General features: G+C 37.4%; 7 protein-coding genes and 1 long non-coding RNA gene across 11 annotated transcripts in view; 3 read left to right on the forward strand and 5 right to left on the reverse strand.

The window, feature by feature from the left end:
- Positions 1–459: 459 nt before the first annotated feature.
- Positions 460–31,383, reverse strand: dtx1 (deltex 1, E3 ubiquitin ligase). Its single transcript, XM_055168308.2, has 10 exons — positions 31,162–31,383; positions 29,396–30,184; positions 15,348–16,068; positions 8,793–8,854; positions 7,820–7,981; positions 7,286–7,347; positions 7,050–7,208; positions 5,925–6,086; positions 3,209–3,298; positions 460–3,049 (listed from the first exon to the last, which is right to left on the reverse strand). The coding sequence occupies exons 2-10, from the start codon at positions 29,652–29,654 to the stop codon at positions 2,825–2,827; spliced, it is 1,902 nt and encodes a 633-aa protein (XP_055024283.1). The 5' UTR covers positions 29,655–30,184; positions 31,162–31,383; the 3' UTR covers positions 460–2,824.
- A 3,005-nt stretch (positions 31,384–34,388) lies between these two features.
- Positions 34,389–82,393, reverse strand: pi4kab (phosphatidylinositol 4-kinase, catalytic, alpha b). Of its 3 annotated transcripts, XM_055167390.2 has the most exons (57): positions 82,077–82,393; positions 80,922–81,038; positions 78,962–79,055; positions 76,350–76,438; positions 75,779–75,851; positions 75,440–75,702; positions 75,185–75,251; positions 74,606–74,754; positions 74,471–74,536; positions 71,463–71,559; positions 71,180–71,368; positions 70,895–70,995; positions 70,692–70,821; positions 70,482–70,611; positions 67,172–67,267; positions 66,894–67,077; positions 66,644–66,747; positions 66,353–66,521; positions 65,030–65,080; positions 58,259–58,367; positions 58,044–58,180; positions 57,826–57,959; positions 57,607–57,689; positions 56,090–56,160; positions 55,881–56,005; positions 55,553–55,634; positions 55,095–55,178; positions 54,920–55,009; positions 54,551–54,670; positions 54,432–54,473; positions 51,666–51,680; positions 51,453–51,545; positions 51,210–51,366; positions 51,009–51,136; positions 50,772–50,930; positions 50,402–50,553; positions 47,940–48,047; positions 47,727–47,854; positions 47,491–47,649; positions 46,481–46,560; positions 44,457–44,656; positions 44,286–44,376; positions 42,259–42,426; positions 42,106–42,159; positions 41,894–42,014; positions 41,690–41,819; positions 41,531–41,601; positions 41,366–41,438; positions 40,416–40,486; positions 40,196–40,302; positions 40,008–40,112; positions 37,921–38,046; positions 37,719–37,839; positions 36,070–36,229; positions 35,902–35,991; positions 35,607–35,690; positions 34,389–35,511 (listed from the first exon to the last, which is right to left on the reverse strand). In XM_055167390.2, the coding sequence occupies exons 1-57, from the start codon at positions 82,170–82,172 to the stop codon at positions 35,460–35,462; spliced, it is 6,345 nt and encodes a 2,114-aa protein (XP_055023365.2). In that variant the 5' UTR covers positions 82,173–82,393; the 3' UTR covers positions 34,389–35,459. The 3 variants fall into 3 exon arrangements, with proteins under 3 accessions (XP_055023365.2, XP_055023366.2, XP_055023367.2); XM_055167391.2 differs by lacking the exon at positions 54,432–54,473 and having other exon boundaries at positions 82,077–82,392; XM_055167392.2 differs by lacking the exons at positions 51,666–51,680; positions 54,432–54,473 and having other exon boundaries at positions 82,077–82,391.
- On the forward strand, positions 58,491–62,995 carry serpind1 (serpin peptidase inhibitor, clade D (heparin cofactor), member 1). Its single transcript, XM_055167393.2, has 5 exons — positions 58,491–58,618; positions 58,780–59,687; positions 59,956–60,229; positions 62,156–62,300; positions 62,706–62,995. The coding sequence occupies exons 2-5, from the start codon at positions 58,781–58,783 to the stop codon at positions 62,895–62,897; spliced, it is 1,518 nt and encodes a 505-aa protein (XP_055023368.2). The 5' UTR covers positions 58,491–58,618; position 58,780; the 3' UTR covers positions 62,898–62,995.
- LOC141363986 (uncharacterized) lies at positions 60,979–61,626 on the forward strand. Its single transcript, XR_012369725.1, has 2 exons — positions 60,979–61,115; positions 61,479–61,626. It is a non-coding gene; the product is annotated as an uncharacterized lncRNA (long non-coding RNA).
- A 220-nt stretch (positions 82,394–82,613) lies between the features above and the next one.
- Positions 82,614–89,248, forward strand: snap29 (synaptosome associated protein 29). Its single transcript, XM_073868093.1, has 6 exons — positions 82,614–82,761; positions 83,288–83,546; positions 83,669–83,865; positions 84,463–84,548; positions 88,151–88,250; positions 88,339–89,248. The coding sequence occupies exons 2-6, from the start codon at positions 83,295–83,297 to the stop codon at positions 88,502–88,504; spliced, it is 801 nt and encodes a 266-aa protein (XP_073724194.1). The 5' UTR covers positions 82,614–82,761; positions 83,288–83,294; the 3' UTR covers positions 88,505–89,248.
- A 5,497-nt stretch (positions 89,249–94,745) lies between these two features.
- LOC129414814 (somatomedin-B and thrombospondin type-1 domain-containing protein) lies at positions 94,746–115,371 on the reverse strand. Of its 2 annotated transcripts, none has more exons than XM_055168920.2 (5): positions 115,015–115,371; positions 103,525–103,710; positions 101,985–102,075; positions 95,908–96,066; positions 94,746–95,833 (listed from the first exon to the last, which is right to left on the reverse strand). In XM_055168920.2, the coding sequence occupies exons 1-5, from the start codon at positions 115,226–115,228 to the stop codon at positions 95,728–95,730; spliced, it is 756 nt and encodes a 251-aa protein (XP_055024895.1). In that variant the 5' UTR covers positions 115,229–115,371; the 3' UTR covers positions 94,746–95,727. The 2 variants fall into 2 exon arrangements, with proteins under 2 accessions (XP_055024895.1, XP_055024896.1); XM_055168921.2 differs by having other exon boundaries at positions 103,525–103,707; positions 115,015–115,369.
- A 5,619-nt stretch (positions 115,372–120,990) lies between these two features.
- LOC129413724 (tricarboxylate transport protein B, mitochondrial) lies at positions 120,991–137,088 on the reverse strand. The gene is made up of 9 exons (XM_055167492.2): positions 136,864–137,088; positions 128,146–128,253; positions 127,600–127,699; positions 125,034–125,172; positions 122,720–122,804; positions 122,354–122,458; positions 121,911–122,026; positions 121,753–121,826; positions 120,991–121,490 (listed from the first exon to the last, which is right to left on the reverse strand). Exons 1-9 carry the CDS (start codon positions 136,925–136,927, stop codon positions 121,376–121,378), a joined length of 906 nt encoding a protein of 301 aa, XP_055023467.1. The 5' UTR covers positions 136,928–137,088; the 3' UTR covers positions 120,991–121,375.
- A 779-nt stretch (positions 137,089–137,867) lies between these two features.
- cltcl1 (clathrin, heavy chain-like 1) overlaps positions 137,868–144,179 on the reverse strand; it is a 39,798-nt gene continuing 33,486 nt past the window's right edge. Inside the window, exons 27-33 of the mRNA XM_073868094.1 lie at positions 143,129–143,260; positions 142,928–143,038; positions 142,668–142,838; positions 140,779–141,000; positions 140,631–140,657; positions 139,641–139,716; positions 137,868–138,944 (exon numbers count right to left, since the gene is read on the reverse strand). Coding sequence (XP_073724195.1) covers positions 138,823–138,944; positions 139,641–139,716; positions 140,631–140,657; positions 140,779–141,000; positions 142,668–142,838; positions 142,928–143,038; positions 143,129–143,260 — 861 coding nt within the window. The 3' untranslated portion in view covers positions 137,868–138,822. The remainder of the gene's footprint in view (positions 138,945–139,640; positions 139,717–140,630; positions 140,658–140,778; positions 141,001–142,667; positions 142,839–142,927; positions 143,039–143,128; positions 143,261–144,179) is intronic.

The raw sequence follows: 144,179 nt of genomic DNA on the forward strand, positions 1-144,179 counted from the left end.
AAAAAATCTTGAACTTTTTCTTAAACGCTTAATTCAAGAACATTTAAAAAAAAATTAGCTTACCCCATTGGCAGATTTTTTTCTTGTTTTATACACAAATTTACTTAAATTTTATGGGTTTTTTGCCTAAAAACTAGACTTATTTTCTTAGGTCATTTTGCTCGTAAAAAGTGCATCTTGATTTAAGAATTTTTGATATTTGTACTAAAAACAAGACAAAAATACTAAGAAAAATAAGTCTAGTTTTTAGACAAAAAAAACAACAATTGAATGAATTTGTGCTTAAAACAACAACAAAAAATAATCTTCCATAGGGGTAAGAAAAAAATCTTGAACTTTTTCTTAAACACTTAATTCAAGAACATTTTAAGATAAATTAACTTACCCCATTGGCAGATTTTTTTCTTGTTTTATACACAAATTTACCAAAATTTTATGGGTTTTTTGCCTAAAAACTAGACTTATATTCTTATGTCATTTTGCTCTTAAAAAATGCATCTTGATTTAAGATTTTTTTGATATTTGTACTAAAAACAAGACAAAAATACTAAGAAAAATAAGTCTAGTTTTTAAACAAAAAACAACAACATTTGAGTGAATTTGTGTTTAAAACAACCAAAAAAAAATATCTGCCATAGGGGTAAGAAAAAAATCTTGAACTTTTTCTTAAACGCTTAATTCAAGAACATTTTAAGAAAAATTTGCTTACCCCATTGGCAGATTTTTTTCTTGTTTTATACACAAATTTACCTAAATTTTATGGGGTTTTTTTTGCCTAAAAACTAGACCCATTTTCTTAGGTCATTTTGCTCATGAAGAAAAAACATCTTCATTTAAGAATATTTCGATATTTGTACTGAAAACAAGACAAAAATACTTAAAAAAATAAGTCTAGTTTTTAGACAAAAAAATGACGGAAAACCAATCTTTGCTTTTTTCTTAAACACTTAATTTTAAAAAGTTAAGAAAAATTAGCTTACACCAATAGCAGATTTTTTTTTCACTTTATTTCACAAATTTAATTTTTTTCCCTAAATTCAAGACACAAATCCTAATCATTTTTTGCAGTGCTCTTTATTGGATAGCTCCAATGGTACTTTTCGCCTACTGTTTTCGAATACTTTAAATTCAGCTAAAATTACTTTCTTACTTAGTATTTCTGTTTTTGTTTTCAGTAGAAATATCTAAAAAATCAAGATGTATTTTCTTGATGAGCAAAATTACCCAAGAACCTTTAGACAAAAAATATTAAATTTAAGTCAATTTGTGCTCAAAACAAGCAAAAATATCTGCCAATGGGATGAGAATTTTTTACTTGAATTAGGTGTTTACGAAAAAAAGGTAACTTTTAAATTTCAAGATTTTGTTCTCACCCCATTGGCAGATATTCTTGCCTGTTTTAGGCAAAAATTCACTCAAATATATTTTTGTCTTTGACTTATTTTCTTAGGTCATTTTGCTCATCAAGAAAAAGGATATTAATTTAAGGATTTATATATATTTTTACTGAAAACAAGACAAAAATACTAATTCAAATTAATTAAAAAAATGACAGATGCAACATAGTGAGGTCACATGACAATGTATTCAATGTAAGAAGCATTTATTGTTCCTTATACCACAGAGCTGTTTAATGCTTTATTCTGATTGGTTGAGAAATGTTTAATGGATGTTGATTATTTTTCTGTAAACCGGACACCTAACCTGTCAAATGTCTTAAAAAAACTCACGTCGTGCAGCATTACCACCTTGGATGTGCATTAATTTCTTATAATTCAATGGCCCTTCGTCAATTACTCCTTACATATATCTTACAGTCTAACTGTAAATAACAATACGCAATACAGTAGTATATAGTGTGTACTACAGTATTCAGTTAGTATGCTAGAATTCTATTGTGAACACAGCGAGATATCTGCACCGCAGTCAACGCCTTCAAATCAATGACAAAACAAGAGAAATAATGACAGAACGTATGAATCATTGCATATTTCAAGAGGATCTCATTCGTCTTCATCATAAATACTTCAAACTGTTTTGAGAAAGCTGAGACTGGAGAAGGTTCAGATCTCAGCTTGCGCAGCGTTTCCTCACTAATTGGTCTGAAGTTCAAAAGATCTGAATGTTCTGATGTGCAGATATTTTATGCAGCAGTTGCAAAAGCATCTAAAACAGCCCCCCCTCCAAAAAAAAAATCTGTTTACTGATCCCATCTACAAGAAATCGTACTTCCTCTTTTATTTGATAGTTTGAGCACAAATCTGATCCAAACATTAAACATCTGTAAAACTTGATGATGTCAATTTACAGATCTGAATCAATTATAAACCAATAAATCAGGTATGCTGATACGTAAATCAATGTGTATTTGGTGATGTTGAGGTTATCAGTGTTTGTTTCTCACCACCATGCCTCACTTTTACCTCACCCCAAATTCCACAAAGAGGCTTTTAATTGATAAAACTTTTTCTACATTGCATTTCAAGATTTTGTGTGCATTATCACTAAAATTGCATTATGTATAAGAACATAATATTGACCAAACATGAATCAGACATCTGAGCCTCACTGGCTCCCTTCAAACACACAGCTGTCTCAGACCAGCGGCATTCTGGGTAGCTTTCATAGAGTAAAAGGAAAATAAGCTGACTGGGTGAATCAGAAAGAGATCCTTGCTACGGTTTCATTCATCTCTTCTGTTCTCTCACACTGACTCTAGATCAGTAAGGACGATCGTTCTCTTAGCTACTGCTGAGAGGTCAGAAACTCCTCATTATGAATGTGTGAGTTGTGTACGCAGACCCACATTGGCTCGAATCGGCCCTCAATCCTTCAGGTTGTCCTCACCTACGCCCTGTGCGGCCAGTTCTCTCATAACATTGTCCAGGTAGTTGGGGTCCGGGTATCCGTGGCCCGTGAGGTTCGAGCCGAACTCGGTTTTGTGATGAATCTCGTTCCACACGACCGTATCCGTTTCTCCTGTGGTGCTAGACGTGCCGATGGTGAAGATCAAGTGCCGGTCCCACGCCATGATGAGCAACTTCAACACCTTAAAGAAACGAGGGTTGCATTCATCATGAAGTATTTTGTTTAAATATTCTGATAACACCCTAAAATGCTGTCTTTATATAGGGTTAGAAACTAGGATTTGGAACATGACTAATAAAAATCACATATTTGTTGATCATGTAAAAAACTGAACTCTCACCCGTCTGCCCTGCTCATTGTCTGGCAGGTAGCAATGTCGTGGAAAGCCTCGTGCGCTGAATTTCTTCCCAGGGTTCGGATGTTCTGAGGTCTGGACACACAAACACGGTCACACTTCACACAATACTATTCAAATAGCATACGGCAGTGAGACCGATAGACAACACACTAAGGTTTAGTTATTCAACACCAAAGGGCACAGCATCAAAAACCCCTTTCACGCAGGACGTTGATCCCAGAAAATTCCCATATAATGGCAACTTTCTGTAACGGCCGACGTGCCTTCACGAGAGAGTGCGTTTCCAGTGTATGACGTAGGGCAGGTATCTTCAACTACTCTTCTTCGAGGGCAAAATATGATGCGGGCCAAACTTTTACCCCTATTTTTACCTTTTATATTTTTTTACTTTGACCTATTTTATATATATATAGGGCAAGACACAAAAGTTCATTGCAAAAGAGGCTGGCTGTTCACAGAGCACTGTGTCCAACCACAATAATAGAGAGGCGAAGGGAAGGAAAAGATGTGGTAGAAAAAAGGATACAAGCAATAGGGATAACCGCACCCTGGAGAGGATTGGAAACAAAACCCATTCAAAAAGTAATATGTTATAACTTATGTTGTTTTTGTTACTTTTTGTTGAAGGGCATAAATAAAAAAATATGCATTTAAAAAAAATGCACACTTATTGTATCCAATATTTTGCCTATTAATGACTGAAAACTCATATTTTCTTCTTTAATTTTTTTTTAAACAAATTGCAGTTTAACATTCCAAGAATCTAATTTTAATAGTTCAACTATAAACATTGCACAAAAAAGTGCAAGTGTAAATAATCAACACATGTAGAACTCTTAAACATCTTTTGTTTATAACTGTTTGACTTTCAAAATTGTTAAATGTAAGTATTCACAACAACATCAGTCTACTCCTAATGACTACAATTTCACTTCATGTTTTATTTTTTAATATTTTAAAGATATATAAGCTAAACTGCCTTTCAATTGTACACTACACCCAGACACGACAATCAGAGTTCGCCCTCTAGTGGCAGTCGTAATACAATTTCAGTTTAATCGTAAGTCAAGGCAAGAGCCTTTAATCTAAGTATTTATACTTATTAATTTATTTATCACTAATCAATTGTTTTTAAAGGATTCAAGTGTTACTGATGAAGTTAAACAAAAATGATTAATAACACAATGAAATACATCACTTCCGGTTAGCATGTCACTCGGCTTAGTGAACAAGTTTATTTTTTTATGCATCCAAAGCTCAAATTGGATGCGAAAATTACGCACCCGCATATGGTTGGCATCCCACGCAGCCCATTTCTGACTCTATTTCAGTTTTTTCACCCGTTATTTGTCATGTACAGTGGAATGGTAAAAGTAACCACGCTGATTTTAAATCAGACAAAGATGACCAGCGGGCCGGATAAAGACGATTGTAGGGCCGCATTTGGCCCGCGGGCTACCAGTTTACTAGCCCTGACGTAGGGCGTACCCTACAAGATGCAGTGGAGATAAGACAAGACAGACATACGCTGGAAATGCACTCTCTTGTGAACGGGCGTTGGTCATTTCCAGAAGGCAAGCTAGTTATTTAAGTTTGTAAAGTTTTAAATATTTACATTTTTCTTACAAAATCACATTGACTGCCATCAGAAGGCCTTCATTAACCCTATTGAGCAGTGTTGTTTTCGTCAACGATGACAATAACGAAATGATTTCGTTGACGCACATATTTTTTATGACGCTAACGCGACGATGACTAGCTAAAAATGTCTCTAAGTTGACGAAAACATGACGAGACGCTTTCGAGTTTTCGTTGACGAAACGAGACGGAACGAAAATGATTATAAGTCTGACGTTCATAATGCATGTCATTTCTGCCTATTTTGCGTGAAATCTGTCTGTTTTTAGCTCAAAAGTATCAGCAATGCTGCCGCTTTCTATCCTTGTTTTTGGTCAACACAGTCTCGCTCACGCCCACCACCCGGCTGCCGCCATGCCGCGCACGCGCACCAGATTTCTTTTTACTAAACACACATTTTTTACTAAAATTAAACTTGACTAAAACCTTTTTGCGTTTTCGTCGACTAAAACTTGACTAAAACCTTTTTGCGTTTTCGTTGACTAAAACTTGACTAAAACTATACATTTTACAAGTGACTAAAATGTGACTAAAACTAAAAGCATTTTCGTCCAAAAGACTAAGACTAAAACGAAAACTAAAAGGGCTGCCAAAAACAACACTGCTATTGAGCCATGTGGATTACTTGGATGGATAGACTTTTTTGGGCTTCAAATCAAAAGCACCATTTACTACCATTATAAAGCTTGGAACAGCCAGGACATTTTCTAATATAACACCGATTGTGTTTGACTAAAAAAGATAATCGTATACATCGAAGATGGCTTGAGGGTGAGTAAATCATGGGGTACTTTATTTATTTTTTGGCTGAACTATCCCTTTAAATGTTCGCTTCCTGCCCTGTCAATGGCGTCAGTGCTTAAACAGAAATAAAATACTGTGAAAATGTTTAGGAAGTGAGTGGGTGCTCATGCTTTAGTTTGCAACGCAAATACATGACCCAGTACGAGCAGGAAATCCCCGCTCAACCACTTCCTCACATATACGTACACGTACATCACCAGGTGACCTATTAAACATCACAAAACACATCAATACCCAAACTGTATCCCACATGTACCTGTATCCCAGCAGGAATGTCATACACTATTCGAATAGTCTTTGTTTCAGAGTAACCGGGTAGAGAGTGAGGAATAACATGATATTCCATTTTCCCAGGCGGCTGTGTGCCAGTCTTCTCTCCGTAAATGGCCTTACAGGTCGGACACTGAAGACTTCCATCCTGAAACGACAACAATGAACAGTTCACGACTTCGCATTAAAGAGACATTCCACTTTTTTTTGAAAATGTGCTTATTTTCCAGCTCCCCTAGAGTTAAACGTTTGATTTTTACCTTTTTGGAATCCATTCAGCTGATCTTTGGGTCTGGCGCTAGCACTTTTTATCATAGCTTAGCATAATGCATTAAATCTGATTAGACCATTAGCATCGCGTTAAAAAATAACCAAAAAGTTTCAATATTTTTCCTATTTAAAAATGGACTCTTCTGTAGTTACATCGTGTACTAAGAATGACAGAAAATTAAAAGTTACTTTCAATGTCAGGGGACTATTTTCGGCTGCTGCGTAATATCATTGTGCCTCCTGCAGCCATGTTACGGCAGCAAAGTCCTTGATTATTACGCCAGAATGAGAGTATAGTCCTAGCCATATCTGCCTAGAAAATCACAAATTTAAGTTTTCCATCGGTCTTAGTACACGATGTAACTACAGAAGAGTCAAGTTTCAAATAGGAAAGATAGCACATTATTTTAGGCGCGATGCCAATGGTCCAATCAGATGCAATGGACAATGCTAAGCTATGCTGAAAGTGATGGCGCCAGACCCGTAGATCGGCTGAATGGATTCCAAAACGGTATGAATCAAATGATTAACTCTAGGGTTTATTTAAAAAAAAAAAGTGGAGTGTCCCTTTAAATCTTTCAGAACAGATGTATTGCAAACTGTACGATTGTTATGATTATAATTTTAAATTTAACGCCACTGTCAGGTGTAGCACATTGTGTTATCAGCGCAAAGGTCATGGGTTCCAATCTCAGGGACCTGTTAAAAATACTGTATAGCTTGTACTGTAGTAAGCTGCATTGGATAAGTGTCTGCCCAATGCACAAATGTAATGTAAATGATAAAGTGGATACAAGGAGAAGTGCTGCCGTATGCAGAATTAAAACAGCTTTGTTCAAACCTTATTTCCATTGTTGTACATGGCCACCAGACACAGAAGATGATACATGTGGCCACACTTGCCCAGTTTGCCAACCATTTCGGGTTTGATGCCTTTAAAGCTCAGTACGCCCTCGTATCCAGATGCTGTTGTGAGTCTCTCCATACAGATGGTGCAGTCCTGACATCAACATTATAGCATTAAAGCATAGATTCACTCGTGAATTACTATTTGTGTATTTTAAATCTGACATTCACCTCATCTGGGAGCATTTTTGTTTTCTCTGTGTAGCGCCGGACCACATCTTCTGGGTTTTTACCTGAGAAAAAGGCACATGCTTACACAAAAAGACAAATCTGTAAAGATCTGTCTTCAAACTTTCAACCTTTCAAGGACTTTCCAGGCCCAATACCCTCAAATTCAAGGACTAAATGTGGGGACACATTTCAAGTGAGAGCAAGGTTACATTGTGCTACCTTTAATAGATACATTGTTACAGTTCCCTTTCGAGGGAACTCGCGCTGCGTCACTGCAGTGACACTTTGGGGACGCCTCCTGGGGTAAGTGCGTCTGAATGTGTATATCAAATTCAACCAATGGTGAGGCTTGATGACAAAGACAGGGTGACGCGGGAGCCAGGAAGTATATCGCTATCTGAAATATTGCCAAAGACGACATTACAGGGACACAGGAAGTATGGCAAGGGAGACGCAGCGTCTCGTTCCCTTCCCAGGGAACAACAGTTATCAATGCAATCACGGGAAGACACACACAGACTTCTGAAGTCTCACCTTTACGAATGTGTTTCTTCTTGGTCTTGCGTCTAATGCTGTTGATTCCTGGTACTGGTTTCAGGTCACTCTTGTTGACAGGCGGTGGGTGCAGAATGGGTTTAGGGGCTCGAGTCAAACACACAGGGAGTCCAGCGGCACACATCAGAATGCCTGTCATTCCTGAGACAGAGAGACATATATCAGAGCTGTCAATCAAATCAAATACATAACCGCATCATTTTGTAATAGGTAATGCATTCGGTCTACAGTATATGAAATGATCTGGTGCAGCAAAAAATATGTGTGAATGACATCAATATGAAAAATATAAACTGTAAAAATATAAAATTTTCAACCCAGCGTTGGGTCAAAAAAGGACGAGCCCAGCATGTTGGGTAGTAATTTTACATATGCTGGGTTATTTTAACCCATTGTTGAGTCAAATGTAAAATTTTCTGGGTTAAATTAAAAGGGGACATTTCACAAGACTTTTTTAAGATGTTAAATAAATCTTTGGTGTCTCCAGCGTACATATGTGAAGTTTTAGCTCAAAATACCTTATATATAATTTATTATAGCATGTTAAAATTGTCACTTTGTAGGCGTGAGTCGTTTTTGGGTGTGTCCTTTAAAATGCAAATGAGCTGATCTCTGCACAAAATGGCACTGCTGTGGTTAGACAGTGCAGATTAAGGGGCGGTATTATCCCCTTCTGACATCACAAGGGGAGACAAACATCAATGAGCTGTTTTTCACATGCTTGCAGAGAATGGTTTACCGAAAACTAAGTTACTGGGTTGAACTTTTTCACATTTTCTAGGTTGATAGAAGCACCGGGGCCCCTATTATAGAACTTAAACATGGCAAAAGTCAGATTTTCATTATATGTCCTCTTTAACCCAATCGCTGGGCTCGTCCCATTTTTTTAAGGTGTTAGTCCATACTTTCCTGCTTGACAATTAACATTATGATTGTGAGTATTGAGTATTACCTGCTAATGCAGGGTGGACAGGTCCTGATCCCGTGAGATTCTTTACAGGAAGTGCAGGAACCCTAAAATAAAAAAAGAAACACGAGTTAATCAAACCTGTTTAAAACTCAAAGCCGAAACCTACCGCTCTCTGATTTCATGTACCAACCAACATCCGGTCAATATCTGACAAAAACTGGCATGCCATCGTATCAGTGTGAACAAGAGAAACCACAAAGTAGATAGAGAAATACAGAGAGAGAGAGAAAGAGAGACAACTTATGCATATTTTTGGAAAATTTGATGGTGAGTAAATCATAGTAAAGCAATCAATGATGGTGAACACTGAAAAGACGCCATGAAAACATCCTGTGGCAGTAAAAAAGTTGAATGGTAAATGAGTAATATTACAGTACTGTGAGACGAAACCATGGTATTAAATGATTACCACGCACTATGGTATTTAAATAATACAGATAATGTAATTTAGGAAACAGGAAGAGTGAAATAAAGTGATAAATGCTAAAAAAACATCACAAATACAGACAAAGAGACCTGAAGGTCCAACATTCTCTCTCTCTCTCTCTCTCTCTCTCTCTCTCTCTCTCTCTCTCTCTCAACAACGCACACGACAGCATTCCTACCATCTTGTTTCATCCGAGTCTTCATCGGACTCCATATTTTCTTCTAGTTTTATAAAAAGCGCACACTAGAAACTTCCTCTTGTGATCAAACACACGCTCAGTCTCAATCACACACACACACACAAAATAAACACACACACAGCACGACAGGAAGTCTCACAGGAAGACACACAGATGACACACTGAAGCGTGTTAGTTTCACCTTAAACATTCAGCACTGCGCACTTATAAAAACACTTAATGAAACATGAATATTTATTTCTGGAATGCTTGTACTACGGGATTACCTCTTATTGTTGTATAAAAACAGTTTGAACTTTAAAAGTACAAGTGTAAAGAAACGAAGTGTTGCAAAAGTCACCTAAACTAAAGCATTAAGTTCATTAAAGCCTTTAAACCGTGTTAGAAGCTTGAGAATTGTACTTTATATTTCATTACGTGATGAAAGTTTGTTAGTGACGTGTGCATGCGTGTGCATGATTCTGCCCTCTAGTGGTGATCACACCACAGTCATATTAGACTGAAATACAACACATCTGTCGAGATACTGAAATGAAAGATCTCGAAAGCACAATACGTGATCACAGAGATGGCAGATTTTGATATTCGTGTGATCCACAGTTTTAAAATTGTCACAATTCACTGTATTTTGGTAAAGTTAATAAGAATGAATCAATAAAGTACATAAAACAACTGAGGGCTGCTTTAATCGTAAAGTAATCGGAATTACAATAATGGGTGAAACAATGACATAATCGCCAAAAACGGTTCTTGCAAAAACGGTTGATAAGGTATTCTCATTGGTTGCTAGGGAGTGAATTGGCAACCACCAATGATTATACTCCATGAAAGGAATAATTCATGATGACTCAAGGTTTTAGATGTACTGTTGAAGTTTTTTAGGCAAAAAGACCATATTTCCATCTCAAAACCACTAGGTGGCGTAATGAAAAAATTGTGCATGCAACTTTAGGTCATGACTGTGTTCCATCTAGCTAGTTTCATGACTATACACTTTAGTTTAGCGAAGAAACAGTTATATGACCATAGAGCTTCCTTTATATCAAAGGTTTTTTTCAATTATAAGGCCAACTACTGGTGAAAGCATACAATTTTGTGTGGCCTCAGAATCTGCTCATGCATCAGCTTATTAAATCTGGTGTAAAAATCACATTTCGTTGCAGAGTTATAATCATTTATGTGAAAAAACACAAAATGTAAAAGCTAATTTGTCTTTTTTTGCAATTTTCGGCAATTTTTTGATGGAAATTTTAATATAACGCCAATAGAGTTTTTTGTGCAGAAGGTAATGTAATGTTCTTCCTATGTTGTTTTCGAGTCGATCGGAATAACGCTCGCGGAGATATTCTAGCATGTTTTTTAAGTGCTGTTTTGCTGCGCAGGGCTAACTGTGAGGCGAATTCTGGCATGTTTGGAATCGTTGGACTCGGCGACTATTCGGGACTTCTAAAAATCAAGTCCCATCAAAATACGTTGATCACAGCCAAAGTTATAGGCATGTAAAACATTCGTCTGACCACTAGGTGGCGCTGCGTCGAACCTGAGCATGCCCCCTCAGTTCCTAACTGGCATCACAAGTACCAAGTGTCGTGTCAATAGGAATAAATTTGGCTAAGATACAGCCTAAAAACAGTTTTTTACGCTCTACGTAAAATTTGTTGACGCGGTGTATGACAACGTATTGACCAAAAATGTAAGAATTCCATACATTTTTGCCTTGAGTGTCTGTAGATGCTACATATTGATTCTCTTGGCAATCGGCAAAAGCTCTAGGACAAGTTCGCAAAAGTAGGTTTTACAAATAATTCAAAATGGCGGAAAAATTTTCATGACGGAAAATGACGTCATTGGACTTATGGGTCAGAAGTTATAAGCAAAAACATAAGTGCAACTTTGGACTGTTGGTGGCGCTAGCGGGTTAGAGATAGAGACTCCAAATTTGCTGTGGAGACTTTTTGGACAGTCCTTTTCCTTTTTAAGCATGCCAAACTTCATAACTTTCCTATGTATGCTGCTATGGGCTGCCATACACGGCAATAATAAGAAAACTAACAAATACAATAGGGGTCTTCGCCCATTACAATATCAAGGTGAATAATTGACAATTATGATTTTTTGGTCAATCGTGCAGCCCTAGGAAGAACCTAAGAAAAGATGTTACACTCGCCCCCATTGACGTGCACTGATCCTTTCATCCCGAGAACAAAACTGTTTCACAACCCCCCAAAAAAAACCTCGGCCCGATGAGATGAAAGACAAACGTTTCATGCCACAAAGTGGGAAAGATGTTTTGCTATATAAGTCTGATTGATGTTTATACAACGGCATGTGTGTGTGTGTTTCTGCACACGTGTATTTGTGTGTGTGTTTGTGTGTGTTAACCACACTCATCCTGTGTGTGGAACCGCTCGACTGGGAACAAAGTGAACTCATTTGTCTGTCTCTTTATAAACATGTTCACATCGAGCTGATGTGTGTGCTTCTGTGAATCCAACCTGTTTGCGGTTTCACTAAACATTTTCACATTTACTACGATTTACACCCCTTTATCAAGTGCTTTACTGTGTGTGTGCGCATGCTGAGACATCTGTTTGCCTTGATCTATTATTCATCTTCCCCTTGTGTATCGAGGCCAGATGATTCACACACACACACACACACACACACACACACACACACACACACACACACACACACACACACACACACACACACACACACACGAGCGCACACACACGGTTTAACACAAGCATAGATAACAGTCAAACAATGACTGTCATACATGTACAGAGGAAAGCATGTGATTTATAGATTACAGACCATTGTGTGCGTGCATGTGTGTGTGTGTGTGTGTGTGTGTGCGTGTATGTGACCATTATTGATTTTTTTATTGTTTTTAAAACAATTCATCTTTAAAAACAGAAAGATAAGCTGTAGCATTGACAGAACGAGTGTCGCAAAGAACAACAGCCAGATCAGAATGGAAAGTGACGTCAAAATAAATGAATAAAATTAAAAGATCACATGTAGCACAAAAAATGTAAAACAGCTATGACAGCAGAGGACAGCTGAACACAAATGTAAATCAAACACAAACTCATATACTGTAGATCTAGATATAGACCTGTTCTGTTCACAGAGATCAGAACATTTTTGTGAACCATCAGGTTTACGAATTTGCACAAGGGTCAGTGACAAAAATGGTTTGGCAAGATGAGAAATAAAAAATTTTTTATAGAAAAAAACTTGTTTTAAAAGCATGCATCAGGTTTATTTCAATACACATATTTATGTTAATTGTATGCAATAAAAATACAATTGTGCCATTTTTATGAAAGCTAAGACTGAATGGACCTGAAAATGTCAAATGGTGCAACCGGTAATTGCGCCAAAAAATGAGAAATATTAAATATTTTATCCACCTTGATGACATGTAAGCGTAATCACCAATAAAGAAAAAAAATCATTTTAAAATATCATTTTATTAGTTATTTATAAATGTAAATTTTAATGCGTTTCTGTAAAATTTGTCCTGACATACAGTATGCTGAAAACAGCTCTGTTTTCTAAATAAACTTTGACAAATTATGTAAAAATGTATGTAAAAAAATCATCTTACACTAAAATAGATGATTATATTTTATTCCAAATTTTTTAAATGAAGATATTTATATTAAAAAAAAAAAAAAAACTAGTTACACCAATTGACACAGACCGGTTACACCACACTGACATTTTTGCAATTATCCCCCAAATATTCTTTCAAAATGAAATAAAACCAAAAATTTAAGACTTGGTCCTCAAAAAAGAGAATGTATGGAAGTAATCTGCAAATTTACTTTGAAATTTTAACCCTTTTACATGTAAATTATCCATACAGATACAAAATAATTAACGTCACGTTACTGACCCACAAATCATTGCAATATTTTGTAAATGTTGATAAAAAACAATTGCGAAACTAATCCATTCATTTTTCTTTTTGCAATAAGTCATTCCAAAAGCCATGGTGATGGATGTGGGTAGGTTTACGTATATGGCGGTCATCGCACTAGCTTTTTTTAAAGAGATGCAGGTGTGTTATCCAATCATCAACTGCAAGAAAAGCCCCTTATGGTTAGAGTCGTCATGCATGAGGTGTTTCTGGGAGGTTATTGTATGCGATTTCACATCATTACAGAATAATCATGTGACTTTTATGTACGTCAGATGACCTTTAAACATGAAAAAACTGTTTCTATTGTAGTTTAGCAATATATCCGTTTTTTGAATTGCATTGAAAAACCACCTCATGTGAAAAAACGTTTTCACTTTTTTGCTCATTTTTCTTTTGTCGCTAAAAGCTTAATTTAAGATCTTTAAACGATTTATCTGTAAAATCCAGACAACATTTTGTGATCTAATGATGAGACTATATGCATAAAAGTTTGATTTCAACCTTTGACATGACCTTACTCAGTCAATATTAAAGATATCAAGGTTATATTTACACTGACTGTTCTTTACATTGTGTAGGTAGGATGCTTTTATGTAGAAAACCGAAATCACAATAAAATGATTTAAATGGTATTTCACACACCGAGACATGCATTTGTAAAATGTAAACCTGTGATACAGTCATAAATACTGACACTAATGGTCATGTTTTCCAATGTCACCACCATCGATACTGATACTAATGGACAGTGAACAAGACTTCAGCTGTTGCTATGGTAACGGTTTGGTGATGTGGTATCTATGTGGGCGTCAAAACCAACACACTTCAATAACTTTAATGGTTATTTGATCTATTTCATACATTTATGCAGGTGACATTTAAAATGGTATCCAAAGACTAGCATTGGATTAAACACTTTAACTCTTTACCTGCCATTGACGAGTTACCTCGTCAATTAAGAGAAAACATATGCATGAAAAAGATGAATTTTTATGTTAATCTTATTATGATTATCCACTAGATGACACACTTACCCAATTTATGAAAAACTGAAGCGAAAACATTATTTACTTTTCCTGGAAGGCATTTTGTGAAACTTTTGTGAAAATCACAAAAATGCTGACAGGAAAAAAATATGGCGGGTGGGGAATGAGTTAATCAATAAGATTTGGGTCAATTGGATTCAAATTTCGATCGTATTGAAAAAGGTGGTGTAGTCCGGTCTGTTATCCGATCATCAGGAGAAAACTATGCATGTAAATGCATGAATCGTAGTATTTTCTCAATCCGATGTAAAATTACCTTGTGCACATGCGCAGGAGAATTGTGCTTAAGTTCACGTCTTGTATTAACCTCTTATTTACGTATCACATGATTCTCGTCACAGAAACATACAATAGCAATGCAATGGCAACACGCATTATTAAGGAAATGGGGTCACACACTGTACATTGTGTAGCGTTCTTGTATACTTTCATAACATTACATGAAGCAATAAAATTTGATCATTGTGTTTTCAATGCCTATAACGGAAAACTTCTTAAGAACAACGTTCTCCAACTCAGCTTTGACTTTGTACATTGTTGTGGTAGTGTTGCCAAGTCCTCTGCTTTTTTCGAGTTCAGATTTGGGCTACTGTTTAAACTGTTTCTCTTTAACTCTGTGGGTTAGAAATTAAAGGCTTTCATTCATTAGTTATTGGTATTTGGGTTGTGAATAGTCATTGGGATGCTTTGGACTGGTTTTGAATGTCACTTGGCCTGGTTTTGTTATCTGAATCTGGCAACCCTGGCTGTGCGGTTATATAGAATGTAAATTTAAACAAACATTTTAATTAGATTGCAATGTTTAAGGTACATGCAAACTGTATTGTCGTAATCTGCAATCGGATTGACACAATTTTGTACATCTAAACATGGCCATTGTGTTATATTCACACTGGTTAGCAAGCATATGTGTGTGTCTGTTTCTTACCCAGGTGGGATTGCTCCTCGGGGGGCTGTCACTGTGATTCGCTGCGTGCCTGGCCGGTTTAGATTATTCTGTCCATTAATCGTAAGCATGTGATTGGCTGGTAAGGTCACCAGCGCAGGGGTGCATGGGAAATTTGCCCCACTCATCCCCACCTTCCCACCTCCTCCTCCCCCTGTCGAAATGTTGTTATGATGTCCTCCAGCAACGGTCGCCGTGGGAGACCAGAGGGAGGTACCGGCAAAGGTCTTGCTCTGCCTCACGACAGCAGCTGTCTGATTGGCCCCGCCCTCCGTTCCGTACAACTTCCTCTTCTGCTGCAGGGCCAGGATGGCGTTGGACGCCGCCCGCGTGCTGTGAACCAGGAGGCACTGCTGGCATGTGCACGGGGTGCCCGAGTTTGTGCCCACCGGCCAGGACTGCGATTTCGGGATGGATCCGGCGATGAGCGGGTAGGCGAGGTCCATCCGGCGCCGGATGCGCCGCTTTCTCTGGCTCTGTCGGTTCGTCTGGGACATCCCGTCAAAGTCCACCAGGTAACCGAAGCCGAGGGAGCTAAGGTCCAGCCAGGGGTGCTGCTTTTCATAGGCGTTCTGAATGCTGACGCACAACTCCATGTCATAAGCCGTCCAAGATCCACAATCGTTTTCCCACTCCCACACGATGCCCTTCCCTGGAGCCGAGGACGGGTCGTAGAAATTGCGCTGCACGGGACGCATTGTGCCTATGGGGAGAGAGACAGAGATAGATGTTAAAACAGTGTCTCCATGTGCAAAGTCAGCTGTAAAAATGACATTGCCAATGAGTGCTTAATCCTAAACGCTGTTTCATAAATAAATTAAAAGCCATAAATAATTAAAAGACATAATCTGCTCAAGGTTTTACTAGAAAGACATCAATTGAATTGATCGTTCCAGAGAAGAGTGAAATCATTTTGACAAATGGTTGCTTTCTTATATGAATGATGAAAAGCTGAAGAGAAGAATAGGTAGCGTGACCTCGGGCATGATGAGAGAAAGACTGAAGGTGAAGGAAAGCGACACCGATCGGTTCCACAACCCATTAAAGACCAATTACACTAACACACACGGGGGACACACAAACACATCCACCCTTTATTTTACAGCCGTGGCACTTTCCTGAAGGATGTTTCTGTATGTTTGTGTGCAGAGATGACTGTAAAACTATTGAACACTAAGAATTTATATTTTGGGGTTTTATATTTTTAAGTTGGATTTAAGAAGGGTCACTCATGGCAACTAAAGTTGTAACTAATCACACAGACGCTAAAGGAAAGCCACCACCAGAGCAACATCAGCAGAAATAACATGACTGACCTTGAATTTCACCAATCCAGCCCTGAATTCCCCACCCGACCGGACGCTTACTTTATTATTGACCCAGGTTCACGTCTCAGGGTGATACAAACTTCACGTGTTAAAGCTGTACATCTCTACATCTGCAATGTGTTGTTATTTCCTTTTCCTTTCTGGAAATAAAAGTCTATCATTCTCAGTAACATTGTGATCTTTAGTGTAGATAAACTCTGTTTCACACTGCAGAGAAAAATATCAAACTGTGCTTACAGCTAGATTGAAAAGTGTACAGAGAACAAACAAACATATAAATTAATTGCCAACTAAAACAAAACGGCCTAAACATTTTTTTTCAATTTACTTGACATTCCAATGATTCCATAGACAGGGTCCCAACCTCCAATCGCTTTATATGTGACTAAATTCTCAATAGCATTACGCATTTAAGCTTTACTTTTATAAACTCATTGTGTACATTGCATTCTCCAGGCACACGCCGTCCACGACACAAGTACTGTAACAATTCAAAAAAGATTCATTACTTTTTGGCCATCTAGGATTGTTAGCTTAAATGCTTCCCTGCCAATGACGAGTTTTATGCTATTATCCACTAGGTGTCACTCTTACCTAACTTCTAAACACTGAAGCATCCACTGATCCAAAAACAGTAAAAAGTTTGTGTATGTTTTGATCATCGTTCTGAATCTGATCTGTACAAAAATTCCTCAACAAAATTGCAATTATCTTAGAGAATTTTTTCTCAAAATTTTTTTTTTTGAAGAAGAAGAAACCTTCCTATATTTGAGAGGTAATATAAGAGAACAAATGAAGATAGGATGAAACATTTTTTCCAGCAGAGGGTCTGTTCTTTTATTTGATATATTGTATGTTTATATATTTAATAATACAATTTTCAGGAAGGCATTAAACTTTTGTAAAAATCATAAAAAATGCTGGCGCTGGCATCTTTTATTAAAAAAGCTGATGGGGAAATAACTAAGGCCTTCTGATAGAGGGCTTGGACCCGGAACTGGTGGTGTGTGACTGGGCGATAAAATCGGTAGATGTGATAAACCGGTAAAAATTTGTCAACCTATAGAGATTTTGGACTATTGTTTCTATCGAGGTATGGCGCCCACGTCACGTTGCTGTGCGCATGCATGGTCACGAAAACGTAACGTTTGTGCACGTATTTAAACACCGCAGTTTTAAAACAAGTGATTTTAAGCCTTTAAAACACAAACAACAGTGCTATATGCGCGCACTGTTTTGGTGTGAGAGGAGCGCATAAGTCGAGCATCAGCTGCTCATTAAGCTTGTAAGCATTTTTGCTGTTTTATTTGCCTTTAATACATATATGCATCAAAATTCCCATCTTTTCAAGTATCCTCATTAAGACGATCATTTAGGGCTTAAGTTAAAGTAAACAACTGAAAGAGAAAACGCACATGGATCCGGACTTTTGTCTTAAAGGGGAAGTTACCTAATTTTGCTCCTGTCTTTGTTTTTGTGAAAATATCTCACGGCTCTTGTCTAAATCACTTTTCTACCTTTAATAAGATATATACATTATTATTTATTATCATTCTTTCGTCACTGACTGTTTATCTTTAGAAAGCTTGAGTTTTTATCTTCTTTTTTGTGAGAATTATGAAAATTCTATGGCATGAAATATTTTAATAACATAAAAACAAATAAAAAATTAAAAAATCTACCGTGATACATATCGTTATCATGATATAAAAGGAATCCTTTCGTGATAGAAAATTTGGTCATACTGCCCAGCCCTATGTGTGACTTCAGACTTAAAGCGGATAGCAGTTATAAATACTATAACCTAACAGAAATCTTTCCAAGCTTTATAATGGCAGTAAATGGTGCTTCTGATTTGAAGGCCAAAAAAGTCCATCCTTCACAGAATGGACCGAATTCTCACGGCTCCAGTTGGTTAATAAAGTCCTTCTTAGGGGCCAGTCACACCAAAAGCGTTTATGGCAGTTGCAGGCGCCTTTTTTGAATGATATTCTATGGGCAGGGCGCGTTTGCGCGCTGTTTATGCGCGGCGAGCGCCTTGCGGTTTTTTTTGCGTTCTTTTGAAGCTCTGAGAGCGGAGAAGCGCCCGACGTCATTCGCGTCTTTCCATTGTCCAATCGAATGAGGGGAGAGGCGGGCCTTACGTTGTGGTGAGTGAAGTTTACAGTTGCTTTGAAGAACCAGACTCCACTCGCTCACTCTCTCCTGCATGTTTGTGCACCTCTCACCCTCAAACAAGGTCAGAGCAAGCGCCCTCTTTTTAAAGTTTCTGCTAATATGACAGTTAACAGCAAAAGAGCGCTCACGCTTCAATATTTGATTGGCAAGACAGCTGACTCGGTGGTTGCTTAGCAATATGAAAAGCCGCGTCGTACTGCTCTTTTTTTTTAAAAGCGCTTTTGGTGTGACTTTCCCCTTAGGGTGATTTTGTAAGAAAAATATTAACATTTAAAACCATTTAAAATCACATCAATTGCCCTCAGAAGGCCTTTATTAACCCTTTGAAGCAGCGTGGATTACTTCTGTGAAAGTTGGATGGACTTTTTTGGCCTTCAAATCAGAATCATAGACATCAAGGATGGCTTCAGGGTGAGTAACTTATGATGTCATTTCCATTTTTGGCTAAACCATGCCTTAAACCTGGAACAGACAGTAATTGAAACATTTTTCACTAAAAGCTTGAAAGACTTTGTGATGACATTATTCTCAATATGACAATTTTGGATACCTCACCCGAATCACACACCACAGTAACCTCATCTTCATTGTTTACTCTAAAAACTACAGTGGCGGTCTTTCTGTGTGAAAGTTGTATTTCAGGATGCATATCAGTTTTTCTCATCTGTGTATTAAAATCTTTAAAAAAATGTACTGAATGTAACAACCATATCAGGACATCTTAAATTAATGGGAAAATAATATTAGATTTTAATAAAATGTTTAAAATTCATTTACATGCATGCTGTATGTGATAATTGGGTTTGTGAAAAGTGAACATCTCACAATGCTGTAGAGCCACGAGCTACAGCCGAATAAACATGGATGAAAGCGTCAGCGAAACAGAGGAACTCGTGAAAAAGACTGATGCAACATCTATTTTTTGGATTTAAGCCATAAGTTACATAAGTTAACTGCTGCTCCACGCGCGAAATTGGCATTATGGTCTAGTAATTGTGAAACATGCAGTATATATATAAAGTGTTTAAAGTGTTTAGTGTTATAAAAATAATTAACTGTGTTTTTTAGCAGATAGTTCTTGTCGGCTTTATCATTTTAAAAGTAGATCACCACACAAAAAAGTCTGGACACCCCTGCTGTAGAGTGTGTCAGGCAAAAGTTCCAGCTAAGAGTGGTAACAGACTAATCTGGCCATAACGGTTTAATTTTACTTACTTTTTTAGCAGTTTGGCTTTTGTAAGGGTCTATATAACCTGTTCTGAAACGAGTCCATTGAAATTATTATATCGCAATACATATCGCTATCGCAAGAGGCTGCAATGTATAACGCAATATGGATTTTAGGCCATATCGCCCATCCCTAACAGCAACCCAAGATAAACACAGACATGACCCCATTAACAGACGATGCAATGGCAAGCATTTTAATAAAGCAATATCGCTTAAGTAGAAGTGTGATGTAACTCTATCAACACGGATGTGGTTAGCCAAGAGTCACAAGGCCAAAGGCCAAGATCAGTGGAAGTGAAACAGAGTTGATGTGTCAATACTTTTCTTAATGCAAACATGATGCGATCATGTCAAAAATATGCTAATTAGCATTTAGCGTCATCCAGTGGACAGCTACTACTTAACAGTGCTGCAGAATGTGTAGTTTAGTCACAACAGAGCAAGACTTTATCTAAAAGTTACTGTACAGGACAAAAGACTCATGCACTAACACACACAATCTCTCTCTCTTTTTCTCTCTCTCTTTCTCTCTCTCTCTCTCACACACACAGACAAACACAAAGATGCATCGTGACTGTACTGTGCCAAAGGAAGTTAGTGTAACAGTGTCCGCTGCCCCAGCGACAGCCCAGCGTGTGAACGTCATTGTGAATTATTCACACCTCATTAAACCAACACAAACACGCACATACAGACACACACATACAGAGAGAGAGCTGTGAATATTATGATCTTATTCACACACGCAGTACACCTAAGCATTCTTATTAACGTGCTTCAAATAAGATCTGTGTATTTCCTGCAATATAAAACCAACAAACACATTATCCCCCCACACACTGAAACACATGCACACAAACATATGCACAAACTCGCAGTCACGCATACTTTCTGCAAAAAACCCCCATGATAACACAACTGAGATTAACGCCTACACTTTTCTCATACAACATATGTGGGTGGAGCCTACAAAACAATCTGTGGGTGGAGCCTGTAATTTAGCTGGGTTGCATTAAATTGTTGAAAAATATCCCATAGATTTACATTGAATAAAAGACCTGAGTCAGAATATCATATAAGATGGTTTGTTTAAAGTCCCCATTAAATCAAATCTGGCTATTCTTATTTTTTATGGAATAGTGTTCATCAGAAACAATTTATCCATGTGGGTAATAATAATTTTTTTTATTCATGTGCCCTCATAAACTTAAAAAACAAACTCTGAAAATGAACTTCCACTCTCTTGCCACAATCCATCTCTGATGATGTCACCGAGATAGCTTGGGCGTGAGCATCCGTTAACTCCGCCCCCTCCAACTCTCAGTCTGCTGTGATTCCATTTCTAAATTAAACGCCTAGTTTTCTATATCCAAACAACACAAGCCACGCCCGCTATATTCCATGTGACATTCCGTTTCACTCAGAAATAAGTCACAATAGTAAAGCCGATCGCGACTTCCTGTTTTTTGTTTTTGTGCCCTTATTTAGACAGGTTAGTGGAAATTAGACAGGAAAGCATTGGGTGGAAATAGGGTAGCGGGATCGGCAAAGGACCTTACAGACAAAATCGAATTTGGGTGATCAGGACTTCCTGTTCACAGGGATAATAATTTGGGTTAGAGAGCGACCGACCAAAAAAGCATCCTGCAGAGTAATGCCCTGACGTTCTGCCATTGTTTTTTTTTACAGTTAAACTCTTCTCTTCAGAAAGTGTAAAAATCTATACTGTATTCCTTTTAATGCTGTGTTTACACCAACCGCGGTAAAGGCGTGAAGCGCGAGTGATTTCAATGTTAAGTCAATGTGAAGACGCGTTGACGCGCTTCATGCGTCTTTCACATAGGACGCGGTGCGCGCTGTGCTGCGCTATGAAACCCATTCATTTCAATGGCTTTCGCCGCACGAGGGCGGTTTGTTGTTGCGTCTAGCAATACCCGGGCGCAGCGAGCGCAGCTTGCGCTCACGCCGCGGTCAAAGTTCAAAATAGTTTAACTTTTGTGTTGGCTCTGTGATGATTACCCGCGCGGCCAATAGAAACCGATCGTCCAAACAAAATGGGGTCTGGCCAGCAGAGCACAAGCGGCGCAGCGCACACCGCTTCCTATGTGAAAGCCGCATTAGGAGGTCCCGCTGCGCGGATGAGGCGTTTTTGTGCATTTTGTGTTTGACGCGAATTGCCAGCTGACGCCCGAGTTGAAAAATTTTAACTTCGGCGGAAATTTCACACTGCGTTAACCAATCAGGAGCCTGCTTGCTGCTGTGGAGGCAGCCCGCCCGGAGTCACTGATTCAACCTGAAGGAACGCTTGATATTGTCCGTGAGCAGTCACCCGGAGCTATACGACACAAGTTCTTATTTATATAGAGACAGGAATAAAAAGGACCTCGCTTGGAAGAGTGTCAGTGAGGACATCAGGCAACCTGGTAAGTTGTAATACACATTTCACTTTTGAGTCACGTGACCTTTATCAACGCACGCTGTTTATTTTCCCTTATAGTAAAGTTACCAAATACAAACCGGTAACTCTCTCTATAAATGCACAATGAACATCAATCATCTTGCAAACAGACAACCGCATAGCAGTTGCCCCTCCCACAAGAAGCGGACTTTGCCTCTGACACGCGTCAAATGCTTGCTTTTTCCACCAGTCTACTTCGCTCTACATGCACGAATGCATTCAAAGTGTTCAAGCGGCAAACTAGGTGCGGTAGACGCGATTTTGACGCCTGAAACGCGGTTGGTGTAAACTCAGCATAACTCTGTTTATGCTACATGCTACTTATGCTTGATCAAAATTCACCTTCAGACCTCAGAGGAGACTTGATTCTCTCTAACAGCATATTTGGCTGTCATTCTTAATGAGAAAAGAGGTAACCGTGTCTGTATGATACAAAAAAGTGTGATTCAGCCGCATGGGCCGCTGCTGCCAAAAAGCATCTGGCTGATATTATTCACTCCGTCAGTCAAGATAAGAAAAGTGCTGAGCAAAGAAAGAAAGACAGAGGTGTCCTCCATCACCATTTACAGGTTAACTCTTTTAAAATACTTCAGTGTGCATAATAATGATACACTAGGGCTGAGCAGTATGGCGGTGTATACCGCTACCATGAATTCACGAGTTCGCATACAGTACAGTAGTAGTAGTAGTACTCCCCAAAAATACCACGTAATGACAGACAGCAGCCAGAAGAACATTCCCAAAAAAGTGTAAACGTAAAAACCAATGGAAAGTGGGAAAATTAGTGCTAATTTCAACGCTTTTATCAGTTCTTCTTCAATGATTCCTCTCAATGGGCTGGAGTGGAAACTGTCATAGCAGTCCCACGTTTTGTGTGAAGGCACTGGCTTTGTTTATTCAGGCCATGTGCTTTCGGTCTCATGTCCTGACCCCGCCCCCTCGTCTCTTCGTTAATCGCATTGTTGTTGTTTCATTCATGTCACCTGTTCCCCTCTTGATTTTCTCCCTTATTTAATGCCCTTGTGTTTGCTGTCCTGTGGTCGTTCGTTTTGTACTCATTGTTAAAACTAGGGGTGCACCGATCAATGCCGATATCCACAAAAAAAACGTGGCTGATCACTATTCTGAATCGGACAGCCAAACTTATTCACAGCTATTTCATGTACTACGGCTTTTGATCAGTAAGTCCTTATCGATCTGAAATCGCTGTTCGTTTGAGTCGTTTATAACATGCATTTGAAAAAGCAACACTCGTCAAACATAAACATTATAAATATTCTTTATTATCATGAAAATACCTGAAAAGGTTTGAAGAACAGCAATATAAATACATCCTTAAGCCATTTCCTGAAGCTGCGTGTCATAGCTGCGTGTCTATGGTTCTTCGTCTGGAGTTTCTGCACAAGAGCGCCCTCTGGCTTTTGGATGTAGTGGCATTTCACCATTATCGTTCGATCGATCGGAGCATCCCTAGTTAAAACCATGTCTCGTCAAGTGAGTCAAAGTTAAGTTTCAAGTCACGTTTATTGTGTAGTCTTTTGTCAAGTTAATCTAGTCGTTTTGGTGTCTTATTCATCTAGTTGACTGACCAGTTTGACAAGCCTAAAGTACAACTTGGATAAGATTGCTAAAAGTTTGGCACCTACAGCACACATTACAGTATACTAGTATACTAAGTATAAAGAATGAATAAACTTAATGTCTTTTAACTCATTGGTGTTCCTTAAACAACTAAAATATGATTTGCATGCACAATAAATCGTACTAAAATAAAAATAAAAATGTAGCTTTTAACTGAAACAAGCATATCAAGAAACGAATAAAACAAAAAAACGTTGCGCATCAGGCTCTTTGCGGTGATACAAATGCAGCGTTAGCAATTCCCATTCGTCAGTATCCTCATCAATCTTCAACAAACTCAGACAGTTGGTTAACCGGCTAATTCGGTTCTTTTTGAGTCTGACATGCTATTTCGGCTGTGCGTCCAGCGTCTTCAACTCAGAACCTATTCCCGTAACTAAAGTTTGATTCAGTTCGATTTGCGAACCGCCTCGACCAGTTACTTCCTGAGAAACGATTCGTTCAAGAACCGAAGATCACTAGTGTTCGTCTGGGTGATTCTCACGAAATCCAAATTTAGAAGGTGTCCAGCATCAGAATTTTGCCTTGAAGCCAATGTTTTTGCACATATAAGATTAAGGTCTGAACTTACTATAACCATTATTTTTAGAGGATTTAAAAAATATTTCCTATTGAATGATTTACATTTTTTAGATTACCATTATTAAAAATTATCATTACCACAACATGATATTACTTAAATATATGCATTTACAAACTCATGTTTCTCTGGAGAGAAAAAATAAGAACTGCTTACCTGGTAGCCATCTTGAGTGTCACAGTCAATTATGTCCCTTCAAACTATTTTTTTTTTTTTTGAAAATGTTCCTTGAGGGCTTAAAAATTGATTGAAAATTGTTGCGGAGGATGAGAAAATTGGTCTTGGAAACATTTATATTCCTTATTATTGTCTCTACATTTACCAGTGATCACCAAATACCACACGTTTCTTTACTGTTAATGTTTATAATATAACATAAACTGAAGCTTTTTATTTTTTAGATTTTTAATTATAAATATTTCCATGTCAAACAACCCAAATCCAGTCATGGACACGTTGCAATAATGAAAATTTTCCTCTTAAATGTGGAAAAAACTACAAAATTGGTTTGTATGATGTCATTTGAAATCATGTGCAAAATAGTACATGAAGAGATGTTTATAACTGTATGCTTCTTATTTTGATAGTATTTACTTTTATAATCAAAATGTTTCATGACACCTCACAAGTATAATTTTGTGAGAATTGCTCCTTGGGCAAGTAGTGGCGGGCTCGAGAGGCTTGTTGACGGACAGCACTCAAATCGGATGTGACAACACATGAGCAGGGCCAAATGCTGCAAAAACTGTCTTGGGACAGAGGTGAGGGACAGCTATTTATAGGCACCTCTTTGCACTGATTGGTTGTATCACATGACCATGCTCCTCCTGAACTTAGTTAAATAAACAACATATAAAATGTCAGACGTAAATATTTTTCTATTATGTGGAATGTAAATAAGTGGGCGTGGCTAACACAAGTCATTTCTGTAATCTCATAATAAGCACAGGTGAATCCACCACGGGTCTCTCCTTAGCTCTCTCATGTGCAGATGTCTCTCAATGCATCCGCAAGAATAAAGACTCTATGATCATTCCCTCATAGCACCTTTAATGTATTTTCACTTTAACTTATTATATTTTTTAAACTGCGGTGAGCATTTAGTTAAAAGCTTATTAGTGAGTGAGACATTTCTGCACATTTGTATATTCCAAAAACAATATAAACATAAAGCTATAAAACATAAATACCGTGAAATAAAATGACTCATTCCGTGAAATGGATTTTTGGTCATACCGCCCACCCCTACAAGACACCACAATAATAAATAAAGCATACTGAAACAACTGTATAAATATTCAACCCAATAAAATCCTCTTTAATTGTTGCTCCACCCTTTATTTCTAAGTCAAGCAGTAAAAGCAAATATAAATAATCAGTGATACATTTTTAGCAGCTTTTTCGCCCACTTATTACTTATAAAGAAACATCTCTGTTCTGATGTCAGTATGTTTCATGGGAAACTGCTGATGTTTCACTTATAATCCATCACAAACACAGATCAGTTTTATCTTCACTAAAGCATCTACAGCTATGAGACACCAAGCACGTAAACTTCCCACAATAAGAAAAAAAAAACTCCCACAAGCATACAGTAGACATAAGCATGTATTCAAAGCGCACGCACACACATCTGTAACCACACAACCACATGCAAAGAGCCTTGGAAATGCACATACATCAGCTCTGATAAGTTTCTCACGGTTAAACAGAGATGTGTAAAACCTTGCCGACCCTGAGGTAATCTGCACTGCCCAAAAAAGAAAGGTAAAGTGAATGCATGCATGCAGAGACAATCTGTTTATCTGATTGCACACGACAGTAACCATAACACCTGTCCAACACACATTTACAGATGACTGCATTAAACCCACCCACAAAGTGTTGATTGTGTCATAATAAATCTGCTGAGCCATAAAACCCCTCACATTAAACTCATAACCTTTACACAGCTACATCACAGGCTGCTCTGGCAAAAATCTTACACAATGAACAAATTGTTTCGATGCTCATCTTGATATGCAGTTTTGGTGTGAATAACATTATATTTGTGGTTTTCCACTGAAACTTTGTATGAATTGTAAGTGTGTCTGACATCTTAATTCTTATCAGACTCTTAAAGGGGACATATCATGAAAATCCCACTTTTTTCATGTTTAAGTGCTATAATTGGGTCCTCAGTGCTTATGTCATCCTAGAAAATGTGAAAAAGATCAACCCAGTAACTTAAAACCATTCTCTGCAAGCATGTGAAATAGGGCTGTAACGATTTATCGTGCAAATGCTTTTTTTTCTCAATGAATTAATTTGAATGAATTACGGTGAAATGCCGCCACATCCAAAAGCCAGGGGGCGCTCTCGTGCAGAAACTCCCTTTGTGCCACAGAAGAAGTAGCATTACGAACCCTATTCCAGGAAATGTCTACAGGAATATGCATATCGCCGTTCTTCAGATTGTTTCAGGTATTTTCATGATAATAAAGAATATTTTGAATGATTTTGTTTAACGACTGTTGCTTTTTTAAATGCACGTTATAAACGACTTATAATGATTTGAGATTAATAACGGACTTCTTACTGACCAAAACGCCATAGTACACGCACAAGCTGTGCATGAAACACAGAATCGCGATGCAGATTCGAGTTTAGACAGGTCTTTTTAATGGGACACACGATATATCGTTACAGCCCTAAATGTAAGTCGTTGATATTTAGCTCCCCTTGTGATGTCAGAAGGGGATAATACCTCCCCTTAATCTGCACTATCCAACCACAACACCGATATTTAGTGCAGAGATCAGCTCATTTGCATTTAAAACAGCAAATTTTTGGTAATTTGAACATGTTATAATAAATTATCTATGCGGTATTCTGAGCTAGAAATTCACATGGGGACACCAAAGATTTATTTGACATGATCAAAAAGTCTTGTGAAATGTCCCCTGTAATGGATTCTGCCAACAAGCCTGTATTCTAAGAGCATTCAGTTATTATTATACGCCTCATTTAGCCTGGTGCCATGTTGATTCCAAACTGAGGCTGTGCGGGATGGATTTCCAAAGTGTGCGCTTTAATCCTGATGTTTTGTATCGGGATGCTGGTCATTTCCTGGAGCCATTTCCTGGAGCTGCGTGTCATAGCTGTGTTTGTATGGTTTTTCGTCTACAGCGCATATTGAGTTTCTGCACGGGAGCGCCCTCTGGCTTTTGGATGTAGCGGCATTTCACCGTAATTCATTGAGAAGCATAGCAAGCATCATCGGCTGATATATCGGTGCTCCTTTAGTTTAAAGTGCACACTCTGGACGTTTATCCCTCAGACCTTCACAGCCTCTGTTTGGAATCAACATGGCGGCGAACTGAATAATGTGCATTATCTCATTTTTGACAAAGGTGGCATTTAACGGATTTTGCATCTGAGCTCCTCATATAGTTTTTATTCATTTTTATCCGTCTTAGTAAGGAGGGATAAATGTGATTCACTCACGTTCAATCTTTTAGTTTCTAAAAGGAAGCCAGCCATTTAAAACTCAACAGATCTATCATTTATATTTAAAAGCTAATGATTGGACTTTCACACTGTACCCACAACCCTTGAGTACAAGATCAGGTATCATGTAGCGTTTCAAAATCTTTCTGTGTGTGAGACGAGTAAGAGGAGAAGCTTTACCGCGGTATAATCAAACCACAGTCACTCTCCTGAGACAAACACAGATCAATTCGGTCTGACAAGAGATTAAACACAAGACACACAATCTCACTGTCTCTGGTTTACATTAAACACACACTCATCTTTCATTTTACAATCATTCAATAGTGTTAACTATTGTACATCATACATTGACATATTAACATCGCTCATATTAATTTGAACAACCCCTTTGTTTGTATACAGAAAAATGCTATGGCTGTTAAGAAGAGAAAGTCAATAAAACTTCAATCAAACCACACAAACAACCATCTAAACACCATAGCAACTGTATCACTCACTCAGAGTACCTTAGCAACCACATACAGTAGCAACACCACAGCAACCTCTCAGAGCATCCCAACATCATGCAGATATAGAGTTTGGTATGAAACGCTTCTACGAATGTATCCCACATAAATCAAGGGTATGGGAATGCAGATTTCTGGTCTTGTAATTTTCTCTTACTATTTTTAGTAATGACCGCAGGGTTGAACCATGTCAATACGACCTTAGCAACCAGCAGCTAAACCCGCAGATACATCACCATACTGTACTACACATCATAAACAAAATTATATATTCAAACAGTTAGGTAGGAACACGAACATACATCAAATTGCGAGAATCCATCTGGACACCTTAAAGAAGTATGAAGTTTTATACATACATAGATCTCTGTTGTTTAAAAAAAAGTTAAGTTCTGCTTACTACTGAGTACTATTAGGTAATAAGTTTACACTAGGGCAGAATTTACAGATACATTTTCATCAGAAATAAGGCAATGACAGTTTGACTTTCAGTGCACACAAGGACAACAACCATTGGAATGAGTTTTGAATGGGATTATCCATTCAGATGAGAGGAATGCTTTGTGATTCAAATGTGATTGAGTTCAAATGCATCTTGTGTGTGTGTGTTGTCTTACCTGTGTCCTGTCTGAACTGATGCATGGACTGCAGGTCTATGACATAAGGCGTGAGCTGAGCCTCCACCTGCCCCAGTATGACGGTTCCACGCGCATCTCCCTTCAGCACGTTCTCGATATGATGACAGACTGCGGCGGTGTAAGGCCTCCAGCGGCCATGTTCATTTAACCATTCCCAGACCACCACTCTGGCCATGCTGGGAGAGTACCCCAGTCCCCCTCCCATCGACACCAAAACACCAGAGCCAGGACGAGCCATCGATTGATCCAGCAGAAAACAGAACGGATTTTTATCCCAATATAAGCAAATATTCCAGGAGCAATAATGATGGTCTCTTATTTATTATTATTAATAACTCGAACAAATATTTTCAGTTCATTTAAGGTCCACCATCCACAGAAACAGTAGAAAGAATGAAAACACAATCTGAATGTCACCGCATGCTGAAGAGGTCACCACACATCCCGTAGAAAAACGAACAAGGGGCTGTTTCACTCGCTATAGAGAAATTCATCACTGTAATCGAGTTCGCTTAAAAAAATGAGATTAGTCTCTAATATTCCTGTTCTGGAAGTAATCATGGTATCCACAATACTCCTCCTTCAAGAATTATCTATGATCCAGAAAGAGCAGATGTGATATAAACAGACAGAAGTGTTGGTAGAGATGATCAGATAACAGGGCTCTGGAGGTTGGTCCTAAGGTCCAGTTTATCAGGTCCAGATCAGATCTCTGACAAAGCTCCCAGCTTCTGTAGTCACAATCTCATTATGGGTTCTGCTTAATTACTGTAAAGTAATGAACCGGAAAAAAGAGTCAGAAAATATAGCATGAAATAGACACAAAACCAAAATGAATGTAATAAGATAAAGACTTGAAGTAATGATAATAATGTGTCTTAATTATTCCTGTATGCAGTATTGTTTGTAGACAGATTTATTAAACACGGTCAAATACATTTCATTTTTTTAAGCTGCAATAAAGGTTTTGATCATAGAGTTAGCCACGTGCATTTATTGTAACCATATAGGCAGAAACACTTCATATCAGACAGGTACAGATATACATGATAGACTGACAGAAAGAGAGAATCCAGCAGGTCAAACATAGCTCACTGGTCCCCGTGACTGATCCTGTATCAGTGTGATCAATAACTGAAGAGATCTGCTGATGTTCAGCTTTGACCAAAGGATTCTTTGTCTCTGTCATTTTATGCGCATTTTTCCAACACACATCCTTCTGTATAATATCGAGGTCATTCCTTGTGTGTCTCCCCCTTTAATAATCCCATAATAAACCCATGTGCGCACAAACCGCACCGCGCAGAAGCTCGTGTGATATAAACGATCTCGTTTGCAATGAAATCCCTTATGTTTAATTCCAGTCAAAGACAGACATCCGTCTGAGGTCCGTTTACACGGCCACATCTCCTTTCATCCTCATTTACCATCAAATGATCTCGCTCTTCTCCATATGGACACCAGATTTCTCTTGTCCTGATTTTATGAGATCTGTTCATCAGAATCTCATCAGAGCATCACATCCAGAATCAGATGTGCCAGTTTTTCCTCGAGCTCTGGTGAGAGCGAGAATCGCAATGATATATCAAAAACGGAATATAAACAGTTCACATATATACTGTAGGCTACATGGAGCCATTTCCAACATTATTCCTAAAAAGACTGTATGTGTATGTGCAAATAAATGTCTACGGTTAGGTCCGTGTTTTACCTCATTATGGACGCAGACAGTCGGATTCACTCACCTGTGATTCGAGCCGATCCGCTGAGAGCTTTGATCCGGAATAAAAACATCTGCCCGGCATTAAATGAAAGACTTGGTTGATTCGATCTTTCTAGGACACATTAAACGAACAGAAGAGACTCGGAAATGACCGTCTACTGTTGTGTTTGAGCTGCATTTGCTGTTGCTCGAGCTGTGCGCATTCCCTGCCGCGCGACTGTTGCGCGACCATCGGAGAGTGTGCGCTTGCGTGAGTGTGCGCGCGATCAGCTCTACTAAACCCAGCGTGAAAGGACGCGCAGTTTTAAGAGGAGAAAAAACTGATTTTCTGCCAAAAACCAAAGATAACACAAAACCAAAGATAGATATGAAGGAGACAGGGTCTAGTTGTCACAGATAGACCTACAATGTAAAACATCCTTGCTGACTTACATTTTTATGTTTAAAAAATGACTGTGCAAGTCATTTCAACATACTATTTTAAAATTTGGGTTTGTGAAGAGTTAATATAAGTTAATTTAAGTTGTTTTTGAACTTTATTGTGTTATCCTTTCACTTGTTGTCTAATAAATCAAATCAAAATTTACAAAAAAATAAATAAATAAATAGTAGGTCAGATCTTCCATGATAGGCTAGATCTTCCATGACAAACATAAAATACATAATACTAATGGACCAAACGTACAGACAAAGGCAACCACAGTTAATGCACATTTGGTCAAAATTGAGTTTAAAATCTCTTAAATGGACTAATAAGCCAAATGTCGCTCAGATGTATTTGCATCACAAAACAAAAAAAAACATAGTGTTTGCCTTACTATGGCATTTCTACGTGCCCCTTTACCTGCTTCAACGTCTTACACTACTTTAATTCATTATGCTACAGCCATGTTTTAACAAGGGCTTTGTGTCAGTAATAGTCTGGTCGTCCTATCTGATGCTGACACTACAGACTTCACAAGATGATCTGAGACTGCAGAAATAAAAAAATATATAAAAGGCACAGCGCCTTCTAGCGTTTGATCTGATGATATTAATATAATAGAAAAGGCCACAGTAACTTCAAAACTCACCTGAGCTGGTTGAGAGGTCTGACCATTAAAGCATCTTACATAAGTGTTACCAAGGCAACCACAGCATCCTAGTTTTATAGCCTAAGGCACCTTTGTTTGTCCAGCATGAACTATATAGGCTAATGTTATTGTGTCTGTAGTCTGACAAATTATATAGACATATTTCTAAAGGTTTAGCTCACCTGAGTATAAAAACACATTTTTCAAGAGAGCAAAAGGATTTTCTCATCATCGACTGGATGTCTTTCTTATCACTTGCCTCATAAACTGATGTAAGTTCAAATAATTTGTACAGCTTTTTTGCCTAATGAAGCATGTGTTTTAAGTAAAATTGTTAAATAAATAGTCTACTAAGTGACTAATAAAACAAGCAACTTGCCCCACCTATAATAATGTAGGCTAACCTGCACCTGCACTTGTTAAATAATCAACAACACCACCAAAAGGCCAACCACATTGATTCACAGTGAAACTTTATATTTTAAAATGATTATAAATTATTTTCCAGCCTTGATGCAAAATATTTTGGGGTATTACAAAAATCATACAGTTGTATTTAAAGGGGACATTTCACAAGACTTTTTTAAGATGTCAAATAAATCTTTGGTGTCCCCTGAGTACATATGTAAAGTTTTAGTTCAAAATACTATATAGATAATTTATTATAACATGTTAAAATTGCCACTGTAGGCGTGAGCAAAAATGTGCCGTTTTGGGTGTGTCCTTTAAAATGCAAATGAGCTGATCTCTAGTCTGCACTAAATGGCAAAGCCGTGGTTGGATAGTGCAGATTAAGTGGCAGTATTATCCCCTTCTGACATCACAAGGGGAGCCAAATTTCAATGACCTATTTTTTCTCATGCTTGCAGAGAATAGTTTACCTAAACTAAGTTACTGTGTTGATCTTTTTCACATTTTCTAGCCTGATAGAAGCCCTGGAGACTCAATTATAGCACTTAAACATAGAAAAAATCAGATTTTCATTATATGTCCTCTTTAAAGGTAATAATGTGTTGCCATTTTGGGTTTGCTGTTTATGGTGGGGACCCCCTTGATTCAATTCGAGCACTGTTAACACTGAACAATACTTCAACAACAGATATTAATCTTAGTTAATGTTAATTTTAGCATTTACTAATAAAATATTATTAAAAGGAAAAGTTTTAACTGTTAACATTAGTTAATGCACCATGAGCATGATTGGCCATAACTCTATTAACAATATGTTGTTGAATAAATGATGAATAACTGATGAAAAACTATCGCATATTGTTGGTTCATGTTAGCTAATCATTTAAAAATGTTAACATATACAACCTTATGGTATAGTGTTAGCAAACAAATGTAACAAACAATGTATATTTGTTTAGCTAGTGTTAAAGGCAGGGTGCATGATCTCTGAAAGCCAATGCTGACATTTGAAATCACCTAAACAAACACGCCCCAACCCCTATAATATCGGAACCTTCTTTTGATAGACCCGCCCCACACATACGCAACCCAGACAACAATGTCGGTAGTAGACACGCCCCTTACTGCTGATTGGCTACAAGTGTGTTTGGTAGTCGCCCGACTCCCTTTTACAAAGTGTTTTTCAAAATGCATGCACCCGCCTTTAAGCGTTCAGTGCCTTCACCTAAACTCCGCCCAACAAAAAAAACTAACAATGTTTACCAACACTAAAAGGGTCAAATGTTAAACTTTAAAAAATGCAATATAATTTTTTGTCTTTGTGAAATGTGATTCAGTTAGATAAAATGCATACTTACTTTTAAACCTATAACTATAATAGTTTTGAATGAACAGAGAGTGCGTCATTCCATATGCTTAGGTTTATAAAACAATATTATATAATTACCTTGTTCTCTTCAAACATGAAACAAATGAATAAATGGCAAATTTCATAAGACTTGTAGGAATGTTACATATTATTAAAGCTGAGAGAGACATCTGGTGGTTAGATTGGAAACAACAGGGTTTGTATGTGATTGCATCACTCCAATGTCCTTCATATAAAAGTTTTGAACAAACAAAATAAAACCCTCTGGACATATTTTAGGACAAGAACATTTAGCATTATCCTTACATGCAAAGTTCAAATTTCTCACTGATTCAGTTTTAGGTTTAGTCATCTTTAGTATATACTAAAATAAATAACCATGTGTACACATGAAGAATTAATAGAGGCTAAATTTATTCAATTTAATACCACAGACAGAATAAATACACAAGTAACAGTGCAAACAAGTTTACAGACATTAGTTTTACTGCAGTTAACTAATCAATAAATGTGTACTACAAAAACAAGCAGTCATTAGCAGTGATTGATCGGAAGTCATGTGACCTAAAGATTAAAAAAATGTTAAAGTCTGATCAAAAATTATTCAAACAACAGAATTACTCTTTTTTGTGCTTTAAACTCAAAAATATTTTTCTTATGGTTTTAAAACCTCACATAACTTTCTTAAATATAATGAAAAAATATAGTTTTAATTTAGGAATAATTTATTCAATTATTTAGTTCTGGAGCTCATTTAAACTGTTCATGGTAGAAGAAGATTAATAGTCGCCTACATAATTATTTAATATGCTAAATGATACATCTATAGCACACGAGTACATTATGACACTTTAATGTTTTGTCATTTCTGGAGCTTGACACACATGGTCACTATAGTATTTATTAAAGGTGTCGAGAGGACTATGTAACACTTTTTTATTCTTTCATTTTATGTTTCATGGAAAAATAAAATAATAACAGAATTGTAATTTTGGGTGAATGGTTCATTTAATGTGAGTTTGTCACCTGTACCATTTCTAAAATGTCACCTGGAGCTATAAAATAATACATCTGTCTTGAGTCCAGTCACGTTATATAGTTACTAAATTAACAACTGTTGTCTGAAACACAGAAAAACAACACTTGCACAATCTGGTTTAGTAATATTTGCAGTGTTTAACTGAACTCCATTCATGCAGTAAAACGACTGAACGATAAAACAACATTAAAAAAAAATTTTTTAGAATATGATCAAATACTGCTGATAGTATTTATCCATGCGAAAATATTTGAAGCTCATAAAGTATCAGGCTGAAAGAGAGAAATAAGATTTGTATACACACACATGCAATCTCTCTCTCTCTCGCTCTCTTTCTCTCTCTCTCACACACACACACGCGCGCAAGCTCTCTCTCATGCACACACACGTATGTGCACACACAGACATAAACACATACACAATGGTCTTCAGTATGGAATCTGGTTTTGGTAGTACTGGATCATATCATAGGTTTTGCTCCTGAAACAAATATTTATTTTTGTTACCACACTTTTATTATATTAGCATGTTAAATGTGTGTATGTAAAAAAGTGAGAGAAAAGAGAGAAACTAACCTGCTACTCAGAAAGCAGTTTTGTATAACTTTAATGATAAAAGCTGCTGCTTCTTTCTCACTGACTCCAGGATTAAAACGCTGCCTACAACACAAACAACACTAAATTACTGTTATCTGCCACAGTCATTTCAAAACTATCAAGTGTTTGATTTACTGCTGTTTATCCAAATACCGGAATCTCTCATGCCATTTTTTTATTTTAATGTTTTTATTACTTTCATTAGATGAATTATAATACAACCACATCCTTCCTGCATCTGAATGTAAAACAGAGATTTGTTGCGCGAACTCACTTAAGTAGTTTGATGGTTTGACCACGGAAGCAGGGCAGGCCTGTATCCAACATCAGCGTTACCAAGGCAACCACAGCATCCATGTACGGCCTGGCAGCACATCAGAAGTCAATTTAGTCTCTCTGTTTCTAACACATTAACCCTGTTCAAAACACAAACACACTTCACCTGACGGCCAGGTACCCGCGCACACACATCTCCATGAACCATTTGAAGGGCGTGGCCTCCATCTTCCCCCCCATGATCATCACCATCTCATCCGTCAGTTTGATGTCCGGCTCCCAGCCCAGATTCCCACCTGGGGAACTTTCAAACATGAAGCCGAAATCTGTAGAGGACACACAAACAAACTCAGGCAGGCAGACAGACATGAGATATGTTTATGATGAGTTTATGTGCAAAAGATTTGAGATGAATTTTATTTGTGAGATATTTAAATAACATCCAAGCTCATGAAGCTTAAGGATGATGAGGATTTTAAGAACTTTATGGCGCTTTTCCGTAGTACCCCACGGTTTGGTTTGGGTCAGCTTACTTTTGAGGGCTTTCCACTGGGTGCAGTACGTAGTACCCAATACTTTTTTTAGTACCACCTCGGTTGGGGTTCCAAGCGACCCAAGCTGATATCAAACGTGACGCGAAAAGACTGTAGATCACTGATTGGTCTGAGAGAATCGTCACTACCAGCGTCATCGCTATAATGTAAAAGATTAGCTTTACCTGTATGCTAGCTTGCATTGTCTCGAGTAAACTTGTTGTCATATGTGCTTTGCTGTAAGTTCCTAAACTCCCTTTTAGCGATGAAAAACATCCACAGGTTGAGAATCAGGGACACCATAACAGTTTTTTTCCAGACTTGCAGTTTGTGGCGGCACATTTGTGACGTGCACGTCCGCATATATGCTTAAATGCAACTTAACCCTTTAACTGGCGCAGCCCTTTTTGAGTGGGGGGTTGGTGAAAAGGTGATATACACCTTTAAATTAATATAACTCTGGCGGGTTTTTTTTTTTAATTTTGGTTTTAATTTTGGTAATTTTTGGTTTTAAAGAAGACACTTCAACGTTTTTTAGAGAAGTGTCTGGAGGTGAAAGTATTAATTTTTTTTAAAGCAGTTTACATTTATTTGTAATAAATAAAAATGCAATATAGTATAATTTTTAATACATAAAATTGTCAAAAAACTGAGGTTTGTGCTGGTTTGCTTTGAGGTTTGCTGCATACTTGTGTCACAAATGAATAAATTACAGTTACTGCATTATTATTACTGCTAAAAGGTTTTGAAATATGAAAACTACATTCTTAGACCTTTCCAACAATATATAGTTTGTCGTGATAGATTAACATTTACATAGAAAATATTGAAATAAACGTAGGTGTCCCGCTCACAGGACAGCGCCAATTAATGGGTTAAGGTTCAGCGGAGCGCGTCGACCGACACCACAGATGTTTGTACAGAAACTGTCATGTAAGACAGAGGTAGTGATAAATGCGATGTGCAAACATCTATTTGTGGTGGTCAATTTTAATTTTGTGGCAGACTGATAAATAAATAAATGTATGGGAATGTAAAACAACGCTCTCACTTGTATGCTCTCACAGCAGTAGGCAGTGCAAATATAACGACACGCCTTCAATCCCTCCCACTCCGAAGTGATACTAACTCAAGGAAAAAGCTAACCAAGCCAAAGTGAGGTGAGCTGACCCGACCCAAACCAAACCGTGGGGTGCTATGCGATGGAAAAGCACCATTACAGATCTGTGTATGTTGTGTTTGTGTAGCTGAATGATCTTTTGTGATGTGGGTAAGATCTCACCGATGTGAATGAGATGTCCTTGTCTGTCCAACATGATGTTGCCATTGTGTCTGTCTTTAATCTGGAGCAGAAAGAGTAACAGACTGTACGCAGCCATACTCCTGATGAAGTTATACCTCGCCTAAGAGAGAAATAAATACATAAAGGATGAGCAGCACTAAATATGGTTTTGAAATACAAGACACCTTGTGGATTTTCCCACCTTCTGGAATGCAAGTGTGGATTCGTCTCCATATTGGTTGCGGAAATAATCGTACATTCCAAAATCTGTCTGTCGACCCAGCTGATCTCTGGACTTACAGTCTGGGATGCATTCAATGACTCCACACTGCAGAATAAACGCAAGATTTATATGATTTTATATCATTTAATATTTATTTTGTGTAGGTTGTGTGTAGTTGTGTTTTAGCGGCATCTAGCTGTGAATGTCAACCAAATGGCGACTCCATGTAAGAGAACTCCGAACGGCTCATTATAAGGTAATAAAAACAATACAGTTCATTATGTAAGGTCTTTATACACCACTAATAATATAGTTCTGTATATTATATTGCATTTCTGTCAACAGATCCTTCTAACAGTTACACATTGCATCTTTAAAGGAAAACAACACAGTTTTTCAATATTTTACTATGTTCTTACCTCAATTTAGACAAATTAATACATACCTATCTTTTTCAGTGCGTGCACTTAATCTTCGTACAGTGCGTTGGGAATGTGTTAGCATTTAGCCTATAGCCCCATTCATTCCTTAGGATCCAAACAGGGATGAATTTAGAAGCTACCAAACACTTGTTTTCTCTATTTAAAGACTGTTACATGAGTAGGTACACGAGTAAGTATGGTGGCACAACATAAAACGTGGCGATTTTTTAAGTGGATAAAAAATGAGAAATATATTGTATGGCGGAAGAGCACTTAGTTTGCAGCACTTCGACCTCGGGCGCAGAAATATTGACGGAAGTTTGATCCGCTTAAAAAAACGCCATGTTTTATTTTGTGCCACCATACTTACTCGTCCAACTACTCATGTAGCAGTCTTTAAATAGGGAAAACATGGAAGTGTTTGATCATGGCTTCTAAATTCATCCCTGTTTGGATCCTAAGGAATGAATTGGGCTAGGCTAAATGCTAACACATTCACGACACGCTGTACAAAGATTAAGTGCATGCATTGAATAAAGATAGGTATGTATTAAAGGATTACTCCATTTTCTTAAAAAAAATCCAGATAATTTACTCACCACCATGTCATCCAAAATGTTGATGTCTTTCTTTGTTCAGTCGATAAGAAATTATGTTTTTTGAGGAAAACATTCCAAGATTTTTCTCATTTTAATGGGCTTTAATGGACCCCAACACGTAACAGATTTAATGCAGTTTAAACTTGCAGTTTTAACGGAGTTTCAAAGAACTCTAAACAATCCCAAACGTAAGGGTCTTATCTAGCGAAACGATTGTCCTTTTTGACAAGAAAAATAAAAAATATGCACTTTTAAACCACAACTTCTCGTCTATCTCTATATCCTGTGACGCGCCAGCGCAACCCCACGCAATAAGTCATCACGTCAAGAGGTCAAGGATGACAATTGCAAAACTACGCACCAGTGTTTACAATTGTGGAGAAAGAGGACCGTTCAGACGTTGTTGTATGTCGAATGACACTAATTAATATCATTGTGTCAGTTTATTGTTTAAAATGGTCCGCAAATGTGCGTTTCATAATGTAACATATAACCTTTCCACGGCATTATGCAATTACGTGAGGTCGCGCTGGTGCGTCACAGGAGCGAAGATAGACGAGAAGTTGTGGTTCAAAACTGCATCTTACTACCTTTCTTGCCAAAAATGACAATCGTTTCGCTAGATAAGACCCTTATGCCTCGTTTGGGATCGTTTAGAGTCCCCCGAAATTGCAATTTTAAACTGCACTAAAACTGCCTAGTGCTGGGGCCCACTAAAGCCCATCAAAATGAGAAAAATCGTGGAATGCCCCCCTCAAAAAACACAATTTCTTCTCGACTGAACATTTTGGATGACATGGTGGTGAGTAACCCATCTGGACTCCTTCTAAGAAAATGGACTAATCATTTAATTTGTCTAAGTTGAGGCAAAAACATAGTAAAATATTGAAAAACGGTGGTGTTTTCCTTAAACCTGCTATTGTAATTGTAACATCATCTACTAAATAGAAAAAAGCTAAAAATCATTCCCACAGGCAAAAATACTTTCACATTTTCATACATTAAACATACAGACTTCATATTTCTGATGTAAATTCAAACTCACTCCTGGTGCCGTAGCCACAACCCTGTAAGGAAAAACGAACAAATCCAAGCCGACCAGCTGGAAGATGTTCTTAAAAAGACCAATGATCTGCAAAGCCAACATGTCCTACAGAGAGAACAGTACAGTACCGTAATTTTAAGAGCCGTTTCATTAATCTAGAAAGAGATAGACATGAAACGTCTACGCACCTGTCTACAGTCGTCTCCTACTTTAAAGATGGCCGCCTGCCAGCAGATCTTCTGTGCGTCTTCCTCACTGCGTGCTTCATCCAGTGAATCTGATCGACACAGTAAACCTACACAAACACAATACATGTGTTTATAAGTTACCTTTGTATGTTTTATCAAGTACATGTGTGCATAATATCATACAATTAACTATGTAATATGTTTGTGATTGTGTCTGTACCCTCTTTCTCCAGCTCACTCACTCCACAGCGTTTCACCTTGAATTTGGCCAAGTACGGTGCTTTGGCAGCACTGTGATGACAAACATAAAGAGACATGCGAAGCCCATCAGACAGATGGGTGATTCTCGCGAAATTAGACTTATGAGGTGTCAAGAAACATTTTGATAAAAAAAAAGTAAATTCTATGAAAATAAGAAGCATACAGTTACAAACATCTCTTCATGTACTATTTTGCACATGATTTCAAATGACATCATACAAACCAATTTAGTTTTTTTCCACATTTAAGGGGAACATTTTCATTACCGCAACGTGTCCACGACTGGATTTGGGTTCTTTGACATGGAAATATTTACAATTAAAAAATCTAAAAAATAAAAAGCTTCAGTGCATGTTATACTATAAACATTTACAGTGAAGAAGCATGTGGTATTTGGTGATCGTTGGTAAATGTAGAGACAATAATAAGGAATATAAATCTATCCAAGACCAATTTTCTCATCCTCCGCAACAATTTTCAAGGAACTAACATTTTAAAAAAATTGTTTGAAGGGATATAATTGACTGTGACACTCAAGATGGCTACCAGGTAAGCAGTTCTTATATTTTCTCTCCAGATAAAAGTTTAAATTTTGTTTGTCGTAGTACCTAGACAACTTTTTAGTTCTCGTTACCAAAACATGAGTTTGTAAATGCATATATTTAATGTAATATCATGTTGCGGTAATGATACTTTTTGATAAAGAATAAAGAATTCTATAGTAAATATTTTTTAAAAACCTTTAAAAATAATGATTATAGTAAGTTCAGACCTTAATCTTATATGTGCAGAACAAATTGGCTTCAAGGGCTTTTAAAAATTCTGATGCTGGACACCTTCTAAGTCTGGATTTCGTGAGAATCACCCAGATGTCAGGTGTAAAAAGTAGGCTGATAATGCTCACTGTACCTCTGCATTGGTGTACCGGATTTATAGTCAATGTCTAAGACTATCGCCTCTGGGTTACTGGGCAGGTAACAACCTAAACGCAGAGCAAACGCGAATTATTAGACGAATTATTATACAGGGAAAGACTGTCATATGTTTAGAATATAGAGAAATCTGACTTGCAACCTGGCTGGACTTTGATGTCAGACAGAGCTCTCAGACAGGCTCGCCGGCGCTCATCTCCTTTAGGAATAGGTCTGATAAATAAATGAAGAGATTAGAGAAACTTTTATTTTATCATCAAAGTGTAACCGAATACAGACATTTCAGTGATATCAGAAGTACTTTATAATAGCTGAGACGTTGGTGATCTTGTTGAAAAAGTCAAACTCGCGCTGGTAGAAATCTTTGGCTGGACCGGACAGAGATCCAGTGATCTCCTCCACCATCTGCTCAAGAAGTTCACCGATATCAGCTGGAAAAAATAAAACACACACGACATGAATACCACGCATCGACAAACAGGTGTGAAGGAGATGATTTATTTACGGTCTTTCTGGTGTCCCTCTTCATCCGTGTAGATGTTCGTCTTCATGTTCCAGATAAACTGATGAGCGAGAAGCTGAGACTTCTGGGCGGCCCATAGGATGTACTCTCTCACGTATCCCATCTACACAACAAAAATTCAGCATTTTCCACCCAAGGTGTATGTAAACGTATGACCTCAACTGTAAGTTGGATTTCGACACACAGAAAAATACCTTGTCATAGCGCAGAGCCTGAACAATCTGAGGGATGTAGAAGAGAATAGCATCCTGTTGAAAAAAGTGAAACCTACATTCAGTACGACAAGTTAAAAATGACATTAAATAGGGATGTTTAATAGCAGGTGTGATGGATTTAGATGAGCGTACAGGAGGAAAGGAGCGCAGGACTTTAACAGCGTATTGTGCCGTCAGTGGATGAGGTGGATACATGCTGGAGAAATAGGACAGTCCTGTAGGAGGATCGGCTGGAGCCCAACACAAGATGTGACTCAACTCCGGAGAATCAGCATCTATAGTGTGCCACGTCACTAAAAACTGAAGACAAATACACATTTAGAGGTCTTACCAGTGAAGGGCTGGTTTAAAATGTGACCACAAAACCAATCTTAAAGGGATAGTTCACCCAAAAATGAAAATAATGTCATTAATGACTCGTAAGACCTCCGTTCATCATCGGAAACACAGTTTAAGATGTTTTAGATTTAGTCCGAGAGCTTTCTGACCCTCCATTGAAAATCTACGTACGGTAAAAACATCATCAAAGTAGTCTATGTTACATCAGTGGGTCAGTTAGAATTTGTTGAAGCATTTTGGTCCAAAAATAACAAATTGTCTTTTCTACGCATTTGTTGTGAACCGCGTGAACGAGATTGCAGTGAAGCTGCTGACGTACGACGCGGCTGACGTGTTATATGGTGCGCCCCAGCTTTTTTTTGCTTCGTTTACAGCCTGAGGGAGACGCACGCTATACGTTTGAAAAACAAAAAAACTTCACAAACATGTCTGAGGATAACACGTCAGCAGCGTCGTATGTCGGCAGCGTCACTGTGCACGCGCATTCGCAACAGACACGGGAGAGAAGACAATGCTGAATAAAGTTGTAATTTTTTGACCAAAATGTATTTTCAATGCTTCAACAAATTCCAACTGACCCACTGATGTCACTTGGACTATTTTGATGATGTTTTAATTACCTTTCTGGACATGGACAGTATACCCTACATAGATTTTCAATGGAGGGTCAGAAAGCTCTCGGACTAAATATAAAACATCTTAAACTGTGTTTTCAAAGATGAACGGAGGACTTACAGGTTTAAACGACATGAGGGTGAGTCATTAACAACATTATTTACATTTTTGGGTGAAATATCCCTTTAAGTAGCATGGGTATATTTGTAGTAATAGCCAAAAATACATTATATAGGTCAAAATAAAAAAAAATATGCCAAAAATCATTAGAATGTTACGTAAAGATTATGTTAAATGAAGATATACTGTAATTTTCTTACCGGAAATATATAAAAACTGTATATTAGTGAGTGGATGTACACTGCAAAAAATGATTTTCAAGAAAAAAAATTCTTAGTATTTTTGTCTTGTTTTTAGTAAAAATATGTAAACATTCTTAAATTAAGATGTTTGAGCAAAACGACCCAAGAAAATAAGTCTAGTTTCTAGACCAAAAATATAAAATTTAAGTGATTTGGGCATAAAACAAGCAAAAAAAATCAGCCAAAAATCTTACATTTTTCTTGAATTTGGTGTTTAAGAAAATTTTTCAAGATTTTTTGCTTACCCCATTGGCAGATTTGTTTGCTAGTTTTATGCACAAAATCACTTAAATATTTAGATATTTTTGGTCTAAAAACTAGACTTATTTTCTTGGGTCGTTTTGCTCATCAAGAAAAAACATCTTAATTTAAGAATTTTTAGATATTTTACTGAAAACAAGACAAAAATAATATAAACATTTTTTCTTGAAAATCATTTTTTGCAGGGTAGTTGCTAAAGACTTCATCTGAACGACTTTAAAGGTGATTTTTTCAATATTTCGATTTTTTGCACCCTCGGATTCCAGATTTTCAAATGGTAGTATCTCAGCCAAATATCGCCCTATCCTAACAAACCATACATCAATGGAAAGCTGTATAAAAATTGACCCTCATGACTAGTTTTGACTAGTCCAGGGTCACAAATAAGGATGTAATAGATAATACTTTAAACTGTCTTGTACCCAGTCATTTATCCAAAAACATTTAAATATAAAAGTACATCTTTTAGCGAATTCCCAACAGATGATCATACATTACCGCACAACCTCATTTTACTCTCGCTCAATTAAAGGACTATGAGTTAAATGTAATTTTTTGATGTAATAATTTCTGGGTTTTTACCTTCACAGCCTCAGGAATGTCGCTGACCGCTCCAGGATCAAGACGAACCAAACGGGTCACTTCTGAAAAAATGGCTTCTGTGTTCTTGAATCTTTAAACCAGGACATCATGTGTTATTTGAACATCTAAAGACACAAACACACAGAGATAAACATAGACAGACAGAGACACCTGGCTGGTAATTGCAGGGCGAGATAGGGTGCGATGCTCCAGGCCAGATTCACATTGTCCTTCCACTGTTTCTCTGTCAGACTGATGTATTTCGATCTCCAGTTAGCGATGCTGGTTTCCACAGATTGTTCAGCAGATATCTGAAGCTCCTGACCGCCCAGTGGACTGTACCAGGTTGTCAAACGCTCCACCTCACTCGCCTACAGACCAAACAAAATTCAATAAAACAACACATCTGTATGAATAATACTTTGCTTAAATCATTTGTCCCGTACCAGACAAGATTAATAGGATCATATGGGCAATAACATGCAAATGTCAAATTTAAGATGAATGGTAAAGTTTTTACCCAATGTTTTTAACCATACTATTATCTTAGATCTTGATATGCTGGTTTAAATACTCATGCAAAGTCTCTGTTAAAGCATTTTTTGTATTGTTTTCTCTAGTTTAGTAAGTGCAAATTTCAGATTGTTCACATCAGTGACGGCTTGTGACTTCTCTTCTTTCTTCAAAATATGTGTTCGGAGTGTCATGTGTGTTGCTCGTGTTTTCAAAATATGTGTTTGTTGCGTGAACCATGTGCACCACGTGTTTTTTTATGATAAAAGAGGCGCTCACGTTCACAAAATACACACAAGACACTCCCTTAAAGGATTAGTCTATTTTCTTTAAAAAAATCCAGATAATTTACTCACCACCATTTCATCCAAAATCCCGATGTCCTTCCTTGTTCAGTCGAGAAGAAATTATGTTTTTTGTGGAAAACATTCCAGGACTTTTCTCACTTTAATGGACTTTAATGGACCCCAACACTTTTTAATGTTCTAATGCAGTTCAAAATTGCCATTTCAAAGGACTTTAAACGATCTCAAACGAGGCATAAGGGTCTTGACCTTCCCACGTCATTACTCAATAATGTGAGGTCGCGCTGGCGTGTCACAGGGCCAAAAAAATACAAAAAGTTGTGGTTTAAAAGTGCATATGAAGAGCTTCGTTGCAAAACGAGATAACCACCGTTTTTTTAATTGTTCAGAAATCTCGTTTTTTGGTTGTGCATTCCAATTCATTTCAATGCAACTGCAGTTGGTTTGTTTTGATTTAAACCTTCATAACTTAAAAAGTACAGCTAAGTAGCACCATAAAACAAAATAATAACATAATAATAAACATGTTTTGACAAAAATGTTAAAAAATGGATTTATCTCGTTTTACAACGAAACTCTTCATATTTTTATGCCTCGTTTGGAATTGTTTAGAGTCCTTTGAAACTGCAATTTTAAACTGCATTAAAACTAATAAGTGTTGGGGTCCATTAAAGTCCATTAAAATGAGAAAAATCCTGGAATGTTTTCCTTAAAAAACATAATTTCTTCTCGACTGTACAAAGAAAGACATCAACATTTTGGATTACATGGTGGTGAGTAAATTATCTGGATTTTTTTATAAGAAAATTTACTAGTCCTTTAACAGTAAACTCTGATTACGCATGAGATTATGTGAGTATCTGGCAAACGCGAGCGTCACTTTTATCATAAATCCTTTAGACGCATCTGCAGCAGGCACTTTTTTTGACAAGACACGTGATGCACATAGGTTCACTTGATAAGCCAAACACATATTTTGAAATTACGACCACACACGATGGGCTACATACATGTTGTGACGAACTTCGCATCGTGCGCCCTCGGAAAAAGAAGTCACCGGCCGCCACTGGTTCACAGATATAATGCTGTTTCTTCCTCATAAATACGCATATAAAAATTGTATTAATCTTAAATTTTATTTGCATAGACGTCCCTTCTCCATTTGTAGGGTATTATTGCTTCTGGTTTGTGACTTTTTTGACTGCAAATGTCACACCCATAACGTTGGCATTGCTCATATAATAATTAGTTCTTACTGCTAATGTCAGTCAACATTTATTGCCTAGTTTAGACATTGAGAGGAAGCGAAACATTATCATGTGACTCTAAAAGGTCAGTTACATGTACTGTAGACTTGTATATTTACTACATCCTCACCAGCAGGGCCAGAAGAAGTGTTCTGCGTTTCATAAAGTACTTATGTAGCTGTGTTCCTCTGTTAGTCTTCTTCGACAAACCTACAGTAAGAGAGATCATTTAATATCACAATCTGCGTTTCCATTACCCTTTAAAATTGTGCGAATTGATATTGCGAAATAAAAATATGGCCAATGCTAACATATAACGCAAAAAAGTTTTTACGCTCGCATAATGCAACTGCAATGGAAACGGTTTATTTCGCATTTTTAGGTCACCTGATGCAATTAAGTCACATTATTATTATTTGAAGATGATTACTGATCCCAAGTATTAGAGGTTATTTCCTTGCCAATAAGGTTTGGATAACACTCCTATATCTTTTTTTATTTAAAATCATGTACTATTACCTCCAAGAAACACTTATACATTGCCGCTCTTAAGTATAAGAGGTTTTCCTTGGCCTTTTTTTATTTATTTTTTGGATAATACTCTTACCTCTCCTTCGGTTAAAAATAATGCCTAGTGCGGTGGATGTAAAATTAGTAAACATACAAACATCAGTTGATGTGATGTTTGGAATAACTTACCGCAAGTTAATTTTCAGTCACAATTCATCGGTTAATGAAAATGGCGTCATTTCGAAATATTCTTTTGTCAACATTTAGAAAATAATGACAAAGTTATTATTTGCCAAATGGCAAGTCTGCAATGGAAACGCAGGTCCCTGCTGGAAAAACCAGCATATGTTGTGTTTTGGTGCTGGTTTGCTGGTGCCCACCAGCATAATGCCCATGCTGGTCCATGCTGGTTTGGTGCTGGTTTAGCTGGTGGTCATCAGCATACCAGCACCAGCATCCCATGCTGGTCATACCAGCAAGACCAGCATATGGACCAGCATGAAAATGATGCTGGTATATGCTGTTTTTTTTTCAGCAGGGGTATTGTCTGAAAGTCTTGCTCACTGTATACAGCCCAGAATGACACGTCTGTTATAAACAATGAAGAGAAATTCCAACATGTATAATAACCAGATTTTTTGGAGAGTGTTGAGACTCCGCTGGACAGTGGGTACGTGTTGATCCAGCCCTGTGTAGCCTGCTGTCTGGAGCCCACGGCAGCATCCAAACTGCTTCTGGAGTCGGTCACGGCCATCACAGACAAACTGTTCACAGACACATCCTGAGGATCTGACATAAAACGCATCATTACCATCACATACATAACTATTTAACACATACAATTGTTCAGTGAAGAGGTTTGTTACCTTGTGGCACGAGTTGTGCAGCAGTGAGATATTTCTTATCAGACAGCAGACATGCATAGAACTTAACAATAATGCTGATGTCCTCACGCAAACGTTTCTCTGGCTGAGTGGGGAACCGCGGAGCCACACTGACACACAAACACACACATTACATGAGAAACTATATATTAAATTTCATCTATTAATATTTGACAGTTGTTAGTGCTTGCATACCTGAAATAATCAAATGCTGTTGAGTAGATTTTCTCTCGGAGGACGTTACGAACGGTGGCGTTAGTCACGACATCAGCATGAAGGAGAGTCAGACCGAGAGTCAGGAGTCTGAACAACACACACAAACACACACACACACACGTTGTGTAGATTTTACAAACTTCACAAACTGTAGATTTTATCTCCTAACCCCAGTGGCGACTCATAACTTCTTTTCAGAGGAGGCACAAATGCGAAACACGTCAAAACATCATCATGTGTGTGGATCGTCATGTCAAAATGTGTGTTCCATGCGTCATGTCAACCTATGCACATTGCGCGTCATGTCATGAGTTTAGTGTCTTGCAAGACATGAGCGTCGCTTTTATCACAAACCCTTTCCACGCGTATGCAGCAGGCACATATTTTGACATGACGACAAGCCACACATGAGACCCCGAACACATATTTTGTTTTGTACCGGCTGCCACTGTCTAACCCAGGGTTTCCCAAACTGAGGGTAGTGAGCCCCTAGTGGTTTGTGGGGGAATTGCAGCAGTTGATGATAAACAATTACAATAAAATCATAAATTTTGACCCTGGACCACAAAACCACTCGTAAGGATAAATTTTTTGAAATTGAGATTTAGACATCATCTAAAAGTTAAATAAATGAAGAATTTGGTTGAAAACGCAATAAACGCCATTTAAAAAAAATAAATTACTGCCAAAATCAGTATTGTATCAGGTTAGTATTTAAAAGTAAATTCTTAATTTTATGCAAAATACAATATCCGCAGTGTTATTCTGTCATCTTTTCTCCCTTTTTTCCAACAACGCAATAAACGCCATTCCTCCTTTTCTGCAGAATGCAATAAATCCACTCAACAAATCACAGTGCTCCATTCCACACATTGTAAACAATGATGGCAGCGTGTTGACTTAACGGAATCCTAGATTCCATTTTGTGGAAAAAATAATTAGTTTTTATAATAAATCTTTGAAAATCAAATTATGGATTAGAATTTTTTATGTTTTTATAACCTTAAGATGCTATGTGAAAGTTTGTAACAGAAAATAGTGGTTTTGATCTTGTCACTTTCTAGGTATAGAAAACATGTTTTTACCGAAATTAGTCAAAATGGATTTATTGCGTTTTGGAACCAAACTCTTCAAATATTCTTTTCATTTATGTATGGTTAGGATAGGACAATATTTGGTTGAGAAACAACTATTTGAAAATCTGGAATCTGAAAAAAAATTAAATATTGAGAAAGCCGCCTTTAAAAATTGTTGTCCAAATAAAGTCTTTAGCAACTACATTCATTCACAAAAATGAAGTTTTGATATATTTAAGGTAGAAAAGTTACAAAATATCTTCACGAAACATGATCTTTATCCTAATGATTTTTGGCATAAAAGAAACCCATACAATGTATAGTATTTTTGGTTATTGCTACAAATATCAGGGTCACAAATGTAAATTAATAATTATAAAATAAAAAACTAAATAAATATTTCAACAAAATTATATACTGTTTCTTTTATTTGTTTAATCTGCATGTCATGTGACCATTTTACAACAAAACAATATATAAAAAAAACTGAAAACTCATGCAAAAGTGACAGATACATTTTATGTCCCCTCTGGGGACAGAAAAAACGTGGGGACATTTTTTAAAGTGTTTTAACTCCCATAAAATTGTAAAAAATAGTATCATATATGTAGTATAGTATCTACAGAATCAGCTATGTCTGGCTCTCTCTTAAGGACTTTTTCCTCTAAATGTTTTATTTTTTCCCCCTTGGAGTTTTTGTCAACTGACAAGAATAAATTATCTCTTGTTAAGTGATGTTGTGCATAAAACAAGCAGGGTTTTTTTGCTTACCCCATTGGCAGATATTTTTGCTTGTTTTATGCACAAAATCGCTTAAATTTGATATTTTTGGTCTAAAAACTAGACTTATTCTCTTGGGTCATTTTGCTCATCAAGAAAAAGCATCTTAATTTAAGAATTTTTAGATATTTTTACTGAAAACAAGACAAAAATACTAAGAATTTTTTTCTTGAAAATCATTTTTTGCAGTGTATATAAATAAAATTGAATTGAAAAAAATAAATTGGACCCCACAATGTATAAAAACCTGTACACACACACACACACACACACACACACACACACACACACACACACACACACACACACACACACACACACACACACACACACACACACACACACACACACACACACACATACACACACACACACACATACACACACTTGTCTCTATATATTTTACATTTATGCATTTATAAGATGCTTTTATCCAAAGCAACTTACAATGCATTACAAGGCATCCATTTTTATTAGTATGTGTGTTCCCTGGCTTATATGTAAACACAAGTAACAAAAAAGTGATTTCTCCTATAAAGCTGTAAAACATTCACAGCAGGATTTGTAATGTGTTTGATAAATCACCTGAATCGAGGTCCTATGGCAGCAACATGACGGTTCAAACAGCTCTTAGGTCCACCAACACTAACAGACAGCGCCCTCTGCAGGAGACTGATGAAAATCTCCACCTGATCTGCACTGCTGTACTTGGCGATTTCAAATCTTTGCACTAAAAACTACACACGAATACACACAAGCACTGATGTGAAGGATGCATTGACAAGACTTTAAATGATTTTAGGGTAAACCACAAGCCACAACCGATTTAAAATTAATGAACTGTACTAGGTAACAGTTTACAGAAATAGTACTAAAACAATATACAGAATAACAAACTACAGAAAGAGTAAAAATTGAGTATCGAGATCAAAATAAAGATTAAAGTGATTCAGACCTCAATCCAGAGTGAATGAGGAGTGACATCAGGAGGGCGGGGCAAAGGCTGACGCTCCTCTGATGCAGCTAAAGGATCCGCCTCCGGCTCCATCTCCGAGAATAAACCCATCTTCATCTCTACGCTCATCTGCCACGCCCCTGCCATCTCACGCATAAACTACACACACATATACACCAGCGTGAGCGATGTGTTTTACATCACGCGTGATTTTCAATCGTACGTCTGAAGAGTCACCTGCACTTCCATCCCACCGCACGCAGCGAGCAGCCATTCCCAGCAGGCGATGGCCGTCTCCATCCCCTGCTCCACAAACATCTTCAGAGGAGACCAACACAGATGATGGAGTAACTGAAGATCCCAGTCTGAGAAGAGCAATGAGATTATGGTCGTCATCCGATTTTTAACTGATGTTCTCTGCAGATTTGTGTGTGGTACCTTTAGTGCTGATCAGCAGCGCTGTCATTTTAAACATGTTCTGTGTGAAAACTTCCAGGTTTTTGGTTTCGAGAGCATCACTCATCTGAGAGATCAACAGCTTACTGAGGTTGGACTCGCTGTGGGTGGCCTGAGCAAACTGCACCATCCCTGCTACCTATTCACACACACATACATACATTTTGCATAACATATAAGCCAGATTTGAGATTTACAAAATAAAGCATCTGTATGAAGTGGTACTTCTCCTGTGTAGCGGTTCCTCAAGTTTAGAGATGCCATGAAGTTAGAATAATCTTTCTTCACACAGGTGGGGCGTTCAGTCAGCTGGGTCACCTGAGAACCACACAAACTTAATCAGTGTCTGAAACATCTCATTTGTTTATAAATGATGAGTGAGTTACAGACAGAATGAATGAATGCTGTGATACAGGACAAGAGCATCAGTATACCAACCTGAGGAAAAGCTGTCTGGGAGGAAGGGGGAGTAACACAGAGCAGGCCACGCCCAACAAACCATGACCAACCAATCAGGCACACACAGAGATGAGCTTACAGCAGGTTAGATGTGACACAGTACAAAACACACACACACACATCAAAATTACATTGAAAGCAAAATAAATGAATAAAATGAAAATGCTCTACAGACTTTAAGTAAATAAAAGACGTATAAATAAATATGGAGAAGAATAAGCATAACACCGTTAAAGAAGCGTTAAGAGTTAATGCATAAAAAAGTGTTTTAAGTTTTTAAAAGGAAGATATTTTAAATTATGTTTGTAACCAAACCGATCAGAAGTCCCATTGACCTCCATAGTAGGAAAAAGGAATACTATGGAAGTCAATGAGGCCTCTGCTTGGTGAGAGTAATGGTGCATTCACAACAGAAGCGAATGAAGTATTAAAGCATTAGTCCACTTTCTCAAAAGAAAAATCCAGACAATCCACTCACCACCATGTCACCCAAAATGTTGATGTCTTTCTTTGTTCAGTCGAGAAGAAATTATGTTTTTTGAGGAAAACATTGCAGGATTTTTCTTATTTTAATGGACTTTAATAGAGCCCAACATTTAATACTTAACTCAACATTTTTTTCAACGGAGTTTCAAAGGTCTATAAACGATCCCAAACGAGGCATAAGGGTCTTATCTAGCGAAACGATTGTCATTCTCGACAAGAAAAATAAAAAACATGCACCTTTAAACCACAACTTTTCGTCTAGGTCCGGTCCAGCGCGACCTAACGTAAATGCGTAGTGACGTAGGGAGGTCACGTGTTACATATTGACCATTTTAAACAATAAACTGCCACAAAGACATTAATTAGTATCATTTCACATACAACAATGTAGGAACGCTCCTCTTTCAAGACGCTTGTAAACACTGGGGCGGAGTTTCGCATTCGTCCTCTGTGACCTCTTGACGTCATGACGTATTGCGTGGGGTCAGCTGGCGCATCACGACCTGATCTACATGACGAGAAGTTGTGCTTTAAAAGTGCATATTTGGTATTTTTATTATCAAAAATGACAATCGTTCCGCCAGACAAGACCCCCACGCCTCGTCTGGGACCGTTTATAGTCCCTTGAAACTCCGTTGAAAAAAACTGTTACGTGTTGAGTTAAGCATCAAATGCTGGGCTCCACCAAAGTCCATCAAAACTAGAAAAATCCTGGAATGTTTTCCCCAAAAAACACAATCTCCCCTCGACCGAACAAAGAAAGACATCAACACCCCGGATGACATGGTGGTGAGCAAACCATCTGGACTTCTCTTCCAAGAAAATGGACTAATCCTTTAAGCGTGAGTGATTTACATGATAAGTCAATGCAAAGATGCGGCATGACTCACACGGATGAACGGCGAGAACAACATGATTCGCACAAATTGGGTGTTTCAAGGAGCTTGCTCTAGTAGTGACGTGATTACGACATAGCGAGCACAGGCAGAAATACAAAACAAAAATGGAGGACAAAATCATCGTTGTATGTGGACACTCTGAGCTGTATAACACATCTACTTTTATAGAAACAGGAATACAAAGGTTCTTGCTTGGAAGAAAGTGAGTGAGGAGGTCGGACAATCTGATAAGTTTACTCAATTACAAGCTAGCTTATGCCAAACATTTTTAATTTCATGTGCGAAAAGTAAATGTGCGAATGAAGCGAGTTACCCCAAAATGTTCAAGCATTCAACTACGTGCGAATAGCGAAATTTATTCGCGTCTTGTATGAACCCACAGTAACTGTGGATTCAAACCAAAAGTATTTGAGGCATCTAATTCGTGTCTACCGCGCGTAGCTGGACGCTTGAACATCTTGAGTGTACTTGCTTCATTTGTGCGTGAAAGCCACGCGTGAAATTGTAGTCATCGAGAAATTCAAGCGGAAATTCGCGTTTCTGCTCGCTTCCTATAATCACGTCACTACTAGGGCAAGCTCCTGAGTGGTTAACGTGGCGCATTTTTGCAGAAGTTCAGATTTTTCAACATTTCCTGAGGCAATTCTTAATTTGCGCCATTCGCGCAAACTAGGCACGTAAATGAGGCAGATTCGCGTCTAGTGCGCCGTGCTAAACGCCTCATTCGTGCTGCGAGACCTCCAGACGTGCGTAAACGCAACTTTAAATTGACTTAACATTGAAATCACTCGTGCTTGACGCCTCTACCGCGGCTTGTGTGTATGCAGCATAATGCTACGTACACACCAAACACGGGGCATCGCGTTAAACGCTCTAGATAACTCGCGGGATTTAACTTCGTGTCATGCAATTTTTTTGCTTAAGTTGAATATTTTTAACATGGGCGAAGACGCGTTTGAGGCGAATAGCGCTAGTTTTCGTGACAAAAGCGCCACCCATATCGTGTCATTCGCATCGCCCATGCGAGGACGCGCCTGATCGCGTCTTTGCATTGACTTTGTATGTAATCTACTCGCGCAAATCGTTGAACTCACGTCTAGTGTGAACCCACAGTAAAAGTGTACTCTTATGTGGCATTCACACCAGCCGCTGTAGTGTGAGAGTGAGTAAAAGAAGACAAGAATTTTCATTTTTAGGCGAACTATCCCTTTTATTAATTTGATCTGAACATCTATTATTTTAGTATTAATTACTATTATTTAATTGATTTACTTTTTTATGAATCAATCAATTATTTGAACCACCAACAACTTTTAATGATCGATTGATTGGTTTTGATCCATTATACACCCCATCTTACCTTAATCTGGCCAAAAACCTCACAAAGCATCTCAGTTATCATCTATCATTAAGAGTACATCAGTCTGTCATTATGAGTATTTGACAAGTGTTTATGGGCAGTAACAAGTGTTTTCTCACCCCTAGCGTCGTACTTTGACGGTTGTATCCCGCAAAACTCAAAATACTTTCTGTGGCCATCGCCAGACCGGTGTGCTGAGATAAACCCGACATCCAATTGTGATGTTTATTCAGATACTCCTATGAAAGAAAGAGAAACAGACATTTTCACTTGCAGTCCCTTAGATAGTTTACTATAGTACATTAATAATACTGAACTTTAATATATACCATGATTCTGAATGACCATGATGTTTTTTAATGGTCGGGTCTTTATTTAAAATAATATATTTATGCACCTCGGATTCGAGTAAAAAATGATTCAATGGGTCATTTTGGGTCGGGTACATTACTTTGGACCAGAGAGGACCTCTAGTGTGTAGTGCTCACCTGAAGATGGGACTTGGTGACTGAAGCGGCCCATTTCATAGCCTCCTTTAAGATCTCTCCACAGCGGGCAGCAAAATCTTTCACGATGCTCTACATAACAAACACAACACTCAGTCCTGTTTATCTCACATTAAGGAAATGTATAACTCATGTTTATTTCAGTTGTGTGTCTCACCTCTCTGGCCTCATGTGTGTCCGGGACTGTTATTCTGTAAGGAGTACCGGGAATGTCGTAATACGGCTGATCTTTGTGGATGTCCTGCAGCAGGGAAAAGGGTGGATTAGTTAGTTGGATTAGTTAACGTGAGAATGTGTGTGTAACATCGGTCATGTGTGTTCTCTTGTCCCGCATTTACATTGCACATTTTAAGTGACTCAATTCAGATTTTATTCCCTCATAAAGGATATGACCCACGAACGTGTAAGCAGGAAAAAAGCGCATAGATTTCGATATTCTCAAATTGGTTTCTGGCCTCATTCATATGTGGAAATAAATTGCATATTAATCAAATACATGCATTCGCTTCCGCAATGTAAGCGGAGAGATCGGATATTCCCACGTCAAGACTTTGTGCGTCACCTGACATCAACTCAGGTGGAGACCAACGCCATGGAGCCTTGTGTTGGACTTACAGCGCTAAGAGAGAGAGACAGAGTCTGTAGGATATCCAACATGGTCCTTAAAACTTTTCCACTCCAAAGGAGGTGAGGAAACCTAAAGGAGAAATGGATATAAGCTTGTTTAAAGTCTGATGTTAATAGGTCGCTACACTAAGAACTAATGCTCTCAAGTTTAAGTCAAGTATAAAACAGGTTTACTGGGCTCAGCAGGTTTCCCAACCTGGTCAAGCTGGTCTGTTGGTTGGATTTCAAATGGTTTATTTAAAAATAGCTTTCACATGAAAAACTTTACTATGCTGGTGTTTTAGAACGAGTCCGAGCGAATCATTGAGACACTTACGTTTCGGCGAGTCCCGAGAGATATTTGTCGGCAACTCTGCGGATCCTCTTGTGGGTGTGATTAAAGTTGACCAATAGGAACTGAGCATGTCGCTCTAGCTCCTCCTCATGCTCTTTGGTCTTGGGCTGAAACAGTGAGTGGTACGATTATCAATAATAGATTATCATTAATCACACAATGAAATATTGAAAATACTGAATTCTACTGACCTTATCAGCCATCATCTGCAGAAAAACATCAAAGACTTTGTCACCGACACATATCACACACTGCATCATACCTATGTGAGGAGAGAAACACACTACTGTTTTGAAATTTTCACAAAAGTTTCACAAAATGCCTTCCAATTTTTTTTTCTAAAAATATATAAACATATAAATATTTAAAATAAAAGAACAGAGCTTTCAAACAAATAATAAACAAACAGGGAAAAAAAACGTTTCCTCCTATCTATATTTTTTCAATAAAATTTTTAGCAAAAAGCTGAAATAATTGCATTTTTTGCAATTTTGTTAGAGATAATATTCAGAACGATTATCAAAACATACACAGAGTTTAAAATTAGTTAATAACTTTTTTGCTTCAGGTTTTTTTTTGTAAGATTGGCTAGACTGGGTAAGATTGGATAATCGCGGTATTACAGATTAACATTAAAATTCATAAGGAACACTTTTTTAATGCAAAATATTTCTCTAAGGTGGTCTTAGCAGGTCTATTAGTAGGGCTTGTTTGTATACACAAATCTTGGTCTTGTTTTAAAGAAGAAAATTAAAGGTGTCTAACAGAAGTGTCTGTGGGTGAAAATATTAAATAAAAAAATTATTAAAAACAACTGTTATAGCAGTTTAAATTTATTTTAAGAAATAAAAATAATGCAATAACATATTAATTTTATAAATAAAATTATAAAAATGTAAATGTTTTACAAAACTAATAATGTAAACATGAAGCCACAAGTCTCAAGTTGTTGTGATCCAAATTTCAAGTAAAAAAAATAAAATAATGAGGTGTCACACTTTTAGTGGTTTTACCAACAATGGCCACTAGGTGTCAACGGTTTGCTGCCTACTCTTGTCACAAATTAATAAATTACTGTCACTTCATATTTTGAAACCTTTTTGCATTAATAATTATGCAAACTACATTCTTCGAGCTTTCCAGCAATATATAGTTTGTCAACATTTTTGAAGATTTATAATAGGATATAGCGTAATGAATAAATAATAATTAATATGCATTCCTATGGGGAGGGGTCATGTAACAAAAACTGTCACTACATCACTTCTATCATCAGACGACCTTGAAACATGACAACTACATTCTGAAAGCTTTCCAGTAATATATAGGTTGTCATGGTTTTTTAGGGTGTTAGTGTTATAAATATGTAAAAACTAATTTGGCCTTACTGTGGGCAGTGACCTTTTAGAAACTGACTCTCACAATGTCATAATTCTTCCAAAATGGTGATGCAATATGAAAACTAAACTCTTAGAGCTTTTAAATGATATATAGTTTGTCAAGATTGTTTAGGTTTAGAACAGGGTACCTGTGGACCCGTGGCATTTTAGAAAATGGCATTCACTATGTCATTCCTTTACCAAAATCGTGATGATAAATTAAATCTACACTCTTAGAGCTTTCAAAAGATATATAGTTTATAAGTGTTGTGAGGCACCCTCTTTTCATCATTAATTTGAACCGTATTCAAATCTGCTTGTTTTCTAACCTGACTTGTCTTTCTGGATGGCTTTGTCCTCAAAATATCTGAACATCACTTGGAAACGGTCAGCATCATTTGAGTGCAACATCCTGAGAGAGAGAGAGAGAGAGAGCACAGAAACAACCCACAGATAGTATAAATTAAACACAGAATCATTTTAATGACTATAATTTACAGACAGAAAGGACAGAAGGGACAAAGCAGGGTGCTGCGAGCATCTCTAACCTCATGTATTCAAGTCTGTAAACAGACAGCAGATATGTAGACATGGCAAAGTCAAGTTTATTTATAAGGGCAGCGGCCTCAGGTGACGGATCCAACAAATTGATGATAGTACCGCGTAGTTCGCTCAACTCCGCCTTTATAACAGATATTTAAAGTAAGCAAACCATATATACAGTACAATATATACAGGTATACCGTGCATTTTCTGTTTTGGTTACCGGTGTAACAGTGTCGTTCTTCAGTGCAGAGTTATATTGGAGTTCTGAACGCAGCGGCTCACCGCTGGGAAATGTGAGCAGTGGAGATTTCGTTGCAATTTCACAAACTCCTTCATACCATTCTTCAGGCCAAAGACCTAAAACACACACACACAGACAATGAGTATTTGCTCAAATGTTCAGTTACTGTGATACTGTCGATTTGATTTGTTTACCAGAGCCTTCCACAGCAAAACCCATGACCACAGAGTACAGCCAAAAATCTCTGAAGAGCTTCTGTAGGCGAGGTTTCGCTTCTTTAATGGGGGGCAATCGACGAGTTAACTGCAAAGAATGACACATAACCACTTTACCTTTAAACACAACATTAAAAAACTCAAATATGTATTTTTCTTAGTACACAACAGATGTGTGCTGCTGTATTTCAAGGGTTAAATCAGTCAGATGAGGAGGACTGTTTGAACTCGGTTCTGTTTGATCAGTGAATACCCACTACAAAGTCCAGTTGAAGATTATATTCACAAACCAACAGTTCATACACACAAACAGAGATTTCAGAAAGAGAGAGAGAGCAGGTAAGCTCTTTGTTTTACCATTAAAACAACTTAGAGATTTCATATCGCTGTTGATTCATAAAAGATAGATTGTACAAGCAATGCGTGTTTAATTTAATACAAAAAAGTACTTCTTTATAACTAAAATAAAATTTCAGCTTGTCCTTTCCACAATTTCCTAGGATGTGGGTCATTCCAGTCATATTTGTAGCCTCTCTTCTGAGCACCCCTGCTTATGCTGGGATAAAAGATCTCAGTTCACACTTTAATGACAAAACGTCGGTGGACGCCCGTGGACATTCTCCAGGTGAGGGGACTACAGACATAGAGTCCATACCCTTGGACTTCCACCGTGAGAACACGGTCACCAATGACCTGCCGCTGGAAGGACTCGATGAAGAAGACTACATTGACTTTGATAAGATCCTGGGCGAAGATGACTACAGTGAAGGTGATGCAATAGATGAGATCTCCACCCCCGCCCCTCATCTTGACCCCTTCTCAGAACCCACCGACCCGAAAATACGACGGGAGCGTCTCCTACGGCTATTTCAGGGGCGGACACGGCTGCAGCGCATCAACGTGGTCAACGGCCGCTTTGGGTGTAGGCTTTATCGGAAACTTCGTAATCGACTCAACCAGACAGACAACATCCTGTTGGCTCCGGTCGGAATCTCGATAGCAATGGGAATGATGGCTCTAGGCGTTGGTCCTACTGGTCACGAACAGCTTTTCCAAACTCTTGGATTTGAAGAATTTGTCAACGCCAGCGCTCACTACGACAACACGACTGTGCATAAGCTTTTCCGCAAGCTGACGCACAGACTATTCAGACGAAATTTCGGTTACACCTTACGTTCGGTCAACGACCTGTACGTGAAAAGAAACGTGCAATTACAAGATGGGTTTCGCGGGGATGTAAAGACTTACTACTACGCTGAGCCGCAGTCCGTGGACTTTTCCGACCCTGCTTTTTTGGTGAAGGCGAACCAACGCATTCAGAAGATCACCAAAGGTTTGATAAAGGAGCCACTGAAGAGCGTAGACCCCAATATGGTGGTGATGCTACTGAACTACCTCTACTTCAAAGGTGAATTCATTCTGACCAGTTCTAGTGACTAGTAAGCTAAGACCAAATGAGTAACACCAGATTGTGTTTAATTAAACTAAATATCCTTGAGCAAATAGAAACTTTAACCTTAACCAGCATGGAAATGTGTTTCTCTTTATTGACAAGAACGTTTCCAGATTCACCTCATGCATAGATTTAGGTTCCAATACCAGAAATCATTATATACTACATGGAACTCAGAAGTATCTCACAGTGATTCTTTTTTTTCACTCAAAATCAAATGCAGGTACATGGGAGCAGAAGTTTCCGAAGGAACTGACGCACTACCGTAACTTCCGAGTCAACGAGAAAACGCAGGTGCGAGTTCCCATGATGCAGAACAAAGGCAGTTACCTGGCAGCGGCCGACCACGAGCTGAACTGTGATGTACTGCAGCTGCCTTACGCCGGAAACATCAGCATGCTCATCGCCGTTCCTCAAAAACTATCAGGGATGAGATCTTTGGAGCAGGAGATCTCTCCAACCCTGATCAACAAGTGGCTTAACAACATGACCAACAGGTAAAACACCAACTTTGTAAAGTTCGTCCCATGATTAAAACTGGGCATGTTTTTAGACAACCTGATCTCACGAATTTCCGTGTTATAGTCACGGAATATTTTGCTCATTTATCCGTGTCATTGTCACGGACCTCTGCCTTTTTCTGTGTATGTACCACGGCCTTTCTTTTCTGTTTCAGTTTCACATATTGGTTACTTAATTGTTTTTCCTATTTTCTTACCATTTTCATGTGGGTTTGGGGTTAGAATGACTTTCTGTAACATAAAATGGCATCCTAACCCAAACCCAACTCTAACCCTAACGTCAGGCGACAATTGTTTAAAAGTCCAGAAAAAAATACTATAAACCAAGAGTTAACCCCAAATCTAATCTTAAACCCACGCGAAAATGGTTTAAAAATAGGAAAATGAATTGAGTAACCAATACATGAACCTGACACAGAAAAGAAAGTCAGTGGTACAGACACGGAAAAATGCGGAGAACCGTGATAATGACACGGAAAATTTGCAAAATACTCCGTGACCATACCACGGAACTTTGTGAGATTATGTTGCTTTAGATCAGTGTCCTGGAACAATCTTCCTATGAAACTCAGGTTTAAGGATTAGGGGTGTTTTCAGAACTAAGCCTTTGTTTCGCAACCTGGTGCGTTTCTCCCTTGTTTTGGTTCATTTAGGCATATGAACACAGCAATTGCGCTCGGATCCGCACCAAAACAACTGCCCCGAGACCACCGGAATGAGGTGGTCTTGGCTCGATTGCAAACAAACTCTGGAGTTCGATAAAAGTGTGAAAGCAATCTGACCCAACAGATCAATCAACAGACAATCTTATTGCTTTAATATCCATGAGCATACCTGATAGCTCTTTGGTGACGAAATTCTGGTGAGCACATCAACGCCATTCAAAACCAAACCCTACTGTAAAATCCAGCTAAGACCAGCATAAGCTGGTGAGCTGGTTTTAGCTGGTCTCCCAGCTTGGTAGCTGGTATTGCTGGTGTAGCAAGCTGGTCTAGCTGTGTTTTGGTCACTTTTTAAGCTGGTCTAGCAGGACTTAGCTGGTCAGGCTAGAAGACCAGCTGAACTACCAGCTTGACCAGCTTTGCCAAGCTGTGAGGACCAGCCCAAAACAGCTACTGCCACCTTAAACGAGCTACCAGACTGTGCTGGTCTTAGCTGGATTTTTCATTAGGGAAGCGCACCTGTTCCTTAAAAAATGCCTTCTAATTGCTCTTCTCCACAATAGGTATATGGTAAGAATGTTGTCCCGCCTAAGTTTTCATTCTTGTTTAAAATAATGAGGTTATAAAACCACAGTCACCAAAAAAGCCACCCAATAATCCAGTAAAGCTACTGTCTGTCCATCCTGATGGACAATTTGAGAGGAATCCTGGTTCGTTTGGAAATATTGCCTTGTAAATGCGAACCGAACCAAGATGAAATTGCAACCATGCACTCAGACGTTTTTACACCATATATTCTTGTATTGAAACACTTTATATCCAAATGTCAAAAAAGTTACTAAAATTAATGAACAGCACTAACAAAGCCCCATTCTTAAGGGGATCGCACACCGGCCGCGCAGCTCAGCGTCACGCCACGTCGCGTCTAGGACAACTCGGAGGTATCGTAAACCGTAAGTGCACATTAAATAGCGCGAGCTTCGTCAGATAGCGTCTACTTCAAAATGCAAAATATACGTTAGCAGCCAATGCTAACCGTTAATGATTTGGGACAAATATGATGTTATTTAATGTGAGTGGCGCTGTGTGGCGTGACAGGGATTTGAGCAACTTCCTGAGTCACAGCTGGGCGGCGCAGACAGGCGCCACCTGGCGGCGCTGGTGTGCGTATACTCATAGAAAACAATGTGTTCGAGAAATCAAACCAATCTTATTGATCTGTTTTTTGTCTCTCCTGTAGGACCCGTGAGGTGGTGTTCCCTCGATTTAAACTGGAGCAGGGCTATGATCTTATCGAACACTTGAAGGAAATGGGTCTGACAGATCTGTTTACTGAGAAGAGCGACTTTTCCCCCATGACCTCAGAGAAAGTCAACATTAACTGGGTAAGGGAAGAAATGACATTAGCCAAACAAATGTATCGTACACTCTTAAAAATAAAGGTGCATTAAAGGTTCTTCATAGCAATGCCATAGAAGAACCATTTGTGGTTCCTCAAAGAACCATTCTGGTAAAGGTTCTTAGAACCATTTCTTATATATTTTAATAATCTAAAGAACCTTTTTTCCACTTTGTGAGCTTTTTTCCAGATGTTATAGGATCTTTATGGATCTATTCAACCAAAAATGCGTCTTCTATGGCATCATGAAGCAACTTTATTTTTAAGATTGGGATTACAACATTGGGCATTTTTCTAGTTTAGACTACATTAGGTTACCTACAGTCAATGAATCTATAACAAAACACTCTTTGACCTTACATTACCCCCCCCCCCCCCCTCTCTCTCTCAGTTTAAGCACCAGGGCACTATCACAGTTAATGAAGAGGGTACCGAAGCGGCAGCAATGACACACGTCGGCTTTATGCCTTTATCAACACAGACACGTTTCGTTGTGGACCGGCCGTTCCTCTTTCTCATCTATGAACATCGCACAGGCTGTGTGGTCTTTATGGGACGTGTGGTAGACCCTTCACGAACCTAATCACACACATATATACAAAACTACCCTCATCTAGAGGGTTTCATCATGTATGACTGTACGTGCTTTAAAAACACAATAAATAGATTAATGTTTCTGTATCATTTCTTAACAAGTGAAGTGAGACTCTGACTGTCATGTAACCACTGATAATAAACGAAATCAGAGGTTTGGTAAGCTGAAGTCATCTGTTCAAAGGCTGAATAAAAACAACACTCATGTACGCCAACATCATGGTAGGACATTTTGCAAGCCAAGTAAATATTTATCAGCTGAGTTAAAGTCTAACCACACGCGCTCAAGATCTAATACAAGGATTTCAGGATGGCAACATAGTAATGATGCATCCAGAAAAACTGATGTGTGCTCATTTATTTGTGTTTAAAATATAAACACAATGACTAAAAAGAAATGAGCAAGAGCTGTATACACATTGCACTGTAATTTGCATGCTTTTAAAGGGGACATTTCACAAGTTTTTTTAAAAAATGTCAAATAAATCTTTGGTGTCCCCAGAGTATGTAACATGTTAAAATTTCCACTTTGTAGATGTGAGCAAAAATGTGCCGTTTTGGGGTGTGACCTTTAAAATGCTAATGAGCTAATTTCTGAGCTAAATGGCAGAACCGTGGTTGGATAGTGCAGATTAAGGGGCAGTATTAACCCCTTCTGACATCACAAGGAGAGCCAGATTTCAATGACCTGTTTTTGTACGTGCTTGCAGAGAATGGTTTACCAAAACTAAGTTATTGAGTTGATCTTTTACACATTTTCTAAGTTAATAGAAGCACTTGGACCAAATTATAGCACTTAAATTTGGAAAAAAATCAGATTTTCATGATATGCCCCCTTTAAATGGAGTAAGAAAAATGAAGTTGAATTACGTTTATTAAATTAATGTAACTTTTCTTATCACACAGGGAGATATTTTTACATGTTTTAGGCATAAACTTACTTGACTTTAAAAAAAAATCTTTAAAAAACAAGACTCAAATTAAATATTATATTTATTATCTTAATACTCTGTATGTGTGTAAAGTTGCGTGCACACCGTCAGCGACAAGCAATGGCGAAGCAACACAATCTCATTCAGTTTAATGGAAGCTTGACGATTTCTGATGAAACGAGTGAGCGTTGGCGACAGGAAGTGCGTGTTCAGCTACCCAACAAAGTTGAGAACAATTCAAGCAAATGACAAGCGACTTTTAGGACCAGGGTTCCCACACCTAAGTTAACTTCAAATTCAAGGACCTTTCAAGGACTTCCAGGTCCAATACCCTCAAATTCAAGGACTAAATGTGGGGACACATTTCAAATGAGAGCAAGGTTACACATCGTGTTACCTTTTAAGATACACTGTTACAGTTCCCTTTCAAGGGAACTCGCGCTGTGTTGCTGCGGTGACACTTTGGGGACGCCTCCAGGGGTAAGTGAGTCTGAATGTGTATATCAAATTCAACCAATGGTGAGGCTTAATGACAAAGACAGGGTGACACGGGTTTTAGGAAGTATATCTGAAATATTGCCAAATATGGCGTTACAGGGACGCAGGAAGTATGGCAAGGGAGACGCAGCGCCTCGTTCCCTTCTCAGGGAACAACAGTTACATACGTATCCCGAGATGTTTTCATATGTCAAACACAACTTTGCAAAAAAGCATTTTTGTATGAATCAACATTCGCATACAGAAGATATAAGCATTTAAAACAGTTTAGCACGCGTGCTTAAAACGTCTAGAATTTTTATGATATTATCCTACACTACACAGGGAATAATATGGATTTTTTCCCAAAAAACTTCTTGCACAAAATAGATTCAAGTACTTTCAATGACCTGTATCTATGTATGTTAATTTTCAAAAACTTCCCAGGGCCTTGAATTTTTTTCCCAGATTCACAAACTTTCAAGGATTTCAAAGACCCGTGGGAACCCTGTAGGAGCGATAACCAATGAAAGTGAAGCAGTCATCCGTCTTTCTTCATTTACTGAGAGGATGGTTAATCATTTATGGTTGTTCCTTGGACAACCAGAATAAGGAACGCCTCCTAACAACCCCATTGAAAGAGATGGGCGACACACAGCGACGAAGCCACTGCGGTGTTCACGCACATTCAGTGTGAGGGTTTGTCTCTTACCACAGCGATTACAGGAATGAGAACACCCAAATTACCAGCGCTGCTTGATGCCTAGGAAACAGAACCACAAAATAACATAAAAAAAACACACACACACAAAAACATACTATGTATGTGTAGTAGTCTACTTCTCTTTGGGGTGGTTTCCCGGACAGGGATTAGCCTAAGCCAGGACTACGCCTTAGTTTAATTAAAAAATACAGTTGAAAGAAAAAGTATGTGAACCCTTTGGGCTTACTTGGATTTCTTCATAAATTGGTCATAAAATGTGTTCTGATCTTCATCTAAGTCACAACAATAGAAAAACACAGTCTGCTTAAACTAATACCACACAAACATTATACGTTTTCATGTTTTTATTGAACACAACATGTAAACATTCATAGTGCAGGGTGGAAAAAGTATATGAAACCTTAGGCTTATGACTTCTCCAAGAGCTAGTAATTGGAGCCAGGAGTCAGCCAACCTGGGGTCCAATCAATGTGATGAGATTGGATGTGTTGATTAAAGCTGCCCTGTCCAATAAAAAACACACACCAGTTTTGAGTTTGCTGTTCTGAAGAGGCATTGTCTGATGTGAACCATGCCTCGCACAAAAGAGCTCTCAGAAGACCTACGATCAAGAATTGTTGACTTACATAAAGCTGGAAAGGGTTACAAAAGTATATCTAAAAGCCTTGATGTCCATGTGTCCACGGTAAGACAGATTGTTTACAAATGGAGAAAGTTCAGCACTGTTGCTACACTCCCTAGGCGTGGTCGTCCTGTAAAGATGACTGCAAGAGCACAGCGCAGAATGCTCAATGAGGTGAAGAAGAATCCTAGAGTGTCAGCTAAAGACTTACAGAAATCTCTGGCACATGCTTACATTTTTGTTGACAAATCTACAATAAGGAAAACATTAAACAAGAATGGACTTCATGGGAGGACACCACCTTAGACACCACCAAAGCATAGAAGTAAATCAACAACAGAATGGCTTCAACAGAAGAAAATGTTTACATGTTGTGTTCAATAAAAACATGAAAACGTATAATGCTTGTGCGGTATTAGTTTAAGCAGACTGTGTTTCTCTATTGTTGTGACACATTTTATGACCAATTTATGAAGAAATCCAAGTAAGCCCAAAAGGTTCACATACTTTTTCTTTCAACTGTACAACTAGTTTTAACAAACATGCCATATTAAAAACATTACTTGTGTGCATTTTGAGGCAAAACAAAGGGCACGTATGTCTAGGACTAGTCTAATCCCTGTCTGGGAAACCGCCCCATGGTGATAAAATGTTAAATGTGTGTAATCTTTCAGCAAACCCACACTGACCTTAAGAGCAGGACCTTTATCACTGGCCCGTTCACTTGCTCTCTTACCCTCCAGACCGAGCTGAACAAACAACTCCAGCAGATTGACCAACAGCTCATCCACCAGTGTTTCCTCCTGCAGGTTAGCTGCGATATTCGCCAGGGCATTTATCACAGCCAGAGAGCAGTGTCTACCCACCCAAATGCACACAAACAACATTAAACCAAACTTACCTCTACTATAAAGTATGCAAGTAGGTGATTTTGGATGCAGTGTTTCTGTCCTCAAAGGAAGCGCCTATCACACACACACCTGTATCCATGGTCTCTGTAGTCTTTAGTAGCAGAATACACAACATTACTCGCTTTCACACTGATCTGCTGGAAGAGATTCCAAACCTCCTGATAAATGTATTGCTATAAGAAAACAAAACATAAACACACACGGGTTAGAGAAACAAACATCCACCACCCAATCTACTTGGATCACATTTCTAAAAATATCCATCTGTGTCGCAGCTTCACACACAGACAGGCTGTATTTATGTGTGAGACACGCTTACATTTCCAGTGATGACCATGCAGCCCAGCTGGTCTATAATCAACACATCTAACTGTGAGGGAGGCTGACAAAACTTCTGCTGTAAGATCTGCAGGATTGGCTCCATCACTTTAGGACTGTCTCTCATTGCCACCGCGATGTGACCCAGCGCACGAATGGTGTGGTCTGGAATCAAATGGGCATCCCTGAAAACAAATTTAACCACACATGTGGACATCACTTAAAATGACGGACAGGATGATAGAGAGAAGGCAACAGAAATCGTTTTTGTTTCCTCACTTGTCGTTTTCTCGTGAGATGTAGAGGCGATTTGACAGGCTGGCAAGAAAAGCTTCCACTATGACAGGATCCATGGTGAGACCCGCTTTAAGACATCTAAGAACATACATAAACAAGAATGAGACCATACAGTCAGTCTTTTATTAACTCTTTCCCTATCAGTGATTTATAAAGAGTTGCCAGCGCCAGCATCTCCACCTAGTGGATAATAGAGGAAATATGGATTGCCGTAAAAACTGGTCATTGGTAATGAAGTGTTTTCTCTTAACTCATTCCCCGCCAGCCAATTTCTGAAAAGTTGCCCCGGCAGCATTTTTTGGAATTTTCACAAAATGCCTTCGAGAAAAAAAACTCTTCTAAAATTATATAAACATACAAATATATCAAATGAAAAAACAGACCCTCTGCTTTCAAACAAACAATAAACAAACAAACAAAACGAGAAAAAAGTTTCATATATATATATATTTTTTTTCTCTGCTTGTAAACTTTTAACTCTTTCTCCGCCAGCTTCTTTAAAAAAGTTGCCAGCCCGCGCCAGCATTTCACAAAAGTTTAATGCCTTCCAGAAAATGTTCTTCTTTAAATATATAAACAAACAATATTTAAAATGAAAGAACAGACCCCCTGCTTTTAAACAAAAAACCTTCATTAGCCTTCATTAGTTCTCTTTTTATCAACTCTCAAAAATGTGTAGGTTTCTTCAAAAACATCCAATTTTGAGCAAAAAGCTGAGATAATTCCATTTTTGTGAAGGACTTTTGATAGAGATCAGATGCAGAGCGATCTTTAAAACATACACAGAGTTCTTTCACGTCAGCCACTACTTCCGGGTTGTATAAGTTGCTAAAGTGGTGGATTATAGCGGTATTGCGGAAAGCCGGAAACTCTGGTCATTGGCAGGGAAGCGTTTTCTCTTAATTGATGATTTATCTCGTCAATGGCGGGGAAAGAGTTAAAAATGGGTAGCAAAAAAGCTGAAATAATTGCATTTTTGTGAAGGAATTTGGTAAGAGATCAGATTCAGAACGATTATCAAAACATACACAGAGTTTAAAATGAGTAAATAACGTTTTGGCTTCAGTTTTTTTTTCGATATTGCAGATTAACATAAAAATTCACCAGGAACACGTTTTTATGCAAAGGTTTTCTCTTAATTGACGAGATAACTCGACAATGGCGGGGAAAGAGTTAAAGGTGCATTGTGACATCTTGACAGAACTGCAATATAATATACAAAACTATATTATCAGTAGTGTATAAAGACCTTACAAAATGAACTGTATTGTTTTTATTACCTTAGAATGAGCTTTTTTATCTATGAATATTGCAGGTCCTCTTACATGGAAGTCACCATTACGCACCGTCATGTTTCTACAGTAGCCCTAAATGAACAAACTGTTCTATAAAGCACTTTTTGTCAGATGATGAGATGTTTTTTCTGTGACTGCAACCGTTAGCCTGGCTCCGCCCTCCTACGTGCTTCCGCTTAATTTTCATTTCGCTTCACTACTACGTCTGGGACTGCTGTGTAGAGTTTCGTTTTCTCCTGCAAAAATCTGCAGGTCCAATCAGCGAACAGAGGGAGATGGCTAAAAACGATGACGTTGAGGTCGTGCGTCAGTTTGAGTTGTAGTTTAGTAATGGCAGCGGAGAAAGACGTGAGAAAAGCTATTCGGTCCGTTGTTGCAAAACTTCCGGATATACAGAAGTTAAAGCTGGAGCAAGAACAATGTTTGCTAAGTTTTGTTGGTCTGGTCATTTGGACTTGTTGTTTCCGATGATATACGTCACGACTACACGTTAGCGATTGGCTATGGCAGATTCTGAGAGACTCTGGGCAGATCCAATAGTTTTTAACTTCAACAGAGGACCCTCCATAACGGAAGTAACACTTTGCAATGGAGTGTGGCCAGACTCTCTGTACAAATTAAATGAATGTACGAGAGTCTGGTTGGACCAGGCTAAGGCTATGCAACCGTAGCTTCTCTATGCGTTTCGAAAGGAAGGGATGGACTGGTCGCAATTCACAATCTTACCACTAGACGCCAGTGGCCCTTAAAATACTGTCATGTTTTGTTGTTATTATGCATTTGGAAGATGTTTTTACCCAAAGGGACTTCTAGTGTATTGCAGACTATAAATTTCATCTACTGTATATATATATATATAAAGAGTTTGGTTCCAAAACGCAATAAATCCATTTTGACTAATTTCAGTAAAACGCATTTCTATACCAAGAAAGTGAGAAGATAAAAAAAACCTATTTTCTGTTACAAACTTTCACATATCTTTAGGTTAAAAAAACATAAAAAATTCAAATCCATAATTTGATTTTCAAAGATTTATTATAAAAACTGATTATTTTTTCCGCAAAATGCAATAAATCCATGACAAGTTTTTTTCAAAATGCTATAAATGTATTGAATCAATATATAAATGTGCATTCATCTTTGCCATGTTATATTCATTTAGTTGACTAAAAAAAAAAAACAAAAAAAAACAATGGCATTAATCAAAACACTTACTTTGTCATATTAAGAACACTGTCATTGCTGCTGTTATTCTTGGGACGTCGTCGCTGAACTTTTTTGACAGCGATCAGCTATAAAATGTTTTGGTCCTGCTCGATTTTCGTTAACTTTGAGTAAAAAAAGGAAAGTTTTTCATAAGATTCCCTGGGGTCAATGTGTTAGCATGACAAAAGCTTGATGCTGTCGTGAGAACAAGCAACAGCCAACATTTACTTCGCCTGAGTGCCTCTCGTGTAAATTATTTGATTTTGATGGCTTACGTTTGTTCCCCGCCACAGAAAACCACAGCAGGTTTATCAATGCCATCAAAAGTATTTTTTGTTTTTGTTTGTTTGTTGATCACGAAGTACAAAGTAGATGAGAAAAACTAGGATTCACTGTGTATTCAACGCGCCACCATTCTTGTTTACAATGCGTAGAATGGTTCGCTGTGATTGGTTATTGCATTCTGCAGAGAATGAAGACTGATGTTAATCACGTTTTGGGAAAAAAAGGAGAAAAGATGACAGAATAACATGGTGGATATTGTATTTTGCGTAAAATGAAGAATTTACTTTTTAATACTGACCTGATACAATTCTGATTTTTGCGGTAACTAATTTTTTTTAAATGCCGTTTATCGCGTTTTGGAACCAAACCATATGTTCCCTGGGGATCAAACCCATGAGCTATAACACTGAAAACGCAACAGAAACACTTATCTTCACGATCACGAGAAACAAATTCAGTCCAGCATGATTAAATCTTCTGAGAGCATCATTTTAGATCAGTCTGACCTGCAGATGTTATCAATGGAGATGTCTCTGAGCTGCTCGTACATGGACGGTTGGTCTTTCCTGTTATACAGCAGGTTAAAAGTTGATTGAGACTGCTCATTGACCACGTTGATTTTAATCCCGCCTCCTCCTAAAGAAATGTTAACAGACGATTTAAGATAGTTCTTCAGATACGGAGAGAGGACACAGAAAGAGCTACAGTAAACTCACCGGAGACGCACTGGCTGTGATACTTATAGAGTTTAATCAGAACAGCGGAAGGAACCACCAGAAAATCTTTCAGAGACATGGTGGCCGAGTGAGCGATGACAGGAAAGCGCTCGCATAGACGCCCTAAACCCTGCGACAGAGACACAGACGGGTCAGTCGGTTTGTTCGGTATACGCCGACCGCACCTGTGCTCGAGTCTTTACCTGCAGACAGCAGATGAGCAGAGGCATATGAGCGATGATCACTTTACTGGATGTTTTGGATTGAAGTTTCTCAGACAGTTTAGTGCACAGATTCTCCGCTCCTGCAGTGAGAAATAAACAAACAAACAATTAATGTACATTCATTTATTTCAGAGTCTGATTTCGTTTTGATGCAAACATTTTTTATCCTTCAGTATAACATACAATAAGACCAGGAATGTAAAAAGCACATATTGTCACTTATTTGTTGTGTTGTTTACGTATTGTGCTATAAACAGAGATGACCTTGCTCATCTTTGACAGCCCACACCATGAGGTCTACACAGGCTGCATTGGCATGACAACGGAGCTTGAGAGGACTGGGTTCCCCTGGCAACCGCTCTTCATGCAGAACCCTCAGCAGTTCCGATTGGCTGCTGCTGAACTGCTCCAGCACAAAATCATGAACATCCTTCACAAAACTCATCTGCACATCTGACCAACACAAATAGAGATGAGTGTGAAAGATTCACAGGTCAAAGGGTTTTTATGAACAGATGTGTTTAGATAGAAATGAGATTTTAATAACCTTTCATGTAATAGAGCGTGTCCCTCAACATCTTAAATACGCTGACATAAAGTGGGTCACTGAAAGCTTTGTAAAACAGATCAATGCCTGGATTAGCCTTCGAACGAGAGAAAAAAACAAAAATGAGAAATGCAAATAACAAGCAAACTGTAAAGTCTCTCTCTTTTGGGATTTACTTTAAAACAAAGACTTTATTTGAAATAACACACAGTTTGTTTTGACTTAAAGTCCCTGTGAACAGGAAGTTGCAATCGACTTTACTTCTGTATTGTGACATTCAGGGTTGCCAGGTTTTTACAGCAAAACCAGCCCAATTGCTATTTAAAAGTCCAAAACTATCCCAATAGTGTTTTCTCTGATAAAAACAAATTCTAGGTGAACAATCTGTGTTTTTGGCAGGGTTCCTCTGCTAAAATTGGCAATCCCGGGCATGAATGTCCCATTATTGAGTTTGCTTCAACATGTGAACATGAAATACATCCAATGGCAAAAGTGTTAAAGTAGCCCAACATGGCAACCCTGTATATATTTCTGCATGAAATGCAATATCACACTGGAAAATAGTGGGAGTGACTTGAGTTTTCTGCTGTGATTCATTCAGAAATGAAACTCACAGCAGAAAAAGACAGCAGTCTTTACGAGTCCACTTAAATCTGAAAACCCGAGGAGCAGCAGGACAAATTGGATGTGAGACCACTGGGGTTTCTTTCTGTCTGACTGGTGCATGTGGGGAAGTGCCGCTTATATTCGGGTCCAGTCGAATTGAAAAAAAAAATGCCACTGGTTAGGGGACGTACTCGGGGTCTAATTTTCTCGGGTTTGTCTCGGGTCTTTCTTAAAAGGGGAAATATCACGAAAGTCTGTCTTTTTCCATGTTTAAGTGCTATAATTGTGTCCCCGATGCATCAACCTAGAAAATGTGAAAAAGATCAACACAATAACTTCGTTTTGGTAAACCATTCTCTGCAAACACGTGAAAAAACAGGTAATTTGGCTCCCCTTATGATGTCAGAAGGGGATAATACCACCCCTTAATCTAAACTATCCAACCACAACACTGCCATTTAGTGCAGAAATAAGCTCATTTGCATTTTAAAGGACACACCCAATACGGCACATTTTTGCTCACACCTACAAAGTGTACATTTTAACATGTTTTTAACATGTATTTTGAGCTAAAACATCACATATGTACTCTGTGGACACCAAAGATTTATTTGACATCTTTAAAAAGTCTTGGGAAATGTCCCCTTTAAAAAAATATATTTATGCACGTCAGGTTTGGGTTAAAAATGTACAGAAGAGGATTAGGGCCACTGGTGAAAAAAATATTTGAATTCTGACTTTAATCTCAGAATTCTGACTTTAATCTCAGAATTCTGACTTTAATCTCAAAATTCTGACTTTAATCTCAAAATTCTGACTTTAATCTCAGAATGCTGACTTTAATCTCAGAATTCTGACTTTAATCTCAGAATTTGAATTCTAATTTTAATCTCAGAATTCTGACTTTAATCTCAGAATTCTGACTTTAATCTCAGAATTCTGACTTTAATCTCAGAATTCTGACTTTAATCTCAGAATGCTGACTTTAATCTCAGAATTCTGACTTTAATCTCAGAATTCTGACTTTAATCTCAAAATTCTGACTTTAATCTCAGAATGCTGACTTTAATCTCAGAATTCTGACTTTAATCTCAGAATTTGAATTCTGACTTTAATCTCAGAATTCTGACTTTAATCTCAGAATTCTGACTTTAATCTCAAAATTCTGACTTTAATCTCAAAATTCTGACTTTAATCTCAGAATGCTGACTTTAATCTCAGAATGCTGACTTTAATCTCAGAATTCTGACTTTAATCTCAGAATTCTGACTTTAATCTCAGAATTTGAATTCTGACTTTAATCTCAGAATTCTGACTTTAATCTCAGAATTCTGACTTTAATCTCAGAATTCTGACTTTAATCTCAGAATTAAATCTCAGAATTCTGACTTTAATCTCAGAATTCTGACTTTAATCTCAGAATTCTGACTTTAATCTCAGAATGCTGACTTTAATCTCAGAATTCTGACTTTTATCTCAAAATTCTGACTTTAATCTCAAAATTCTGACTTTAATCTCAGAATGCTGACTTTAATCTCAGAATTCTGACTTTAATCTCAGAATTTGAATTCTGACTTTAATCTCAGAATTCTGACTTTAATCTCAGAATTCTGACTTTAATCTCAAAATTCTGACTTTAATCTCAGAATGCTGACTTTAATCTCAAAATTCTGACTTTAATCTCAGAATGCTGACTTTAATCTCAGAATTCTGACTTTAATCTCAGAATTTGAATTCTGAATTTAATCTCAGAATTCTGACTTTAATCTCAGAATTCTGACTTTAATCTCAGAATTTGAATTCTGACTTTAATCTCAGAATTCTGACTTTAATCTCAGAATTCTGACTTTAATCTCAGAATTTGAATTCTGACTTTAATCTCAGAATTCTGAGATTAAAGTCAGAATTCTGAGAATAAAGTCAGAATTCTGAGAATAAAGTCAGAATTCAAATATTTTTTTCCCCAGCGGCCCTAATCCTCTTCCGTAAAAAAGATTTGGGTCATTTCAGGTTGGGTACATTTCTTTGGACCCGAAAAAGACCTCCACAGCAGACTGACAGGTTTGGGGGGGCGGAGTTAATGGATGCCCCGACCATTCCGTCTAGCTGACATCATCACAGAATGATCGCCACAAAGAGGTGAGAGTACACTTTCAGATTTTGATTAAAGTTCATGAGGTCACATGAATTTATGAATAATGATTTATAATGAACAGTGCAATATTCCATAAAAATATAAGAATTGTCAGTTTTGATTTGATGGGGACTTTAAGTAAAAAGTCTCAGCACCAGCAATGCATAATGACATTTCTATTGGTCTTAAAGAGACAGCTCACCCAAAAACTATTTCCTTATTTACTTCCCCATATTTAATAAAAGAGAACACACTGACTGGATTTTACCTCTGTCACCTCGGCAACAACAGCATCCAGAGACTTCAGGAATGAATCGGACACAACCTGCTTCACCTAAAAAGAAACACTTTGTTAAATACACTGTGTTTGTATGTGTGTGTGCGCGTGTGCATGCGTGCGTACCATCTCTAGCAGAGCTCTCAGCAGATTCAGAGGAACACTGATCTCCTGACCACTGGCACCAGTAAAGAGCGGAGAGATGGAGAAGCTTGAACTAACTGTGGTAAAATAATAATCTGGATTCACTGCACTTCCATCAGAAAGATATGAACCTGACAAAACAATTAACATATCAAATAACATTCATTATGGACGGTTTCAGCAGCAACAACATAAACAAATGACTTTTGTGAATTTAATTCAACTTCCGATAAAGACAAGTAAATTACCTTTGTTTATATCTAATGCATATCAACTATTACACTAAAGTTATTTGTTTGTGATTTTTTTTACATAATGTAAAGAAGATTGTGTTAAAATCAGTTTTATGTTGACTAAAATGAAGACTGAACACAAGACTTGAATTGCTAAATTTAAAAAGTGAATTTCTAAAACCACACATATTTACTACGGAAAAGCAAATTGGTTTATTCAGAAACAAACATATACATTGTGTCACCTCTGAAATCTGATGAAGAATGTTAAAACTTCTGGTTTAGAAAGGCGGGGATTAGACCCGTGACAAAATAAACCTTAAATTACCTTCAAAATACTGCGGTCCCAGTGCTGTGGGAGAGCAGGGTGAAAAACCGCCTCGATCCGGGCTCACCTGTCAATGTAATAATAATAATAATGACTGTCACAGACAGAATTTGAAGATGAATGTAAGATTATGTACTGTACACTGTGTACCGCTTTGAAAATACTTAACAATGAATGCACAATATTTGACCTGAGTATCAGCAACTATTTTGTGACAAATGAAACATAAGTAATGTCTTTAGTGATCAGAGAGACCTGAGCGTCTGGATGGGCAGCTTTGCTCTTGCGTCTCAGTGTGTCTCCTTGACACGCCATCAGCAGAGAGCTGGGCAGAATGGAGCGAAAGTCATTGAAAGATCTCCTCCGGGTGCCCTCGGTTCTCACGGAAACGCGGTGGGTGGGATTCGTAGACCCCCGTGGGAACAGCTGCGAGAGGAGCGGCTCGCTCCCGTTACCATAGCGACCGAAGGCTCGAGTCACACCCAGAAGACAGGGCACTGCATACCTGCACAGGTACACTGCACAGACATCATGGGTCAGGTGTGTATATGTGTGTGTCTGTGTGTGTGGTGGACCAGGACCACATCAGCTCACCTTTATCATGGTTTTCAGGTGTTTGGCAAAGCTCCAACAGAGACTTCATAACATCCATGACAGCTTCCAGAATCTGGTAAAGAAATCATACGGAAGATGAAACAGATGGGTGGCAAATGTATAGTGAGAAACTGATAAAATATCACAAAATTACAGAGACCAGACTTTATTAAATTGAGTTGGTGCTTCACAGAAGACAGTCAATCTTTAATGTACAGTACTGTGCAAAAGTCAATCTTTTTGGGAGCGTTTGGGATCGTTTATAGTCCTTTGATACTCCGTTGAAAAAAAAATGTTACGTGTTAAGTGTTAAGTTTTGGTGTTAAAATGAGAAAAACCCTGCAATGTTTTCCTCAAAAAACATCATTTCTTCTGGACTGAACAAAGAAAGACATCAACATTTTGGTTGACATGGTGGTGAGTAAATTATCTGGATTTTTCTTTTAAGAAAATTGAATATTCCTTTAATGGTAGCATGGTGGCCTAAGACTTTTGCACAGTACTGAACATGCATTTGTGTCAACCATGATGTCTTTAAAAAGAAAGAAAGAGAGAGGTGGAGAGAGGAGACCTGTAAGCGAGACTCTTTGTCTCTCTGTGCTACATCAGACAGAAGGGTCACCAGACAAAAGCTGAAGTTTTCTGACATAGGAAGAGTCTCTGTGAACATGAAGATATAAACTTATTTCAGTATCTGTCTATGAATGACATGTACAATTTACAATTGAAAAAAATGAAACATTTACAAATGCAATTTACACACATTTACAAAACATTTTGATGTGACAAAGTTAAACATAAAAACTAGGTGGCCTGATGTTGTCAGCTAAAAATGAAAGTATGTAGACATAGCAGATTATTATATTTTAATAAATGCATTATACTGTAAGTGTATGCTGCCATTAAGAAACTTAAAGCCAGATTTACTAACACCTTGCGCCAGCCAGTGCCGGATTATCCATAGACGGGATTGGGCGAGTGCCCTGGGGCACCAGGCAGTGGGGGGCACCAAGGGCTCCAGACTGCGGCCAAAATGTTTTTTTTACAAGTACTCGTGCACGTGCGGCACCCGTGACAAAACTACGGAATGCACGATCGGGTTTTAAACGCTCATTTGCATGAGGCGTATATCGTTTCAAGTTACCATGCGCTCAGTTTATTGTACCGATGGGTAAAGTCAACACGCGCTGGCGTGGATTTAAAATTAAACATTGCAGAGAAGAGAGACAAAGAGAGCGGGAGAACGTTTAGCCTACATTACCAACAACATTATAGATGAGAATAAAGGTTTCAGACATCAGTGCCAAGTTAAGGAAAACCGGATAAAAGATGAGAAACGTGTAAAGGATACAAGTATGTAGATTGCCCTGCCACTCATCTCATTATAGTATGCTATTTGGATATAACTTATGGTATATGTATGTATTTTATGCCTACAATTAGTTAAGGGGGTTGTATGATTCTTTGGTTCATAACTTCCTATTCTAAAGATACATCAATTGTGTATAATGACTGCATAGAGTTAAGTCTATTTAGTATTTTTCAGTAATGCAGTTATTTTGGAAAAAATTTAAATAATTGCATTGCAGGCTGATTTAAGGTGTGCCCTAAATTTTCTGCTGGCACTCCTGACTAGAGTTCAATATAATATATATATATAATATAATGTATAATTTTTTGGGGAGGGGGGCACTTGAAAATTCGTCACCCTGGGGCACTTCACTGTGTTAATCCGGCCCTGGCGCCAGCGCAAACCATCATTTTATGGAAGGAGAATATTTAAATGATTAACGCAATGCGATTTACTAATGTTTGTGCGTATGATATTATTGGTACTTGCACCATTAATTACCGCTGAAAAAAGTATGTCTTAAATCAATTTGCGCTTGAAATTGCTGCAATTGTAGCTGATAAGATGAAGCTACAGAGACAGTACAAGGAAGCGCATTTTTTCCCCATGTAAAAGTTTATTTGTAATGCCAGAAGAACATATTAGTCAAAAATATTGTTTGCCAAGCCATGTTATTATTATTTTTTTTTTTTTTTTTGAGAAGTCACACAATACCATGTGCTTGAAAACTTCTTGTAAACTTTCATTTTTTGGCCTCCAGTTCTTTTCAGTGTACTTTGGCTTTGTTAGCTAGAATTTCACACCCCTAATTTTCAGCTGTGATGTCCGTGGTGCTGAACTCAAGCTCATCAGGCGTTAGTAGATCACGCACCTGATGATCAGCTCTGCTTATTTGCGACCCTTGACTAATTTGCACTGCTCTTAGTAGATGCGTTGGTCATTATGGAAATCAGCTGTTGCGCCTGTGTTATTTAATTTGAGCCTTTTTAGTAAAAACCCGCAGACATTAACTCCAATCTGTGTTTTTTTTTAGAATTGCGTTCTCGTGCTCATTTGCCCCGTTTAGTAAATCTGGCCCATAATCTGAAAACATGGTTTTCATTGTTATGCTTAATATCTCCTCACAATCAACAAAACTCATCAATGTTTGAACCTAGCAGTGTTTATTAGTAGTATCAAAAACTACTGTCGATGGCCAATATTTTCCCTCCTTTTGAAATAATGGGTAAACATTATCCAAATAAAGTGGACTTTTCTAGATTAACATGTCATGTACAATAAGAACAGGAATGTACAGTAAATGGGAATTGTAGTATGTGGCTTAGAACAGGGGTCTCCAACCTTTTTGTGCGCAAGGGCTACCACAACGAATAAAATATTTTGAAGGGCTAGTTTTTTAATACGGTCTACTCAAAACTTTTTTGGTTTACTTGTTGATTTTATTTAATGTTCATCATCATCATCATTTATAAATCATTTATTTAATGATCACTTTTTAAAATGTTAACATAAATAAAATAATACATTTAATAAGTAAATATTAAAATTGAGGCTCTGCGCGGGCACCATGTTGGAGACCACTGGCTTAGAGAGATAAGAAGTGACTGAGGTGCCTTTGATCAAGACATCTTACCTCCTGTTGCTCTCCGGATGCTGCAGTGAATGACAGACCACTACTGTGTTTGTTTGTTTGTGTGTGTGTGTGTGTGTGTGTGTGTGTGTGTGTGTGTGTGTGTGTACTACTCACTGGATAGGTTAAATGCAAAGGACACGTTTCCTGTTTGGGTTAAGATACTTAATAATCACCTCACATAAACCATCTCCATCATTACCTTTATTCTTCTTCCCAGCATTCTCCTCCACCCATTGAACTCTGGGTAATCCCTTGAGCAGATTCAACAGATAACTGACCACTGTCTCTTTGTGCTGTGAAAAATGACACAAACAAAATATTACAAATATAGTAAAATATCACAAAGTGTGTGTGACACACTTTTTTTATAAGAACATGTGTTAGTGAAGCATGAGGCTGGATAGCCTAAATCTGAAAATACTTTTAAAGGGGACATTTCACAAGACGTTTTTAAGATGTCAAATAAATCTTTGGTGTCCCCAGAGTACATATGTGAAATTTTAGCTCAAAATACCATATAGATAATTTATTATAACATGTTAAAATTGACACTTTGTAAGTGTGAGCAAAAATGTGCCTTTTTGGGTGTGTCCTTTAAAAATGCAAATGAGCTGATCTCTGCACTGAATGGCAGTGCTGTGGTTGGATAGTGCAGATTAAAGGATTAGTCAATTTTCTTAAAAGAAAAATCCAGATAATTTACTCACCACCATGTCATCCAAAATGCCGATGTCCCTCTTTGTTCAGTCGAGAAGAAATTATGTTTTTGAGGAAAACATTGCAGGATTTTTCTCATTTTAATGGACTTTAATAGAACCCAACATTTAATACTTAACTCAACACTTAACAGTTTTTTTCAACGGAGTTTCAAAGGACTATAAACAATCCCAAACGAGGCATAAATGTCTTATCTAGCGAAACGATTGTCATTTTTAACAATAAAAATAACAAATATACACTTTTGAAGCACAACTTCTTGTCTAGATCCGGTCGTGATGTGTCAGGTGACCCCACGCAGTACGTCATGACGTCAAGAGGTCACAGAGGACGAACGCGAAACTCCGCCCCAGTGTTTACAAGTGTCTTGTACGTTCCTACGTTGTTGTATGTGGAATGATACTAATTAATGTCTTTGTGGCGGTTTATTGTTTAAAATGGTCCGCAAATGTCCTTTATATATATCTAACACGTGACCTCCCTACGTCACTACGCATTTACGTTAGGTCGCGCTGGACCGGACCTAGATGAAAAGTTGTGGTTTAAAAGTGCATATTTTTTATTTTTCTTGTCAAAAATGACGGTCGTTTCGCTAGATAAGACCCTTGTGCCTCGTTTGGGATTGTTTATAGTCCTTTGAAACTCCATTGAAAAAAACTGTTGGGTGTTGAGTCAAGTGTTAAATGTTGGGCTCTACCAAAGTCCATTGAAATGAGAAAAATCCTGCAATGTTTTCCTCAAAAAACATAATTTCTTCTTGACTGAACAAAGAGGGACATCGGCATTTTGGATGACATGGTGGTGAGTAAATTATCTGGATTTTTCTTTTAAGAAAATTGACTAATCCTTTAAGGAACGGTATTATCCCCTTCTGACATCACAGGGGGAGCTAAATTTCAATTACTTATTTTTTCACATGCTTGTAGAGATTGGTTTGCCAAAACTAAGTCACTGGGTTGATCTTTTTCACATTTTCTAGGTTGATAGAAGCACTGGGGACCCAATTGTAGCACTTAAACATGGAAAAAGTCGGATTTTCATGAATGTCCCCTTTAAATATTAAATACTTTAGATAGTCGGATATTAAAATGCATTGTATGTGTTTGTGTAGATAAAATGACACGGTACTGTATGGTGGAGGAAATTAACTTTTTTCATTAGCGAGACAGCAAAAACAAAAAACTGTGTGTGTGTGTGTGTGTGTGTGTGTGTGTGTGTGTGTGTGTGTGTGTGCGTGCGTGCGTGCGTGCGTGCGTGCGTGCGTGTGTGCTGAAACAGTAAAAAAGCCTGAAATGGTAAGAATTATAATTCAGTTGTGATTAACAGCCACTTTCCTACTACACGAAACACGCACTCAGCTTAACTTGTAAAACACATTACAGATTGTACTGCCCATAATAAAGCCAATCAATCTCAGTTATTACACAAGCGCTCCGTTATACCTGTAAATCGGACTCGACCAGGAACACAGCCAGTGCAATGACAGCATCTGTGCGCCGGACATCTAGAGTAAAGACACCACGACTGTCGCATGGACACATGCATAACAACTTTTGTACCTGTGGGGAAGAGACAGACAGACAGACAGCCAGCAGTGTATAACAAATAGCTTAAATCTAAAAAGAAACAAAATACACAATCATACGAGTAAAAATACTAAGCAGAATATATGTTCATAATCTAACACTAATATCTTGACTTAAGGATATTTTTTTATTCTGGTCATCATGGTGTTTAACAGGTAGCCAAAATCTGACCAAACGTTAGGTGTATTAGTCGACCATCTGAACAACAAGAACAACCTGTTAAGAGGATCACGCATGCCCAAGGTCATACTCACAGTATATAGACATTTCTGACACAGCATGCGAGTTTAAACAGTGTTGCGGATGTTTGACTGCAGTGCGCAACACCCCTGCATGAAATTAAATGATCAAACAGACAAGATGCGTTCTCATGCAGACGTCTGCAGTGTGGCAATGCATTTCACAACAGCACATAAGGAAGTACACTAGCTGTTGTTTTTTTAAATGTACCATTAATGATTATATAAAACTGCATTACTGTATCTGACTTACTGTAATGTCTATTGTAAGTGCAGAAAGGTCTCTCTGTATGACAATAATCAGCTCAAACCTGCTTTTTAAACAATAGATTGTGTCAATCAGAGGAGCTATATAAATAAATAATGAGCTTTAAACTTACATTTATTTTTAAGTTCTGCAGCTGTTTATTTTTTATTACAGTCAGCAGCAAATACTGTTATACTAAATATGTTTTCCAGTATGTTTATATCCGTGTATGCGGATACATTTACTATCAATAACTATACCATCGTAGTAACATGTATTTGGAAGTACCTACATGGTATTTAAATATGGTAATCATTCAGTGGAAATGTATCACTGCACCAGTTTACATGTTACCAAGTGAAGCAAAAAACAGCGCGCAATTTGTCTTTGACACAAATAAGCTCGTCGAGTTCCGCGCGCAACAAACTCGCGCAGTCCTGCACCTGTCGCGCACACAGCGACAATATCAAAACAACAAACAATGCAACAAAGTAACAGTGTTGTGTCTGATCGTGACGTGTGTACCTTCTCGACGGGAGCAGGTCTGTGAGCGGCCAGTGATCTCGCGAGTGACAGCACCGTGTTAAAATAAAACTCGCGCGTGCCTCCGCGCGTGGACATGATGAGATAGACGCCAGTAATAAAGTTGACGTTTAAACGTAAAAATGATTATTTCTGCAGCAGCGTCTTCTGAAAGAAAACCGATACGACCGCCAAGAAAGAAACAAATGACAGCCTGTGCGCGCAACGAGTGATGGAGCGCGAGCGAGGCGTGTCGTGTGTTCGCATCATCACAGTGTACTTTGTCTTATTGGTTTAAAGAGCTAATGGATATTCATATGCAGCTAATAGAGTTTCAAAGCTCAAATTAGTACAAGTGTGTATGTGTTTATTTCAACATCTTGTGAAGTATACACATGTATCATTTTAAAAGTAAATGCAATGAAGAAATAAGGTTTTGTGTGTCTATTCAATTAAATAAATTTTCAACAAAATAATTTTTTCTACTATTCCCAGTCACATTATAATCAATAAACAAGACAACAATCAAGTAATTATGAAAAAACAACAATTTGTTAAAAAAGAATGACGACAGCGAAATCATCTAGGGGCGGAGTCTGTGTGACGTCACGGTGATACCACCGGAAGCAGTTTTAGCAAGGAGTCAGCTGATAGCGAGAGAAGAAAATATCAGCCTCGGTGATTAAAGGTAAACATTTTTACTAAAGCGTCAATATATCGCGTTTAGATCAAAAAGACTGAGATAAATTATCAAGAGTTTTAAATTATGTAGGGTTTATTCGTTAGCTGTAGTAGATATTGCCATCGATTAGCTGAGATAGAAAACAACTGAAGAGCGTCGTGTTATTTAAAGAAATGTGAAATATTTACTTGTCATGTAAGATGTTAACAAGTTTGATGTATATCTTGAAATGTTTACAAGTCTGATGAATGTCAATAGAAATAGTACCATATCGCACTACTACCATGATTTTGGCATGCAAATTCCTTTACGTACTATGTTACTATGGTACACAAATGCCAACCATTTGCGGCTAATATAAATATTTAAATACAATGGTAAGTTATCTGATAGAATCACTGTGTCGTGGTACCACCACGGTAATTTTTTAAGCTTTTACTAACAATAATACAGTATGTTTAAATTTAATAAAGCATTCATCTGTTCGAGATCTGCATCAGAATAAGTGTCTATATAATCTCATCTAACTCAGTCTCAGGATGTCAGCCTATCCCAAATCTCACAACCCTTTCGCTGATGATGATGATGAAGGGGACATGGCGAGTGGAGGGCCAAGAAGAGGCTTTAACTTTGATGATGAACCAGATGAGAGTTCACTGAGTCCAGCAGAGAGAAGACAGAGACAGCTGCAGAGAGAAGTGATGCACACAGCGCAGTCCGCCGTGGACAGCAGCTACCGATCAGTCGGACTCATCTATGAATCTGAGAAAGTCGGAGCCGAGACGGCAGAGGTGAGACGAAACCTATAGACAGTTTAAATTCAGCACGAACACTTGCCCCTTTGCCCAGATTTTCTGGTCATTTATCACAATAGCTTTATCTTATCTGTCTTGCTTTTTCTCTCTCTGTACAGGAATTGATTCGTCAGGGTGAAGCTTTGAAGAGAACGGAGAAAATGATTGACAACATGGAACAGGACATGAGGACGAGCCAGAAGCATATAACCACCATTAAGAGCGTATGGGGCGGCCTGTTCAACTATTTTAAGGGTAAACCTGATCCCAAACCTCCACAAAAGGACCAACCTGTGTCCTATGAAGGCAACAACAGGTAAAATGAACTGCTGAAGGAATATTTTTTGCATTTAGACATTTATATTAGCGCATGGGTCTTCAACAGGGGGTCTGGGGCCCATTGGGGGTCCGTGGTGGTTTAACAGGGGTCATCCAGATAATGTTTGATTTCATTTTTTTTAAATAAATGAAATTAGGCACCCAACAAAAATGCAATAGGCTAATAATAGAAATTGACAGAATTGAAGGTTCCCATATAAAATTAGTTAAACTTTATTAAAAATAAAAATTCCCCCAATTAAATATATTCAGTAAATGTAAAATGTTATGTAGTGTACAAAAATCATAATTTTATATCTTTGTAACAAAACAGTCAAAACTAAATCCATAATTTGATTTCATACATGTGCTGGGGTCCCTACTCCTCCTTTCTATCCATTAAGGGGTCCTTGGACTGAAAAAGGTTGAAGACCTTTGCATTAGCGGATTAAGATGATATATTATTCCTATAACGTATTAGTAGCGTAATATACATTTATAAACATTTAAAAATGTTACTCTTTTAAAGAAATTATAAATAGCATCAATTTGTCTATGAAAGTTATTTAACAACCTGAGTATGTTTTACATTCAGATTGCAGAATGCACTTTCAGAAAGCAAGCAACAGGAAGACAAATATCAGGCCAACCATCCTAACCTCAGGAGACTTGACACATCTGGTAAAATGCATAACTTTACTTACTAAATTTTGAGTTTATCTGTGTGCCTTAAAGGATTAGTCCATTTTCTTAAAAGAAAAATCCAGATAATTTACTCACCATCATGTCATCCAAAATGTTGATGTCTTTCTTTGTTCAGTCGAGAGGAGGTTGTGTTTTTTGGGGAAAACATTGCAGGATTTTTCTGATTTTGATGGACTTTAACCCAACATTTAATACTTAATTCAGCACATGGCGGTTTTTTTCGGCGGAGTTTCAAGGGACTATAAACAATCCCAAACGAGGCATAAGGGTCTTATCTAGCGAAACGATTGTCATTTTTGACAAGAAAAATAAAAAATATGTACTTTTAAACCACAACTTTTCGTCTTGGTCCGGTCCAGCGCGACCTAACGTAACTGCGTAGTGAGGTCACGTGTTACATATATAAAACGCACATTTGCGGACCATTGTAAACAATAAACTGACACAAAGACATTAATTAGTATCAGTTGACATACAACAACGTAGGAACGGTCCTCTTTATCAACACATGTAAACACTGGGGCGGAGTTTCGCGTTCGTCCTCTGTGACCTCTTGACGTCATGACGTATTGCGTCGGGTCTCGCTAGCACATCGCGCCCAGATGAGAAGTTGTGCTTATTTGTCATTTTTGTTGTCAAAAATGACGATCGTTTTGCTGGATGGGACCATTGTGCCTCGTTTGGGATCGTTTGTGGTCCTTTGAAACTCCGTTGAAAAAAACTGTTATGTGTTGAGTTAAGTATTAAATGTTGGGTTCTATTAAAGTCCATTAAAATTAGAAAAATCCTGCAATGTTTTCCTCAAAAAACATAATTTCTTCTCGACTGAACAAAGAAAGACATCAACATTTTGGATGATATGGTGGTGAGTAAATTATCTGGATTTTTCTTTTAAGAAAATGGACTAATCCTTTAAAGGGACACTCCACTTTTTTTTTAAATATACTAATTTCTACGGAAGCCGAGAGAGGACATGCACTATTATTATTTTTGCTTGTTTTCTCGTGATCACGACTTAATTTTCTCATGATCTCGAGAAAACGATCTCGTTATCCTGCCATGATAATCCAAATGTCATAATGTAATTTCCTGTTCATAATATTTAAGTGGACTGCTAATGTATATGAGTTGGGGTCTTCGTCGTTACCTAGGGCTGTCAATAGATTAAAAAAATTAATCTAGATTAATCGCATGATTTCATGAGTTAACTGCGATTAATCGCAAATTAATCGCACATTTTTATCCATTCTAAATTTACCCTAATTTAACACTTTTCAGGTTTTTAATATTCGAATCATATGTATGTTAACAACAGCCTGTTTACATTTTAACAGAATCACCAGCCATTGTTTTGTATATGAATTTTCCTTTCAGAAGATTTTTCTTTCTCCATTTTTGTTTGCTGCTGCATCATTTGTGACCTGTGCTGGCAAGTTGAGTCGGAATTAGCAAATTTTAAAAAAATAGTTGTTCATATTTTGACATTCTCTATTAAAAGATAGAACAATGCATGATTTGTTAACAAAATATGACAGAACTACACGTGTTTGAAGTTGAAAGAGTCAAATTACCACAAACATTTCCACATCCATACATTATATTACCACATCAATACAGTACCTTAAAATCACTTGTAAAACTAATAGATTTAGCACACACAAAGCAAAAACATCATCAATGTATGTTCAACTTTTTTTCCTTTTGTTTGATTGACATTGAGACAGACTGCTTAAAATCTAAGTGATCTAATATAATGTTACACATCAGATAGTTTTACCCAACAGTTAACCAAACATTTACTTAAAACATAACAGATTATAGAGCCTACCTGCGTGAATTCTTATCAAAACAGATATTTGTAAAACTTCAATTTTGTGAAGATGTCTATATATCCGGGTCGCGTGCACGCGCTTCAGATATCAGTCAGTCAGCGTGAGGGGATCGCTTTTGAGTCTTGTCGCTCTTAATAACTCTTTAACATTAATCAGGTACCGAACTTTATCTCTCTTAATGACTCTTTTAACATCAAGCAAGTCCTGCAGTCTATTTTCTAAGTCATGCATAAAAGCGAAACCAAAATGAATTGAGACGCATCTTTGTATTAGATTAAGCATTAGGAGGACGGTAACGTTACACCTCTCAGACGTATAAATAAAGATCATATCAGATGTCCAACGAGCATTTAGAGCATTGGATTTGGTAGACAATTTGCTTAATGTTCTTATTTCTATGAAAACCTTTTACTCATTTAGAGAGAGCCATATTTGTCTGCGTCTCTGTTCATTCAACTATGGGCTGGACCAAGGGTCAAACAGAAATTGCGCGTTGCGTTAATCTCCGTTAATAAAATTAGTGGCGTTAAAATGAATTTGCGTTAACGCGTTATTAACGCGTTAACGCGTTATTAACGCGTTAATTTTGACAGCCCTATCGTTACCACAATAATGTGTAGATAGACTTAATATATAAATAAAGTTGGACGTTCATGTTCGTGAATTTAGGGACCATCTCTAAAGTAATACTGTACACGTTTCTATCTTCAATAGTATTTAACAGTTAATAAATATCAACAATCTAAAAAGTGTGCATTATAGCTGACAACCACATAAACACGTTGGTTTTGTGACTGTTTGTTGGCTTTCAGTCATTCCATTTAAATGCTGTTAAAAGTGGAAACGTGTATTGAGTAACTTAAAGACGGCCCCTAAATTCACCACTGTAAAATTGTAAATATTGACAAATCTATTTCAGCTTGAGCGAATCTCTGATCCAAGTAAAATCTCATTTGTTCATCCATGCTAATTTAACAAAATCTGCTTTTGCTATCTACAGTACAACAAAACAACACGTTCTATTGAGTACATGTAAGCTTTAATCACATCTCAAGAATGCAACTTTTGTTATGTCGAGATAACGAGAAATTAAGTCGTGATCACGAAAAAAACAAGCAAGCAAAAATAATAATAGTGCATGTCCTCTCTCGGCTTCCGTACATTTTCCAGCTCCCCTAGAGTTAAACATTTTGATTTTTACCTTTTTGGAATCCATTCAGATGATCTCTGGGTCTGGCGCTAGCATGTTTAGCATAGCTTAGCATATCCATTGAATCTGATTAGACCATTAGCATCGCGTTAAAAAAATAACCAAAGAGTTTCGATTTTTTTCCCCATTTAAAACTTGACTCTTCTGCAGTGACATCGTGTACTAAGACCGACAGAAAATTAAAAGTTGATATTTTCTAGGCCGATATGGCACTATACTCTCATTCTGGCGTAATAATCAAGGACTTTCCTGCCTTACCGTTATTTTTGAGCGCGATGCTAATGGTCTAATCAGATTCAATGGATTCTGCTAAGCTATGATAAAAGTGGTAGCGCCAGACCCGGAGATTGGCTGAATGGATTACAAAAAGGTAAAATCAAATATTTAAGGGAATATTTATAGGGAAGCTGGAAAATTATCATATTTTCAAAAAAAAGTGAAATGTCCCTTTAAGAGGGTAAGCAGGTGAAGCTCTGTTTCAAATAAAAACATCTCTCCATTTAACAGAAACACAAAAATAATTTTTGTTTATGCAGGATTTGGAGCTTCTGCGTCTCTGAATAATGAGCCATCCGATCAAAACGGATATCCCAAGAACAAACAGCTGCGGGCTGCCCATCAAGTACTAGACAATAATCTTGGTAAGAAATATAACATCCGCAGCTTTTGATCACAAGGATCAGTTTACGGACTTTTTAATGAATATTTTTGTATGTGCGTTTTTTCTTGATGAAATGTCATTGGGTCTAGGCAGGCTGAAGAATCTTGGGCTGGGACTGCAGATGGAAATCGAAGACCAGGATGTTTCTCTGGACTCTTTGCTCAATAAAGTCGACAACATGGACGGCAAAATCAGCTCCACCAACCGACAACTCAAAAATCTTAAATAGACTATTTCCTAAGGATGTGGCGATGGTGCTGTCTGAAACTATCCATACTGGAAACACCTGCTTTTTTTTTTCTCAGAGGGAACGTTGTGTGTGGTCATGAACATATGTGTGCACTTCAACGAACGTGTTGGATGGAGTAAATATGAAACAAATTGATGATTTGAGATGGCTTATTGTGATGTTTAGATAATATTCCCACCTTTATTTCATCACTCAATAAAATAAGGCGAGCCTACATTGTGCATAAGCTGTGAATGTCCATCAAAAGATGGTTAGGGATAAAATACTGTATATTAATGAGCTAAAACATGTTACCAGGATAGTAAGCAACTTAAAGACACAAACACACTTTTCTTTAACAAATTCATTACATTTCATTCACATCATTTTCATGTCCACCAAAATAAATATTATTCCTACATTAATCAAATGTGTTTATGATACCTAGTTAAGAAAAATCTCCTGCTACTATTGTTCCCTGATAAATGTAACTTATAGTGAATTTGTCTTTTTTTCTGGCGCTTTCATCATGATTTACCTTTTAGATTTTCCATGTGTTGTCTGTTAACATTAGCCTGTTTGAGTCACTCTATAAGAGTCTGTGAGCCCAAAAACACAGATTTGCCTTAATGTTTCTTTATATCTTTGAACTGCTTTGTTCTGTGTATTTCTAATATAGTAAACCATTTTTGTTAGCTGAATGTGATGCATATAATGTGATCATTAATAAAACATATTGTTTTATTTTGTGTTAAATGCATTAATGCAATTTCAACTTGCATTGGAAAATAATATTCAAACAGGCTAATTGTCTATGCTTAGCAATAAGCAACTCAAATGTTAGTGATGTCTCACGTGAGTGCCATTTACCATATTAGAAATGTGATAATCTTTGAGTACTATGGTACATGAATGGGGTAAACATTTAGTACCATGGTATTATTAGTAGTATTACGTTCACTGTGTCAAAATGGTGCAACATACTTTTTTTAAATGTACGTGCAGAATGCCACCACGAGATGGCGATATATCACATCTACTGAAGCTTGACATTTTTGTTTTGACAGTTTTGTTTATTTCTTAAACTTAGACCACAGCCTCGTGAATTTAAAAAATGTCTTATTGCTCAAACTAAAAATGTTGACTGAAATACTCGAAAAATGGTTTATTGACAGATTCCCACACATGCATTATCATTCTTTCAGCGTGCACAGCTGCGCGCGCGTCTCTTGAGCTCTAATTAACGCTCGCGTGAGCAGCTGCTGCGCGCTTCAGGCTGACAGGCGGCTGTTTTCACTCAGGTACATTTTGAGAAATTCTTACGTAATCAGTTTATTTGTTAAGTCACGTTATTACTGCTAAATCTGGAGCTGTTGTCGTTTAAAGAGTGTCACACACAAACTTGAAGGAAACAAGTTTATGTTTCATCATTGTTGAAGATTTCCAGATAAAACGCATAAATCTGCTGTTTTCTTTGCTGTAACGTTCTTTTGCGGTATTACATAGTTCCCCTCATGTTCAGCTTGTGATATCTATCGTTGGTTTTGGCTGGACTATAATGGCCTTCTTTCAACCTCTAATCCCAAAATCCCCTGCTGTCAGCCCCCATAAAGCAGCGAGGCAAAGATGACATGTTTCCTCTCTCTGCTATCCATCCTTTCATGCTGAAATAAAACTATAAAATTATGTATTCTCACATCTACACAACAAAACTGTACAAACTCGACAGACACGTTATGCCTACAAGGCAAAACTCTACAGACCCCTCACCCGTACAAAGTAAAACTCTACAGACCCCTCACAACTACAAAGCAAAACTCTACAGACCTCTCACGCTTAAACAGCAAAACTCTACAGACCTCTCACAACTACAAAGCAAAACTCTACAGACCTCTCACAACTACAAGGCAAAACTCTACAGACCCCTACAGAGCAAAACTCTACAGACATCTCACAGCTACAAAGCAAAACTCTACAGACCTCTCACAACTACAAAGCAAAACTCTACAGACCCCTACAGGGCAAAACTCTACAGACCTCTCACAACTACAAAGCAAAACTCTACAGACCCCTCACAATTAAAGGGCAAAACTCTACAGACCTCTCACAACTACAAAGCAAAACTCTACAGACCCCTCACGCCTACACAGCAAAACTCTACAGACCTCTCACAGCTACAAAGCAAAACTCTACAGACCCCTCACAATTAAAGGGCAAAACTCTACAGACCTCTCACAACTACAGGGCAAAACTCTACAGACCCCTCACGCCTACACAGCAAAACTCTACAGACCTCTCACAGCTACAAAGCAAAACTCTACAGACCCCTCACAATTAAAGGGCAAAACTCTACAGACCTCTCACAACTACAGGGCAAAACTCTACAGTCCCCTAACCGCTACACAGTAAAACTCTACAGACCTCTCACAACTACTTGGCAAAACTCTACAGACCTCTCACAATTACAAGGCAAAACTCTACAGACCTCTCACAGCTACAAAGCAAAACTCTACAGACCTCTCACAACTACAAAGCAAAACTCTACAGACCTCTCACAACTACAAGGCAAAACTCTACAAACCTCTCACAACTACAAGGCAAAACTCTACAGACCTCTCACGCCTACACAGCAAAACTCTACAGACCTCTCACCCGTACACAGTAAAACTCTACAGACCTCTCACAACTACAAGGCAAAACTCTACAGACCTCTCACAACTACAAAGCAAAACTCTACAGTCCTCTCACAGCTGCAGGCAAAACTCTACAGACCTCTCACAACTACAGGGCAAAACTCTACAGTCCCCTTACCGCTACACAGTAAAACTCTACAGACCTCTCACGCCTTAACAGCAAAACTCTACAGTCCTCTCACAGCTACAGTCAAAACTCTACAGACCTCTCACAACTACAAAGCAAAACTTTACAGACCCCTCACGCCTACACAGCAAAACTCTACAAACCTCTCACAACTACAACTCAAAACTATACAGACCTTTCACAACTACAAGGCAAAACTCTACAGACCCCTACATAGCAAAACTCTACAGACCTCTCACAGCTACAAAGCAAAACTCTACAGACCTCTCACAGCTACAAAGCAAAACACAACAGACCTCTCACAGCAACAACGCAAAACTCTACAGACCCATCACGCCTACACAGCAAAACTCTACAGACCTCTCACAACTACAAAGCAAACCTCTACAGACCCCTCATGCCTACATAGCAAAACTCTACAAACCTCTCACAACTACAAGGCAAAACTCTACAAACCTCTCACAACTACAAAGCAAAACTCTACAGACCCGTCACGCCTATACAGCAAAACTCTACACACCACTCACAACTACAACGCAAAACTCTACAGACCCCTCACAACTACAGCGCAAAACTCTACAGACCTCTCATAGCTACAAAGCAAAACTCTACAGACCTCTCACAGCTACAAAGCAAAACTCTACAGACCTCTCACAGCTACAAAGCAAAACTCTACAGACCTCTCACAACTACAAAGCAAAACTCTACAGACCTCTCACAGCTACAAAGCAAAACTCAACAAACCTCTCACAGCTACAAAGCAAAACTCTACAAACCTCTCACAGCTACAAAGCAAAACTCTACAGACCTCTCACAACTACAAAGCAAAACTCTACAGACCCCTTACAACTACAGGGCAAAACTCTACAGACCCTTATGCCTACGGATTAAAACTCTATAGCCCCCTTACGCCTACAGGGCAAAACTCTACAGACCCCTCACAACTACAGGGCAAAACTCTACAGACCCCTTACCGCTACACATCAAAACTTAACAGACCTCTCACAACTACAGGGCAAAACTCTACAGACCCCTACAAAGCAAAACTCTACAGACCTCTCACGCCTACAGAGCAAAACTCTACAGACCTCTCACAACTACAAAGCAAAACTCTACAGACCCCTCACGCCTACAGAGCAAATCTCTACAGACACCTCACGCCTACACAGCAAAACTCTACAGACCTCTCACAACTACAAAGCAAAACCTACAGACCCCTCACGCCTACAGAGCAAAACTCTACAGACACCTCACATCTACAAAGCAAAACTCTACAGACCTCTCACAACTACAGGGCAAAACTCAACAGACCCCTTACCGCTACACATCAAAACTTTACAGACCTCTCACAACTACAAGGCAAAACTCTACAGACCCCTACAGAGCAAAACTCTACAGACCTCTCACAGCTACAAAGCAAAACTCTACAGACACCTCACGCCTACACAGCAAAACTCTACAGACCTCTCACAACAACATGGCAAAACTCTACAGACCACTCATGCCTACGGATTAAAACTCTACAGACCTCTACCAACTTCAATTCAAAAGTCTCCTCACACCTACAGAGCAAAACTCTACAGACCTCTCACAGCTACAAAGCAAAACTCTACAGACCTCTCACAACTACAAAGCAAAACTCTACAGACCCCTCACGCCTACACAGCAAAACTCTACAAACCTCTCACAACTACAGAGCAAAACTCTACAGACCTCTCACATCTACAAAGCAAAACTCTACAGACACCTCACGCCTACAGAGCAAAACTCTACAGACCTCTCACAACTACAAAGCAAAACTCTACAGACACCTCACGCCTACACAGCAAAACTCTACAGACACCTCACGCCTACACAGCAAAAGTCTACAGACCTCTCACAACAACAGGGCAAAACTCTACAGACCCCTCATGCCTACTAGGGGTGTGCATTGGCACTGCCCTCACAATTCAATTACGATTCACCAGGTAACGATTCAATTCAATTCGATTCTACGATGCATTGCGATGCATCAGAATTCTACTGTACACAACAAGGGAAATGTTTAATCAGTCAAGTGCAACTATTCTCAACAAAAACGGAAGCTTAGCAGCTTTAAGACGATGACAATTATATACCTGAGATGAGAATTTACACACAGCGTAAGTCTTGTCTAGTTTCCCATTAACTTCGTAGAATCCGAAATGTGCCCATATGTCCATAGAAAAGGGTGCATTTTTATTTACCCGTCTATCACTGTCATCTCTCTCCAACTTAGCCATCTTGATTGTTGTTGTTATGCCCCCGGAAGTAATTGAAACTTCACAACTTTATTGTCCACTTGAGGCCAGAAAATAAACAGTGACATAATCGATTATGGCACTTTGCTGCATCGATGCTGAATCGTGCATGCCCACATTGCGATGCATTGCCGAATCGATTATTGTTGACACCCCTAATGCCTATGGATTACAACTCTACAGACCCCTCACAACTACCGGGCAAAACTCTACAGACCCCTCACCCTTACACAGTAAAACTCTACAGACCCCTCACAACTTCAAAGAAAAACTCTACAGACCTCTCACGCCTTAACAGCAAAACTCTACAGACCTCTCACAACTACAGGGCAAAACTCTACAGACCCATCACCCGTACACAGTAAAACTCTACAGACCTCTCAAGCCTACAAAGCAAAACTCTACAGACCCCTCACAACTACAGACCAAAATTGACAGACCCCTCACGTACAGACCCCTCACGTCTACAGACCAAAATTTACAGATCCCTCAAGTCTACAGACTAAAACTCTACAGACCCTTCACATCTAAAACCCTCTAGAAAACCTTACAGATCAGAACTGTAGAAACCCATTTAATTTTCTATTCTGAATTGCAAAATGAGTGACCTCATTGGTGAGGAAATCAGTGAGCTCATCTGTTGTCTTTTGATGATGTCACTCTTTCTTCATTTAAAAGAAATGTTGCAATTTTGATAGTATATTGACAGAAGAGGGAAGACAGGAAGAGTGTTTATAATGACAGACCTGAGCACATCCATTACCAGTGATGCCACAGTTCTGAAAAAATACTTTGGATTACGTTTGATCGGGTTTCTATGTCCATTCCAGTCAAACTGAAATTTAGTGAGAAAAGCTATCATTACCAAATATTTACGTGCAGCTGAGAGCAAGAATGTAAAAAATCCCACAAAATATATATTATAGGAAAAGTATTTGTGCAGAGGGTGTGTTGTGTTGTGTATGTACACACAAGACAAGACGCTTTGATCTCTAATGATCACATGTAAGCTACATACCTGCTGTTTCTGTGTGACTGAGGTATAACTGAAGCAATAGCTGAGGTTTTGAAAGCAGGATATGTGGGTTTCAGCTGTAATGCATTACAAGAAAGAATAAAAAAATACAGAACAATAAAAGAAATTCAACTTGAAAGATATGACTGTTTAATTAATAGATACAATCACATATAACATGGCAACAAAATCATACATTATAGCATCTATAAAATTTAAGCTGTTAAAGGATTTATTTGGCGCAGTCCTTGTTATAAAATATGTGTATATGTGCGCAGTCACTATATATTAGAGATGTTGTATTTGGCTGCAATAATAAATAAAAGTACTACGAAGCAGGTCTTCACTGGTAATGTTTAATTTTACACACCTGGTCCCATTGTGTGCTTCCATTTAACCCCTCTTCTTCCGTCTAATGCATTGCTAGAGATCACAGAGAGAATTTAAGCTGCTTGCCTAAGGCAACGTCTACAGCAAAGAGAAACGCATTATACTGAAATTGGCAAATTTGACTAATAATAGTTAAGTTTGGCCAGTCTGCTTTCATATCGATTGCAAACACATGACTTTATCACACAGATTTTTTTTTTGCACACTTTCAAGCAGCCGAGCGAACTGAACTCTGATGTCACATTTGCAACAAAAACTCTAGCGTGAAAATTTCATAATCGAGACACTGCATAAATCAAGGGACACCAGATTTCGTGAAAATTTAAATGAAAACTACGAAGTAAAAAGCCTAAGATCTCCAGAAATGCAATACAAGAAACATTCATGTACAATAGCCTTCCATTCAGCTACTAAAACACACAAACATACTGCAGATACATTAATCTACACGCGTGCAAACATAAACTTACACACAGAAGTTACATTCAAATGTATAAAAATACAGTACTTATGAAATGAGAAAAGTCTGTAATAAAAGACACAAGGGTTTATCAAAAACAGGTGCAGGTGCATTTCGGAGGTAGAGAGCAAAGTTCAGAAAAGTGTGATTGTGTTTTGGTTCGGTGGGGGACAGAATTTGGCTTCAAAAGTAAGAGGCGCTCCAAGACTCCTCGGATCAATCCCATACCTTGTGGAAAGGCTTTGAAAGTGAACATAGTTCAGACGAAAAGCAAAGAATAAGGTGGACATTGGCAGTTTTCGGTGGAGGATTCTCGAACCCATGACCCAGAGCAACCAGGTGCTGATGCAGCCGACCAGAAAGTTCTGATGAAAAGACACACCATTAGTTGATTTTATTGGGAAGTCTCTGTACACGTGTGTACGTGTATGACGCGTACCTGGTGTTCTTCAGGCCGTCTCCAAGGCAGCGGTTGTCGGTCGCCATGGCATCGCTCTGGCACTCTACACATATTGAACGTTCATAGACCAGCTTAGCACTCCACATTTTCAGCTTACATCCTAAGCTCGCCTGCTTCACGCGCATGTTCACACAATAACTGCAACAGAGATGGATGACAGGTATAAATCAATGTATTCAATGATTTAAAAAGTATATTTATTTGTCTGTATAAAATTACTCAAACTGGGGGCCCCCCAAGATGAATGCCAGGGGGGCCCCTGTTTAATGAAAGTTTTATAAAAATATATTAATTTATCATAAATTCTGTGTAATTAAACCTTAGAAAAAAAGGCTACTAACCAACATCACTACATTGTGTTATTTATCTAATACATTTTGTTTAATTAAAATTGTAAGTTTTAGAATGTTTTATGGCATACATTTTTTTTAAGGGGCACCATACACATGCGGGGCCGCATGCCGAAAACATTTGTGAACCACTGGCTTAGAAGATATCATCTTTAAGTTAGAAAGCTTCAAGTTTACAGTATAACAGATTGATTACACAGATGTTCTGTGATTCTTAATAATTTTGTGTTCAGTGAATAGTTGTCATGTGTATCTAAATGCTGTTTAATCTTTTATCTTTCATATAATCACACTTATGCTTAGTTTACATTTTTTGTTACTTTTTGGAGCCTTAAAGGGTTAGTTCACCCAAAAATGAAAATTATGTCATTAATGACTCACCCTCATGTCGTTCTAAACTTGTAAGACCTCCGTTCATCTTTGGAAACACAGTTTAAGATGTTTTAGATTTAGTCCGAGAGCTTGTTGACCCTTCATTGAAAATCCACGGTATACTGTCCATGTCCAGAAAGGCAATAAAAACGTCATCAAAGTAGTCCATGTGACATCAGTGGGCCAGCCAGAATCTGTTGAAGCATCAAAAATACACTTTGGTCCAAAAACAACAATAATTATGACTTTATTCAGCATTGTCTTCTCCCGAGCTTCGTTTACAGTTTAAAAGAGGGAGACGCATGGTGTATTCAAACTGTTCTACATTGTTTGTATTTTGGTATTGCTATATTTTTTTAAATGGTGCATAAGTGTGCATGTCATGGATGTCCTAATCCCTCAGACTGTAAACGAAGCTCGGGCGCACCAGATAACACGTCAGTAGTGTCACTGCAGTGTGGTGAACGCGGATTCACAACAGACCCGGAAGAGAAGACAATGCTGAATAAAGTCGTAATTTTTGTTCTTTTTGGACAAAAATGTATTTTCGATGCTTCAGACAGTATACCGTACATACATTTTCAATGTAGGGTCAGAAAGCTCTCGGACTACATATAAAACATCTTAAACTTTGTTCCGAAGATGAACGGAGGTCTTACGGGTCATTAACTCTTTCCCCGCCATTGACGAGATATCTCGTCAATCAAGAGAAAACGCTTCCCCGCCAATGACGAGTATTTCCGTCTTTCCGCAATACCACTATTATTCCGCAACTTTTTAAACCCGGAAGTATTGCCCTATGGCAAGCGACTGCATGTCCGTGTCTGTTTTAAAGATTGCTCTGAATTGGATTCTCTATGAAAAGTCCGTCACAAAAATGGAATTATCTCTGCTTTTTGCTCAAAATGTGGTGTTTTTGCAGAAACCTACCCATATTCAAAAGCTGATTACAAAAGAACTACTGAAGGTAGGATGAAACTTTTTTTTTTTCTAAAGCAGAGGGTCTGTTCTTTTATTTGGAATATTGTATGTTTATATATTTGAAGAAGAACATTTTCTGGAAGGCATTAAACTTTTGTGAAAATCATGAAAAACGCTGGCGCTGGCTGGCAACTTTTTAAAAAACGCTGGCAGTGAAAGAGTTAATGACATATTTTTCATTTTTGGGTGAACTAACCCTTTAAACCTGTAGTAACGCTCGAGATTCGCTTTATGGAATCAGTCTAGAAAAAGTTTAATCATTCTGCTAAAATCATAGACGTATAGAGTTGCAGACAAACATTTGGAAACACTTGACTGAAATCTTTCTCATGATCTTAAAAATCTTTTAACTTAAAAGTGTATGTCAAAAGGGCTGTCAAAAGATTAATCGTGATTAAACGCATACAAAAATAAAAGTTTGTTTTTGCATAATTTATGTGTGTACGCTGTGTATATATATATATATATATATTTTTAAATGAATTTGGTGAGACCAGGGTTTTTGTGAACCCCTGGTGGATTCCAAGGGAATTGCAGGGGGTTCGTGAACTGAAGAAGAAAACTTCCAATTATATCACATAAAATGATGAATAAAAAATATAAATAAAAAAATACAAAATATATTTATTTATTTAACCTGCATGTCATTTGACCATTACACAACACTACAACATATCAGAAAACTGAGAACTAATGCACCAGGTATGCACCAATAAAAGAAAATTACCAGATAAAGATTTATTAACAGATAATAATAACAACAATGTAGAAAAATACTGATTAAACTTTAAAACTGATTAAAAATAAATGTTTGTGAAGTTAAACATGCAAATGTTTACATAAAACATTTACGTATAATCTCAGGGGGTACTTCAAGTAAATAGCTGACAAAAAAAACCCTGACTTATACTGAATACAAAAGAGGAAGCAATCAATAAGAGCCTAATATATGTAAACTCCTTCATTATTGTTTAAAATTAATCTCAGGGTGAAACCTCGAGACGTTCCCTGATAAAATGACGCAGATGCTTTTGGTCACAACTAGGGATGCATACAGTAACAATAATTCACGATTAATCTATAGCAGAATAAAAGTTTTTGTTTACATCATATATGTGTGTGAACTGTGTAATAACTTTATTTATACCACGGGTCTGTTGAATGCTGCATTCTGATTGGCTGAGAAATGTTCTATGGGTGTTGATTATTTTTCTGTAAACCGCACACCTAATTTTTCAAATGTCTTAAAAATAGGCACCAGAGCAATGTTTGTGGTAACCATGGTATAAGCGGAATAATTGACTCCGGTCCTTTGAGTTGTTTGAAAATGATGCACACCTGAGGTGTAACGGCACTCCGCTTCGCGTCGTGCCGCATTACCACCTTGGTGTGCATTATTTTCTTATAATTCAATGGCCCGTCGTCAATTATTCCTTACATAAATACATGCACACAAATGCAGGTATATATTTAAGATATGTTTACATGTGTATATACATTTGTATATTTATGTATATCATTTATATTATATATAAATGCTTAATATATAAATATAAAAAAAATTCTTAAAATTATACATGCATGTGTGCATATTTATATCTACATAATTATTATACAGAGTTCACACACATATATGATGTAAACTAAAACTTTTATTCTACTATTAGATTAATCCCGATTAATTGTTATGCATCCCTAGTCACAACATAATTTCTATAGTTGAGTTCATGTGTTTAATGAGTAGATGTGTAAAAATAGTAAATATAGTAAATAAAGAATGAGTAAGTGTTGTCAAACTTTTAAATGGGACTTTATGTTATCAGTGAATAAACTATGTCAATTTTGAACATTTCCACAAACATAATACATAAGCTTTATGGCACGCTGACTCCCACATTGAATTTCATTAGTTTGCATTGTTAGCATTCTGTGGCATTTTTACTCCTACATGGTGTAAGTATGTACTCACTCACTCACTCACTCACTCACTCAGGGATTTCCTGTCTGTATTGCTAGGAAAAAATTGCAGATATCCACTGTAACATCATTTTTGCTTGAACCTGCACCTGCTATTTAATTCTAGCTACAGTAACTTCCTCTGTGTTGATCAAATACACACATACACCTGTCCTCATTTACTGGATTCATATTAAAAGAATAGTCCATTTTGTTAAAAGAAAAATCCAGATAATTTACTCACCATCATGTCATCCAAAATGTTGATGTCTTTCTTTGTTCAGTCGAGAAGAAATTATGTTTTTTGAGGAAAACATTGCAGGATTTTTCTCATTTTAATGTACTTTAATAGAGCCCAACACTTAATACTTAACTCAACACTTAACAATTTTTTTCAACGGAGTTTCAAAGGACTATAAACAATCCCAAACGAGGCATAAGGGTCTTATCTAGCAAAAAGATTTTAAAAATATGCACTTTTAAACCACAACTTCTCATCTTCCCCGGTCCTGTGATACGCCAGCATGACCTCACGCAATACGTCATGACGTCAAAAGGTCACAGAGAACGCGAAACTACGCCCCAGTGTTTACGAGTGTGCAGAAAGAGGACCGTTCCGAAGTTGTTGTATGTGGAATGATACTAATTAATGTCTTTGTGTCAGTTTATTGTTTACAATGTTCCGCAAATGTGCGTTTCATATATGTAACACGTGACCTCCCTACGTCACTACGCATTTACGTTAGGTCGCGTTGGCGTATCACAGGACTGCACCTAGACGAGAAGTTGTGGTTTAAAAGTGCATATTTTTTATTTTTCTTGTCAAAAATGACAATCGTTTCGCTAGATAAGACCCTTATGCCTCGTTTGGGATCGTTTATAGTCCTTTGAAACTCCATTGAGAAAAACTGTTATGTGTTGAGTTAATTATTAAGTGTTGGGCTCTATTAAAGTACATTAAAATGAGAAAAATCCTGCAATGTTTTCCTCAAAAAACATAATTTCTTCTCGACTGAACAAAGAAAGACATCAACATTTTGGATGACATGGTGGTGAGTAAATTATCTGGATTTTTTTTTTTTAGAAAATGGACTATTCCTTTAATAACTGTATTATATATTTACCCATGAAACCAAACACACAAATCTTTGATTGTCATTTTTTTAATCCTTAGAAATGTTATTTTCCAGAATCCCCCAAAATACTGATACTGACAGCGGCAGATAATAAAATATTACATGCAGACAAACTGTGAGCTCTCAGAGTCAAAACAAAAGATACTCACTGTGTATCAGTTCATAAAAAACAAAATAAACCACTTTCTACTCATCTTAATCTAGTTCAGTGCTAATAAGGGTCACAGCAACTTCCTTAAATACGACCTTTTAGTGTTGATTATTATTAGAAGAGCAAAAGGCTTCAGTCTTAAAGGGATAGTTCACCCAAAAATGAAAATAATGTCATTAATGACTCACATGTCGATCCAAACTCGTAAGAGCGCCGTTCATCTTCTGAACACAGTTTAAGATGTTTTAGATTTAGTCCGAGAGCTTGTTGACCCTTCATTGAAAATCTACATACGGTATACTGTCCATGTCCAGAAAGGTAATAAAAACATCATCAAAGTAGTCCATGTTACATCAGTGGGTCAATTAGAATGTGTTGAAGCATCAAAAATACATTTTGGTCCAAAAATTAAAAAAATTACGACTTTATTCAGCATTACCTTCTCTTCCGCATGCGCGAGACTAAAGACTAAAATCACGTGACTGCATTGACGTGGATGACGTACGACACGGCTGACGTGTTATCTGGTGCGCCCCAGCTGTTTTTTTTTGGGGGGGGGGGATTTGTGCACCCGGGCTTCGTTTACAGTCTGAGGGAGACGCACACTGTAAGTTTGAAAAAAAAACACTTTGCAAACATGTCTGAGGATAACACGTCGTCTGCGTCACTGGAGTCACGTGACTTTAGTCTCGCGCATGCACTTCACAACAGCCGTGGAAGAGAAGACAATGCTGAATAAAGTCGTAATTTTAGTTATTTTTGGACCGAAATGTATTTTTGATGCTTCAACACATTCTAACTGACCCGCTGATGTCACATGGACTACTTTGATGATGTTTTTATTATCTTTCTGTACATGAACAGTATACCGTACGTAGATTTTCAATGAAGGGTCAACAAGCTCTCGGACTAAATCTAAAACATCTTAAACTGTGTTCAGAAGATGAATGGAGGTCTTACAAGTTTGGAACGACATGAGGGTGAGTCATTCATGACATTATTTTCATCCTTGGGCGAACCATCCCCCCAAGAATGTGTACATAACATTATTTAGTCTATTTTCCCTTTGAAATAGTTTCAAAGCACTGTGTAATGTTTCATGTCTATTACCTCTTTTTCTCCTGCTTCATAAGCATGTGTGGACGTCTCCAAGGGTCCTTAAAGTTCCGCCTGAATGAGTCAGGCAGGATTTTGGCCACCTCTGAGGAGGAAGAGGAGATCAAGATAATGAAAGAGAGCAAATTAACCGTGTCCTCCTGAGACTAAACACAGCACTAAAAACACACACACGTGTGTTAACACATTATAAACAGTGTCCTGTAGTTTAACTTTCTATATTCTTACTAAAACTGACTATTATAAACATCTCTCATGCTGTATTTGCAAAATTATTACACATATGAATTCCACTGCAAATCACAAATACATCAACATGTAGCAAATCCAATTTAAAGGGGACATTTCACAAGACTTATACCATATAGATAATTTATTATAACATGTTAATATTGCCACTTTGTAGGTGTGAGCAAAAATGCGCCGTTAAAATGCAAATGAGTTCTGCACTAAATGGCGTGTCGTGGTTGGATAGTGCAGATTAAGGGGCGGTATAATCCCCTTCTGACATCACAAGGGGAGCCAGATTTTAATTACCTATTTTTTAAATGCTTGCAGAGAATAGTTTACCAAAACGAAATTACTGGGCTGATCTTTTTCACATTTTCTAGGTTGATACAAGCACTAGGGACTCAAATATAGCACTTAAACATGGAAAAAGTCAGATTTTCATGATATGTCCCCTTTAAAGCATTACAGGTATATTTGAAGGTTGTTAAAAATAATTGTGAGTCCTGCAAACTTCTCATGAGGAGCTTTATTATTGTATGTGTGTGTATGTGTGTCACTTAGTAAGGTTTCAGTTTAGTTACGATGCTCCCTTTAAAGACAGCTACATGTAGACAGTAGACAGCCAGTAGACATCTCTCTAGTGCAGTGTTCTTTATTGCGCGGCTTGCGAGCCGCATGCGGCTCGGCAAGCTTTAATTTGTGGCTCGCATGGCAGTAAATAATAAAGTGATATGATCATGTAGTAGGCATGCGCTTTTTCTGTCTTTTCTGCTCCGGACGCTAACTTTGTTAGAAAACCATATCACCTATTAGATCAAGATGCACGTCGATTAGCGTGTTCAATCGCATGCAGTGCTTGCACAGAGCGATCGTCATGTTACATCAAAGTACCGTGAGATAAGACTCCTTGTTATGCTTTCGAATTGCTCTCGCGGCACAGTAATGTCACTCGCCAACCGTTCTGTGTAGTGCCGCATGAAATTACGAGAAAGGTGGCCCCCTGGTGGTTTGGGGGGCACTGCATAAGCATATTATAAGAATGCTTAGCATTAAAATCCTGTTTTTGTCATTAAGGGAAATCATATTGTCTCAGTTACAAATTTGACTGGTAAATGATAATGAATGATTTGTCCTTATATTTATTGCATTGCACCAGATTGACAGATTGATAAGCAGACATGCTAATTATGACTGGATGTAACTTTTGATACTTTGCGGTAAAGGCGGCTCTCCTATTGACCCTGACCTGAAAAAATAGTGAAGACCACTGCTCTAGTGTTTGATACAAAGTATTGTGTGTTACCTTTAGCTGTACCGCAGGTGTCAGAATGTGCGAGACAGCCCCTGCGCTGCTTCAGGTCCGGACACGGCTTGCCTCCGTTACGCGGTGGTGTCTTTACCTGTCGACTTCGCTCCGTTGTTCCCTCCCCACAGATAGATGAACATGGAGACCACAGACCCCACTGCCTCACTTCACAATCTACAGCTGCTGAGAGAGCGGGAGGGCGACAGAAAACGAGAGGTTATTTTTAAGAATTTTCATAATTCATATGTCAATGAAAAAAAAAAGATGGACAAATGATGCCTAAATTTGGTGCTTATTTTAAATGGACATACTTCTGTTTTCACAACGGTGGTACAACTGCCATCATAAATGGGTAATAATATGTCATTTCCTCCTCTCCTCATGCCCAGATTTAATTAGGCATTTACAGTTTAATGGATAATGTTTGTGTTTGACACACACTACCGGCTCACATAAAGTATGTAAGTGTACATCTGTGAACGTGTGTGTGTGTGTGTGTGTATGCAGGACATTATATACTTCTCACCTCAATCTACACACACACATGCTGTGTATCTGAATAATACAGCTGCTCTTTCATGTAGGGTTCAGAGAAACATGCACGCTTCCCCACTGCCTCACATGGCTCAAAGTTTGTGTGAGCTTAAAAATGTTGGGAAACTCATTCATAGATTTGTTGTTTTGCAATTCGTTTAAGAAATGAAACTTGGAAGTTATCATAAGACTCCCACTGTACAACAACTGTATATTGTATATAAATATATAAAGAGTAAAGATCCAGTTGTGATTCACAAACTTCAGTGTGGCACCTGCACTGCCAACAGATACACAACTGTAACCTATGCTCATATTATCCTGAACACCTATACAACACGGACACACACGTGCACACACACACACACACACACACACACACTCAAACAGTGTGATCTTAGACCTCAAAGCATTTAAAAAAAAATATACTGCTGTAAATCATGTTACTGATACAAATCATGATACAAAGCATGTGAGATTGCTTTTAAAGCCATGAGGACCTTTTAGCAGATAAAATGCTTTTCAGTACACTGAACTTAAAGCGACACCATGTAATTTTTCAACCTTCATAATAAATTTTCAAGACCCTTGTGATAGTACATCGATAGGTTGAATGACATGTCTACCATAGCCTGACGGGGTCTGTATCACTTTTACTCGTATTTTAAAACTTAGGGGTTCTTGTAATAACCAGAGCACAAAAAAAAACTACAAAATTCGACTGCTTTACTGCATACGATTGCGGAAAATCCTGGTGGCGAGGGAGAGAGAGACGATGCAACAATATTTGTTTGGAAAAAGGCAAGGAAATACTTCTGGTCGTTTCTCAATTGGAAGGCTGCAGCCTCCGGAGGTCAAATATGCAGGCTGCATACGTCATCAAGCCTGGTTTATTAAGGTAAACTGAGCATTACATAAGCAAGTTATAAGCATACCGCAACAATTTACGATTAACTAAGTGTAATTGTCAACTTTATAATTGTTAATATTGTGAAATAAGACAGTCTTGACGTATGCAGCTTAAAATACGACATCCGTAGGCTGCAACCTTCAGATTGAGAAATGGCTGCTGCCACGACGAGTTCCTCATCAGAAAGTTGTAACATGACTGCGTTTCTCCCTGATGTCTCAAAATGTTGATCGTTTAGCGTTTTAAATGTGTAGTTTTTAGTTTAGTTTTAAGGTTGGCCAGTTCCTTTCCTTTGCGACAGTGCTGCGGCGCTTTAGGCCTCTAGGGGCGCTAGGCGTGAAAAATATATGTCTAGCACCCCCTAGTGGCCAAAAAGTTCCATGGTGTGCCTTTAAATTCAGTACACTGTATAAAGTGAAAACTGCTCTACTTAACTGCTCGACATTAACGAGTTATCTCGTCAATTAAAGGTGCAGTGTGTAAATTTTAGTGGCACCTAGTGGTGAGGTTGCGAACTGCAACCAACGGCTAAGTCCACTGCTTACCTATCGCTTTTGAAACACATAGAAAAGCTACGGTAGCTGCCACCGGACAAACATGTCATCGTTGGAGACAACTTAGTAAAAAAAGTTTGTCCGTTAAGGGCTTCTGTAGAAACATGGCAGCACAAAATGGCAGCTTCCATGTAAGGGGACCCTCTGTGTATGTAGATAAAAACGTCTCATTCTAGGGTGATAAACACATAATGGTTCATTATAAAAGGTCTTTATACATCCCTGATAATATAGTTTTATATATTATTTTGCATTTTGGTCAAGAGATCCTTCTAAAAATTACACACTGCACCTTTAAGAGAAAAACATTTGCTAAAAAATAATGTGTTCCTGATGAGGTTTTATGTTAATCTGTAATACCGCGATTATCCACTAGATGGCAATTTAAAAAAACTGAAGCAAAAAAATTCTTTACTAATTTTAAACTCTGTGTATGTTTTGATAATCGTTCTGAATCTGATCTCTAACAAAAGTCCTTCACAAAAATGCAATTATTTCAGCTTTCTGCTAAAGTTTTTTAATTTAAGATATTTAAGAGTTTATAAGCAGAGAAAAAATATAGATCGGATGAAACTTTTTTCCTGTTTTGTTTGTTTGAAAGCAGAGGGTCTGTTCTTTCATTTTATATATTTGTATGTATATATTTTTAGAAAAAAATATTCCTGGAATGCATTTTGTGAAACTTTTGTGAAAATCACAAAAAATGCTGGCAGGCAACTTTTAAAAAAAATATCTGGAAATGTGTTAATAAATAACTTCAATTTAGTTTTATAAACTTAAATTTTCGTACTTTTTTTAAATTTAAGTTGAAAACGCATTTTTAGACGTTGCCAATTGAAGTAATTTTTTAAGTTTCTACTGGTCACATTTCTTCATGTGAAATGAATTTGCAGGGCAGAATTTATCCGACTTAAACTTTGGTGCCCAGCAAAATATCTTCGCACAAGCCTGGGTTTCCCGTCTGACACATTTGCATTCCTTAAAAGGAAGTCAATGGAACGAAAAGTGTAGCGCGACCGCCCCTTTAAAGACTTAAAGGGGGGGTTCAATGGTATTTCAAGCATTCCGACTTATTAACACAGTTATAGATTTGTTTCCTCATGCTTAACGTAGGCAAAGTGTCAAAAAAGCAGTTGGACGTGTTACAGAGTATTTCTGTGCCGAATGCACTTCGCCAGGGTTCGTACAAGTTTCGAAAAAGTTTTTTTTCGATTACGGGTCCAGCTGATGTTTCAGGGGTTTCTATACGTATCACTTCTTTTTATGGGCACTTCCCCCGGAAAACCCCGCCCACCCGTCAATCAGCGGGAGACGCTAGAACTTGCAAACATTACGCGACACAGCTTTATTTAATTTCAAAACTCAAGAATGGCACGAAAGAAGAAGTGTGTTTTTGGATGTAAGGAGAAGAAAGTCAGCCTTATGGAATAAATGGATATTTATTATCCGGGGTAGCAGGGGAGTTTTGCGTGTGTGTTTGATTTTCCCAACCGGGTCATGACGAGTTGCATGCGGTAAGTAATACTTCTGTCTTATAGAGACAGAGCGCAGTTATGCAAATTTGAAAACCACGCCCACCGGGGGGAACGCAATCCAACCGTCTCCATTGACTTTGTATTGCGAGAAGCCGCCTCCTTGTCATTTCTGGCTTATAACAAAAAACTGAATAATGCCTGAAAGCTGCTGTGTGACAATATGTACAGCTAACAAGCCAAAGAACCCAGAAATAAGTTTTTATAAGCTGTCGAGCCGTAAAACCCAGCCTTTAAGGAGAATAAAGTGGATCGCTGACTACGTTTCCCCCTAGTGGATGCAGTTCTACTAATAGAAGTACTATGAAAAGTTGCCTGTGTCCATTTTTGTGTCTTTGAACGCTCGTTTTTTGGGGTCGACAGCTTATAAAAACTTATTTACAGATTAAACTTAAAAACAGAATAATACCTAAAAGCTGGTGTTTGACAAGGTGTACATCTAACAAGCAAAAAAAAAAACAAATACGTTTTTATAAGTTGTCGACTTAAAAAAACGAGCGTTTAAAGACACAGAAATGGAAACAGGCAACTTTTCATAGTACTCCTATTAGTAAAACCGCGTCCAATAAGGGGAAACGTAGTCGGCGATCCACTTTATTCTCCTTAAAGGCTGGGTTTTACGGCTCGACAGCTTATAAAAACTTATTTCTGGGTTCTTTGGCTTGTTAGCTGTACATATTGTCACGCAGCTTTTAGGCATTATTCAGTTTTTTGTTATAAGCCAGAAATGACAAGGAGGCGGCCTCTCGCAATACAAAGTCAATGGAGACGGTTGGATTGCTTTCCCCCCCGGTGGGCGTGGTTTTCAGGGTATGACGCGCTGCGCTCTGTCTCTATGTTGGAAATAGGCGCGTGCACATGATATAAATGACACAAACATGTAGTGAATCATAAGTTAAACAGTGTTGTATAGTGTTGCATGACTCGTACTCGCTCCTCCCGCAGTAGTAACTCCTCCTGCTTCATTTTTTGTACATTATCGGAAAGATTCGGTAAAGCTAATCTTTCGTTTATAAATCTGATTAAACTGAAGACTCTTCGGAGATATAAAGGATGTAATACTACTCTATAGGTACTCCAGATTAACATCAGAAATGCAGAAACAGCGTGTGTTACGTGAGCTTTAAACAAGCTATTAAACAGCACTAAAATCCTCTGAAAAAATTAACTCTTAACTCTAAATCAATTCATTTAAACAAGTTTAACGAAAAACAGACGTCCAAAGCACATTTAAGGTTCAACCCATCCATCACGCCCCTACTTAGTAAAGTCAGCATAAAAAAATATAGGCTACACACATTTTGCATTGTTTAAATATGTGTGTGCAGTGTCTAAAATCAAACTACAATATACAATATATAATCTTACTTATACACTTCCAAATTATAGAAGAATTGCATCATGAATTTATTCCATTTAAGTCCCTGTCAGTTGTTTTAGTGACCTCATGGCTCTTGCATTCTTATACAGAACTTCTGTTTTTCCACACTAAAGTGACACACATTTGTCACAAAGCACACAAACACATACCTCCACATAAAGCCCCTGTCAAATTCCCCACATTCCCCTGTATTAGTTCTGCAGATCTGGACCGTACCCATTACACAGACACTGTACCTCCTCTCTCAGATGACCATGAGGTCCAGACTTACTATTGATCCAAATCTCATTCACACATTCTGGGGTCTCCAGAGGTCACCACTGTTCCCATCAGGTGATGCAGTAATCTATAATGCTGCTAACATTTAATTACATTGTGAGTTTGGGAGTAATCTATGTCGGGACCCTCTGAATTATCAATCATATGCAAGTTTTAAAAAATGGATGAAACAAACCATGGAAGTAATTAAAATACGGTATGCGAGTATGCAAATGCAAACTTTGTTGTAAAGTAGTTTTGTATGAATTGCGCTTTTAAGAATTCAGTCAGCATCGGTTGTACACGTATTATTGCAGTGCATTGTGGGATTGAATGTGTGCACTCAATAATGTTCAATGTGATGTGTGTGTGTGTGTGTGTGTGTGTGTGTGTGTGTGTGTGTGTGTGTGTGTGTGTGTGTGTGTGTGTGTGTGTGTGTGAATGCACACACAGACTGCGGATAATCATAAGCAGTGTGAATGAACCAAAAATCAAGAAAAGCAGAGAGAGGTCGTGACGTTTACTTTATTTATTTTTGCTTGGTTGTTTTCTCGTGATCACAACTTAATTTCTCGTTATCTCGAGATAACAAAAGTTGTTTTCTCGTGATCTCGACTTAATTTTCTTGTGATCTCGACATAACAAAAGGTGTATTCTTGTGATGTGATTAAAGCTTACGTTTACTCTATAGAACGTGTTGTTTTGTTTGTGGACAGCAAAAGTATATTTTGCTAAATTAGCATGGATGAACATTTTACTTGGATCAGGGATCTCTCAAGAAAAATCTGCCAATGGGAAAAAATCTTGAAAATTTTTCTTAAGCACTAAATTCAAGAAAAATCCAAGAAAAAATTGCTTACAACTGGCAGATTTTTTTGCTTGTTTTATGCACAAAATCACTTCTGGTCTAAAAAAAGACTTATTTTCTTGGGTTGTTTTGCTCATCAAGAAAAAGCATCTTCATTTAAGAATTTTTGAAAATTTTTACTGAAAACATGAAAAAATACTAAGAAATTTTTTCTTGAAAATCATTTTTTGCAATATTATGGACAGAAAATTACATTATGACATTCGGAGTATCATGTCAGGATAACGAGAGAACAACTTTTGTTATTTTGAGATTACGAGAAATTAAGTCGTTATCACGAGAAAACAAGCAAGCAAAAATAAAAATATGGATGACCTTTCTCTGCTTCCGTAGACCAGACAAATCCCGGACGCTTTTTGATGTATTTTCCAACTAAAGCGCTGTAGAGTCAGAGGAGATGATGATGATGATGTTGAAGGTCACAGAGGGAAGAACACTGACAACATCTCATAATAAACGTGAGAAGCTGCTGCAGGTCACGTCACGTCACATACAAAACAAATGTTTCCAATCTGAGAAAAATTTCCTCTTCCTAATGTTCATGCATGCAGACAATTTCCTCTCTCTCTCTCTCTCTCTCTCTCTCTCTCTCTCTCTCTCTCTCTCTCAATTTAATGGTACAAACCATATGCCTTTACTTATAGAAACTTAATCGTTTGGTTTATTTTTGTCAACATAAAGATAACAATCAATAACCCCTGCACACACATCTGTATGCTGTAATATTCCAGTTCATTTGTAGCTCATATAGTATAAGTGTAATGAACCACATCTTTGCATGTCTAACAGCAATGTAACATCAGATATCAACCAGGACTGGAAACAATTACTGTGAACATCAAGCAATTTAACACGCGTGTGTGCCACACTGTTGTGTTTCTCTTGTGTCTTTTCTCTGTGATTCTGTTTTATTAAAATGGCTACACTTTTTATCTGCTTGCATGATCATTTTTCTGATAAAACACAGATTCAGACCACCAAAAAAATCACAGGCATCCTATAAACGCCCTCCTATGTGCTTTCACAAACACAAAAATCTGATCTTTGGTTTATTTAGAAAATATTTAGCATTGTTGTTTTTCCTCAGTTATATATATCAAGTTTATTGCTAGCACACACACGAACACACATCTGGCATTGATTGTTGCTAAGGGAATTTAGTGGTTTGAAATGAATCAGATCAAGCTGTTATTTGACACATCAACAAACCAAAACCACCGAATCCCTCCAGTCAAACATTCTGATAAGAAAGACAGAACAGAATCACCTGGCTATCAACACACACACACCACACATGCACACACAGGAGGAGTAAAGTACTGCTAAAACCATATTTCCAAAACTAAAGATCATGAGACAGGGTGACCATACATGCCATTTTTCCCTAACGTGTCCTGAGCAGGATTTCGGTGCGTCTTCCGGAAGTCATATTTGTTGACCGCATACGCCATTCAGTTAAAAACATAAGACATACAATTGTAGTTTCATTCTTACCTTAAAATGTAACAGTTGCTTTTCTGTAATAATAATAATAATCCTCTATGACGTATGCGGTCGACAAATACGACTTCCGGAAGACGCACCCGAAATCCTGGCCAGGACGCGTCCGGTAAGAATGGCACGTATGGTCACCCTAATGAGACATGTATTCACACCATACCATATGTACTGTACACACATTAACACAAACACACACTTCTAAGCAACTTTCTCCTTTTGACATTTTTACAAAGAATCCCCCGGTGTCACACAAAAACAGCACACATTTTGATTGCAGCCACAAATGGCCATGCTCAACATCGTATAATGAAAGATCTGTGGTGTATTTTGAGTTGAAACTTTACAGACACATTCTGGGAATACCAGAGACTATTTTAATATTGCTGAAATCACCTACATTTGGGGGCCCTTTAAAGTATGTGTAAAGTGATATTAAAGGAGTAGTCCACTTTAAAGATAAGGTCCGTTGACTTTTTATAGTAGGAAAATAAATACTATGGTAAGTCAATGGGCCCCCTCTTTAAAGTGGACTACTCCTTTAAAGGAATATTCCATTTTCTTAAAAGAAAAATCCAGATAATTTACTCACCACCATGTCATCCAAAATGTTGATGTCTTTCTTTGTTCAGTCGAGAAGAAATGATGTTTTTTGAGGAAAACATTGCAGGATTTTTCTCATTTTAATGGACTTTAATAGAGTCCAACATTTAATACTTAACTCAACACATAACAGTTTTTTCATCAGAGTTTCACAGTACTGTAAACGATCACAAACGAGGTATAAGGGTCTTATCTAGCGAAACGATTGTCATTTTTGACAAGAAAAATAAAAAATATGTACTTTTAAACCACAACTTTTCGTCAAGGTCCGGTCCAGCGCGACCTAACGTAAATGCGTAGTGACGTATGGAGGTCACGTGTTACATATATAAAACGCCCATTTGTGGACCATTTTAAACAATATACTGACACAAAGACATTAATTAGTATCAGTTGACACACAACAACGTAGGAACGCTCCTCTTTCTCCACACTTGTAAACACTGGGGCAGAGTTTCACGTTCGTCCTCTGTGACCTCTTGACGTCATGACGTATTGCGAGGAGTCACGCTGGCGCATCACGACTGGATCTAGACAAGAAGTTGTGGTTTAAAAGTGTATATTTGTTATTTTTGTTGTCAAAAATGACGGTCGTTTCGCTAGATGGGACCCTTGTGCCTCGTTTGGGATCGTTTATAGTCCTTTGAAACTCCGTTGAAAAAACTGTTATGTGTTGAGTTAAGTATTAAATGTTGGGCTCTATTAAAGTCCATTAAAATGAGAAAAATCCTGCAATGTTTTCCTCAAAAAACATAATTTCCACTTTGTAGGTGTTTTTGGGATGTTTACTTTTAAATGCAAATTAGCTGATCTCTGCACTAAATGGCAGTGCCGTGGTTGGATAGTGCAGATTAAGGGGCGGTATTATCCCTTTTCTGACATCACAAGGGGAGCCAAATTTCAATGACCTATTTTTTCACATGCTGGCAGAGAATGGTTTACAAGTCACTGGGTTGATCTTTTTCACATTTTCTAGGTTGATAGAAGCACCAGGGAGCCAATTATAGCACTTAAACATTTTCATGATATGTCCCCTTTAAAACTTCATTAAAAAGCATCGATTACAATTGATGTATTTAAAGGTACTCATTTCTCTTATGAGCTATAAAGTCACAAAGAGACAAATGAAAACAGACGATTGAAGACTTTTGGATCCCCCAAGAAAACTTGAAACAAACCCAAGACCTCCCGGAAAACATACAGACTGATGAAAGCCCTGATGCTTTGTCTACATCTCTGACCCTGGATTCTTAGTGCATGCACGACTTCAGTCTCCCTTGTACAGAGCAGATAGCCTCAACATGTGCGATACTACAGCTGTGATGTTGTTTCAAGCCTGTGCTCTGTTTTACATTAAATCACACTTAACTATTTCTTTATCTGATAGGGTGTGTGTGGTGTTCCTTCCTAAACAACTTGTTGTTTCTGAATTCTGCTGCTGTATCTGAAGCAGGTGAGACGCAGACACACATGCAGTGATAATTACTGACTGCGATAATAACCCCTGCAAACAGCTCAGGTTTACCAACACACATACTTCCCTCATCACATCATCCATTATATACTGAGAGACAAGAGCAAGTACAGTAGAAAACAGGAGGCAGAGTAAAAACCAGCTGTCTGCCAGCAGACGATTTCTGCTCTGTCTGTCTCACCTTAGATTATAACACACAATGGAGGTAGATGGTGACCATGTTATATATACACTGCAAAAAATGCTTTCAAGAAAAATTTTACTTAGTATTTTTGTCTTGTTTTCAGTACAAATATCTAAAAATTCTTAAATTAAGATGTATTCTCTTGATGAGCTAAACAAAAATAAGTCTAGTTTGTAGACCAAAAATTTCAATTTTAAGTGATTTTGTGCAGAAAACAAGCAAAAATAATCTGCCAATGGGGTAAGCAAATTTTTCTTGAATTTAGTGTTTGAGAAAAATTTTCAAGATTTTTTGCTTACCCCATTGGCAGATTTTTTTGCTTGTTTTATGCATATTTGATATAAGTATGATATTTATGGTCTAAAAACTAGACTTATTTTCTTGAGTCGTTTTGCTCATCAAGAAAAACATCTTAATTTAAGAATTTTTAGATATTTTTACTGAAAACAAGACAAAAATACTAAGTAAAAATTTTCTTGAAAGTCATCTTTTGCAGTGTACTACAAATATTCTTGTCTTCACACTGCAAAAAATGATTTTCAAGAAAAAATTCTTAGTATTTTTGTCTTGTTTTGAGTAAAAAATCTAAAAAAATCTTAAATTAAGATGCTTTTTCTTGATGAGCAAAACGACCCAAGAAAATAAGTCTAGTTTTTAGACCAAGGATATCCAGTGTGAGTGATTTTGTGCATAAAACAAGCAAAAAAACTACCCAATGGGGTAAGCAAAAAAAATATTTTCTTAAACACTAAATTCAAGAAAAAATTGCTTACCCCATTGGCAGATTTTTTTGCTTGCTTTACGCACAAAATCACTTACATTTGATATTTTTGGTCTAAAAACTAGACTTATTTTCTTGGGTCGTTTTGCTCATCAAGAAAAAGCATCTTAATTTAAGTATTTTTTAGATATTTTTACTGAAAACAAGACAAAAATACTAAGAATTTTTTTTCTTGAAATCATTTCTTCCAGTGGAGCCATACCTTTCAAAAATCTTGTTTACAAAGTGATCTGTGTTGGTTTTCTATCCCATATTCACATTCAGCTGTGTGCTATTTCACAAACAGGTGTCACACAAATGTTCAAGGTGCGTCATTAACTTTCCTGAGACCTAACAGTCCCTGTTCCCATCCACCTACAAGACAGCAGCTTAGACTAAACTATGTTCCACACAGTAGATTAGTATACATGTATGAAATGACATGAAGGACACTATGACATTTGCCACATTTGGGTGAACTTTTCCTTTGAAGTAGCACTTCTGTGATAATAAGTTGTGTTTACAAAAATGTCCATTAGTGTGCACTGCCTTAAAATAACTCAATCTTACTGGTAAACACACTTTAAAGATCTACAGCACCCTGTGAAAAATACTTCCAAGAATGCGGTCTGTCTATCATATAGCCTACATATCCTTTATACAGCATCTCTCCATACATATTACTTTTTTATTTCCTGTGTGGTTAAAATAACTTTATTAACTAGATGTATGATAGAAATAATTTACTAACACAGGTGTAAATAACCAACGCCCACAAAATCCCAACAAATCTTTTTCTCTGATAATAAAGTTGTAGCGACTCATTACGTCACAGCTGAAGAGGTTACAAGTGTCTCGCGTCAGCATCAGTTACAGTACAGTTAAGAGTGTAACAGGTGATTATTAAGTTGTTGTTGATGATACTAGTTCACCTGATATGTGGCAGATTGTGTTGTAGTCCTCGCAGCAGTCTCCGGTTCTCTTACAGTAAGCGTCGCAGTAACACACGGATCTTCTCGCGCTAAACTCTACGCATTCGTTATTGCGTCCCGGGCAGCACGAGGGTGACGCTCTGTTCGCACATCCCGCGTCACACACACCGCACAAACACATTAAAACCACAAACACAACTCCTGTCAGCATCATTATTAAACTCTGAACACGAACCGTTTCTGATTGTAAACGCGCGCAATGAATCTTCTCAGTCCGGACGCGAACATTGATAAAGTTCAACTGAAGAGATTCTGACTCAGTGAATCCATCCAGCGCGACTGACGCTCCTGTTGCGCGCCCCCTGCAGGCCAAACATAAGAATTGAACAGTGATGTACAAAGTGTGTGTACTATTATTTTGGATGTTGAGCTGGTGTATGTGTGTGTGTGTTCTGGAGAATTACAGAAGATTCCAGAAAAAGAGTTGGGAAACAATGACGACACGCATTATCTGCGCATCATCTGACTCTGAGGTTTGGATTTTCTCAACTAAATTTGGCCAAAATTATTATTCTTTATTTTCTTCTAAGGGGTTATGAAATGAGAAGTGATTATTAAGCTAATATAACAAAGCCAGTGTGTTTGAAAATTCATAAACAAACGACAAATATGATGGAAAGTTTTTAAAGAAATCTGATAGGACATTTAATTTGAAACAGACACAACATTCGATGTCTATCGCCGAATCATTTGTTGCTTGTTATTAACTTAAAATTAAGCAAAATAAAATGATTACTATAAAAGTAATTCAATAAGCAGAGTAAGCAAGTTAACACAAAACCGATTTTGCAAAAAATAATTTTATAAGAGTTTTATAATACTGAAAAAAGTTAAAGTTGGATTAACTTAAATGACTTCAATAGGTAACACCTAAAAATTTAATTTTAAAGGGATAGTTCACTTTAAAATGAAAATTCTCATGTTGTTCTAAACCTGTATGATTTTTTTCTGATGAATACAAAAGAAAATATTGTGAGATATGATGGTAAACATGGTGATGGTGACCATTGACTTCCATAGTAGGAAAAAATATTTTGGAAGTATTGTGATAAATGATGAAGAAAATATTTTGATAAATGAAGCACACAGTTGATGGTACCCATTAAATTACATCATATTTTTGTATTCCTACTATGGAAGGCAATGGTCACTATCTGCTGTGTGTTTACCATCATTTCTTAAAATATCTTCTTTTGTCTTCATCAGAAAAAAGAAATTCATACAGGTTTACAACAACATGAGGATGATAAATTGATGACAGAATTTTTATTTTAAAGTGAACTGTACAAAAAAAATGTACACTGTAAAAAAATTCCGTAGAAATTACGGTGATACTTGCAGCTGGTTGCCGGTAACTTACCGTAAATTTAAATTTATGTTATTTACTGGCAAGAGTTTGTTCAAAGTTAAATAATATTAAATATTAACAACTCTTTATCTTTACAGAATAAAACTATACAATATCAGCCTTATGCAAAGCATTCTGGGAACCAGAAATCATCATCAACCTTTTTCTGTTTTTTGCTTCAGATTTTGTTTCCCAGAATGCTTTGCTTGATGCGGTTACAGTATTTTAATTTTACTCTGTAAAGACAAAGACTACTTGTTAATTTTTAATGTTCATTTAACTTTTAACAAAATGTTGCTAGTAAATAACATACATTTAAATCTACGGTAAGTTACCGGCAACCAGCTGCAAGCAACATTGTAATTTCTACGGATTTTTTTTTAAAGTGTAGGTGTTACTAATTAAAGTGATTTTTTAAAGTTATTTCACTTTACATTTTTCATTCTAAGTGAGAAAATTTAAGCTGATAAAACTTAAATATTCTATACCAAATATTTTAAGTAGATCCAACTTTCACTTTTTATAGTTTTATAATAACCTACACTAAAAAAGTAAAAGTTGGATTAACTTAAAAAATAGGTAACACTTAAAAATTTCAGTGAACAATTTAAGTGGAAAAAGTAAACAATTTAAATGGATAAAGCTTAACAAAAATGTAAGTGTTAACAATTTAAGTAATTTAAAAAAAAGTTTTTTCACCTTAAAATTTTTAATCAAAGTGAGAAAATTTAAGTTGATAAAACTTAAATATTTTAAGTGATGCCAAAGTAGATCCAAATTTCACTTTATACAGTGTAGTTTTATAATAACCTACACTTTAATGTGACCATAAGTGATTTTAGACCAAAGGTTATTTGAAAATGAGATATGCAATCTGTCAAGGTGCAAATGAAAACTCAAATGCAAAACAAATGTGATTATTACACAAATGTAAAAAAATCTGTATTAAAATGTATCTGGAAAAATTAAGATTGGAGCAAACTTTAGTAATAGAAACTCAAATCTGTCTCTCTGAAACATGAATGCAGACATTACTTGCGCCTGAGAGCTCATGTATGTGACGTCCGGCCCTCAGTGCTGCTCATTTTCGTGATGTCCCAGTAAAACACATCTGCCGGTGGGTGTTTTACTCTGATAACTCAACAACAGCTATTGGCAGATTTCTAAAGGCAACAAAAGGCCGTTCTGTCTCTCATGTCTCTCCGCGGCCTGTGAAAGTTTCTCACAAATGAGAGGATTTCTCTGAGAGATCACAGCTGTCAGAGATATTCACAAACTCGACAAGATAAATACATTCTGACTCACATTTACTCAACGAACAATCCACACTGACAATACGTATTAACGAAAGAGCTGAATTTAACAAGAAAGATCACTCGGCATCTGTGGTATTTCAGCACAAATTCATCTGTCAGGATAAACAGATGTTAACATAGACAGGCTACTTGTCATCATCTATATCCTCTATTTTATTTAAATATTATTTGTTGGTTTGTTTGTCAGTTACAGTATATTTTGTTATCACTTTGTTTTGGATAGAAAGACTGAAGACAGAAAGAGACAAAAAGATACCCTTCCATTTAACAAAGAGCTTTTGTTACAGGGACATAAAGAGACGAGGAATCTCTCAACAGTTTGTGTGTCTGTAAAAGAGAGGCACAAAGTCTAAAAGTAAGGAATAAAACTCTACCGCTGATGTTACTGTAGATCAAACAAACCCTCTTCGAGCAGAAAATATCTCGACTAAGATCATTTCTGTTTCACAACCCTGTTCCTGGACAAACACCAGAATTACACATTCAATCACTTCTTTATCTGACACACATTTCATTATGAGCCAATGGATTGAATCAAGCAAATATGTAAAATGTGTTTGTGCGCCTCCTGGAACGCGGTTGTGAAACACTTTTACTGTTTCTCAAATATGATAAATGTCAGTATGTGGATTTACAGCAGCCAGATTAAAAATCTCAGGTTTACTCAAAACCTGTCCTAACCTTTGATGCAAAAATAACAGCACAGGATCATTTAACGGTTTCAAAAATAAACTCATTTTATTAGCACATGTAGTATTAGGAACTTTTACTCCAGATTTACGCAAACACACGCAAAGATCTACAGTACATACACAAAACATCCTGCTGAAGTGTTTTCAGTGTTGGACTCTGCCATCTAGCTGTCACAAGTCAAAATATCCACAAACATTAGATTATTTGACACTACTGACAGTGCAAGAAAGTGGACCTTTAAGTTACATGTTAGTAGAGATGTCTAAATGGGTGATTCTCACGAAACCATTGAAACACCACGGCACTAATGATTTTAGCTTTAAAATGTGTAATATAGTAACATTAAAAAGCATCAGAATTAACACAATACTGTGTTCTACCTTGCACAATGTGTGATTTCAACAAAAGAATTTATAATTGGAAATTTTATCTCATTTTCTGCTGAAATTCTCATTACCGCAATGTGTCCGGCTGTGTTTGAACATGCGTTATGTTGTAATTTAATCAAATTAACACAAAAATATTAAGAAAAAAAATAAATGGATGTTTTGCTAGACTACTTTAGATGACAGAAAATATATTTACTGAATATTCATGTATAATAATAATGAAGAAAAATTAGGAAAATGATGTGTCCATGCCTGATGTTCTCATCCTCCGCAACACTTTTTGAGAACAGTTTAAGCACACATACAGAATTTTAATAAAGTTTGATTTTGAGTGACCAAGCACATGGACCAGTTACTTCAAGATGGTTACCAGGTAAGATAATTTTTTTACAGTTAATTTGAAATATTGTCTTGTCAGAATGCTAACACAACATTTTGATTATCATTACCGCAACAGATGCTTATTAAATGTTAATTTAATTAATAGAAGCATAATACTTTGATTTTAAATGCATGTGCAGAATCTCCAAATTATGTTCTTTCAGGTTTGTCATGTCATTTTGAAAATATGTCAGTGTTGATGTTTTCTGATTGTTGCGGTAATGAGATTTTTTAGGACTAATGTTTTAAATTATGTTACAAAAAGTGTTAAATGATAAGTTAAAGTTTTTAAATTAATGTTCCCATTTACTCCAGACTTTGTTTTTCAATGTCTGGTGGGAAAAAAAGTAAATTTAAGCAATTTTTACATTTTCATGCTTGACATGTTTAAAACCAAGTTTTCGTGAGAATCACCCAAATATCTTTAAAAAAATCAAACTGTCATTTATTTAAAGAAACAAGAAAAGCATGTGTAAGGCAAGGATTTAAAAATTAAACAACAGATATGGTGTCATCAAAATAAAGACACCAGATCAAAACCCGTGGTTAGTTGAGTTAGTGAGACTTTGAGATTTTGTTCATTATACACAGACATTCAGACATTTATAAGTGTTTAAATATTTTCGGTGATATTTTCTTTAAACACATCCAATAACAACATTAAACTGTGTCTCATCACAGAATTACATTTACTGCGTTACAGTACATTTCATTCTGTACAGATCTTCAGATAACACTACATTCATGTTTTATTATGGACAATAAACTTGATATTGCACATGGACAGATACAGCAGGTCCGAGATAATGATTAAGATGCTTTAAAACAAAGATGAGACTGACAAGAGTAATGTATAAAAAAATGCAAGTTCATGTTTCTAAAAAAAATAATTATGGGTTAAATGGATAAAGGCACATGTGTAGCATAATAAAAAATATTAATATATATAAATAAATTTATAAAAAAAGAAATGTAAAAATATTGTCATAAGGCTAAAAATATTTTCGTACAGTACAGTAAAATATTCATACTAAATTAATATATTTCATCATGTTATGGAATGATCTATAGGTTAAATTTATCTCTATATGAAAAATATGTCAATATATAACTGTAAATATTCATACATCACCAATACACAGATATTTCTATTTACCTATTAAGATTTTGTTGGTCTATAAACATTCATTCTAATATTAAATACATTTTAATATGTTAACACTTTAACTGTATTTTTTCTCACACATAGTTTCTCACACTTGTGTTTGTGTGTGTGTACCTAAATGCACACATGTTGTTTGTGTGTTTAGTTAAGGATGTTTTTAGTGCTGTTACATTTGGCACACTTAAATGGTTATTGTAAACTTTTAGTTTTAAGTAACATGGGTCATATTTGACCTCAAAATTCAAAAACGAGGAATTGTACTTTGCATAAAAAAAGATGACAGAACTTTTCCATTTGTGGCATTTTCAGGCTGTTTTCTCTCCAAAATCTCATTACAGTAACGTAAAAGATCATATGTGACCCTGGACCACAAAACCAGTAATAAGTTTTGCGTGTTAATTTGTAGCAATAGCCAAAAATACAATGAATGGGTCAAAATTATGGATTTATTTTATGCCAAAAAATACTTAATGAATATTAAATAAAGATCATGTTCTATAAATATATTTTGTAAATTCCCTACCCTAAACATATATTAAAAATATAAATATTTTTCATCAGTTTTATGTGTTGCCAAGGACTTCATTTGGACAACTTTAAAGGCGATTTTCTCAGTATTTCGATTTTTAAAATAGTTCTCAACTAAATAATTTCTTAATATTGTCCTAATAAACCATAAATCAAAGCAAAGCTTATTTATTCAGCTTTCAGATGATGTATGAATCTAAATAATAAAGAAATGATCCTTATTTTGTGGTTCAGGGTCACATACATTTTTCAATATCTGAAGAATTGTGATTGAGGTTGTGATGAGCGAATTCTTTTAAATTTGATTAAATATTATTAAAATAATGTTAGCAAAATGTAATATATTATTATGTATAATGATTTTTAAAAACAAAATGTAAACAGCAGATTCAGTCCTATCACAGATGTGAGGTGTGTGCTGAAACCCAAGTATACAAACTTGAACGTGTCTCAAATAATCTCTATTGATATTCTCCTGATTTTACTCAGTTTTCCAGACTTTGTTTAAAACCTTCACAACCTCCTCATAGATGATAAAGACAATGGCAACATCCAGACAAACTCTGCCCAGACGTGGAACCGTGCCTTTGTAGAACCTGAAGAAAACACACAATAAAATCTTACTTTACACTTAATAACAATAACACGTTTTAAATCACAACACTTTTACAGGTTTGATTCTGATGGTTTGATGAATGCTGTATAACTGCACGGCTGTTGTTCATATCACTTGATCAAAACATTTCAGCTTTTTGAAAAACCATGAAGTTAAGCAGAAAACACACACAGACAGACTATTCAGCAGTCAATTATACATATACATACATCAGCTCATTTATCTGAATCAAAAATACTTACGCCGTGGGTCCTTCATGTCTCATGATCTTAACAGCACAGTCCCAAGTGTTTTTATACTTATGAGCTTCCAAACCCTGAAACAAATCCCAAAACACATTTAAAATCTACAGTAGAGATATAAATGCAAACACACACAGATGTTTGTATTTTTTGTATACCTGCATTCTTGTCTTGATAACATCCAGAGGGGTGTTTCCAAACACACTTGCTGCTCCAGCAATTGCACCAAACAAACCGGTCAGGATGGGGTTGATGGACTTGTTGGGATTATCACCTAGAAAATATGATAATCATCTATATAATCATTTTAGCTTCCTCTTCTAGACGTTACATTAGTAATACGCTCGCTTATAATGTCGAGTTATAGCCGCAGCAAATTTGACTGCTTATGCTATCGTGTATCATGTTGTGCTATCTGTCGTTTTTCTGTGCTTTTACAGCTTCTATTAATGTAAAGCTGCTTTGAAACAAATAAGTATTGTGAAAAGCGCTATATAAATAAAATTGAATTGAAATTGAATTAACAGCTGCATGAAGACTTTCTATCAGTGACCAGCAGAGGGCAGCACTGCTCAGAAAACTCACGCGCGCACGCGCACACCTTTGTACCAGTTTCTGAGTGACGTCATGACAAAGAACCGAATGGCTTGATTGGATCCTTGTTTGAGGACAGTCGCTGTTATACCCTGATACGTCCCTCTGATTCCTGACAGAAAGAGAGAAAACAGCACTTACTGTGGACACAGATCATGTGGTTGTGTGTTGAAGACAGAAACGATGCAAATAACAGTTAATAACACAGAACTGAAATTATTCACAAATATTTGTTTTGATAATAATGTAGATACTGGACTCATGCAAAATAAAGCATGTGTATTAGGAACATAGTTAGTGTTGACTTCATGTTAACTATAAGATGACCTCACAGAATTATTATAATATTAAAACAATGCGTTGAGATCTTTACCTTGAGTTCTGATTATCTCTCGTACTCCATGAAAAAACCCTCTATATTTAGGATTTGCTGATGTTTGATCATGGATGAATTTCACCTAGAAATGCAAAGGGTTTAGTTGAGTAGTATGAATTGAATTTGACACTAAAATAATATGTGATTCTGGACAACAACATCAGTTTGGGTCTGATGATCAGTATAGGGCAAAATCAAGGGGCAACCTTCCGATCTATAGACCTCCATGTTAAAATGCCCGCTTTACAGTAGAAAATAATGTTTTCAGCCTGGACCAAAAATTGTTTTGGTTTAAATTTTGCCCTTCATGGCAACTGTGAGAGGGTGATTTTTTTAAGTCATCTGTTTACATTATATTAACTCTTTCGCCGCCATTGACGAGATATCTCGTCAATTAAGAGAAAACGCTTCCCTGCCAATGACAAGATTTTCCGTCTTTCCGCAATACCGCTATTATCCACCAGGTGGCGCACTTCCGCAACTTATACAACCCGGAAGTAACGCCTCACGTGAAAGAGAAAGAACTCCGTGTATGTTTTAAAGATCGCGTGCATCTGATCTCTATCAAAAGTACTTCGCAAAAATTGAATTATCTCAGCCTTTTGCCCAAAATTGGATGTTTTTGAAGAAACCTACCCATGTTTGAGAGGTGATTACAAGAGAACTAATTAAGGTAGGCTGAAAAGTTTTTTTTTGTTTGAAAGCAGAGGGTCTGTTCTTTCATCTGATATATTGTTTGTTTATATATTTAGAGAAAGAACATTTTCTGGAAGGCATTAAACTTTTGTGAAAATCATGATAAATGCTGCCGCTGGCTGGCAACTTTTTTTTTAAAACGCTGGCGGGGAAAGAGTTAAAGAGTAACTAAACCCTAAACTTTTTTTAGTTAAAGATCTGTAAGAATGATGATTTATTAGTGCTGTTCATTAATTTTAGTAAGTTTTTTGACATTTGGATATAAAGTGTTTCAATACTACAAGTGCTGCCCTCTTCAGGTTGAACGGTGGCTACTGCAGTTGAATTTTCCTATTGGATGTTGGTCCAAAAAATATCTTGTGACGTAAGCAGGTTCAAGCTCACCGCCCTTGTTACGATCTCACCACACACTTGGTACGAGCTTAGTTTGTCCCCTCTATCGGCGTTTGATCTGCCCACTTTTCTTGCATTTTTCAAATATTGCCAGTGGGTGGAGTCAGGCTCTGACCAGGGGTTTAGTTACGCTTGACGCCCCATTCACGCCCCATTCAGACAGCCAGCTACCAGCAGTGGCAGAGCGACGCGATTTCATTCATTTCAATGAAAACTGGGCGACTTTCGGCGACACGAGCGAAAGTAACCACTAGCAACCGTATGGGCGTGTCCAGCAATGTGAGAAAGTAACCCCTCGTTCAGACAGCCAGCGACCTTATCGCTGTGTGTGGCTCGTCTCTTTCAATGAGGCGTTTCTAAATCTGCTTGTCATAAACAAATGAGTACCATCCACGCCAGTAACTGACGAGAGAAGGATGGCGTGAACTCCACTGCTTCGTTCTCATTTGAAGTCAGTCCTGAAATTCGCTCGACATTTGCATAAAGTGAAACTTTTCTTAACTTTCTCGCGTCGCTGGACACGCCCATACGGTCGCCAACGGTCACTTTCGCTAGTGTCATCATTTGTTTATGACAAGCAGATTTAGAAACGCCTCATTGAAAGAGACGGGCGACACACAGCGATAACGTCGCTGGCTGTCTGAGGGGTTAAGCCTTAAAATTCGACATAAATAAGGGCGTGGCCACTTGAGTGACGAATGAACTGCCACTGCTGTCACTAGAATCGAGCTAGGCAGGCGTGGTTTCAGCAACAGCCACCTCACCTTCACCCACGTCCCGCCTCTTTACACATATTTGTTTATCTGCGAGTAATGCGCGGCCAAGATGGCGACGGCAGGCACCGCCTACCTCAAGCTTCAAAAAAGCTCTTCACAAACCTATGGGTGACGTCACAATCACTACATCCATATTTTTTACAGTCTATGGTCAAAATGATTGATTTTATGCCAAAAATCATTAGGATATTAAGTAAAGATCATGCTCCATGAAGATATTTTGTAATTTCCTACTGTAAATATATCAACATTTTTTATTATTTAGTAATTTATTATTAGTATATGTGTTGCTAAATACTTCATTAGGACGACTTTAAAAGCGAATTATTTTTCAATATTTCAATTTTTGTGGGGGCAGATACCAGATTTTTCTTATTTATTCAGCTTTCAGATGATGTATACATCTCAATCTAAAAATATTGACCCTATATTCATTTGAATCTTACCTTTATTGTTTCCATTGGACACACGACTAGAACCGCCTCCATGACACCAGCACCTAAACCACAGACTAAACCACGAGTACTGTCCAGTTTCCCATTCTGATCTTTCATCTGATTACTCAATATCTCAAATACACCAAATCTAAAGACAGACAGAGAGAAAAAGAGAGAGAGAGAAACTCATTATTAATGCAGCATCGAACCACCTTACATTTACGCATTTGTATATATATATATATATATATATATATATATATATATATATATATATATATATATATATATATATATATTAAAACTGTAAATCCAATAAAATGCTCCTGTATATATATACAGGAGCATTTTATTGGATTTACAGTTTTAATTTCCACCACGTTACTCTATGCTGTTTAATATTTTGCTTTAACTCAAAACCGCTTAGAGAAACCACTACAAACCTCTTCTTATACACAAGGGTTTGAAATATAAACATTACTATAGCTTATGGGGAATGACATTTGTAAACGCCTTTCATTACAGACTGAATAGTTTTTTGCGGTAACACTCATTACAGTGACATTATTTTATCACAGTCATTCAGTTCAATGTGTTTGCAGACACATCAGACACTGACAAAGTTTAAAATTGAGCGAGAGGAATAAATACGATGATCTGAACAAGCATTTTGATCCAGAACTGTAACTTGAAGGCAGTTATACAACCCCATTAAATGTTTTTACCCTGTAGTCACATCTCTCCATGAGTTATCCGATTTCCTAAAGACTTTAATTCTGTCGATTTGGTCCTTCCTCTTTAATGATGGGGCGTCAGCGGTAACCCAGGCAACCGGTCGACTGCAGGTCTCTATAAGATGACCTGTTTCATGTTTTTATGTGTTTATTGCTCAGAGATGTGACTACAGGACATCCAGCAGAGTTATTTATATATCTGGAGCAAATCAAGTGTGAGATAAACACAAACACAACTGAACTTTCATCTATTATTGTCTCTACAGACATAATACATCTCTCTCTTTTTCTGTACTGTATACTGTATGCATATATACTCTACTCAAAGTTAGGTTTAGTATTGAAATATTATTAACAAGAGTACAATTTCCTTTTTTTGTGATTGTTGCGGGCAAAATCCTTGATCTTGCGGCACGTTTTCTTAAAAAATGTGATGGAATATGCGGGATATTTATGCAATTTTTTTGCAATTTATATGCAATGAAAATTGCGGGAACTTTCTGTGATTTTTGCTACGAAAATGCAGGGATTAAGAAATCATATTTTGCACACGGAAATCTGCAATTTATGCTGTGAAAGTGCGGTGTATTTGAAAATGCGGCCCCTGCATAAATATGCGGACTTTGGCTGATTATGCGTTGAATCATGCGAGCGCATAATCGCGTTTTTCTGGAGGGACTGTGTTTTGCATTTTTATTATACATTTTTTTTTTTAGAAATGTCTGCACTTTTCCAGTCTGATCAAATAATAAAAAACTAAAGTTTTTTAAAAGAAGTTGCATCACTGCGCCGCCATGTTTGCAATACTGTGAAGTCTTTAACGGTTGACGATTGGCTCTTTTTACCGGAAGGCGGGACTAGAGCGGCCATATTGACCATATTGCTGCAATCTCCCCCATTTATAGCAATAGCAGTGTTAATATTAAATATCTTTAATGCACATCTTTGGCGGTATGATTTATAATGGGTTAAAGTCATGCGGGACACAGTGTTCAGATGTAGAAGAGCTGCTGTGAATGAAAATAAGATAGAGGTAGATACAGTAATGCAATCTGGGCTTGAGTCCAGCTGTCTCAGAAGATTCAGACGATCCATTAGAGGGTGAAACACACGGTGACCTCTCCAGATCACTTCAATCAACTAATGAAACCAGAGACTATCAATCTGAGAGCAGAGCATTTAAACCACAGCTGATCCAGAGTCAGTCTGCCCACATTAAAGTGATGCATGTAAAAATCTTTTAGGTCTTATTGCCAGATGGACAACAGTCAGAAGAACTAAGTGGAAAATTTAAATAAGAAGACTTGTAGAGATGGCACACACACACACAGAGACAGACAGACACACACACACAAACACACACACACACACACACACACACACACACACACACACACACACACACACACACACACACACAGTGATGTTTATCAGGACGGTGATGAAGTCAGATCTGCTGTCTTCCTCAGTGACCATAAAAGCTCAGAGTTTGACAGACAGAGCCGGACACACGCTGTTGGCCTGTCATTCACAAGACACACATTATATGCAGGCACACACACAGCATACACACATACACACACAGACAAACCAAGGTTCAGGGGAGCCGTAGACACTTAACCCATCTATAAATGTGAGAAACGCTCTTCTGGTGTGTGTGTGTGTGTTTGTGTGTGTGTGTGTGTGTGTGTGCATGCGTTATTTCCTGCTGGAAGAAAAACTATCAGCATAATAAATGTCAACGGTCTGAAACAGACGCAGCAATAACACAGCAGCGATTGACTGCCTGGCATTAATATGCAGAAAAACACATCTGTGCATGCGTGTGTATGTGTGTATACCTGACGGCAGATTTCGGGATGGATCCATACAGTAATGAACTGAGACCTCTATATAAACCCAACACACCGTGATGACGAACCGTCTGTGAGACACAGTCCGCTGCAAAACAAACACACACATATAGTACTATAATTAATAACACATATAAATCATTCATAAACTGTTAATTAAGATCATCAATGTATTACAGATGTTATTCATTAAATGAAGAAGCAGCTGTCTGATAAATCATAAATCAGAAGGCTTGTTAAAATCTTCTCTGAGTTTCAGCCAAAGTATATGAGAGAGAGAGAGAGAGAGAGACACGGTATGAGAGTATACGTTTGTTTACTTAGTGAATGTAACAGCAGGTTGAAATCAGTTCTGGCCCACAGACTTTCCGTAATTAAGTCCAAAGAGGATGTGTACGTCACGTGTGTGTGTGTGTGTGTGTGTGTGTGTGTGTGTGTGTGTGTGTGTGTGTGTGTGTGTGTGTGTGTGTGTGTGTGTCTGTGTGTGTGTGTGTGTATGTGTGTGTGTGTGTGTGTGTGTGTGTGTGTACTCACTGATGCCTCTGTACCGTGGAGGATTGGCTTTCTCATCTAACTGTAGTTTAGTTTTTACATACTCTGTAGGAAAAGTGATGCAGATTTCAATTCCACCTGCGAAACCACCTACAGATAAAAGATCAAACACGATCAGTTTTCAATAAGGAATCATAAATTCCAGAAATCAGTTCAGATTTTTATTTATTTAATTAAATTGTGGTTATTATTCATATATAAGTTCTGCAGACATATAATTATTAGAAAATTATTAACAATTTCAAATAACGTTGTTGTAACAAAAAAAAAGATTTTTTTTTTGCCATAACAGGAATTGCAATTCTCTATTTTAAACTTTCAACAATCAATAACATAATCATAATCATTCAATCATTTATAATATTAAAGGATTAGTCCATTTTCTTTAAAAAAAATCCAGATAATTTTCTTAGACCACCATGTCATCCAAAATGTTGATGTCTTTCTTTGTTCAGTCGAGAAGAAATTATGTTTTTTGTGAAAAACTTCCAGGACTTTTCTCATTTTAATGGACTTTAATGGACCCCAACACTTAAAGGAATAGTCTACTCATTTTCAATATTAAAATATGTTATTACCTTAACTAAGAACTGTTGAATCATCCCTCTATCATCTGTGTGTGTGCACGTAAGGGCTGGAGCGCGCTGCGACGCTACGATAGCATTTAGCTTAGCCCCATTCATTCAATGCTGCCATTTAGAGATAAAGTTAGAAGTGACCAAACACATCAACGTTTTTCCTATTTAAGACGAGTAGTTATACGAGCAAGTTTGGTGGTACAAAATAAAACGTAGCGCTTTTCTAAGCGGATTTAAAAGAGTAACTATATTTTATGGCGTAATAGCACTTTTGGGAGTACTTCGACTCGCCTGAAAAGTCCGCTCCCCTTCTCACTCTCATAATGGGAGAGGGAGGGTGTTACTGCGTCGAGTCCAAGTACTCCCAAAAGTGCTATTACGCCATAAAATATAGTTACTCTTTTATCCGCTTAGAAAAGCGCTATGTTTTATTTTGTACCACCAAACTTGCTCGTATAACTACTCGTCTTAAATAGGAAAAACGTTGATGTGTTTGGTCACTTCTAACTTTATCTCTAAATGGTACCATTGAATGAATGGGGCTAAGCTAAATGCTATCGTAGCGTCGCAGCGCGCCCCAGCGCTTACGTGCACACACACAGATGATAGGGGGATGATTCAACAGTTCTTAGTTAAGGTAATAACATATTTTAATATTGAAAATGAGTAGACTATTCCTTTAACAGTTTTAATGCAGTTTAAAATTGCAGTTTCAAAGGACTCTAAACGATCCCAAACGAGGCATAAAGGTCTTATCTAGCGAAATGATTGTCATGTTTGGCAAGAAAAATAAAAAAGATCCACTTTTAAACCACATCTTCTCGTCTCTCTCCGGCTGTGTGACGCGCCAGAGTGACCTCACGTTATTGCATAATGCTGTGGAAAGGTCACGTGTTACAAATATAAATAACACATTTGTCTACCATTTTAAACAATAAACTGACACAAAGACATTAATTAGTATCATTCGACATACAACTGTGTCGGAACGGTCCCCTTTCTCCACACTTGTAAACACTGAGGTGTAATTTCGCATACGTAATCCGTGACCTCTTGATGTATTACGTGAGGTTGCGCTTGTTGTGGTTTAAAAGTGCATATTCTTTATTTTTCTTGCCAGAAATGACAATCGTTTTGCTAGATAAGACCCTTATGCCACGTTCAGATAATTTAGACTCCTTTGAAACTCAATTCAAAACTGCACCAAAACTGCCAAGTGCTGGGGTCCATTAAAGTCCATTAAAATAAGAAAAATCCCGGAATGTCTTCCCCAAAAAACACAACTTCTTCTCGACTGAACAAAGAAACACACCAACACCCTGGATGACATGGCGGTCCAAGAAAATGGACCAATCCTTTAATATATCATTTGAAAGAGTAACATCTCAAAACTCAATTGTAATCTATTTGTGCATTTTAATCATATACAAAAACAAATATGAAGCAACATTCATTTCTCTCTCTAATTAAATGTAATTAAATAAGCTTATCTGTTTGTGGGCAGAAACAGATGCAGATTATATCGCATCAAAAATAAAACACCTGTAAAGTAAATCTCACACACAAACTGAGACAATATATGAGCAAGCACACAGACTACACAATAACACACCAGAAACAAAACACTACATTCATCAAACCACACAAACTCTCTCTCCTATTTTCTTTCAGTTTTTGCTTTAGATCAATATATATTTTATTTTAACAGATTGGGAGCAGTTTGACATGTGGGGGTTTTAAAGCTACACATACACACGCTCGCACGCACACACACACACACACACACACACACACACACACACACGCACACACACACACACACACACGCGCGCACACACAGCTGATAGAACTAATCAATAAAAGTACAGAATCTCCTGCCGGTCTCTTCACACTGAACAATCATAAATCACAGTAAAGACCTTCACGCTGTCAGCCGTGTGTGTTTGTGTATAAGACTGAGTGAGAGCACGAAAACACAGTTAAACATGATTGATATACATCAAAATCTCACAAAAAACACTTCAATCTCATTCATTCATCACTGTGTGTGTTTATAATCTCAGACTGCAGTTCATATATCCTCACTATAGTATAGCAAGATCAATCAAACACACCAAAATCATTTATTTACCCTCATGTCATTCCACTTTTGCTTTTTATAATGCAAAAAACACAGCACCAATGGTACAGCTACAGACACATATATAATCCACATCTTCTTTAAACTATGGACCATTTTAGCTGCTATCGACTAAAACCGTTCTTCTCTGCAGATCTCCTCAGATGAAGACTGTTGTATGGGTTTAGAGGATTAATGTTGATAATTATATTACTTAAAGGGATAATTCACTTTTTTTTGGAATCCATTCAGCCGATCTCCGGGTATGAGTGTACCACTTTTAACATAGCTTAGCACAATCCATTGAATCTGATTAGACCATTAGCATCGCGCTCAAGAATGACCAACAAGTTTCGGTATTTTCCTATTTAAAACTTGACTCTTCTGTAGTTACATTGTGTACTAAGACAGACGGAAAATTCAAAGTTGCGATTTTATAAGCCGATATGGCTAGAAACTATACTCTCATTCTAGTGTAATAATCAAGGACTTTGCTGATGTACCATGGCTGCAGCAGACGCACTGATATTACGCAGCGCCCGAAAATAGTCCCCTTGGTTACTTTCAATAGCAGGGGACTATTTTTGGGCACTGCGTAATATGAACGCAACCAACCTTCAATGAAAAAATCTATTCACTCCATCCTTTTAAATCCCCATTAATCCAAAGCAGTCTTTAGATATGCTGTTTTGATTCACTTAGCAATGTGATGTCACACTGCTAAAGCCCCGCCCACGGCTGCTGACTGACAGTCTTGTATTAACATAGTTTCTGCCTCCTTCAGTGAGTTGGATAATGTCTGCTATTTATTCTGTGCTTCTTTCCTCATCACTTTTGGTAAGGGAGCGAAGAGCAATTGCTCATTTGCATTTAAAGGTACACACACAAAACGTGCGTTTTTTCTCCCACTCAAATTGGGGCATTTTGGACATGCTATAATAAATGATCTGTGGGGTAATTTGAGCTGAAATGTCTCCAGAATGTTTCTATTACAAATAAAAAATGGGCATAATATGTGCCCTTTAGTCCTTGTATGTGTTCATTCATGTCTTGCCGCTGTCGTCTTGTTTGCTTGCTTACTAGACTCCTGGCATTAGCTTAGGGTTTTGTAAATTAATATATATAAATAGAGAGAGAGAGACAAGGATGAGGTGAATGTGATTGAAGGAGGTGCTTAGAGAGGAGAAGAGATGAACACTCAATGAGTTTTGCCTCCCGGCAAAACCAGGGACCAAAGAGAAACACGCACAAATACACACACACACATACACTTTTACAGTGCAATAAAAGCTTTGAGTGATGATAAACCTCAATGGCGCTTCTCCATTAGGCAGAATTGCCTAAAGCGACTCCAGATCTACAGACCGACAGGCTGATACAGCTGAAAAAATTACATCCAGAGATTTCCACTGTAGGAAAATATTTTAAATTATTGTAATTTGGCAAATAAGAAATCATTTATTGCTAAAATTTTACACTGGGCCAGTTGTTTCATTGTAGTCATGGATAGTAATATTATATAAAATTCAGTATACAGGGGTGCGCAAACATTTAAAGGAGACATATCATAAAAATCAGACTTTTTCCATGTTTAAGTGCTATAATTGGGTTCTCAGTGCTTTTATCAACCTAGAAAATCTGAAAAAGATCAACACCGTAACTTAGTTTTGGTAAACCATTCTCCACAAGCATGTAAAAAATAGGCCATTGAAATATGGCTCCCTTGTGATGTCAGAAGAGGATAATACCGCCACTTAATCTGCACTATCCAACCACAGCACTGCCATTTAGAGCAGAGATCAGCTCATTTGCATATTAAAGGACACCTAAAACGGCACATTTTTGCTCATTTACAAAGTGACGATTTTAACATGCTATAATAAATGAAGATTGTTTGGTTCTAAAACGCAATAAATCCATTTTGACTAATTTCGGTAAAAACGTGTTTTCTAACCAAGAAAGTGACAAGATGAAAACCACTATTTTCTGTTACAAACTTTCACATAGCATCTTTAGGTTATAAAACCATAAAAAATTCAAATCCATAATTTGATTTTCAAAGATTTATTATAAAAAGGGATTATTTTGTCTGCAAAATGCAATAAATCCAAAATTCTATAAATCTGTTGAATCAATATATTAATGTGCATTCATCTTTGACATGTTATATTCATTTAGTTGACTAGTGGTATACACTGATTAAAAAAAAATCAACATTAATGGCCAATCAAAACACTTTTTAAGAACATAATAAGAACAGTGTCATTGCTGCTGTCATCCTTGGGACGTCGTCGCTGAACTTTTTTGACAGCGATCAGCTGTAAAATGTTTTGGTCCTGCTCGATTTTCATTGGCTTCGAGTAAAATAATGGAACGTTTTTCTTAAGATCCCCTGGCATGTGTTATGTGTTAGCATGAGAGAATCTTGATGCTGTCGTGTCTGAACAAGCAACAGCCGGCATTTTTCCATCTCCCGAGTGCCTCTCGCGTAAATTATTTGATTTTGATAGCTTACGTTTCTTCCCTCCCAATGTTTGTTGATCACGAAGTACAAAGTAGATTCTGTGTGTATTCAACGCGCTGCCGTTGTTGTTTAAAATGCGTGGAATGGTGCGCTGTGATTGGTTGAGCGGATTTATTGCATTCTGCAGAGAAGAAAAACTGGCTTTTTTGCGTTTTGGTAAAAAAGGGAGAAAAGATGACAGAATAACACGGCAGATGGATTTTGCTTAAAATTAAATATTTACTTTTTAATACTGACCTGATACAATACTGATTTTGGCGGTAACTCTTTTTTTTATGACGTTTATGGTGTTTTGGAACCAAACTCTTATCTTATTATCTATTTGGTATTTTGAACTAAAACGTCATACGTACTCCAGGGACACCACCTTAAAAAGTCTTGTGAAATGTCCCCTTTAACACTTAAAATTTAGTTTTTCATTTAATCATGGAAGTTAACAAAATATGCTTTGCAACAGTCTGCTGAATTGAATGATGTACTGTCTGATGAGGTCTGGGAAATACGACTGCTAAAATAAAAATTCAAGATATAAACTAATCCAGTTCAAAGTTATTCACCACCTCCGCTACTCAACAACAAGATTATCCAAAATATTTTTCTCATAATCTTCTTAATGAGATAGATGCCAATGTGGCACAGGACACTGGCACGTTTTTTTAAGTGCATACAAAATTGTAATTCAACCTGATCACAATATAGCTATTTTTGGCTATTTTAATGTAATAGATACCCTTTCTTATACTCTGCAGCAGGCCCTAATGGTAGGCATGATTGTAGCCAAAAAAGTAATACTCCTTAATTGGACATCTTCACAAGCTCCTTGCTTTCAAAGATGGTTGGACATGATGTGCTATAATATTCAAATGGAACAACTGCTGAGCTCAGCTAACAAAAAGATTTGAAGCCACATGAGGGCTTCTGACTTGTCTAATAAACCTCCCTCTTTGTGTGTGTGTGTGTGTGTGTGTGTGTGTGTGTGTGTGTGTTTGGTTAATAAAACTAGTTAAACAGGTAATGCTGTATTAGTTAAGGTTAATCTGTCGGGATGGAATATTCACATTCTGTTCATATCTGCGGATATAAAAACCTAAAGAAATAAGCCCAAACCTCAGAGAAATGAGCAACACAACCGATGATGAGAGAAACATCTGACCGACTGTGTGTAACATTACAATGTTTACAGGTCGCCAATGCATTTGTGACACCATAGACCAGAAGCACACAACAATACACCTTGTGTTTGATAGCTAAACCCACAACACACTTTACATAAAACTCAAACACACAAAGGCAGAATTTTTATGAGACTTTGCATAAGACACAACAGCATACAAACACATGCATACACACGTTACATACTGTAAGACTCAAAACCACACAAACATAAAGTGTTATTTAAGCTAAACGCAAAAGAAAGAAATATAAAAAGAAAAAAATATATATTTAGCTTTATATGTTTTTTTATTTATATTTCGCTTAAAGAGGACATATCATGAAATCGGACTTTTTTTCATGTTTAAGTGCTATAATTGGGTCCCCAGTGCTTTTATCAACCTAGAAAATGTGAAAAAGATCAACCCAATAACTTAGTTTTGTTAAACCATTTTCTGCAAGCAAGTGAAAAAAACAGGTCATTTAAATTTGGCTCCCTTTGTGATGTCAGAAGGGGATAATACCTTATATACTATTTTTAGTGCAGAGACCAGCTCATTTGCATTTTAAAGGACACACCCAAAAACGGCACATTTTTGCTCACACCTACAAAGTGGCAATTTTAATATGTTATAATAAATTATCTATATGGTATTTTGAGCTAGAACTTGACATGTGTACTCTGGGGGAACCAAAGATGTATTCGACAACATAAAAAAAAACTTGTGAAATGTCCCCTTTAAAATTATTACTATGACAGGACCATTAACACTGGTCCATTATTTTCATGACAATAAAGCACATATTGAAGATTAATACAAATATCACATCTATGCATTTGGCACACACTTTAATGCATTCAAGCTATACATTTATCAGTATGTGTGTCTGGGATTCGAACCTACGACCTTATAAGCTGCTAATGCAACAGGAACTACAGGAACAATGCACACAATGTAATGTGTACAATTGATATTAAATTATACTTATACATGACTGTTGTATTTCATCCAATACTATGTTTGCACAACATTTATTCTGATTTTGTATATCAGTATTGATTCACTGTAACAGTAAAATGTTAGGAAGAATGCATTACTGTAATGAGATAGGGGTGCAATACTATTAATATTATCTAGATACACACTACACCTCTCGAAGGACTTATACTGTTAGTACACAACAAAGCTACTCCATAACATCCCTCTAATAATGATGTCACACTAAAATCATCACACAATATCACAATTATCCACACCGAACGGTGACAATAACAGTTTACTGACCTGAAAGAATAATGACAAAAACAATACAGTTACAGAGTTTTTGTCCTTTAGCAAATGGATGTGACATTTTTGTCACATTAAATGTGAAGGCTTTGTGTAATTACAGAGGGCTGTGTGTGTAGGCTATATATACATAAAACAAGCCTGTAATGGAGGAAAAATATCAGCCATAAAGACCTGTCATCTCATTTCAACTGAACAGCAGATCCCAGACGGTAGTTAACCAATTATACTGGGAACACCAGAGAGAGAGAGAGAGAGAGAGAGAGAGAGAGAGAGAGACTGTAATTACATTATCTACCTCATTTAACTAAACATATTTAGGGCATTATTTAATAATGCCTTTATTGTAAAAAAATATGAAATGTTTATCTTGATTATTATATTTTCTCTAGAGACTAAAATGTCCTGTAATGACCGGGATGTCTGAACTGTGTGCTTTATGGGACAAATACTCTGCTCTGACCTTACAAGACTGATAAATCATCTGTCAGACAAAACATCATCATCAAAACCTACAGAAACCAGCAAAAAAACCCAAACAAACACCACCACCATCGTCATCATCATGTGTAAAGCTCACGAGCTCTGTCTTATATCCTCTTTTTAGTGATGAATACATCATACAGTACATTTTTTATCAGGTTAATAACAATACAGCACGGTAAACATAATTCAGTGTTCACTTTCTTAAAACACAATGAATTCAGCTGTTAAAATCTGACATGTATCATCTGTACAGTACGTTCCGTGTGTGCATATAGTTTAGCTTGTTTACTTTTAAATTTTACGTTTTGCAAGTACTGGAAAAACTAAGAATGACTAGATTACTCACTTGCTTAATTTCAACATATTGAAAGTGAACGAGGCGTTGCCTAAAAACATTAATTCAATGACAGCACCGCAATATCTTTCTTTAACTCATCCTTCCTTTTCTTTCATAAAGTTTACAAGTCGTCATTTTGAGAAATGAAACTTCACTCGTATGAAACAATTTACACACTTTTCTTTATGTTGTGGTGTATGTTATTTGTGTCTGACCTGCCAGTATTGCTTTTCCAGGATGCGTGAGTTTCCCCGCGGGTGCGGCGCGTTCACGCGTCATCTTCACTCAAACACTAGAAGAAACAATCTGAGAGCAGCGCGCGACCCGCCGACCATAGACCGATGACACGAGACTGATCACGGCCAATCAGCGGGCAGAGTGCGTTCATAGGGCGGGGCTCTGCCTTAAGGTGGACTGAGTCGTCTCCACCCTAAACCCTCGATCCACATCCACGACAAACTGTTGAGCAGCTTTACATTTTTAGACATTGTAGATTTTAAACATTAAAGTACTAAGAACATTATAAGAATATACATATGTACTACGTAATGTCTTTCTAAACAACTTAAAGGTGAGTAAATGAAGACAAATGATCATTATTTGAGTAACTTAAAGAAACAGACACACGGGCAGATGGAGATGCTGTGACATCAAACAGCATGTTTAATGCTCGTAAACTTTATTTTCATGTGTACACATAAATGCACAACACCCCACCTGTGCATCCATCATCCAGTATCACTATTTATATATTTTGCTTTACTTTTTCTTTTCCTATAAAATTCAGTTTCTCCTACATGACTGTAGTCAGTGCTTACGGCTTGCAGTAATGCTGACAGCGCCAGAATAAATCAGAAAAACATGCAAAAATAAATAAAAAATGAATCTAAACATTTGTTTCATGCCTTTCCCATCCTTTATCATGTACCGTATGCATTTCTAGACCTTTTACTGATACGTGAGCGATACAGACATCCTGGGTACCATTAAACATTTGTTTGTTCTCATGACTGAAGCGCTCGACATGCATAATATGACGTCATTGCATTCTCACTAAGGGGGCGTGCACACCAAACCTTTTACGCCCGCGGCCGGCCCATGTTTTCAATTGTTTCCAATGGAAGCTCAGCGCTTTTCAAATAAGCCAGCAGCTAGTGGTTTTCTTCCGTGCTGAAAACCGGCGCCCGGCGGTTTTTCCGCTCTGAGCGCCGAGATTTGAAAAATGTTCAACTTTGAAAAGCTCCGCTCGTCAATGTCAGTTCTCACGCGGCCGTCCAATCACAGTGGAGGAGGGGCGGGACAAGTATCACAGCAACCAACCGTCTCACAGCTGACGTATTAGAGCATTCGGTGTTGTCCAGGCGTTTTCAGCCGCGTTTAAAAGTTTTGGTGTCCACAACAAGGGGGCGTGCACACCAAAGCTTTTACGCAAAAGGCTGGCGCATGTTTTCAATTGTTTCCAATGGAAGCGCGGCTTTTTTCAAATAAGCCAGCAGCTAGCGGTTTTCTTCCGCGCTGAAAACCGGCGCCCAACGGTTTTTCCGAGCTCAACGCTGAGCGCCGCGAGTTGAAAAATATTCAACTTTGGATAAAAAGCTCCGCTTGTCCGTCCAATCACAGTGGAGGGGCGGGACAAGTATAGCAACAACCAACCGGCTCACAGCTAAAGTATCAGAGCTACCAAAGTGCTCAGCTGAAGAAAGCTGGCACTCAGCTGAAAAACAGTTGGCATTCGGTGTTGTCCAGGCGTTTCAGCCGCGTTTAAAAGTTTTGGTGTGCACAACCCCTAACAGTGTGTTGTTCACTTTTTTGTAGCACTTAAAACGTAAACGCAATTCTGCAAAATAAAACAATTGGACAGGGATAAAAAAATGACAAAATAATTGAAAGGATTGTCAGTAGTTGAAATGTTAAAATGTCAAAGTCGGACAATCTGTAGAGATGTGTTTATAGTATAGTTTCATGTCCTTACTCTTTTCTCCTCTTGTTAATCAGTACTATATATTTAAAAAATAAAAATAAAACGAGCAGCTTCTTGTGCCAGTTAACAAATAAGTATTTAGTGCTGCGTTTTGTTTGTTTGAAGCAGCTTTTATCAGGCATCCTGAACGCAGCAAGTCCAGCATAGCAGACACATATATCCCAGAATTCCTAGCAGGAGCACTGTTGGAGAATCAAGGCTGAGGGTTGAAGCCATATGCTGGAGGAACAAATCCAGGAGGAGCGTATCCATAACCCGAAAAACCCGACTGGGGTGTGATGGGTGTTTGATTGCTGTTTAACATCAACTGTTGTCCTGTACACAAACACACACAGGTTTCAGTTTTATTAGAGATCGTGTAGACTAACATTGTTTTACTGCATATCAAAATGATGGGTGATTTAGGGGATTCATCTTTTATATCCTGGTATGATATAATGCACTGAATAACAGTTGATTACTTACTTTAAAGTACACTTAAAGGGGCCATGTCACAAGACTTTTTTAACATGTAAAATAAATCTTTGGTGTCCCCAGAGTATACATGTTTTAGCTAAAAATACCATATAGATAATTTAAAATAGCATAAACATTAAAATTGACACTTTGTAGGTGTGAGCAAAAATGTGGCATTTTGGGTGTGTCCTTTAAAATGCAAATGAGCTGATGAAATTCAATCACTGATCGCAATGATGGTGGTTTGTTGCAATTGAAACTCATTTGTGCTGTAAATTATTTTCTCTCTCTCTTTCTCTCTGCACTAAATGGCTGTGCCATGGTTGGATTGTGCAGATTAAGGGGCGGGTTTATCAAAACTAAGTTACTGGGTTGATCTTTTATTACATTTTCTAGGTTGGGTTGATAGAAGCACTGGGGACCCAATTATAGCACTTAAACATGGGAAAAGTCAGATTTTCATGCCATGGCCCCTTTAAAAAGCCTACAAATTTTTAATGAATATGATTTCTATGTTGTTTGTATGAAACATAAAGTATTTTATCGATACTTTACCAAAAACTATGGATGTGGCATCAGGGACGTCATCTTCTGATGCTCTTTTATTTTCTGCATCCTGAAGTTCATCCACCTGTGTGAGAAAGATCAGACTGTGTGTTTACTCCACACGTCTGTCTACCTGTCATACACTCGACCTCACACACCTACAGCAGGTAAACACACACAAATATGCACTGAATGCTTGATTCTCTGGAGGAGATGTTCAGAAATCCAATCTTCTCTTGTCTGTTTACATTACAGTTTATCACTCCATGCAGACCCCTCACACATTAAATGCCAAAATACTGCATAACAACATTCATTGCAACATCATGATTTTGAGTAAAAATACATGTATAAGATGTTATATAAAGATGTTATATATGCACAAACACGTGCAAGACCCAAAATCGATAGTTAACTAGTAAAACAATAAATGTGATTGACTCAACGGACAGCAGATAAATGATGAGGTTCTGGCTAGAGGGGATATGGCTACAGCCAAATCTAGCAGGTTTGAGGTAGGATTAGGACGAAAAACAGAAGTGTGGCTAGATATAATACAGCTACAGCCTAAAACCCGTGAATTGTTGGGTTAAGGGTTAGGTTTGAGGGTAGGATTAGGATAAAATCAGCACTTATCCAGCAAGATTTCACTGTAGCTGTATCCCTTCTAGCCACAACCTAAATATGACAGCATTTTGCTGCCACCTGCAGTTTAAACTGAGATACTGCAACTTTAAACATTGATACACAATACTGCTCACTACAGCAAACACAACAGTGTTAAAACAACAGAGAGAAAACGCTGCAAGGGTTTCTTCCTGTTACAAAATTATGATTTGTCATAATTCGTCACATTGTTTGTCCCACAAACAAACACACAACAAACCAAAAGTCCTGGTATAGCGAAGGAGCAGTGCATTGTTGGTAATCAAGCAAACTACTGAGGAACGAGTCTAATAGAAATATAGAAAGAGAGAGAGACATAAAGGAGACAGAGACCTTCACCTGTCTGGCTAACTCATCCACCTGTTGAGGGAAATTCACATGAGGTTTGATGTAGCATCAGTACATTATGATTTATATTCAACAATGTAGCTTTATGTGGTGTGTGTATATGTACATGTTCTGTGCAAGATTGCATACACACCTTTTTCAGGTACTCTCTCATCACCTGAATGAAGTAAGGCATGGCAAAGTCCACGAGGCCGTATCTCCAGGCCAGCTCCAGAACAACATCAGGAGACAGAAGATCATAGGAGGTGAAGAGACACGCTGCGAAACACTCCTGCTTACCCTCCTGAATAAACCAACGAAGAAGATCCTGAGCCAGATCAGCGTCCTTCGACTCTGTGGCGTACTGCATCGCATCCTGCATTACAGATGAGCAAAAATAGAGTACCACCAAATGACTAAACAGTAAAGCTGAGAAAAATCCTATATGTGATAACTTGCTAAAAAACAAATGTGATACAATATGCAATATGATAATACTTAAAGGGACACTCCACTTTTTTTGAAAATGTGCTCATTTTCCAGCTCCCCTAGAGTTAAACGTTTGATTTTTACTGTTTTGGAATACATTCAGGTGATCTCCGGGTCTGGCGGTACCATTTTTAGCATAGCTTAGCATAATTCATGGAATCTGATTAGACCATCAGCATCGCGCTAAAAAAGTAATCAAAAAGTTTCGATATTTTTCCTATTTAAAACTGCAGCAGGGGCAATGATATTACGCAGTGCATGAAAATAGTCCCCTGCTATTGAAAGTTACCAAGGAGACTATTTTCGGCTGCTGCGTAATATCATTGCGCCTCCTGCACCCATGTTACGGCAGCAAGGTCCTTGATTATTACGCCAGAATGAGAGTATAGTTCCTAGCCATATCTGCCTAGAAAACCTCAACTTTTACTTTTCCGTCTGTCTTAGTACACAATGTAACTACAGAAGAGTCAAGTTTTAAATAGGAAAAATATTGAAACTCTATTTTTGAGCGCAATGCTAATGGTCTAATCAGATTCAATGGATTATGCTAAGCTATGCTAAAAGTGGTACCACCAGACCCGGAGATCAGATGAATGGATTCCAAAATGGTAATTAATCAAATGTTTAACTCTGAAAAATACGATTAACTCATTCACCGCCAGCCTTTTTGAGAAAAGTTGCCCACCTGCATTTTTCTGATTTTAACAAAAGTTTCACAAAATTCCTTGCAGGAAAAATAATCTTCTATAAATATATAAACATACAAATTATATCAAATTAAAGAACACACCCTCTGCTTTCAAACAAACAATAAACAAACAAACAAACAAACAAACAAAATGGGGAAAAAACTTTTCATTATATATTTACTTTTTCCACTTAATTTAACCACTGAAATATGGATATTTCTCTTCAAAAATACAACATTTTGAGCAAAAAGCTTACAAAATTGCGTTTTTGTAAAGGAATTTATGTTAGAGATCAGACTCAGAATGACTATCAAACATAAAGGCAGTTAAAACAAATCATTAAATCTTTTTAACTTCCGTTTTTGATAAATTCGGTTCGCCATCTAGTGGATAAAAGCGGTATTACACTTTCACTTTGAAATTCGTCCAGAAAGGCGTATTTATTAGTTAAATATTAACTCATAATTGACGAGATAACTCGTCAATGGGGTTGAATGAGTTAAAGTGGACTGTCCCTTTAAGGTTTGTATTAAATTATATTATTAAAAACTACATGTTTCACATTCTTTCTGGAAAGCATCACTCTTCTCTGTCTCACCAGTCTTTCTGCTATCTGCATCAATTTTAAACTTTGACTAGACTTTAAAGTATGAAAGCACAGATTCACATTCCTAAAGGTTTAATTGAAAAATGTATATTTTCTGACATATGGCAACATTGAACATGAATGTAAGTGTTGTGTATATGTTCAGCTGTTATCGATATTTGCTTTAACCACATGAAAGTGTCTGTGTTATTTCGGAAACATTGTGGTCGGTAGCATAAACATGTTTTATGTGCTATAGAAGTGATGTGGCGTTTGTACTTTATAAAGTTTGTCTTTCTTGCAGAGCTGAATGCTTTGAGTCCAGCGTTGGTTTCTCTTGTAGAGATACGCAGCGATGCGTCTGAACTCCAGAAGCTCGTGTGACTCCAGTCGCTGAGCTAAACCAATAGAATCAAAGTTATCATAGGCGTCTATGGAGGCCTGTAGACCCTGAATAAAAAACAGAGAAGATGATCTTAGTGTCACTACTGTCTGTGTTCAGGTGTTTGTTAGGTGTGTGTGTGTTTAGATGTTTGTACCTGATAGTCCTCTTCATCCATCAGCAGGTTGTTTAGGGCTTCATTCACAGCTCTGGTATTGTGACTCTGTACTGATCTGAGATACGGTTTAATCAGCCTCAATTGATTCACCTGCAAATACATACAAGCATCATCACAGTATGTGCGCACGTGTGTGTGTGTGTGTGCACATGTGTGTTTGTCTGTGTGAACAATATTTACCCCTCTGAAGTAGTTGACAGTTCTGTTGTGGTCCAGTCGAGGTGTGAGAACAGAGAGCAGATCATTGAGCAGAAGGGGTTTATAGTCTAAATAAAACTGTAGAGATTTATAATAGAGTTCCACATTCGCCACCTGCAGGAGAGATAGAAAAATACAGAAAGAAAATCTCTCAGTAAAGATCTCTTAAACATCTCAAGTAATTCTTCTTAGATGATTCAATAGAGAGCAAATAAAAATGTCTAATAATATCTTACTTCTCAAGTGTTTTTTAACCCCCTTAACTGGTGCAAATCCATTTTGAGTGGGGGGTTCATACATTTAAATTAATATAACTCTGGCATTTTTTGGTTAAATATTAAATAAAAAAAGTTGTTTTAGCAGTTTAAATTTATTTTAAAGGATTAGTCCATTTAAAAAAAATCCAGATATTTATTCACCACTATGTCATCCAAAATGTTGATGTCTTTCTTTGTTCAGTTGAGAAGAAATTATGTTTTTTTGAGGAAAACATTCCAGGATTTTTCTAATTTTAATGGACCCCAACACTTAACAGTTTTAATGCAGTTTAAAATTGCAGTTTCAAAGGACTCTAAACAATCTCAAATGAGTCATAAGGGTCTTATCTAGCGAAACGATTGTCATTTTTGGCAAGAAATTTTTTTTTAAACCACTTTTAAACCACAACTTCTCGTCTTCCTCCGGCTATGTGACGCGCCAGCGCGACCTCATGTAATTGCGTAATGACGTGGAAAGGTCACGTGTTACATATTATGAAACGCACATTTGCGGACCATTTTAAATAATAAACTGACACAAAGACATTAATTAGTATCATTCCACATACAACAACGTCGGAAAGGTCCCTTTTTTTAACACTTGTAAACACTGGGGGCGTAGTTTCGATACGTCATCCGTGACCTCTTGACGTGATGACGTACTGCGTGAGGTCACAGGACCATAGGAAGATGAGAAGTTGTGGTTTAAAAAGGCATATTTTTTATTTTTTCTTCCCAAAAATGACAATCGTTTCGCTATATAAGATCCCTATGCC

The sequence above is a fragment of the Misgurnus anguillicaudatus genome, chromosome 5 (genome assembly GCF_027580225.2).
Source record: "Misgurnus anguillicaudatus chromosome 5, ASM2758022v2, whole genome shotgun sequence".
Lineage (NCBI taxonomy): Eukaryota > Metazoa > Chordata > Actinopteri > Cypriniformes > Cobitidae > Misgurnus > Misgurnus anguillicaudatus.

Bases quoted from the DNA above. Each gene is read 5' to 3' on its own strand.
- dtx1 (XM_055168308.2), bottom strand. From the start codon at position 29,654: ATGGCTCGTCCTGGCTCTGGTGTTTTGGTGTCGATGGGAGGGGGACTG. The intron at 7,348-7,819 runs GTGAGACTTCAG...CCTTTTTCTCAG, and splicing joins GAAGAAACACATTCGTAAAG to GTAAAAACCCAGAAGATGTG. The intron at 3,050-3,208 runs GTGAGAGTTCAG...CGTTTCTTTAAG, and splicing joins ACAATGAGCAGGGCAGACGG to GTGTTGAAGTTGCTCATCAT.
- LOC129413724 (XM_055167492.2), bottom strand. From the start codon at position 136,927: ATGACGCGTGAACGCGCCGCACCCGCGGGGAAACTCACGCATCCTGGA. The intron at 128,254-136,863 runs GTCAGACACAAA...TTTTATCTGTAG, and splicing joins TGGAAAAGCAATACTGGCAG to GTGGTTTCGCAGGTGGAATT. The intron at 125,173-127,599 runs GTATACACACAT...GTCTGTCTTTAG, and splicing joins ATCCCGAAATCTGCCGTCAG to ATTTGGTGTATTTGAGATAT.
- LOC129414814 (XM_055168920.2), bottom strand. From the start codon at position 115,228: ATGATGCTGACAGGAGTTGTGTTTGTGGTTTTAATGTGTTTGTGCGGT. The intron at 102,076-103,524 runs GTAACACACAAT...CTTCCTCCTCAG, and splicing joins CACCTGCGGTACAGCTAAAG to AGGTGGCCAAAATCCTGCCT. The intron at 95,834-95,907 runs GTACGCGTCATA...TCTTTTCATCAG, and splicing joins GACGGCCTGAAGAACACCAG to AACTTTCTGGTCGGCTGCAT.
- snap29 (XM_073868093.1), top strand. From the start codon at position 83,295: ATGTCAGCCTATCCCAAATCTCACAACCCTTTCGCTGATGATGATGAT. The intron at 83,547-83,668 runs GTGAGACGAAAC...CTCTCTGTACAG, and splicing joins TCGGAGCCGAGACGGCAGAG to GAATTGATTCGTCAGGGTGA. The intron at 83,866-84,462 runs GTAAAATGAACT...TTTTACATTCAG, and splicing joins TCCTATGAAGGCAACAACAG to ATTGCAGAATGCACTTTCAG.
- serpind1 (XM_055167393.2), top strand. From the start codon at position 58,781: ATGTGGGTCATTCCAGTCATATTTGTAGCCTCTCTTCTGAGCACCCCT. The intron at 60,230-62,155 runs GTAAAACACCAA...TCTCTCCTGTAG, and splicing joins CTTAACAACATGACCAACAG to GACCCGTGAGGTGGTGTTCC. The intron at 62,301-62,705 runs GTAAGGGAAGAA...TCTCTCTCTCAG, and splicing joins AGAAAGTCAACATTAACTGG to TTTAAGCACCAGGGCACTAT.
- pi4kab (XM_055167390.2), bottom strand. From the start codon at position 82,172: ATGTCCACGCGCGGAGGCACGCGCGAGTTTTATTTTAACACGGTGCTG. The intron at 55,179-55,552 runs GTAAGTCCAACA...TCCCTGCTGCAG, and splicing joins TGTCTCTCTCTCTTAGCGCT to GACATCCACAAAGATCAGCC. The intron at 47,650-47,726 runs GTAACAAACCTC...GTTTTATGTCAG, and splicing joins TGCACAACTCGTGCCACAAG to ATCCTCAGGATGTGTCTGTG.